This window comes from Neomonachus schauinslandi, chromosome 16 (genome assembly GCF_002201575.2).
Source record: "Neomonachus schauinslandi chromosome 16, ASM220157v2, whole genome shotgun sequence".
Lineage (NCBI taxonomy): Eukaryota > Metazoa > Chordata > Mammalia > Carnivora > Phocidae > Neomonachus > Neomonachus schauinslandi.
The window spans coordinates 52,504,349-52,646,854 of NC_058418.1; the positions used below are offsets into that span (position 1 = coordinate 52,504,349).

General features: G+C 45.8%; 2 protein-coding genes, 1 long non-coding RNA gene and 1 pseudogene across 7 annotated transcripts; 2 read left to right on the forward strand and 2 right to left on the reverse strand.

The window, feature by feature from the left end:
- Window positions 1–12,055: 12,055 nt before the first annotated feature.
- Window positions 12,056–48,954, forward strand: BCO1 (beta-carotene oxygenase 1). The gene is given in 11 exon segments (XM_021705698.2): window positions 12,056–12,198; window positions 16,196–16,324; window positions 25,382–25,511; window positions 27,112–27,259; window positions 28,860–29,007; window positions 31,377–31,597; window positions 34,015–34,272; window positions 41,940–42,045; window positions 45,143–45,237; window positions 46,412–46,523; window positions 48,455–48,954. Coding segments are annotated over 11 exon segments (1,641 nt in total). The 5' UTR covers window positions 12,056–12,134; the 3' UTR covers window positions 48,685–48,954.
- LOC110594208 lies at window positions 18,660–71,083 on the reverse strand. 3 transcript variants are annotated; one of them, XR_002481196.2, is made up of 4 exons: window positions 70,392–71,083; window positions 64,534–64,596; window positions 60,505–60,592; window positions 18,660–18,684 (listed from the first exon to the last, which is right to left on the reverse strand). It is a non-coding gene; the product is annotated as an uncharacterized LOC110594208 (long non-coding RNA). The 3 variants fall into 3 exon arrangements; XR_002481194.2 differs by lacking the exon at window positions 18,660–18,684 and adding an exon at window positions 27,539–27,693; XR_002481195.2 differs by lacking the exon at window positions 18,660–18,684 and adding an exon at window positions 57,466–57,523.
- GAN (gigaxonin) lies at window positions 70,705–121,668 on the forward strand. 3 transcript variants are annotated; one of them, XM_044911306.1, is made up of 11 exons: window positions 70,705–71,024; window positions 98,237–98,369; window positions 100,969–101,319; window positions 103,184–103,401; window positions 103,623–103,744; window positions 107,134–107,246; window positions 108,184–108,333; window positions 109,191–109,327; window positions 109,563–109,691; window positions 118,874–118,983; window positions 119,071–121,668. In XM_044911306.1, exons 1-11 carry the CDS (start codon window positions 70,858–70,860, stop codon window positions 119,250–119,252), a joined length of 1,812 nt encoding a protein of 603 aa, XP_044767241.1. In that variant the 5' UTR covers window positions 70,705–70,857; the 3' UTR covers window positions 119,253–121,668. The 3 variants fall into 3 exon arrangements, with proteins under 3 accessions (XP_044767241.1, XP_021561372.1, XP_044767242.1); XM_021705697.2 differs by having other exon boundaries at window positions 98,255–98,369; XM_044911307.1 differs by lacking the exon at window positions 70,705–71,024 and adding an exon at window positions 93,212–93,285 and having other exon boundaries at window positions 98,255–98,369.
- Window positions 75,189–80,736, reverse strand: LOC110593655 (annotated as a pseudogene).
- Window positions 121,669–142,506: the final 20,838 nt, after the last annotated feature.

A 142,506-nucleotide genomic window follows, 5' to 3' on the forward strand; every position in this document is an offset into this window, starting at 1 on the left:
CTTGGCCAGTGAGCATGGAGGTTTACTTGTCTTGCAGCACCTAGGACAAGCCTTTTATGTTAAGTTCCCCTGCTCATTAAACCTGTCACCTACCAGTCTGGAGTGATCTGCTTCTTTCTTTGGTCTCTCCCTGCCCCACATGTACAGAGGCCAATTTTCAAACCAACACCGGGACTGACCCTTGGCCCCCATCCCTTTCCCAGAAGCCCTTCCAAACCCTCTGGAGTAGCCCTGCCAGTAGCCCAGGGCAGGACTCGATGTTGTTGCTGAGTCACAGGCTGGAACACAGAGAACACTGGTCTCTTATCTCTGAGGGCCAAGCTTCTAATGACTTCTTTTAGAAAAATATGTGGAAGGCCTCATACAACGATAATGTATCTCCTGGGTAAAGGCTTAATTTTTGTCCCTCACAGAACATGCTTGGAGACATTTGATAACAAATACAAATCTGCAGGCTAAATCCCACTTTTGCATTCTTTACATTCTGATAAATTGCAGACTCCTGGGCACGGAATTCGTCTTGGTGATGTCAGCTCCCAATGTGCCTTAGCATCTGTGTACATGAAGAAAGGAAGGAGGGCATTGCTGGACCCATGTAAGCCTATTTCCAGTGATCTGATCCAGCTGCCTGGGCCTCCAAACCTTGACTTTTGGATCCAGCAAATGAAAACAGAAAGAGAATGAATTTGGTTTAAATGGGGTCTTAAGTACATGAAAATAACCATAAAGATGTTCACGCCCTATGACCCAGCCATCCTGGTCCTGGGAATGAACCCATTTTAGTTTGGGTTCCCCCAGAAGTTAACTGAGATGAGAATTTAAGAGCAAGCAATTTATTTGGGAGGGCATGCAGGAAACAGTGGCGGGGGAGGGGGGATTACATTGCTTTATATGAATTGGTGTTTTTATTGGTTATAAACTGAGTTGAATCTTTGCCCTCCATTCAGCGGAAAGACAACATAACAAAAGAATCTTCATGGTCCCCTCACCCCCATACAGTTTCATTTCTCTGTGGTTCCTTCAAATGCTTCTTGCCTTGGAGATGGGTGCTTGGCCAGGCACAACTAAAGTGTGCACATAATTCATCCCCAGGACCCTTCCCACTTAGCTTTAGATGGTAGGCCTTTTCCATGTTGCTGAAGGGCTTTGGAATTGGCATGGTGGGGGCTGTGCTTCCTTTCCCTGAACAGACATTTACTACACCATTCCCACAGTGCTGGCTGGATACTCTGTGTGGTTTTCCTCATCTGTTTGTTACGTGTTCAGTTTTGCAATACTAGTCAACACTGCAATGAACATCTTGCACTTGCGGTTTAGCCTGAGCTGAGTTCTCTCCTGAGGGTTGTAGCAGGCATTATCAAGGACCCATCTTAACCCCTCACACTTACCACGTAAGGCTTCTAAATGCAAGCCCCTGTAGATCTTGGCCTCCCTTTGCACACAGGGAGAGGTTGGAGGTGCCCGGAAGTTTGTGCCTCTTGGGGAGAAACTCTCACCCTTGATTGTCCAGGGTTGGTGGATCAGTCCCCTAGATCCCTCAAGATAACTCTAAAGCATGCTCACACCCGATCTCACAGCCCAACAGCCAGACTGAGCTTCAGTTGCCCACGATGGTAACAGCCTTGATGATGCACCGCTAACATCTTCCCTCCCTCTTTCACTTCCCCACACCCTTGCTGGCATTTCCTGGCTTCAGCTCCCAAATAAGCCACTTGCACTTGAATCCTTGCCTAGCCCACAGGACACAAACATCTTCATGATTCTTGCTATGGACTCAGTGCTTATTTAAACCAGATCAATTATCTTTGGGTTTTTCATGTTGCTGATCCCACTTGAAGGCTCAGACTGCCAGATCAAATCTCAGGAAACATGCTCACACAGCTGAGCTGTGTCTTGCACACTTTCCTGATGGTTTCAGTTCTATACTTGGGGACCATCTCTGAGCAACTAGTAATGACCTCAGGCATTGGGATGGTGGGTGGTATTCTCTTGGTTTTTTAGATGTGTATGTAGGTGAGTCCTCCGTGTTTGTTCACCTACGCTAGGTTGTTTGCTTCTATAAGGTGGCTAGTAACCTGGATCTTGAAGGACTAGCCAGGAAAAAAGAGGTGGGGTTGGAGGTAGGGGTGGGGGAAGAGCTAGTAGAAAGGGTGTCTCAGGGAGAGGCCCTGTAATACCAAATCCTTATTTCTTGGCAGTATCCCAGAACAAGCATAAACTAAAGCCCCCTGCATTATCCCCCACAGGGTGTTCTGCCACCACAGTTTTGCGTATGCAGTTTCTTCCCAAGAGTGCCTCTTCTTGGGGCACCTGGCTAGCTCAGTCAGTTGAACCTCTGACTCTTGGTTTTGGCACATGTTGTGATCTTGGGTCCTGAGATCGAGCCCCGCGTTGGGCTCTGTGCTCGGCGGGGAGACTGCTTGAGGATTTCTCTCCTTCTCCCTCTGCCTCTGTTCCTGCACACTCGCACTCTCTCTCTAAAATAAATAAATCTTTAAGAAAAAAAAGAACACCTCTTCTTATACACTTGTCTGTACACCTGCATCCTTTTCTCAAGAATAGCTCAACTATAAACCTCTTCTCTGAAGCCTTCTCATGGTCTACAGGAGTTAACTGCCATGTCTTCCATGTTCTCATAGCATTTTAATCTACTTCTGTGTTAGCACTGTTGAAAAGTATTTGGCCCTAAAAAAACATAGCAAGAGACAATGAGAGAGAAAATATGAGAACTTGGATGTAAAAATAAGCCCATGGATATAGCCTTTTAAATTTTACTTCTAAGTTGGTTTGCTTAATGACTATTGTGGGTTCAATTGTGTCTTCCAAAAAGACACGTTGGGAGTCCTAACCATTGGTACCTGCGAATGTGCCTTCTTTAGAAGTAGGGACTTTGAGATGTAATCAAGATGAGGTCATGCTGGGGTAAGGTGGGTCCAAACCCAGTGACAGGGGTCCTTATAAGAAAGAGGGGAATCTGAACACAGAGACAAACAGACACAGAGGGAGAAGGCCATGTGACAACAGAGGCAGAGACTGGAGCCAGGGACCATCAAGGATTGCTGGCAACCACACCAGAAGTTAGAAGGAGCAAGGAGGGATTTTTCCCTAGCAACTTCAGAAGGATCATGGCTCCGCTGACACTTCGATTTTGGATTTCTGACCTCCAGAACCATAACAGAATACATTTCTGTTTAAGCCACCATGTTTGTGGTATTTTTATAATGGCAGCCCTAGCAAACCAGTGTGTTGATGATATAGCACAATGCGGCCATGTGTCATTCATTCATGCAATAAATATTTGTTGAACAACTACAATGTGCCAGGCACTGTGCTAAACTCTGGATTTTAAATGGGAGAGTGACATGATCAGGTTCACATTTCAGCCAGGTCACCTGGTGGCAGCAGGGAGGGTAGATTGGAGTGGGTGGGACTGGAGGCAGGGAGGCCAGGAAGAAGCTGCTCCCAAGAGGTGAGCAATAGGGCGCCTGGGTGGCTCAGTTGGTTAAGCGACTGCCTTCGGCTCGGGTCATGACCCTGGAGTCCTGGGATCGAGTCCCGCATCGGGCTCCCGGCTCGGCGGGGAGCCTGCTTCTCCCTCTGACCCTATCCCCTCTCATGCTGTTTCTCTCTCTCTCTCTCTCTCTCTCTCTCAAATAAATAAATAAATAAAATCTTTAAAAAAAAAAAAATAGGTGAGCAATAGTGAAGACGGTGGCTAGGGAGCTGGAGGAAAAAGGAATAATCGGAAAGATTAGTTAGGAGGCAGAAACATCAGGACTACAGTTGTTATTTAAGTTGAATTTTTGTGAAGCTTCACTGACTGGGCCGTGAGCACAACACGGTGGAAATTAAAGTGTTTTGGCTCAGGCATTAGAAGGCATTTCCTTTTTTACCAGTAATGCCCTCTGTGTTTCAATCTTGTCCCTTCTACCTCCCAGGCATGGCATGTTATTATAATAATTACCATTTGCTTTCCTTTCATCCCTGTTAGGCTGTGAGTTCATTGAGTCTGGGAGTTACGCATTTCCAATCTTTCTATCTCTAAAACCCAAGATGACACTAGTCTCTGCATCTAGTAGGACTGTATGGAACTGATGAACCCTCCTAAGTGTTAATGGGGTACGTTGTAGTCTTTCGTTTTAGTGGTGAAGCGTGCACTCCAGGAGTCCTAGGGTGGCCCTCCCACCACCCCCTACGTCCTGCTTCCTGTACAGGCCTGTGGAGAGTGTGTCGTTCTGGAGCTCACCACTGACACTTCTCCCTTGGGGAGGCAGCTGCCACCTCTCCTGGGACTTTGCCTGTCACCTTGAACCCTGCTATCCAAGATTTCCACAATATCTGCTCAGTTTATCATCCTGGCTAATTAAGGGCACCATTTAGAAGCTAACTTAATTGGAAAACTGCAAAGTAACTTAGATATGATAACCTTATCTCCACAAAGGGAAATATTAACTCATTTTTGGCAATGACTTTGTAATAGGAAATACAGAATTGCAAAATAAGGCTTTTTTTTTTTTAATAGCACAAGAACTTTTCTTTTCGAATTCAGTTTTTACTTCTACAGCTTGTGACTGCTTTCTGGATGCAACACATCCCGTGGAAAAAGTGGCCTTTGGAAAGGCAGCCTCCTCTTCCTTGCTCCTTCCCCAAATTATAAGGTAAGAGGATCCCACGTTCAAATCTCCCACCTCTGCCGCGTGTTGTTTGATCTGTGGCCCAAGGGCACAACCTCAGGGAACCTCAGTTGCTTCCTTGATAAAAAAAATTTAAGGGGGTGGATAATAACAGTACCTGCCAGGTCTGTGCCAGAATTAGAAGATACGGTGTGTGCAAAATACAAAGGAGGGGGCACATATCCATGAACGTCTCTCCTCCCCACCAAAGCGAGGAGTCAAAGGCTTCCTGCTTGCCCAGTGAGCGTCTCGGACCCTTCGAAGGGCAGACCGTGTGTGATTTTGTACAAAGTCCTGCACCCTCTGGGAGTGAATCCCCTTCTACAGTCTCTGCATAGATCCTGGAGGCAGCATGGCCAACTTGTGCAAACGTGTGTGTGACTTGGGAGGAAGCCTGGGAGATACCTGACCCAACTTGGGGAAGAGCCCTGCCAGGTGGCACCTCCATGGAACTCCCGCCCTCCGCTGGCACTCTGCTTCTTCCTGTTTCCCTCTCGGCAACCCCAGCCTCCAGGCCCCAAGTCTGTGAACATTCCTTTCTTCCCTCTCTCTGTCACCTGCGTGCCATCTTCCTTTGGCCCCTGCTCACCTCTCCCGCCTCTTTCCTGCCCCAGCCCCACCCCTCTAACAATCCAGAGCTATGTGGGGTGGCCATGTGGTGTGATGCCTCCGGGTCTGCACCTTTTCCAGGATCACTCTTCCTGGCTTCTCTGCTTGGCCAACTCCCAGCTGTCCTTAAGCTTCGACGCTCAGTACTGCCATTTTCAGAAAGCATGGACATCCCCTCTCTTCACCATGCCCCTTGGCCCTGGAGGATTTCCCCCACTTGCTCTCTGGTGCCACAGCAGGCTGTCACCTCTGATGTGCAACTGCTCCCATTGGATGGGTGGCACTCCATATTTGAGGGACAGATGAATGAATGAGTGAGTGAATGAACGCATGGGCTAATTCACATTTTTCCCATTGGCAACCATGGACTTCTCTGACACTTGTACCGTCTAAACTGGCCTGTCATGCAGCCATAGCTGCCTCTGTCCACCTTGGTCGTATATAAATGCCATCTTAGCACCTCTCCTGCTAGCTCAGCACTGTCAATAGAACTTTCCCTGACGATGGAGATGTTCTGTCTGCACATACCAGTATGGCAGCCATTAGCCACACATGTCTGTGGAGCCTTTGAAATGTGGTTAGTATGAATGAGGAATTTAACTTCATTGTGATTAATTTGTCTTTAAATATATATAGCCAGCCACGTGCTACTAGTGGGCTACTGTACTGGACAGCACAGCTAATCTCCCACATTAATGCCTTCATTGGACATGATCTCTTGACTTAGGACACCATTGTCTATAGTATGAAGCCCAAATTCTCACATCCCTGCACTATCCAATCCCTAAACCACTTTCCACCCCCATATCAGTGGTCGTGGAGACGAACAGTGATTGCAAGTATGGCCTCTGGAGTCAAGCTGCTTGGGTTCGAAGCCCAGCTCCAGGGTGCTGGCAAGTTACTTAACTCCCCTCTGTGTCACTTTCATTATCTGTAAAATGGGGTTGAATACCTACTTAGGGTTTTTGTGAGGAGGACATGCATTCCTATGTGTGGAAGGCTTAGAAGGATGCCTGGCCCATAGGAAGCTCTCAATAAATGGCACCTATAAATATCATTATTTCTCTCTGTCCCTGGCAGAGCCAGCCTGTCCTCACTCTCCCCACTTGAACTGTCCAGCTCCATGCCATCATTCACACTGGTCCTCCTCTTTGCCTATCCAAACACTTCCCACTCTCAAGGGCTCAGCTGTGCACCTCCTCCTCCAGGAAGCCTTCTGTCCCAACCTTCCCTAACCTAAGCAAACTTTCCTCCCTTGGAACTCCCATAATACTTCCTATCTGTGCCTCTTCTAGAGCAACTGTAATAGGCAACTAGTTATTACTTACCGTGTACATGTCCTCACAGCCAGACCAGAGCAAACTTAAAATCCTAGACTAGGTCATGGGTGTCTGTTTTCCTTTCAAGGACAGGCCAGAGATGTATGCATTGTAACTGGTCAAAAAATTAATATTTCTGGGGCGCCTGGGTGGCTCAGTTGGTTAAGCCACTGCCTTCGGCTCAGGTCATGATCCTGGAGTCCCGGGATCGAGTCCCGCGTCGGGCTCCCTGCTCGGCGGGGAGTCTGCTTCTCCCTCTGATCCTCCCCCTCTCATGCTCTCTCTCTCTCTCTCTCTCATTCTCTCTCTCAAATAAATAAATAAAATCTTTAAAAAAAATTAATATTTCTGATTATCATGTTGGCTGACCTTTCCAATTTTTCTCTCTTGCCCAAGAAAAGAAAGGAAAGGAACACGCTCTAAGCTCCCGCTTTATTCTAAGCCCCACGATGGACATGATCAGAGTTTTTACAGTTTAATTTAAGCTTTACAGCCACCTGGTGGGACAGGTATTATAATTCCTCTTTTCAAGATCAGGCAGCGGAGGGTCTGAGATTTAAGCAAGCAGCATAGGCATTCAGCTAGTAAGCAGAAGAGCTGTGGCTCCAATGCACATGGGCCCATTGGTGTTGCCAGGGCCAAAGATGGCCCAACAAGAGGCCACACCACCCAGACACCATGTTCACACCTTTGCTTAGTCCTTCCCCACTGCATGTGGACTGGTTCTGGGATTTGTGCTAACCAGTAGAAGGCAGTGAAGTGAAACTATGCGAGTCCTGGGTTCATCCTTACAGGAGGCTGGCAGCTTCTGCTTCCTTTCTCTTGAAATACTTTTGGGAGGCTTTTGCTGCCCTCAAAGGAGTCCAGCTATCCTGCTGGAGAGATCCCATGGAGAGGGTCAAGGACAGGCCCTGAGACCACATGGAGAGAGAGAGAAGCCCAGACCCAGCCCTCCTAGCATGCCAGTCAACTGCCAGCTGACTTGCAACCACATAAGGAACCCCACGTGATGAAAGCAGAAACACTCCCAGCAGAGCCCAATCAGCCCACAGAACTGAGCCCAGAGAGATAAGAACAATGACGGTTGCTTTAAGCCGCTAAGTTTCGGAGTGGTTTGTTTCACGGCAGTGAATGACCAAACCTCTTGTTTAAGATGAGCTACTTCCCTCCATGTTCCTGTTGCTTTGCTCTCTTATGCACTGGCCAGTTTTCAGTCCACTTGAAGGCAGCAGATGCATTTTAAAAATTGTCTTTGGAACACCCACCTTTGCTTTCCTATCTATCTCTGTTCCTCAACCAGAGACGCGTTACTGTGTAGTGGGGAGGAATATGCACTGACGAGCTGTTGACCTCAATCAAGTTCCTTCCCATCTCTGAGGCTGTAAAATAAGGTTGCTCATGACTCCCTTGCAGAGCTGTGTAGGAATTAAATAACATGGTGCTCATCAGACACCTAGCATGGTACTTGGCACATGTCAAGCATCCAGTGAATGGCGTTCGTGAGAGGCTGGAGAACAGGCCAGGAGACAGTTCCTACTGGCGACAAGGCTCTTGACCCACTCTTCCCTTATTAACAAAGACCTAGAAAGCAGGGGTCAGGCTTTCATGGGGCCAGAGCAATGCCAGAGCTTCTTGAGAAAGAGCAGCTGCTGCTTGTTATCTCTGTTTACGAAGAGGGAAGATGAACATTCAACATGAAGGCTGTCCCGTGAACTACTGCAGGACCCCTAAGCCCTTTGGGAAATGTGTGTCCTTTGGGATATGAAGACACTGCCTCCCAACAAAAAGAACATCATGGGAGTGAAGAAGGCAGAACTGAGTCTCATTAACCACCTCTATAACTCCAAAGCTTGGCAACTAGTCAGTGTATGTTCAAAGAAGGCACAGAATTATTTTCCTGCTTCATTCACTGCTATATTTCCAGCACATAGTAGGTGTTTAGTAAATATATGTTGAATGAATAAATGAATGTGGGGGGTGAATGAATGTTGCACTGCCTGTAGCCAACACTGCAGGTTGCCTGTCCCAAGCCATTCCCTCCTTGTTCCTTGCTAATGGATTCCTGGTGTGAGTCTGGTGGCAACATGCTGCCCAGGAAGACTCCTGATGGGTTTAAAAAAATCAGGGCACAGCTACTCCTCCTTGCCAGGAATTGGTCTAGGGGGGGTCATGGGACACCATTTAGCCAATGAGACTAAGAGAAAAATCTGCTCAGGGGATTCTGGGAAAGGTTTTCCTTGGCATAAAGAGAGGGAGCTATAAGAAGGAAATGCCTCCTTTTCCCCCCATTATGTGTTTCTGCTTTAGCACGTTATTATGGAAGGACATGATTCCTGGGTTGAAAGCAATCACTCATAAGCAAAACTGAGCAAGCCCAAGGATGAGAAGCCATCCCCCTGAGGATGGCACTGTGGTGCCTGGTGAGATGGTCCGGATGAGCTTCTGGGCCGCCCAGGATCCCCAGATGCCTTGCTGTCTGAGACAAAGTCACATCCTCAGGGTTTCTGCAGATATTCTGTTACTTCCAGCCAAAGCATCTTCCCTTAACTCTTTGAACCTTCATGATATCATTATGAGCTGAATTGTGTCTTCCTCTTCCCCACCCCAAGATTCACATTTTGGAGCACCTCGGAATGTAACTGCGTTTGGAGACAGAGCCTTTAAAGAGGTGATTAAATTAAAATGAGTCCATTAGGGTGGGCCCTAATCCACCATGACTGGTGTCCTCATAAGAAGAGGAAATTTGGACACACAGCCAGGGATACATATGCCCAGAGGATGACCATGTAAGGACACGGTGAGAAAGATGGCCATCTACACCAGGGAGAGAGGCCTCAGAAGAAGCCAGCCCTGCTAACACTTTGATTTTGGGCTTCCAGCCTCCAGAAGTGTAAGAAAGCAAACTTGTGCTATTTAAGCCACCCAGTGGTACTTTGTTATGGTAGCCCTAGAAAACTAATACAGATAGCCTTTGTTATGATCAATTTATTATCCCCATTATCAAAAAATCCTGACCTCAACATATAATTGTCCCCAGGGTACAGTTGGGGCCTGAATAAAGAAAGCTGGCCTTGGTTTCTCAGTATTATATAACAGGGCAATGATGTCAACCCAAGACTGGCCCTCGTGCATCCTCCACCCATCGACACATCTACCCATTACTTCATTCCACAAAAATCTAGCAAACATCCATCATGCATAGGCACTGAGTAGAATTGTCACAGAGTGTATACTTTGGAGTCAGGCTGCCCAGCTTGGCTTCCTAATTGTCTCCTAGACGCTGTGTGACCTAAGGCAAGTTGGTTTTCTTTCCTGACTTTTTACATCTCTAGAATGATGCTAAGAATACCCGTCTCATAGGATTATATAAAGTCAGAGCAAGCTAGTGCACGTAGAATACTTTGCAAAGCACTGGACTCAGAGAAGGTGCTTGATATGGATGGGGGCCATTGCTTTGCTGGATGCACAAAACGCACAAGAAAGACACGGTCATGTTTTCCCTTCTGTAATTTCAGTATTGTCCTCCCCACAAACCCTGTGGCCCAGGTATTGCCACCCTGTTTCACAGAGTAAAGTGAGGTTCAGAGGGGTTGTCACAACAGTCACACTTTTTTTTTTTTTAAAGATTTTATTTATTTATTTGAGAGAGAGAGAGCATGAGAGCGGGGAGGGTCAGAGGGAGAAGCAGACTCCCCACCGAGCAGGGAGCCCGATGCGGGACTCGATCCCTGGACTCCAGGATCATGACCTGAGCTGAAGGCAGTCGCCTAACCAACTGAGCCACCCAGGTGCCCCACAGTCACACTTTTTAAATCACAGCCCTGAAATCCCAGTAGATCTTCTGACTTTAGCTCTTTTCTCTTTTTTTTCCTGCACCAGAGCTGCTGCCTCTCATGGTGCAAATTTTTTCCTGAGCCCATGGTTTATGCCAGACATTCTCATTTAACCCCCACGAAGACACAGCTTTCAGAACCTAGGAATAATAACCCTGACATGGATCCACATGTTTAGACCAGGCAGAAGAATAAACTGGCAAGTTACGGGACTGAATGGAAAATGTGGGTTAAAGGGAATGCCTTCTGAGCAAATGGGGAAGAAAGGGTAATAATAATTGGTAGTGTTTGGGCCCAGGTGCTTTTGCTAGACCCTTGATTTACAATACTTTGGGATTTTGATATCATTACACCCCCATTTTACAGTTAAGGAAATGGAAGCTCAGAGAGGATAAGGCAGACACATAGAAAAGGGAAGAATCTGAATCTAGTATCAACCCAAACACGCAGCATCTTCGCCTGGACCAGGGCTCCTCAACAGCTGCCGAGAATCAGAATCATCCAAGACATGTTTAAGACCACCCAGGGCTGGACTCCCCCTTGAGAGATCCTGCATCAGTGGGTGTGTAGTGAGGCTCAGCGCTGGACCCTGAGCGCATGCAGCCAGGTGATTGGAGTGTGCAGCCGGGGGTGGGCGCGCAGCCAGACCAGGCAGCTGTCCGGACCGGGCTCCCAGATCCAGGAACGCGGTCTCAGCCCAGACCTGACAAGAACTGTACTCAGCAGCCACGTAAAGACCAGCACCACACCCTGTCTTCCTCTACCCAGAAAGGAAACAGCTGCTGCTTTCTTTAAGCAAGAGGAGTACAGAAGAGTCCATTAACTCATCAACATTCAAAGCCACTTGAATATGGATTTTAGGCAATGGCATCACACCAAGAGGCACAAATACAGGGGACTCTGAAATCACAGATGGGCATCCTTTCTAGCTCCTGTTACACCAGGAAGTCGAACTGACATTTGTTTTTTTGTTTTGTTTTGTTTTATTACAATTCCTCACTGTCCTCAAGTAGAGTTTTTGGTTCCCTATATTTATGGTTTAAATGGGTAAACATTTTGTGTTTACTTCTCCAAAAAAGAAATATCATAAATTAAGTTGCTCTTTGAATACGAATTTTTAAGGAGGGGGAGGCTCAGGGACCTTTATTCAAAACAAAACAAAAGCGCTCTCTCTGCTGAAGAAGTTCCCACCATGTGCAGAAGGAATTCTAGCGATTGATGCACTCTCGGCTCCCCTAATCCCAGGTCCTGATAGTTTCTGTTCTTGTTCTGATCATAAATCGTCTCCACCTCCTGGGCTGGATTATTTCAGGCTGCATACCTACACAGAATGCACCCACTGAATTATCCCGCCAATTTAAACCCAGCAGAAGACTAGCTTTTCTTGCTTAAGCCAGAGTGGAACTGGAAAGGGAGTTGGGGATACAATAAGAGGGTTAAAGTTTAGACAGGACTCAGGGTGGGGAATTGACTTTTGACCACAGATAAAGAACGCCAACGCAGCTTCCCCCCCCCCCCCCCCCCGGTGTGCGAAGAGATACCAGGCTCTCAGGGCATCGGGAGGGAAGGAGATGTAAGAGAAGGAAGCTGCAGCAGAGCAGAAAGGAAAGAAAAGGAGGAGCCGAAAAGCAAGCAGTTGCCTTGAACACAGCAGAGTGTCTGCTCACTGTCAATATCACTCCCGCTCAGCGTGCCATGCCATGGATATAATATTTGGCAGAAATAAGAAGGAGCAGCTGGAACCTGTGAGGGCCAAAGTGACAGGTGAGCGTTTCGTAAAGATGGCGGGCTCTTCTTATGTGTTTAGACATACACTTTTTTTCTGTTTATGAAAGTAATATTTATTGTAAATTATTTTTGGAAAATCTGGAAAACAGTATATAGTGGGGAATGATCCACAATCCAGACATATTCTCTGTAAAAATCTAGGTGTGCTTTTTATGCACTGAAACTGTTTCCAGGGAGAGGGAGAGTCGTTCTCACTACTTCAGGGGAAGAGCCTGGGGAGGCTATGACTGGCATGGATACAATGGAATTATTCGGCAAAGTGTGGCCCATTCCAAGTGGGCGGTACCTTTGTGCAAATATGTGCAACCTAAGTTAATTTCAAAATGGCATGAGACGTGCACGTGGTGGGCTCCCACTTTCGCGTGTGCAAGCCGGAGGGCGTGCAGAGCATGTCTTGATTTCCTCGCAGGAGCCCACAGCGTGATCTGGGCCCTCGAGTACCTGCAGAGCCGTAAGTCCAACAGACCCAGAGTGGGACCCTCCATGGGAGAATTCCTTTATCAGGCTTTGTGTCTCATTTCCTTCATCTGTTATTTCTCTGGCTCTCTCCTTCTATGCTGTCCCTGAGAAGGGCGAGTGAGCTGGCTTAGGCACATAGGCGGTTTCATCTTCAGATACTCGGATCTGGAGGTTTTTCCTGAGTGAGCATTTCTCTGTGAGGAAATTCGGATTGGAGCTTTTCAACCAAGAAATTGCCTTGGAAGGCTTTTCAAAGAATAGCTTTTATGTTTGTTTTTCTCTGATTACGAAGGTAACGTAGGATCTATATGTGTGTGTTTTATGTATAGGTACATATATAAAAACTTGGAAGTGCTAATGGGAACACAGGGAAATAAAATCAGCTGTATTTTCATCTCAAGCACTCCTAATATTGGAGTATTTTAAGTTTTTAAAAGATAGAGATTGTATAGACTACAAATATTTTTTTCAAAAACAAATGTATATTTACTATTAATTTTTTATTTTAAAAAAGAGAGCCTCCAATAGCTATCCTTTTATGTTCGGGGGTGCCATGAACATGTTGCCCATAAGCGTTATGTTTAATGACTGCATGGAAATCCTTGGAAATTTTAGAAAGCCGGAATCCTAGAACCTGCAGATCTGAGTGGACCCCTGGATCCAGATCAGCTCTTCTCCCCACCTCCACCCTACACCTGCAGCTTCCCCAACACCTGGGCGCTTGTTAGAATCACGAATTCCTGGGCCCACTCCAGACCCATGGAATCAGATATGCTGGGGGCGGAACCCAGCAATCTGTGTTTCTGCAAGCCCTCTGGCTGCTTCCAAGTGTGAGAACCACTGCTGTAAATCACGCCTCCGTCCTTGAGGGAAGCTGAGGGCTGGAGAGGGGCTGCAACTTGCCCAAGGCCAGGGCAGCCAGTGAAGGACAGGCTCCCAACCCTCAGTCCAGGCCTCTAGTCCTGGGTCAAGTCTAATCATTGGCCAACTGCTAACTAAAGATTGTGCCTGTGTGGCCATGTCTGCCCACAGAGGCCATGTCCAGGCTTCATGTTGGGCTGTGCATTGTTAGCTCTGAGACCTCCTTGGCCAGTTACTTAAGCATTTCCTGCCTCAGTTCCCTCTTATGTCAAACAGTCCGCGTGTACCTACCACATAGGGTTGCTGCCATGATTATATGATTTAATGCCACCTGCCCCCCAGTGCCTGGCACATGGTGCTCAATATGTGTTCTATCTAGGGCTTTGACTGTGCTTAGATTCATCTCTCTCTGCTCTGCCTCATCTGCTCCTTCTCCTGCAACTGGGTCTCTGTGAATAGCCCCACTATTCACTTAGTTGCCCAAGGCAGGAGACTTGGGGGCACTTGGGGTGCTCCCTCCCCTCTCCCCCCTATTCACTCAGACTCCCAGTCCTGTCCATTCCACATCCTCCAACTCTCTGTTCTGTTGTTTCTCTCCACCCTCTCTCTGGTCTTCCCACCTCTTCTTGGCTCCTCCTCCCACCACACTCTACACCACAGAGACAACTTTTGAAACCCCAAATCTGAGCATATTACATTCATGTGAGCTGTCCAGAAGAGGTAGATCCTTAGAAAGTAGATGAGTGGTTTTCAGGAGGACAGGACTTTGTTTTGGGGTGATAGAATGTTCTGGAACTAGATGGTGATGATTGCATAACATTGTGAATATATTAAAAACCCTTGAATTGTATACCTTAAAATGGTGGATTTTTTTGTTGTTGTTATGTGAATTTTATCTCAAGAAAAAAATTGCACACGCACAAAAATCAGATCCTCTCATTCCCTGTTTTAACTGGCCAAGTTGTACCATTCTTCTGAGTGTCTAATCAAAGCCCTTGGTGTGGTCTCATTGACCTTTGTCACATGGTCTCTGCTTAGCTCTCCAACCTCAATGCTTAGGCTTCCTCACTCGAAAATTGCAGACCAGTCTTGCTAAACAACTGGCACATCTCCTGGTCTTTGACCTGGTCTTTGATCTCTTGGTTCAGGTTCCCCCAGAGATAAGAATTCAGATGTAAGTAGTTTAATTTGGGATGTGATCCCAAGAAACACTGGGAGGGAAACCAATAAAAGGGCATTGTCAAGCCACTGACCACTGTGAGCCGTCAGAGCTGAGCCCTCTGGGCATAGTGTAAAACATGCCTCATATTGTCCCAGCTGAGGGCGAAGAAGTGGTGACAAGTGATGCCCAACTCCCCATCCATCTTTAGGTGACAGCCACTTCCAGGGGCATTAACTCCAGGGTGTTCCAGCTTGCCCAGTGTGTGGGCAGATCATCTCCTGCAGTGAAAACAAAGCCTTCAGGCAGAGAGCTGCAGGTAGTGGCAGAAAGCAACCTTCAGGGAGAGGCCAGTGCCAAGAGGACAAGGGTGGGGCACCAACAGCGTCTGTTCCAGGACCCTACCTCTAGAGCTGTGCTGTTCAACAGAGATATAATGCATGCCACATGCATAGTTTTAAATTTCCTAATAGCCACACTCAAAAAGGTTAAAAAAAAAAAGTGAATTTTAACTGTATATTTTTTAAGGCAACATATCCAAAATATTATAAGTTCAACATGTAATCAATATTTTTTAAATTGCTATTGAGATATTTTACATTTTTTTTCATACTTAGCCTTTGAAATTCAGTGTGTATTTTACACTTTACAGCACATCTCTGTTCAGACTGGCCAGGTTTCAAGTCCTCCGTGGCCACATGAGACCGGTGGCTACCATATTGGGCAGCACAGTTCTAGGATGTTCTTTCCCCACCTTTGGAAAGCCACTACCTACTCCCCTTCAAGACTCAGCCAGTGGCTCCTCCAGGAAGCAGGCCCAACCCTCCTGCTCTCACCCCACCTGGAGGTGAGGTTCTCTTCCACACAGCCCCCTTGCTGAGCCTGTCACATTGCCTTCCTTTATTGTGGTGTGGTTTGGGTGTCTGTTCATCCGTCTGCTCGGTGGGTAGCGAGCAACTTGAGGACAGGGATGACGTCAGTTCATCTCGGTATCCTCACTGCTGGCACAATCCAGGCATATCCTACCCTTTCTGGAAGCGACTGCTGAAGGAATGAGTGGGTGCAGTGAGTCGTGTTGGGTCTGTGACCTCAATTCCTTTCCACGGCCACATCTCGTAGCTTTTTGGTTGGGATGTGCAAATTGGAAACAAAACATTCTTTTTTTTATCTTTTTTTTTATTCTTATGTTAATCCCCATACATTACATCATTAGTTTTAGATGAAGTGTTCCATGATTCATTGTTTGTGCATAACACCCAGTGCTCCATGCAGAATGTGCCCTCCTCAATACCCACCACCAGGCTAACCCATCCTCCCACCCCCCTCCCCTCTAGAACCCTGTTTGTTTTTCAGAGTCCATCGTCTCTCATGGTTCGTCTACCCCTCCGATTTCCCCCGCTTCATTCTTCCCCTCCCGCTACCTTCTTCTTCTTTTTTTTTTCCTTAACATATATTGCATTATTTGTGGAAACAAAACATTCTTTCTCTTAACAGGCAGGATTCCCACATGGCTGCAGGGCACCCTGCTGCGCAACGGGCCTGGAATGCACACAGTGGGGGAGACTAGATACAACCATTGGTTTGATGGCCTGGCCTTGCTCCACAGCTTCACAATTAGAGACAGTAAGAGTACTGTGTTGGTTTGCCGTTGCTGCTGTAAAGACAACCACAAATTTAGTAGCTTAAAACAGCACTAATTTATTCTTACAGTTATGAAAGTCAAGTCAAAACTGGGCTAAAATCAAGGTGTTGGAGGCTCCAGGGAGATAGCCCATTTCCCTGCCTTTTCCGGCTTCTAGAGGCTGCCTGCATTCCTTGGCTTGTGGCCCCAGCTGCACCTGCAAAAGCAGCAGAGCATCTTGCACACCTGCTCTCTCTCCCTCACTCTCCCCACTTCCCTCACTTCCATAATCAGTTCCTTCTCTGATCTTCCTGTCTGCCTCTTATAAGGACCTTTGTGATGGTATTGGGCCCACCCAGATAATCCAGGATCATCTCCCTTCTCAAAACCTTTAATATAATCATGTCAGCATTGCCCTATAAGGTAACAACTTCATAGGTTTCAGGGATTAGAACATGGACATCTTGGAGAGGCCATCATTCCGCCAACCACAAGCACAAACCTCCCTGGAAAGGTGGCCAAGGTTCTCTTTCAGAGAGCCTAACCTGCAAAATGATATGCATTCTCATTAGGATGGGTGAGAGCAGGAGGAGATTACTGGCTTTGGACTCAGACATGCCTCAAATCAGAATAGGAAGAGAACAGAGCTGAAAGGAACAGAGCTGAGTAGATTGCTCACCAGGCAAGGGAGACCAGTCATTCAAGCCACAAGTTCAGTGGCTCTCCCAGAGGGGAGACTGAAATGGCTGAATAAGGCAGAATTCTGGGTTCAGGTGACTGGCTCATGAGGTGGATGGTAAACTCTTTGTTGTTGGCCATGAAGCTGCTGTATGTCACAACAGCACGCTCTGAGTTCCTAAAGAGGTCTGGGATGGGTCACCTGAGGCTTTAGCAGGCTCAGAGTCACATGCTGGGGAAGTTCGTGTCCTAATGCTTCAGCTTGGTGACATTTTTCTTTAAACCCTGCATTCCAGCATGACAAACAGATCACTTCACCTCCCTTGGCCTCCGTGTCCACTGCAGTAAAAAGAGCTTGATGATCGCCTCTGGAGAGCTGTCATGATCATTAGAAGGGCCAGGTATCTAGCAAGGGCCTGACACCTGGTAGGCACAGAATAGATTGAAAACCACCATCACTGTCACTGGGTTTGAATCCTGTCTTCATCCTAGCTAACATGTAGCCATGCTGTGTGACCTTGGCCAAGTTACTGACCCTTTCTCTGTCTCCTCATCTGTAAAATGGAGATATCAGGAATGTGGAATTTAAGGAATTTAAAGGCATTAATATGTGTAAGGAGCTTTGTATAATACCTGGCACAGAACATGTGCTCAATAAGCATTAGTGTTATTTTTGCTTAATTACTATTTCGTCTAAGCCAGTCAGCAATTATTTTTTGGGGGCAGACTCTATGCCAGTGGCTTGCTCTAAGATTTCATGAATAGAGACCCCATGTGTGAAAACCATGAGCTCTGAGTTTGCAAAAACTTAACAGATTTTACTGAGACTCAGCTACAGAGTGAGTTCCATATTTGCTGACAGCTCTAAGCCTTAACAGTCCCCTCCTCTCCTGACAGAAGTTACCAATGATTCCTAGGGACATCAACGCTGTTCTGGATGACGTGCATGAAAGGTAAAAGTACACTGGCTTCCTTTCCAGAAGGCCCTGCTTTGCCATGCTGTCAGGTCCCTTGTGGTCCATTTCAGGTGCTCACATTAGCACTGCGTGGGAGGTGTGCTTTGTCCTCTCTTTGCAGACGCGGAAATGGGAACTTTAGAGAGGTTGAGTGACTTAACTGAGCAAGGTCACTGACGTAGGGCTAGGATCTGACTTGTTTTGTCTAGGGTTCAAGTTTGCAACCATCCCTGCTCTCCTCCTCCCACCCCCACACATCCCCCTGAGAAACGGCAGGTAGCTTAAGTGAGCCCTCACAGCTTACTGAATGGTGGTTTCCACATCCTTCCATAGAGACTCTGGGGACAAGAGAACCAGTAGGGGATGACCAATCCATGGCTGTCTTTCAGAAGCATGGCTGCCATCCACCAAAATCCTTGAGTGGGCTAAACAGGCACATGACCAAAGTTAACCCATGCTGCTTAGACTTTCTAAAGGTTTCTAGTAGATTTTCAAACTAAAAATCCATTGTCAAAGGTAAGTACCTATTTTATTTCTTTTATGGGATGGTCAGTTAGGTGTGACCACAAAAGGATACAGAGAGAGGCTTGGGAACAAAGCCTATTATACTCACAGGTCCTAGGAGGCACGGCATGTCACAGCGGTCCACAGTGGATAGCAACAGGGTGGTCCAGAGGCAGAAGACAGGAGCAGGGGAAGCACATAGGCAATGGCCTGTACTGGGGTTTCTGAGGGAAAGACAAGATGGAACAGAGTAAACAGCTTAGGATCAGCTGGTGTGAATAGTGCTGGCAGGCTTTGGACTTTGGGGGTGGTCTCTGGTGCTTGGCACCTGGCCCTGGGGTGATGAAGGCAGAGGAATATTGCTTCCTGGAGTGCATGGGCCAGAGAGAGGAGATCTGGCTCTGGAATGGTTAGTTTTCATCTCACAGATATGCTGGGCCTTTTGCTACCTCTAAGAATTGGCTAGTCCAGGGAAGGACAGTCTCCTCCAACCAGAAAGGTTTATTAAGATACCAAAACATAATATACAGAAAAATTTTTAAAAAATATGCAATAGCATGAAAGACTCGATTCTATGCATAATCTGGAACTGGCTGGAAAATGGGAAGTACAGAGAGTCCACTCAATTACTCGTCCTTCCCCATCCTGCTCTTGAACCTGGCCTGTGTTGAAGGTACATGCCCTACTCTGCTTTGCAATGATCAGCTTGCCATTCTCCAGCCTAGGGTGGGAGGCCCCAGAACACAGGGTTTCTGTTCAAATTGTTGTGTCTTCATTACCTGGCACTGGGCCTGGCCCAGAGGGGTGCTAGGAAACTCTTTATGGAGCCCAAATGGCATGAACGAGGTAAAGGTTGTTTTGGGAGAAGGAAGCAATATGTTCCCAGTCGATCTCTTCAACACTCACTACAGGGAGTGCTTGCTGGCCACTGGCCCAAGTGCTTTGTGCCCACCCACAACTCAGCCCTCACTACAGCTTCTGAGGAAGGTACCTCTTGATTTTACAGATGAGCCTGACACCCAGAGAGGCTAAGTAACTCGCCCAAAGGCACACAGCTAGGAAGTGGTGGATGTCAGATATAAACCCAATGCTCTCTAAATCTAGAATCTCATGACCGAAGATTTATGCTGTTCTGCTCTGCTTCCCCCTCTTGCTGGCTACCCTCCCTCCTCATCTCTCCAGCCCAATCCTCTCAAGGCTGTCAGATTGCCAACATTAGTGCGGCACAGCCTGGCCTCATCTCTCCTCTCCTCTACAACTTTCAATGGCTCCCCACTCAACTCCCCAAGAGTAGAAACACAAACCAAAAATGTTAAGTACTACTATACATGATTCAAGAGGACATGCACAGGGTGAGCAGGGTTCTCTGATTTACAGATAACACAAAGCCAATATTTCTCAAAAGGTGGTTTGTGTACCTCTTACATCGGAATCCCTTAGGATTAAAACTCCAAATTCTGAGACCCCACCCAGGGCTGAGTGAATCATAATCCTGAAGGGCACAGTCAGAGTATCGGTGTTTCTTTTTTTTTTTTTTTTTAAAGATTTTATTTATTTATTTGAGAGAGAGAATGAGACAGAGAGAGAGAGAGAGCATGAGGGGGGGAGGGTCAGAGGGAGAAGCAGACTCCCTGCCGAGCAGGGAGTCCGATGCGGGACTCGATCCCGGGACTCTCAGGATCATGACCTGAGCCGAAGGCAGTCACTTAACCAACTGAGCCACCCAGGCACCCCAGAGTATCGGTGTTTCTAACACATCTCCTGGATGGCCCTGAGCACACTGAGGTTTCAGAAAACCTCTGCAGTGAGCTGGTGCAGCCACTCTGGAAAGTAGTATGGAGGTTCCTCAAAAAGTTGAAAATAGAGCTACCCTACAACCCAGCAATTGCACTACTGGGTATTTACCCCAAAGATACAAATGTAGTGATCTGAAGGGGCATGTGCACCCCAATGTTTATAGCAGTAATGTCCACAATAGCCAAACTATGGAAAGAGCCTAGATGTCCATCGACAGATGAATGGATAAAGGAGATGTGGTGTACACACACACACACACACACACACACACACACACACACACACAATGGAATATTATGCAGCCATCAAAAAATGAAATCTTGCCATTTGCAACGACATTGATTGAACTAGAGGGTATTATGCTAAGCAAAATAAGTCAGTCAGAGAAAGACAATTATCATATGATCTCACTGATATGAGGAATTTGAGAAACAAGACAGGATCATAGGGGAAGGGAGGGAAAAATGAAACAAGATGAAGCCAGAGAGGGAGACAAACCATAAGAGACTCTTAATCTCAGGAAACAAACTGAGGGTTGCTGGAGGGGAGAGGGGTGGGTGGGATGGGGTGGCTGGGTGATGGACATTGGGGAGGGTATGTGCTATGGTGAGTGCTGTGAATTGTGTGAGACTGATGAATCACAGACCTGTACCCCTGAAACAAATAATACATTATGTGTTAATAAAAAAAAAAAAAGAAAACCTCTGCAGTGAACCTCCAGTCTCGCTGCCCTATCCCACCCAAGACCAAGTTCATCAGCGCATCGTGGAGGTGGGGCTGAGGCTTCTGCCACTGTTTCAAAGCACCAGGTGATGAGTGTACAGCCAGCATGGAAAACCCAAATCAGTAAGAAAAGACTGGAATAAGAAAGCAGAAAGATAGAAAAATGGTTTGTGGCCTTCAGCAGAAACCAGTGAAAGTTAATGTTTTAAAAACCTAAGATTTAACTAAAGGACCAGAGTGGAGGAGAAGCCAGACAGACAAAGGGTATATAGGAGTGCTCTTTTTTGTAAGTCTAAAATAATTTCAGTTTTTGTTTTTGTTTTTTTTTTTTAAAGTAGGCTTCACGCCCAGCACAGGGCTTGAACTCATCACCCTGAGATCAAGACCTGAGCTGAGATCGAGTTTCGGACACTCAACCAAATGAGCCACCCAGGCACCCTTAAAATTATTTCAAAATTAAAAATTTTTATAAAGCAGGCATAGAGATGAATGAACTCAAGTCTCCCTCAGCAGTACATTTCGATAATTTTTTATTTAGAGGCAAGGTTGTTGTCCCACGAGGATTTGAACACGTGAATTCCAAGAGCCAGCATCACCAAGGTTTAGAGACAAAAAGCTCTCCAGAATTTAGGCTTTTCCGAAGCTTTTTCAATTATTATAGCTCTAAACTAGCCTTTTGGAAGTTTTCTTAAATTGGAGGTAGATATATATATATATATATAAAATCTCCCACTCCCTCCAGAATATCAAACTTGACCCAATTCTAGAAGATTCCAGGCAGGAGCACATCTGTTTACTTGTGTCCCTTTAGAAGGAATGTGGCTAATTGGGGCTCACCAGGGAGCAAGGTTCTGAGGAATGTGTGGTGGCCTTCTTTAATCTCAGCCTCAGAGTTGAGTGTCAGCTTTGACTAATTCCAGAGTCATGTTTTCCTGTGGCCCCTGAGCCCTCCACGTGTGCTCTGAGGCTGGTTGTTTATAGGAAATGGGCCACCTGCTGACAGCCAGCCTGGGATGGGTGTTTACATTTCAAGTGAACTTAATTCAGCATTTTAGGGAAAGCACCTTAGCCAGTGCTTGTAGGTGGTGACCCTCAGAGAGTGACCAGCGAAGGACAGGCTGATTCAGGGGGAGACCAGGGTGCCGTGAAGTAGGGTCTATGTAGCATGTGGCCAAAGACCAGTGTGTGTGGCCTCACCAACCCCCAGCTGAGTCTTCCTGCCTCCAGGATTTTGTTGGACAATTCCAAATTTCCACAGCCATTACTTAGCAAGTGCATGCTGTGTACCAATGGGCCTAACTCCTTGTATCATCCCATCTCATTTAAAACTGCCAATCCTATCTGGGGAGGGCTGCATGATCCCTAAATTCCAGTTGAGAAAACTGAGGTTCAGTGAGATAAAGAGACTCACCCAAGGTCACATGGCTGGGATTAGGACTAACCCTGGAACCAAAGCCTGCCCACTCTACCCACTGCATCTCAGTAGCATATGTAGCTTTTATTGAGCACCTACTATGTGCTGAATGCTTTACAGGCCTTAAGCATCACAGCAACTCCATAAGAAACATATCATGATCCTCACATCAGAGCAGAGAGGACCAAGTGTTGACTCTGACACGAGGTCAAGTGCATGGTCAGTAGATGACAGAGTAGGATTCATAGCCACTTGGAGACCTGAATCCCCTCAGGGGTAGAGATGTGACTACGCTGCTCGCCCCCACTTCCTGGCCCACCAAGGTGATTAATAGATACTGGTTGAACACACAAACCCAGGGCTGGGTTAACTCAAAGTCATTCCTCCCTATTTCTTCCTGCAGGCCCAGAACAGAGCCCCCACTCCTGAAATATCTCAGTGATACTTATTTTCACAGCAGCCACCTGTGAAAAGACGTTTGAGAATAGGATAGCTGGTGATCTTCCCCTGAGCACACACAGTTTACCTCCCAAAGCCTGGAGAAAGAACTAGAAGGTCTTTCATGGTCTCTTCCAATTTTATGAAGACTAGCATCACCATTATTGCTATTATTTCCATCTAGGTGCACAGGCTGGAGTCCTTACCACTGAAACGAACACTCACGTCCTTTGGAGATGGACATGAAAACGCAATCCCGAGAGCAAAACTAATAGAGACTATTAGGGGTCAAAATAGTGGCTCACGGGGCGGGGAGGGGAGAAGCTTGTGACTGGACAAGTTATGAGGGGCCTCCAGGGGGTTCTCATGTTCTGTTAACTAGGATGTAGTTCATATGGGTCGGTTCAGTTTGTGAAGCTTCAGTAAGCCATGCAGTTATGGTAGCCCATTTCCAGAGGTGCGTTTTTAATAACAAGGATCAGACGGAATGGTCAAACTCATGGTGGTGGCTGTGTCAGCTTTGAATCCAGCTTACCCCTCCCTAGCTGTGTGGCTTAAAGCAAGGTACTTAACCTCTCTGTGCCTCAATTTTACTCACTGGAACTGGGCCTGCAGGGTCATGAGTGCCTAAACCCCTTGTACTTCATTTGGTAAGAAATTTGAAACCTTCAAGTGCTTAAATTTTCTTATTTTGTTGTTGATTAGCAAATGACATTAGGTTGATTTTTTCCCCCCCCCTAAAGAACACATTTCTGGTTGATGTATTCTATACACTTCCAATGTTTTAGAATCAAACCAGAAAAAATACACATAAAGTGTCCACACAGTACTTAGCACACATGTGCACAATAAATGTTAGCTCTTAGCCCTGTTTCCTTTCTTAGATATAAAAAGTCACCAGACAAGAATTTCTTGGGAAGGTGTTCCCTCCTAAGCCCATCATCATGACAGTGGATACATGATGGATATTTCTCTAATCAACTTTTATGGGAATGAAATGTCAGTATGACCTGGGCTTTTTGCATATTATATTTGAACCAACATTGGAAGCATATATTATATTATAGCAAAGAATGTATTCTATAGCAGGGAAAAATCAACACGTCACTTGCTAATTAACAGCAAAATTAAATAAAAATTTAAAAACCTAGAGGTTTCAAATTATCCACCAAATGGTTTGAAACCCTCATATATGCCAGTAGAGCCCCCACCCCTTAAACTCATCCCATTCCTGCTGCTTCCAAGTCCCTGCCTCATGCTGAAAACCATGTTACTCAGTCCTGCAGGAGGTGGGCTGCCTTTCCCACCTCCAGGCCTTTGCTTTCAGACTTTCAAGGAAGAGTGAATGGAAATGCGCTACTCTCTCTCCTACTTGCCACCTCCCCAGTCTATGGAGGGCAAATAATTTTATTCATCTTCCAAGGGCCATTTCAAGTCCCACCTCCTCCAGGAAGCCTTTCCTGATCCATCCACTCCCAGCTGAGCCTCCTCAGCTCTCTCCTCTCTTCTCCCCCACCCCTGCTCCCCTTTCTCTTCCAGAAGGAACCTGTGACTATATTATATGACTCTGCAAAGTAAAAGGGTCTTTGCAGATGTGATTAAGTTAAGGACCTTGAGGTGGAGAGATTATCCAGGTGGGCTCAGTGTAATTACAAGCGTCATCACAAGGGAAAGAGGGAGGTCAGAGTCAGAAAAGATGTGACCATAGAATCAGAGGTCAGAGACATGTGACCATATGCCAAGCACTGCAGGCAACTTCTAGAAGCTAGAAAAGCCAGAAATAGATTTCCCTGCTGACACCTTGCTTTTTAGGCCTGTAAGACCCATTCAGGCTACATCTTCCAAAATGGTAAGATAACAAATTTGTGTCATTTTAAGCCACTAAGTTTGTGGTAATTTGTTACAACAGCCATAGGAACCTAATACGGGTCTAGAAACATACATACATTTTCAGGTTGGTCTTGATGAACTGGTCAAGAGTCCCTGCTTGTATGCAGTGAGTTAGATTTTCTCCAGTGTCTATGTGAATGAGACCTCCACACAGGTACTAGCACTTTACCGTATATGGAATCAGGTGCTAGGTCATCCTCTGGCTGTAGTAGGTATCAAATATCACTCCAGGGGCTGAAATGGTCAATGGAAGGTTTCTAGGGCTAAACCAGGTCCTGGGGAAACCCAGCCCAAGTATGAGGCCTTCTGGACCAGTCCTCCAAATCTGGACCTTCTCTAGAGGGATACTAGCATGGTGGAAGAGATGGTCAATGGGCCAGATCAGCACCTCTTGGCAAGGTGACTGAACATGTCTGAGCCTCAGTCCCCTGCTATGTAAATGGAGCTCATATGGATACTTACCTTGCCATATTGTTGTCTCAAGTGAGGAAATGTGTGTGAGAGCTCACTGCAAATGCTCCTTGTAGCCAGCACACACTAAAGGGCACCATCCTACTGAACTCACCTTTCCTTCTGTAATACCCCTACATTGACTGAAATTGACCTTAAAACTGACTGTAAAAGTGTCAGCCTGGATGATTCTGCATCTTCTCTTTTAGGTGAAGTCTATTACAGGAGCAAATACCTGAGAAGTGATACCTACAACGTCAGCATCGAGGCCAACAGGATTGTGGTGTCAGAGTTTGGAACGATGGCCTATCCGGACCCCTGCAAAAACATATTTTCCAAGTAACTGTCTGTTTTGAATCTGGTCATGCTTTTTGATATCCTCGGTGGTCAAAACAACCAGCATCCGCTCCTCTGACAATCCTCTGTAGAGTACATGAAAACCTTTACCTGGCCAGGCTTTGCCCGTCTATGGCACACAGTTCTGGATCACTGATAGCAAGAGGCAAAGGGCATCTGACAGATTATTAGGTATTTTTCCATATGGCTGGTAGGAGAGCAATTTGGAATTATATCTCAAAAATTATAAATGCACGTTCTCTTCAGTCTAGAGATAGGCTTGCTCACGTCTGGAATGGCAAACGTACAATGTTATCCATGGCTGCATCATTTGTTATAATGAGGAACTGAACATAACCCAAGTGCTCATCAACAGAAGGGCAGTTAAATAAATAAGAGTGAAGCTGTACAAGAAAATACCAGGCAGGAGCAAAAAAAAGATGGGGGGTGATGAGGATGCTCCCTATGTGCTGAATGGAAAGATTTCCCAGATACCTTGTTGAGTGGTGGGCACAGGGCGGAATAAGGTGTAGAAAGAGCATATGACATGCTATGTTTTGTGTAAAAAAGCAAGAAGAAATCTGGATTTATTTTTGCTTGTATGTGTGTAGAGAAAGTGGGAGGATCTGTGAGGTGGGAAACTGGCAAATGAGAGAAAGAGATAGGGAAAGGTTTTTAGTTGAATACGTTTCAAATCATCTGGGCTATGATGACTATGAATGTAGTGCAGGCTTGATGATTAAACTGTTGGCCAGGGAATCAGACCCACTGGCAGTGTCTCCTTCCTGATACTCTTCGGATATAGACGAGTTAGGAAATGTGCTAGCAGTAGACTGGTCCAGAGATGGAAGATTGCTGCTGCTTTTCTGGAACTGACGTCATCTTTCCAGTTCCAGGATCCAGTGCTGGGGCTGGCACACAGCAAGCACTGAACTGGCATTTGCAGGCGGGGGAGGAGCCAGGCAGGGGGTGGGGAGGGGATGGAGGGGGGAGGGAAGGAACGCAAAACCACCGCTTGTCCGGTGGCTTTGCTGCTTCACCATTCACCAGCAGGGGGAGCACTAACCAATACGTGGATCCAGGATCTTCTGATCAAACTAATGATGAGTTTTTCTCTCATAATGTTTACTTTCCTTTAAAGAAAAAAAAAAAACTAATTTCCTGGACAAATTCAGAGTGTCCATTGTGGACTCTCATTCCTTCCAAAAGCAAGGATTAGCTGTTTTGCTAGCCTTAGGGGGCCATTATGGATGGATACATAAGATTTCTGTAGAAATTCTTAAAATACTTCAGAACAACCTACCAGCTCTTGGTGTCTCTGGTGTGGGAGACCTTTGGATTTTTGAGAGCCCAGGAGGGTTCAGTTGGTGGCCATCTTGTCCCAGATGACTCACTTCTTAGCTAATTCAACACAGTGGTATCTTTGGGCAACTTGATCTCCAAGTCCTCCAGATTCCTCAAGTGATCCTTTGGGACTTGGAACTTTTTCCCCTTGAATTGTAGAGCATTTTAAGTGGTAGGAAAACTAAAGCCATCTTGAACAGAACTTTCCAGCTGGGTAGACACAGCCATTGATTTGCTCTTGATCTGCTTTCCTCCACAGAGCATTCACCTACTTGTCCCATACCATCCCTGATTTCACAGACAACTGCCTGATTAACATCATGAAGTGTGGAAAAGACTTCTATGCAACCACAGAGACCAATTACATCAGGAAAATCAACCCACAGAATCTGGAAACCCTGGAGAAGGTACCAGTGAATCTACTACAACCAGCATCAGTTCCTGCTCATGAGAGAGAGACCCCCTGTGTTGGGCCATGTGGCCTGCAGGAACTCATGGGGGCAGCCCCTCCTCTAATGGCATTGGATCCTGAGCTTCCCCAGCACAGCACTTAGCACTAGATTCTAAGCTCTCTTGGGGTGAGGTCTGTGTCGTTTCATCTCTGTGTCTATGTTTATTCTTAGGGCTACCGAAGCAAAGTACCACAAACTAGGTGGGTTAGAACAACAGAGATTTATTCTCTCACATTCTGGAGGCTGGAAATCTGAAATCGGGGTGTCCTCGGAGCCATGCTCTCTCTGAAGCCTCCAGGGGAAGATGCTGGCTTCCCTCTTCCAGCCTTTGGTGGCTGCCAGGAATCCTCGGTGTTCCTTGGCTTATAGATGCATCACTCCAATCTCTTCTAGAGATACAAATCATTGCATTAGGGCGCACCTCCATCCAGAATTACCTCATTTTAACTTGATTACATCTATAAAGGCCCTGTTTCCAAATATACATACCAAGGTTTGGGGCTTCAACATATCATTTTGGAAGACACAATTCAACCCATAACACTGTCCACCATCTTGGCACCGAGTGGGAGCTTAATGGGAGTTTGAATGAATGACTACTGGATTACCTGGACTGGAGCAGCCCTACCTGGTATTGACCTGAAGAGGGAGACCTCAGGCAGAGAGCAAGAGGACAAAAATAAATACCCAAGCAGATACCTTTCCTGGGCAGAATCAAATCAACATTTTCATGAAAATCAATAGACCCACTCATTTTTTCTCCAGCTGGCTATTCAAAGCCTCAATGTCTTCTCAGTACATTTTAACGATCTGTTAAAGGGAATACTTTTCTTAGCTGCGAAATTATGTCCAGCAGCTTTTAAGCTGGGTGGCATACATCCAACTGATGTATGCTTTCCGCAAAGCCTCAGAGAGGAAATACTAAGAGAGAATGAAGGCTTGCCTGACTTTTGGCCGGAGGTCATGCTCTTCTGGGGGAAGAGAGGAGGACAGTTGTTTCCTCAGCCATGCATTATTCTGTGGCTGTGCCCTGCTGGGGATGGGGGGTCATTACTGAGCTTGTTAGTCAAGTTTCGCTTTGACCAAGTGTTTTTGTAACTCTCTGTTCCCAGAATAATCCTATGAGAGAGGCCTGGAGATTTATGCCTCTGTGGCAGGCAAAAGGGGAGAATTTAAATGATGTAAGCAGAAAGACAAAGCAGCGGTTAAGATTAGCGCTAAGGCTGCCTCTCTGTGCAGGTCATTGCTCTGTGTCGAGGAATCCTGCTGCCATGCTGAGGACACCCTCAGGGCCAGGGGGCAGGGTTGCAACAACCGTCACGGAAAAGACACACAGCTCACCGACTCCCCTGCAGCCTCTGTGCTGTAGGAGGCCACCCATGAGGTGCTATCAGGTCACACGGGTAAACATCCTCTTTAAAGGTGAAGTCTGCCTTATTTTCACATCAGGAGATAGGCAAAAGTAGCCCTCATCTCTCTCAACCTAGAAGTAGGTGCTTTTCATCAAGTTTCACCCTCCCCCCATTTGCAAAAGCAGGTGGCTATCATTTTGCAGGTTGATTATCGCAAATAAGTGGCTGTAAATCTGGCAACAGCACATCCTCATTATGATGCAGCCGGAAATGTTCTTAATATGGGCACATCCATCATGGACAAGGGGAAGACGAAATATGTGATCTTTAAGATCCTTGCCACTGTACCAGGTGGGTCATTCTGGGGATATCGTGAAGGACAGATGCCAAGGGTGGCTACCTCCAAAGAGTTCTGATTTTTACTGATGACATAAGACTCAATCTGACACTTTCCCTCATGGGTGATTCAGATGACCATGAACACGCTTTTCTCCTTCAGGGGAAAAGAGATGTTGCCAGACTTCCTTTTGAAAGAATAAATTCCTTTACTATTCCAACCTGCTTTTCTTTAGGCTCCAGTTCATTGATTCATTAATTTATCCATTATTCATCCACCATTTACCTATCCATCCATCTGTCTGTCCATCCATCATCCATCCCAAGTATCCATCATCCATCCGTCTACCTATCCATCCATCATCCATCCAACCACCTGTCTGTCCATCCATCCATCCGCCCATCAAACATCGTCCCTTCCATCCATTTTTTTTTTCAGTTTTCTAACATAACTTTGTATGCCAAAGCTGTACTGCCCACTTTCAACCCAGCTCCTGAAGCCAGGTTCCTAGTATTGTTATGGGAGCTCAGCCCTGCCTCAGACCTTCAGCCTTTCAGACTCTCCCCCGCTTCTTTGGGCCTTCTGAACCTTCTCCATTTAAGGCCAGGAACCTGGAGCAAAGCCCAGGCCAATTGTGATTTCATGTTCCTGAGGGGAGGAGGCTCCTGACCCTTATTTGTCCAGGACCCTCCTGGGAACCACACCCAGGAGACCAGGCCTCTGAGGGTGGTTGCACAGGGCTCAGGAGACAGGGCAGAATGACGAGGGTGCGGGCTTGACCTGCTGGTTTAGGAAAACTGGCTTCCATCTGTGATCCCAGCTGGTCCCCTCCCTCATAGTCTTGTAGAAGCTCCTGAGCTACTTACTAGGCTCTATCGGCAGATGTGAGCCCCTAAGGTCAGAAGGCACAATGAGTATTCTTGTTAAACGGAACTCCCATGAATCAAGCCAATAAAGGGTTAGAGCGTCCAGCCAGACTCCTAGAATGTCAGACCTGCGGATGTTATAGGCATCTGAGTTTGCCGTGTCATATTATAAAATAGGGTGATGAGGCCCAGGGGGATCAGGTGGCAGCAGGAGCCTCCAACATCATGCTTGCAGCTCCCCACTGAGCCCCTGTTGCATGCTGCTGGCTTCCCTGGGATTCACGCCAGGTCCTGCCTCCTAGGCCAGGGTGCTTTCCATTTCGGTTTGCTTTGTGCTCCATTTGTTTTGTGAAGAAAAGAACCACCCCACAACCCCACAGCATCCCTCCCACCAGCCAGCTGTTTATGGTGTGCCCAGGTGGCCACAAGCAAGGCGGGGACGCTTGCAGATAACTCATTGTAAGCCAGCCCCAGGCCTGGGTGGGGAGGCCTTTTGGCCAGCGGTGACTCATCCTGACAGAGGAATAAGAACACGAACATGTACTGCGCACCTCTGCTGTCTTGGACTACTTCATGATTTCATTCTGTTCTCTCTCCACTCTGTGAGTGTTATTATCCCTAATAACAGAGGAGATGGCCCGGCTAAGAGGGCTGTGTCTTCTTGGCCTAAACCTTGTGTCTTTGGCCATAATGATAGACCATATTCCATCACGCCTCAGTTTCCCATCCGTAAAATGGGGATCATACGGTCTTCTTCCACTGTCACAAGATGTGTAACAGTCCCTTATCACAGTGGGTGCTTAGTCTCACCCCCAGCTGTTTCTGAATGGTCAGCGCAAAGAGAAATTCATGGAAACCCTGTGAGGTACATCTCAAATGATGGGCCTCAGCAAAATATCAAAGTTGAAGCCTAGGAAGCTGGCCCATCCCCCGGGCGCTGGATAGAAATGCAGAACCTCAGGCCCCAGCCCCACATACTGAGTCAGACTTCACACTTTGATCATGATCCCTGATGATCCGTGTGCGTGAAGAGGTGTTGTTCCAGAGCAGGGGCCGACAAGCTTTTCCTGGAGTGAATATCTGAGGCTTTGCAGACCTGTGGTCCCTGTTGCAACTCCTCAGCAAAGCCACTGAGGCTCAAGAGCAGGGGTAGCCACGGACCCCGCATAAAGGAGGGAGCGCGGCTGTGTTTTGAAGAAGCCTTGATACAAACACAGGTGGAGGCTGGTTTGAGCCCCCAGGCTGTCGTGCAGACCCCTGGCCCCGAGGCCTGGCTCTGGGGCTCCATGTTTTCAGATTGTAGCACCAGGTCTCGCAGGGCAGGAGGGCCTAAGTGGGAACACTCGGAGCCCCTGCGTCAGCCAGGCAACAGCCCCTTCATCAGTTTACTTGTCGGCTCTCATCCAAAGGTTCTTCTTAGCGACCAGGTCAGTTTGAAAGGCTCAGCTGCAGGTGATGGGGGCGTTGTCTGGGGGTGGCCAGGTCCTGTGCTGCTCCTGAGGCTTGCCTTTCTCTAGAGGACAAGAAGGGGAAGAACCCCTTGAAGCACATGGAGGTGTTCTGCTCCATCACCTCCCGCTCCCTCCTCTCCCCGAGCTATTACCACAGCTTCGGAGTCACCAAGAACCACATTGTTTTCCTCGAGCAGCCTTTCAAGCTAGGTATCCTCAAAATGTCAACTGCATACATCCGGGGAGTGAACTGGGACTCCTGCCTGGCTTTCCACAAGGAGGACAAGGTAAGGCCTGGCTGGGACCCCCAGCCACACAGGGACGGCCCGAGTGAGGAAGCAGACTGACATGGAGGTTGGCATGCAGGAGGTTTCCTAGGGAGGGAGGGTGTGAGCCACCGTGCAGTCTCCCCGGAAGCATCAGCCAAGCTTCCAGAGAGTTCTGAAGCTGGATGGTTCTGCAGAGTGGTCCCAGGTGGGGTTGAGGGGGCTGGGGCCCCAAGTCAATGAGTCAGTAGAGCAGACGGTACCTGTCAGAAAAGCATGTGACCTCGGGCAAGCCGGCTCTCATCAGCCAGGCAGTCGGCACCAGCCCGGTGGCCAAGGGCTATTCCTCAGTCCTGACCCATGTCTGGGCTCCTTGCAGCTTCCACCGTCCACAGACAAGGCCCTTCCAGTGTCCCGGCAGCCACTGGGTAATGTCAGGGAAGGGTGGGTGCCATAGATGATTTAGACATCATAATGATAGAGCGTTCCACGAGATGGTACAACCAAACATCTTCGGGCACACCTGAGTGCTCCAAGTGTGGATGTGTGTATATGTGCATGTGCCTGCCTATATATTCGGGTGTGTGTGTGTGTGTGTGTGCATGCACGTATGTATGTGTATGAATATATCTGTGCATGGATATGTGTGTATATATTTACTTCCTGTTGAAATGAGTAAATTTTTACTTGTGATAAATATCAAGGAATTTTTAGTATTCTCTATTCAAACAGTACACAAGGAGAGAAAGTAACATGTCAAGTCCCCTGTCCTCCCCCTCGCCACTGGCAGTCCCCTCTCCAGAGGGAACCACCACTATATGTCTTTAAGACCTGTCCTTTCTTCTCAGGGAGGAGAGTGAGGTCCCTCCTCTGCTCAGAACATTCTTGTGATTTCCCATCTTCCTCAGAATAAGATCCAAAGGCTTCACTGACCAGCCTGCAAATCCTCACAGGCCCACATCCCAACCACTGGCTCCCTACCTATTCAGCCTCCTTTTGGACCTCCTGTATCTCAAACTAGCCTAACACGTTCTTTGCATTTTCTGTCCTTTCCACCTGGAATGTTCTTCCCCAGATGGTTTCCTCCCTCAGTTAATCCAGGTCTCAGCTAAATGTCCAGATCCCTGAAGCCTTTTGTGATAAACCAATCTCTAACAGACCCCCGCCCCAGGCTTCTCCATCCCCTACCTGGCTTCCTTTTTCTCAGTAGTGCTCATTGTCCTTGGCACATTATTTGATCATTGACTGCTGGCCTCTCCCCCACCGGACTATAAGCTCCATGAAAGCAAGGGCTTGGTTTTGTTCTGTCTTTCCTGGAAAAATGTTCCTGAAAAAGTGTCTGATGTGTCCTAGACCCTCTGTCTATATTTGTGGAATGAACGCTGGGGCCAGGGGCCAGCAGGGAAGCCAGCTGTAATTGGGTTTGCTCTTCAGCCCCTGGGCATCCCTTGGCCCTCAGAGAATCCCACAGAGAGAAGACCGAGCTGCCAGGTGCAGGCAGAAAGCCCGGGCAAGGGCTTTGGAATGCATTGAGAGCTCTCTGAAAAGTCTCTGTGCCCGACCCAGGGATTGGGTTCACGGAGAAGAAAAGAGCTAAAATAATTCTATATTCACTTGCCCACCACCCCCACCCCTCCACGCTGTCAAAGCCTTCCTCCTCTGCACTCCCACTTAATGTTCAACCTGGATTCTGGAGAAGGAGAGCAAGAGGCACATGAGCTGGGAGGAGGTGGCCAAAGACCAGCCTGGAGTAGTCCCTCCCTGCCTTTCAGAAGGAGGGTGGTTAGGCCAGAGTTGCCAAAAGAAAGAACCCCACACATACTTTGGATTAGGCAACTAGGGTTGCAAATATGGCTAATTACCACCCAGAGTGATATCGCCTCATGATACCCAGAGGTGTGTGCAGATACCCATGTGGGTCCCTTAACTAGAACAGGTCGCTCCACACCACAGCCCCCAGGATAAGGGAGGTTGCCATGACAACTGCATCCTGGCCAACCAGGCAGCAGGTGGACGTCGGGAGAACGAACCCAAAAGGGCTGGTGTGGTTTTAGGGTTTTAGGGGCTCCAGCTGTGGATAGAGCCCAAGGAGGGCTAGAAGACTGGCCAGTTCTCCCCAACGTGGCCATTGCCAGGGAGTTAGCTCATCACAGCCCACCTGGAGTCAGTCAGTTGAAGGGGGGGAGAGATGGTGTAGTCTCAGGGGCTTCCCCCAGACTCTGTCCTCCTGGTGCTGCAGAGGCCCCAGCAGCAAAGATTCCCTCTGCTCCATCTGAAGGAGGTGATCAGGGACCGGCAACAGCCAGGAGCTCTGGGGGAAGGGGATGCTCCAGGGTCACGAGCTAGTGGAGGGGAGGGCTGGGTCTTGTCCTGCACCCACTGCCATCGTGCCGGGCTGGCAGGGGGAAGCTGACCTCTGGGTGTGCCTCTGCTTTCAGACTTACATTCACATCATCGACCAGAGGACCAGGAAGCCTGTGCCCACCAAGTTTTACACGGACCCCATGGTGGTCTTTCATCATGTCAACGCCTACGAGGAGGATGGCTGCCTTCTGTTTGACGTCATCACCTACGAGGACAGCAGCCTTTACCAGCTCTTCTACTTGGCCAACCTGAAGCAGGACTTTGAGGAGAACTGCAGGCTCACCTCCATCCCCACCCTCAGGAGGTTCGCTGTACCCCTCAATGTGGACAAGGTAACAGCTTGGAAGGGGACCCGTTTCATTCCTGGGGAGTCGTGAGTCCCAGTGGGGAGTGATTTTGGCACTCATTGGATTGACACTGAAATCCAAAGCGAGCTGTTCTTAAAGACAAAACATTTTTTCATTGTTTTTCCCAAAGTGGTGCATATTCATCGTAGAAACCTAAGAGAGTATCGATTGGGTAAAAAGGAAAAAAAAAACCCCATGAATCTATTATGAATATATTTGTATTGCCTCCCACATCTCTTTCTGTCTCTCTCAGTAGATAGACCAACAGACATATTAATACATATGTTGATGTATCTGTGTATATGTATATATAATACACATGCCTATTGATACATATCTCAATAAAGCTGTTAAAAATTCTATGTAGTAGGACTTCTCTAAAACTTAGAAATATATACATGTAAATTTTATATATTTCTTAATTTTAGAGAAGGAAATCACAGAGAATTTTTAACAGCTTTATTGAGAGATAATTTCACATACCATACATTTAAAGTGCACCATTCAGCTGCTTTTAGTAACTTCACAGAGTTTTGCCACCAACTGGATTTTAAAACCTTTTTATTAGCCTGGGAAGAAACCTTGCGCCCCCCCCCCCCACCTACCCCTCTTCACCCCTCTATCCCCCAGCCCCAGGTGAGCATTAATCCACTTCCTGTCTCTGAGGATCTGCCTGTTCTAGACACATCACACACACACCAGGCGGTCTCCCGCGGTGGCCACCCTCCCTCCGCGCTGTGTTTCCGAGGCCCGTCTCTGCCACAGCGCGCACCAGCCCTTCCTTGCTCTTCATGGTGGAATATGCACGTACTGTTTTGTGCACTGCTTTTTTCCACTTATGTGTATATCTAAACATCTCTCCATGACATTCAATATTCTTCTACAACACCTTTTTAAATATTTGTGTGACAGTTCCAGGCCGGGATTCATCACTATTCGCTTACCCAATGCCCTGCTGTTGATTAGTCCCCTTCTTGCATTAAAAATGACCACTAGGCCAGACATTATCCTCAATTAGGGTGATGCTACCAAGGCTCCGGGCTTGGTTTCGGAGGCTACAGAGATTCCTGGCTCCAGAACTCACTGACTTCATGACTTAATTAATTTAAATGAAAGCAAATTCAATTCAACTCCGTTTTGATGGCTCCTATTTACTAAATGCACTCTATGTGCCAGGTACTTTGCTAAGCATTTTATTTTCCTTGCCTTACTTAGTGATCAAAACAACCTATGAGAGGTCCTCATATTAGCCTCATTTTACAGATGAAGAAACTGAGGCTCAGAGAAGTTAAGGAATATTGCCAAGGTCACACAGCCCTCAGGGGCAGAGCCATGATTAGCACCTGCAGCAGCCTGTCTCTCAACCCGTGCTTGCAGTTGGTAAATGTACAACTCTACCATTCTCCCCAGCAGGCCTAAGTCCTGAAAAGAGCCCAGACAGGTCACCCTGACCCCTCTCGGGGCTCTGCAGGCCTGGAAAATGGAGGACACTACTGCAGAAGGCCCTGAACCTTCTTGCACCCTCACTGCCCGGGCTCCTCAATGCAGGAGCTCAAGCATGCTCCCTCCCAGTCAGCAGGGCACCCCGCTTTGTCTGGCTCCAGAGTTGGGGTTCTTTCCTATCTTTCCAGCATTTCCCCATCTGTAATCATTGGTGTATCTCTGTCATGATTTTCACCGTATCTCCTATCACCTCGATTTAACATTCACAAAGTCGTGCTTTGTTTAAATCTACTCACTCTTTTTTTTTTTTTGAAATGATAAGGCATTTTTAAAAATTTTACTGTTATGTTAATCACCATACATTACATCATTAGTTTTTGATGTAGTGTTCCGTGATTCATTATTTGCGTATAACACCCAGTGCTCCATGCAGAATGTGCCCTCTTTAATACCCATCACCAGGCTAGCCCATCCCACCACCCCCTCCCCTCTAGAACCCTCAGTTTGTTTCTCAGAAAACATAGTCTCTCATGGTTCGTCTCCCCCTCCCATCCCCCCCCTTCACTTTTCCCTTCCTGCTATCTTCTTCTTCTTTTTTTTTTTAACATATAGTGTATTATTTGTTTCAGAGGTACAGATCTGTTAAATCTACTCACTCTTGAAAGGAAACCTATCACTGGCCAATGGAAAGCTAGCATTGCCTCCTGCAAATAGAAGACAAGCATGGACATAAAACAGTGGGAGAAAAGCAGGGGTCTGAAGTTCTAACCAGATGTTGTTGCTTGCCAAGACTTAATCTCTTTATTAAAAAGAAAGTTATAAAAGTATGAGGTGTTAAAGACATAGTGGCACCTCACTGAGACTCCCTGCTTGACCCAGTCAGAAAGACTAGAAGAGAAAAAGGAGTGAACTTTCTCCCCACGTGGTTCAGGGCTATTGAATGAACTTCCACAAAGTCATCACATGGGCCATCCCGCAGTGCCGTGCTTGGTCTCCTGGTTCCAGGAAGCAGTGGGGGGTGTCATCGAGCACACAGGTGGCAAATCCCAAGGCTTGGCCCTGCCTCACATCGACTTAGGCCCAGGGATGAAACAGAGAAAGGAAACGCTACCTCCCACTGCCCACACACCGAGGGATTTTATAACCTTTTATCGTGCTTGAAAAATGATTTGCTTCCTTGGAACTAGGCTAAGAAGTTCAGCACGTGTATTTTGAAAAGCTGCCATGTGAGCCATCTACTGCTTTGAAACGAACAAAGAAGTGTGAGCCCTGGGAAGGGTAGCTCTGGCCACGCTTTTTAATTGCTATTTATTGTCCCTTCAAACATCTTCTTGCTTCGCTTTCAAGTTGCCCTGCCTGCATATTGAAATCGAAAAGTTGAGCAGATGGACATGGCAGACATGACTAGAGCTGGCAGCTCTAATTCCGTCCTATCCAAAGGTTTTTTGGGACAGACCTTGGGAGACGCCAGCTTTCTCTGTCACCCATCAGTCTGGGGCCATGGCATTGTTGCTGTCGCTCTGCCTGCAACCCTGTCCTCTTCCCATCAGGCCTCCACTCCAGTCTTGGCTTCAGGTTGGACTCACAGGGTGGGGGTTAGGCACCTGGGCTGGGTCCTGGGGGCGGGGAAGGGCAGGGCATGGTCTCAGCCCACAGGGGCTTCTAGTTTACAGCCAGTCTAGCAAATTCCTGCTCAGCTCTCAGGTGTCAGATCATCACTCCCTTTAGAGGAGTTTGTATGCTCTGATGGCACCTGGACATTTGTCCCAGGTAAATGAGCTTGTTCAGTCACCTGCCCTGGGAAAGCTTTGAGAGGGCCGGAGCCCTTGGTCTTGTCAGCTGTTTATCCCCTGCACCTGTCACAGGGCCTGGCACCCAAAAGTGTTCTCATTAAGCTCCTGACTACTCTAAATCAATGAACGAATGACAAGTGGGTGAGAAATGTGAAGGGGGGGGGTCTCTAAAAGGACACAGGTCTCTCTTTAGCATTTGGAACATTTCCTAAGTGGAAAGTGCTTTCCGTATACAATGGTCAATAGTGAAGTATATTTAGAAGTCTGGAACCTCCCAGCTGCCCCAGATTCTCTTGTGTTTGGGCCAGCTGGGGTCAAAGGTAGGTGGGGCCCCTTGGCACCCTTGGCCTGTTTATGCAGGGTGGCACAGGGTTGTCTAAGGCAGGGCTGGGCTGGGAGGGGCATGGACATGTACAAACAGTTCGGGCGGCAGCCCTGCCCTCATCCTGTGGGGCTCGGTGCGCTGCCTCCAGGTGGGTTCATCAGCACTTGCCTTCCCTTCCAACAGCTATCCATACATAAGGGGCCATCATGGGAGTAGGCATTGTGGACTTACAATGGGTGGTTTTGACTCCTGGCTCAGTAGATTTGGGTTTTGTCTTGACCCCAAGTGCAAAAACAAAGATCCAATAATAAAAGAAGCTGCTGAGAGCTCATTATGTGCCAGGCCCTGTGTTAGATGCCCTTTTTCCTCTTAGACCCCAGCAGGAGGGGCCCCTGCTCTGGCCTTGGCATTTGGGGGGTGCGGGATCCTGATCCAGCCTTTCTCTGGCAGTTTCCCTTCCTCACAGAGTGAGGCTGTGCCCATCTGGAGACGTGCTCTCCCTTGTCCCAGCCATGAACCAGCTACCCGGGATATCTGAATTCTCTGCCCAATAGCCCCAAGACTGCTTCCGGTGCCTGCTTGTCTCTTCCTAAAAGCAGGCTGCACCACTGGTGTACTGGCCTCAGACCCACGAGGTAGCCAGAGTTGGCTATTGGCTTGGTCGTGCTGGCTGGGGCACTTGTGCAGTGGGAAGAAAAGGGGGCAGGAAACAAAGAACCTGAGCCCAGAGGCTGGCCCTCAGTCTGCCGCCCTAACTTGGCTCAAAACTCCAAGGAGTCCTAGAATTTCAAATTCACACATCCTTACAGACCAGCACTGTGCAAAAGTATCCACTGCAATGATGAAGCATTCTCTGTCTAATGCAGTAGCCACTAGCCACGTGGGCCACTGAACCGTGACCAGGGCAGCCGAGGAACTGGATGTTTAATTGTACTTAATTTTAAGTTAAATGTAAATAACCACATGTGGTCAGTGGTTACCATATTGGACAGTGCAGTTCTACATTATGAAGGTCTCTGTATCAAGGTGGGGGAGAGAATGGTATCTCACTTAACAATTCGCTCAATGTATTTAGACTTAGGGTGGTGGGTCTCCACTCTTGTCCTGGGTCCTGCAAATTTTAGGAACTGTTAAATGTTTTGCATGCTTCTCACCTAATCAGTAGGACACCGCTCTATGTTGTTTATTATCCCCGTGACTACAGATGAGAGAAGAAGTAACTTGCCCAACATTGCAGGAACACCTGTGGGGTTTGAGTTGGGATTTGAATGCATGTCTGTCTGGCTCCGAGTTACTAACTATGATGTGCCTGGCCCTGGACCAGGTGTTTTTATAACCATTATTTAATTGTAACCATAGTCTTCCGACACCAGTCAAAGCAACCCCCCTTATGGTCACCACCCGTCAAAAAGTAATGAATTGCCCCCATATTTTACAAACCAGGAAACGGGCTCGGGGAGGCATGAGGGCTGAGGGTGGGGAGAGGCTGCTCAAGCTCACATAGAAACCCTTAGAGTCTGATTTCATACAGCGGGCTTCTGAACCCCAAAGCCAGGGTTTCGGGGAATTACCGAGATAGCCACTTCTCCCGGGAGTTCCCTCCAGCTGAGGGGTTTCAAAGCAAACCTGTAGGATTTTGGTGACGTTGGGCTGGAAAGCCCTTTCTTCTCAAAGCTGAGCATGCTGGCCACCAAAAGCAGCCCAGTCATGTTCATTACTGCTGTGTGGAAAAATTCAGTTTATCCCTCAACCAGTCTGACCAGTTTCAGGCTGGAATTAAAAGACGTCTCTGCAGAGGGAATCTCTGCAGACGGACTCCCTGCGATGCAGGCCCAGGGCATGCAGAACAGGCCTGTTGCTGTCAGGTGACTTAGCAAGGCCCCAGGCAGAGTCTCCGCTGCTTTGTGGTGTGGTGCAGGTGGATGTGCTGAGTGCCGGGTGACTTTTCCACGCATTTCATCTCATTTAATTCCTACAACTACCCTGCACAGCACATGTTTTGCACCTTGACAATGGAAGGAAAGCTTATTGAGTCATGCATTCACTCATTCATTGAGCAGTTACTTCCTGGGAACCATGTGCCATGCACTGAACAAAATCTGGTCCCATCTTCAAGGGGAAGACAACATAAAAGAAGGAAGCAGCTCCATACAGGAGATAATTACAGCTCGGGACAAATGCCTTGGCGACATTGCAGATGGAAGTGTTAAGGAAGGGGATATTTGAGCAGAGACACACAGGATGGGAATAGGCCAGCCTCAGGGCCTTTGCACCTGCTTTGCCCTCTGCCTACAGTGCCCTTGCTTCTGAGCAGAATTACGTTGCATTGCCAAGGGCCCAGACTGTCCTTTCCTCTGTGTGGCCTTGGGCAGGTCACTTTCCTTCTCTGAGCCTTGTTTTCCTCTTCTGTCAACTAGGGATTGAACTAAACAAATCTCGGAGGGCCCCTGCAGTTCAACTGCTAGGATGCAGCAAATTTACCCCCCTTCCCAGCAAAAAGCTGCTATCATTCAAATAAGTTTCTGTTAATTATAAAATCGCATTTTGGAAAATTTGGAAAGTAGAGAAAAGTTTAAATGAGAAAATCGCGTTTTGGAAAATTTGGAAAGTAGAGAAAAGTTTAAATGAGAAGAAGTCAGCCATAACAATAATTCTCAACCTGTAAACCCCATGAAGGCAGGGGCTTGGTCTTATTTCTCCTCCTCCATTGCCTAAACTGCACTCACTCCCAGTGGTAATAATTATTATTATCATTATTTAAAAAGCAACAATGTAGGGGAGCCTGGTTGGCTCATTCGGTTAAGCATCTGACTTTTGGTTTTGGCTCGGGTCCTGATCTCAGGGTCATGAGATTGAGCCCTTCATTGGGCTCCTCGCTCAGCACAGCGTGTGCTTGAGATTCTCTCTCTGTCTCCCTGTGCCCCTCCCACTCGCATGTGCATGATCTCTCTCTCCCTAAAATAAATAAATAAATCTTAAACAAACAAACAAACAAACCAGGTGCCTGGGTGGCTCAGTGGGTTAAATGTCTGCCTTTGGCTCAGGTCATGATCCCCAGGTCCTGGGATCAAGCCCCACGTCGCTTCTCCTTCTCCCTGTGCTGCTCCCCCTGCTTGAGCTTGCTCTCTCTTAAATAAATAAATAATCTTTAAAACAACAACAACGTTATCAACTGCAACTAACATTTATTTAGCAGACTATTAACCAGACCCTCTTGTAAACCATTTGCATGGATTATTTAATCTGCACAATAACTTGGAGAAGTGTATACTCTTTGCATGATGCATCTACCGTACCTTATTATACAGATAAGGACATAGAACTCCAGAGGTAGTAATAGAAGCTCAATAAATATTTAATCAATTGTTTTAAATCCCTCTCCTGGGTTACCATGATGATGGTAAGGCACTGAATAAAGTCTGATTATAAATTGAGACCAAGGGAATGCCCTCCATAGATCCTTCACTCCCAAGCAATTCTTATTGCCTGTTTGTTTTCATTTCAGCAGTGGTACATTTTCATAGGAGAAAATCCTGAAAATACAGATAAGTGTAGAAAAAGAAAGTCCCCATAATCCCACCGCCTGCTGTCTTGTTAATAATTGGTATATTTCCCCCAGGCTCTTTTCAGTGTAAGTTCTTTTTAAGCTGATTGAGTTCAGGTTGCGTATGCAATTTACTCTACTGCTTTTCTCGGTATTCTATCATGAGCATTTCCCATGTTATTATGAACTCTTTATAAACATCCTTTTAGTGACTGATGCAGCTTTACACAGGTGAATCAGCCAGTATTTAAAAAGTGAGAACCTACCAATACATTAATTTCACCTGTGAAAGATAAGGTAGCCCAGAGTAGGAAAAAAGAGCCAGGAGTTTTGGGACCCCCTTCCTACTACCTACCAGCTACGAGGTCTCAGAGAATAAGAATAAAAATACCAACAATATGATAGCTGCTTCCTGTGGTTCACGTAAGGCCAGAACAAGACGACATCCACTAAAGCACTTTTTTTTTTTTTTAAATGTACATAGTAAAGCAAGTGTTTGCTCTGGATAACCAGTTTTCAATTTTTTTTTTTTTGAAAACTGATTCAGGATGCAGACGTGGGCTCAAATTTAATCAAACTGGCATCTACAACAGCAAGAGCCCTGAAGGAAAAAGATGACCAAGTCTATTGCCAGCCGGAGTTGCTTTATGAAGGTAAAATGCATCCTCTTTGCAGATGCTTAGGGAAGGGGCAGGCTTTCGTGAATTCCCGTGCGCCTTCTCTGTACCTCCTTCTGATGCAGAGGAGCTGTGCACCGACAAGGGACAAACAGGAAGACTCTTGGGGTGCCCCAGTGGAAAACATTTGGGGACAGTTCTCTTTCATATATCTTCAAACAGCTCCCAGGAAGGTACTGGGGCGGGGGTGGTCGTTCGACCAGATAACTTTCACGGCTGGCCTCTATAAACGCGCCGATTTATTGAACGCTGACTTACTGAACGGGAACAGTGTGTTTGCATTTCCACTTCTACACCTTCAAAATATCCTGCAGAACAGGGGCCATCAGCCCCATCTGACAGAGGAGGAGATGGCTCAGAAAGGCTGTGCTCCACACACAGTGTAAACCCCTCCAATAAGAGTCGCACCCGTGAGAGCCGGGATTCTCAATCTGGGCACCCCTGATATTTGGGGCCGGGTCGTGCTTTGTGCAGGGGGCCGCCGTGTAGGATATTGAGCAAAACCTCTGGCCTTGACCCACCAGATGCCTGTAGCACCCGCACCCTGAATTGGAATAACCAAAAATATGTCCAGACATTGCCAATGTCCGGTGGGGGCACCATCACCCTGATGGAGAACCACTGCCCTAGAATATAAGCCTGTGACGCGGGGACTATGTTTCTGTGCTCGGTGTATCCCCAGCATGTGATAGAAGTGTGGCTTAGAGGGGTCTGTCCTCAACACAGGCGTGGAATGGATGGTCTTATCCGGGACACTCAGCTAGAGGGTGGCCAGGCATGGGTCTGCTTTGCTCGCCTGTTGGCTCCCGCCAGGTTCACACATCTGGAAGGACACTGTCCTGGGGACTTTGTTAGGACAACCCCAGATCTGCCCATAAGAACCACTGCTGTAAAATAGCATCCTAGGATCCTGTAACAGGTTCTGTGTGGCACCCCAGGCGCTGGGGGTCCTTGGAAGTAAATATATAGATCTTGGTAATAGTTCTTTTTTTTTTTTTTTAAAGATTTTATTTATTTATTTGGCAGAGAGAGTGAGAGCGCACACCAGCAGGTGGAATGGCAGGCAGAGGCAGAGGGAGAGGGAGAAGCAGGCTCCCTGCCAAGCAGAGAGCCCCACATAGCGCTTGATCCCAGGACTCTGGGATTACGACTGGAGCTGAAGGCAGACACTTAACTGACTGAGCACCCAGGCGCCCCTTGGTCCCAGTTCTCAAGGCATTGACTTGCATCTCCACTCACTTGCCACATCGGGCAGATGGAGGGTTAAAACGTTATGCTCTTTTTTGTATCGGGGAAGAGAATTCTCGCTTACTGTGGCAATCTTGGGCAATCCTGAAAAGTATAGCAATAGATAGATCCCTCATAATCCCTTCACCCATGGCAACCCTTTGGAAATACCCATTGTCTCTGTCATGTACGGGGTGCTTGGCATATGCCAGGCCCTCTTCTAGAGCTTCCCAGACCTCACCCCAACAGTCTCATCCCGTTATCCTTGACATTAGATGAGTTCACACACATAGAGTGCTTCACCAAGGGCCTGGCCCATAGTGAGAGTACAGCACAAGGTAGAAGTTATTAGAACAACTCTGGGAGGCAGTGTTGGCACATGTCATTCTTGTTTTAGAACTGAGGACAGCAAACTGAGGATAATTCCATAACTTGCCCAAAGATAGGCAGCAGAGCCAAGATCTGAACCCAGGTCTCTCAGACTCAAAAACCCTTAACCTCTGCATTTATAGTTTTACACAATGCATACCATACCATCTAGAATATTCTGAAATGGCTTCTTCCACTGAATGAATATAGCCTGAAAATTTCTGCACATCCTGAAGATTCTTCAAGAGCATGGTTTCAATAGCCTCACAGAATTTACAGGGATAAATCCTATTTTACTTGACCAAGTTCCTGAGGCTAGTCATTGACAGGGTGGAGGTTGGGGGGAGTTGGTCCCCAGACCAGGTTTCAGGTACAGGAGCACCATGGGAAGTCTCAGACCTACTCTGGGGGCAACTGTGGGCACCTTTTTCTGATTTCTGTATGTGGGTGGTCCCTCTAGTTCACAGTCACTGTGGCCTGTCTCTTGAAAATTTCATGATTACTTGTCTGTGGGCCTGGACATCTTCCCACCTCAACAGGCCATTCCCCTGCACTCCTCCCAAGCCCAGTAACCACTCATGCCCTGGGTCTTTTTCAGAAGGGCTCTGTGTGGCAGATTTTCCATGCCTGCTTCCTCTTTTCTTGGACATTAAATTTTCACCAGCAGTTGGCTCTGACTGCTTGGAATATTCCATAAGAGGGGGAATTTTCATTTCAGCCCTCAGACTTAGAAATTTAATTTGACACAACAGGCATATATGTATGCATGTACATGGACAAAATATTTAGTTTTTTTTAGTTACAAAAGTAAAAGGCATAACAAAAATTTCATGTAATGAGAAACCTACAGTGTACAATATAAAATATAAACTATAAGGAAGTTATTACCCCAGCAATGCTTCCAAACCTTTTCTCTACATCTGTAACATAGTGAGGATAATATTATAACCAGCCTTTTACACTTTGTCTTATGATATGGACACTTTCCCATGTTATTAAAATTCTTTGTAAACATTAGTTTTACTTAGGTTATTATGTGAATTCACCAGATTTATTTAACTATTCCCCATGGACACCCCTTTCCACAGCTTCAGAAGTTTTTTTCCACACTCCCATACACGTGCATGCACACAAGTACTTTTTTTTTTAAAGAGCTCTAAAAAAATTGCAGTAGCCTCTGATTTTAATCATGCAATTCTTTTTGATTTCTATCTTGGATAATTAAAGATGCTTATACATTTAAAAAACTAGGTCTCTCTTTCCTTGCTCCTGAACCTTCTAATAGAGCCAGGGTAATTATCAGAGTTTCCCTCCCCCTGCCCTGTTACCAACCTTGATCTAATCCAGGGCCTGAAGCAAGTTCAGGGATCCTGGACTGGGAGCTGTTTTTGTGGACAGGATGCCCAGCCTGGCATGAAGGGTGGATGCTCCCAGCCCTCAGTGATGGGGGCTTCATTGGCCATGTCCTTCTCTTCAGGCTTAGAGCTGCCTCGGATCAATTACGCTCACAACGGAAAGCCATACCGCTATGTCTTTGCTGCTGAAGTTCAGTGGAGTCCCATCCCAACCAAGGTACTGATCCCTATGTGACTTGGGCTGGCGCCCCCTACAATGATTGTGTCTGCCTGCAAAGCTCAACTCTAGGTTCTTGGGCTGGGTGACCTTGATCAGAAAAGGGAGGTCCCTTTGGGGCAGAGGGCAGATCAGAGAGTGAAGTCCACTTGGGACAGAATACAATGGAAGCAATGATGGGCAATCCAAGAGAGGCAGCCCTATCTGATGGACTGAAGCACAGCAAAGAGGTCACAGCTGTAGGTCATCCACTGATTTCTTTATTCAGTACATGTTTATGGAGCACCAACAATGTGCTACAGCATGGTGGCAGTGAGGATAAGAAAGTGATAGGACGATCCCAGTCCCTGCCCTCAAGGAACTCACCCTTTCAAGCAGAGGGCCGAAACTTGGAGCATTTAGTTATTGTTATTTGTTACTATTTGTTGAACACTTACTGTATCCCAGGGACTATGCTAAGTGTACAGACATCACTTGTCTTTAATATCTTCATTTTTAATAATAAATGGAATATCTTTTCTGAAAAATGGAAGCAGTGCAGAAATGTACAAAGCAAAAAATTAAGGTTCATACACACACACACACTCCCCACTAATCCCACACACTAAGGGGAAACAGGTCTATTAGCGATTAAGAGAAATCTAGGGACTTGCACTTTTAAAAGAACAAAAGGATCATATCACACTTTAAATGTTTGCATTGAATACATTCATTGAACACATACAAAAATTGCAATGTAACGCCAAATGCCAGATACATTCAAGATTTTTTTTGAACAACCATTTTTATTCCATAAGATTCAAAACATTTTATGAAAGAATACATGAAAACTCTTTTTAATGAGTGTTTCTTATGATATTTAAAGTCAAGAAGTCATCCTTGAAAGTCTGAATCATCCTAGGGTGCCTGGGTGGCTCAGTCAGGATTTTTATTTGTAAAAATTCAGTATGCAGTGTCAGCTGTTGGATGGCAGGAGGACCTTTGCTTAAAGATGGAGGAGGAAGCTAGCTGCTTTCATTTCTGCTGTTATACTGACCCCAGGTAGATGTCATTTGGAGTCTACGCTGGAGGGGCTTGAACCCCTCTGTCTGCAGGCATTGATGTCATCGGTTCCCAGGGAATGAGCATGCTCTCCAACAAGTCACTCATATGTCTTTCCTCTTTGGATGTACAGATACTGAAATAGGATGTTCTCACAAAGTCATCCTTAAAATGGGGACAGGAGCACTGCTGGCCAGCAGAACCCCCGTTTGTACCCACACCGGGTGCCAAGGACAAGGATGACGGTAAGACTCCAGGTAGGGGAGCCTGCTTGCTGCACTATGTTTGTGATCACCCCTCAGAGACATTGTTTGGGAGCAGCGACCCTCCCTCTACAACTCCCACATGACAGAGCTGGTAGAACCAGGCTTTGAAACCCAGGTCTGTCTGAGTCCAAAGCGGTGAGGTTAAGGAGTCCCTCAAAACACCCTCACTTCTGACACCAACGGCAAGTTGAGAGGTCGCCAAGACCACCCTCTGTTTCGGATAGAAGGACTCACAGAATACACTGAAATCTGTTCTATTCATGGTTATGGTTTGTCATAGTGAAAGGTTGCAGATTGAAAGAAAACACACTCATGGGACAGAATCCAGGAGAATTCCATTCCCGGAGTATCTGGTTGTCCCTGGAGGTCACGGCCCACCCCAACTCCTCCAACAATACCCATGGAATGTCACCAACCAGGGAAGCTCACCCAAGCCTTCATGTCAGAGCTTTTTAGGGGCTTGGGCATGTAGACATGGTTGGTTGACTGTGTGGTTGACCTTTAGCCTTCAGTCCCTCTGGAGGTCAAGCTGACATCTAATTCACTTTGCTAGGATAGGTCATCAGGCTGGCCCCAGATAAATAAAGACATTCCTATGAGGCAGGACATTACGAGGGCTTAGAGTCACCTCCCAGGAGCAAAGATCAGACCTCCTTTTGGGAGACATTAAATTGTTTACTACACAAAAGCCCACTTCCTTTCCACTTTAAAATTCATTGCAATGGCTGACAGAATTCTTAACCCTCTAAGCAGGTATCTTCTGTACGGAGCACCTGTAAGTGCAGATTTGTGGCCCACCTCTCTTTTCTAGATTTCCATATGACCAAATGGTCTTTTCCCTCCTTGACTCTGCCTTTGTCCCAGAAATCCCTGCCCATACTCCTGGGGATGCTAAGTAGGGCAACCAGAACCATGAGTGGGGCTGCCCCCCTGAGCTGCCAACTCTTTCCCTTAGGTGAGAAGGAGTGGTTTTCTGCCTGGGCCGTGTCTTCCTACTGATCCTGCATGGCATGGCACACCAGGACCCCACGTTACTGTCACCTCTGAGGTGGGGTATTGTTGGTAGCACCTCCCGCTGAAGCTGGCCTCCTACTGGGCAGGCCCAGGGCTTCCCCTACATTCTCTTGCGGGCAGGGAGTAGCAATGTCTTCATTTCACCAAAGGAGAGGCTGAGAGAATGATGCAACTTACCTAAGGCCACACACCCAGTGCCTACAGAGTTAGGATTTTAATCTAAGCCAATCTGACTTCAGCTACGCTCAACCACCCTGAGACCCAGGAGACCTTGGGAGGAATCACGAGTAGTTGCCGGAAGTTTAGGGGCATTATTTCGTTTAATCCTATATCCCTTGAGAGTGAGTACTTAGAATATGTCCATTTTATAGAGGGAAAGGCCGGGGCTACCAATGTGCTGCCTGTGCATAAAGTGGATTGGACTCATTTGAATGTTGTTGAGTGCAGCTAGTCTGAGTTTAGCTAAGTACCGTATATTAGTCTAAATGCAGCATCAAAACTGATTCTCTGTAATCAGACTTTCTAAATAGTAGGCAAATAGCCTTTCTCCAATGCATGCAATACTTTACAAAATGCTTTCATTATTCACCATGCAAGAGATTCTCTGAGCAACCCTGGGAGGGCAGGGAGGATTCTCCTTACTCTGCAGATGAATGGACTAAGGTTCGGAGAGGTAAAAGGACTGGCCCCGGCAGGGCTGGAACCAGGTCTTCTGATTCCTACTTCCCTGACCTTTCCCTTCTGCTCTCACAGAATCTCAAAGTCATGTTCCTTTTGTTTGGATTCCATACTTACTTCAAAGAGGACAGGGAGATATAGCTGAGAAACTTATCCCTCCAGATGCAGGAAATTCAAGTCCGCGCTTTTACAAAGTGTCTCTTTTTGTTTCCTCAAAGGGATTATCCTATCAGCCATCGTCTCTTCCGATCCCCAAAGGCAGCCTTTTCTGCTTATTCTGGATGCCAAAAGTTTTACAGAATTGGCTCGCGCATCCATTGATGTAGAGATGCACCTGGATCTCCATGGGTTATTCATCCCGGACACAGACTGGGACAAGAGGAAGCAGGCCCCTTCCCAGGAAGAGCGGGACGGGGCACCAGATTGCCTCGTGGCCCCTCAGAGCTGACTGGGTTGGGGCCTGGGCCCTGGGCCCTGGGCAGAACTGCTCCACTGGCAGGCTCCCACAGGACTCCAGGCTTGCTCCCTCTCTGAGTGAAGGGGAGGTCCTTCATTTCGCTTTGCACTTATTCTTTGTGTGACTGCTTTGAGACAAAGGTATGGAAATAGTGCTTGTCAGTATCTTTTCTTTCAACTGATTTTGGCTATAAAAACCTTATTTGAAAGTGGATCAAATGTTTATTGATTAGCTCAAGCACTTCTAAGAAAGCCCTTTTCCTTTATTATAATGATGGTGACCAGAAATTGTATTAAGTCACATAATCATCCTTCTTAGAATGGGCAACCACTGGCATCTCAGAGAAGAGACGAGTAAATATTTATCACTGCTCCTTCCTGCTGCCCCTTCTCTCCCTCTTTCCAGTAGACTAGCTTGTGCGTCTAGGAGTTCTAACTTTCTCCACCATGCCCTGTTAGTAAATTGTGTGGCCAGGAAGGCATATTGCTTTGTGGTCATTCCATGCAAGGCATGGCATAATTTAAAATAATAAAAACTTCAAAGTCTGTTCCAACCTTTTATTTAATTTTTGCATGGCTTCTTTCCTCTCAAGTTCTTCTATGGCAATAAAATAGAAGAGCTGGCCAGTTTGTAGCCTGTTAGATGCCCCATTGTACACCCAGTGGGACAGCAGATTGGTGTGGGCATCCCCCTTTGCAGGAGGGGGTGGCGGGCTGGCCGCTGACCCAACTAACCATGGTCAGGGGGCTAGAATCCAGGCTTGAGGCCCAGGCCTGGGCTGGTATGAGGAGTTCTTGCTGAGAACTGGGGCAGTGAGCCATGCCAGTGTCTGTGGTTCCCCAAGTAGGTTCCCCAAGCTGAATGTGCTGCCAGGATGGGCCAGGTGTTTGCACAGAGATGAAAGGAGGTTGGTGGTGGCGATGGTGGAAGCTGGGAACAAGCCAAGAAGGGTCCCACGTGAGCACCGGGAACCCCCATAGATAGTTGAGTCTCACCTTTGTAGTCTAGTGGGTGCCTGGTTTAGGACCCAAAGGCAGGCTGAATAATTCCAATGTACCCATGTCATAGGGTCAGGGGAGCTGGGAGTCCACCCTTATTCTGCACCTGCCTCCTGCCCTAAGTCTGGATTTCATTTGGTTACTGGTAGGGATTCAATGGCATGTCTCGAAGACAGGAAGGAATCTCCGGTGACACTGCATGGAGTACCCCAGAGGGCAGACCTCTCAAGGATGGTCTTGGCTTTTGCCCTCTGCCCACCATGAAGCCATACTTAGCTCCCACTCAAGTGGAGGCTCCATCAGGTCTGGGGGTTGGGTTTTGTTTGGGGGGTGTTTTTTTGGACATTTTTATTGGAATAATTGTAGATTCATGTATAATTCTAAGAAATAATACAAAAGAGATCCTGCATGGACTTTACCTGGTTTTCCCAATAGTAGCATTATAGTACAGTATTGCAACCAGGAGGATCCTGACATTGATTCAATCCACAGATCTTTTTCAGATCTCCCAGTTTTACTTGTACACATTACTATGTGTGTTTAGCTCTATGCAATTTTATCATATGTGTAAATTCCTATATCCACCACCACAGTCAAGATATTGAATGGCATTCGTGTGGTGATTTTTTTTACCACTATACCAACTTTCTCCCACCATGACCCTCCCACCCCATCCCTAGCCCCTGGCAAGCACCATTTCTTTTTTTTTTTTTTTTTGAAGATTTTTTATTATTTATTTATTTGAGAGAGAGAGAATGAGAGAGAGCACATGAGAGGGGGTAGGGTCAGAGGGAGAAGCAGACTCCCTGCCCAGCAGGGAGCCCAATGCGGGACTCGATCCAGGGACTCCAGGATCATGACCTGAGCCGAAGGCAGTCGCTTAACCAACTGAGCCACCCAGGCGCCCCGCAAGCACCATTTCTAAAATTCTGTCATTTCAAAACTGTCACATAAATGGAATCACCAGTATTAACTTTTGAGGATTGACGTTTCCTAGCAGAATTGCTTGAAGATTCATCCATGTTGTTCTGTGTTGGGTGCGTTTTTGTTCACTACTCTATCCTCAGCACCTAGAACACTGCTTGGTGCATGACAGGCTCTCAATAAATATTTGTTGAGTGAATGCATGAGTGAATTCCTTCAACAAACAGGTTGTTGGTGGATAGTGTACCAACAAGAAATGGATATTTTCCTAATGATCTCTTGGGACGACGAAGAAGACAATTCACAGGGAACCCAATGACAGCACCCAAGACTCCCCACGCAGGTTCCTCTCCCTGCCATCCCTGATCCCTCCTGTCTCTCTTTCCCTGTCAGTTCCTCAAAACCCCTCTCCCGTCCCAGCACTTCCATTTCACTCTTGGCTTCTAGATCACATTAAACAAAACCTGACCCCCGGAAATGGCAGAATGAAGACCATCTCTGCTTCCTTTGGGGATCCCAGCACCTCCAGCCTTCATGAGATCAACTGGGAGGAAATGCCAGCTATGGTGGCTTAAGAAAAACGTGACTGAGGTCTGCATTCAGAGAGCAGGAGTGGAAAAGAGGCAACAAATGTGACACTCACCTACTCATTATTCTGCTTCAGACGTTTGAGAAGAGGGTGGAATTAAGAAATGCTTCTCCCACCCCTATTCTACTCAACTCCAATTGCCAAACAGTATCCAGACCCACTCACGAGAAAGGGTGCAGTTCTGCAGGGAAGAAAAATATGCCTGTGGTTTGTTTACCTTGTTTAAGATGACCGGTGAGATACCAGACTGATGAGGAAGACTGGCACACCAAATCTTTTTTTCTCAGTTTCAAAAACACCAAAGGTCAATGACAGGATACCCGATTTATCTTGATCCTTAACGCCATTGTGTTTCATTACACACAGGCCAGGGTAATTAGCTCAAAAGGCCACGGGAGCTAAGACACATGTGCCTTTCTTGAAGGCACCACAAGACGGTGCGTCTTCCCCTCCGAGCCTTCCTTGTTATGCTTCAAGTGGGTGTAACACATGACCAGGAAGTTCTGCAGGAACAATCACTCAGATTTGTTTATTGCTTTGATAAAGCCACAGAATTTCACAAGTGCTCTGAGATGTGTCAGCTACTCGGTAAGCCCTCAAATGTTTGCTGACCCACTAACTTTTTCCTTCAAAGGTCTTTCTAATTTGATTCCAGTTCAGGAATAAGCTGGATGTATTCTTGGAAAAATCAACTCACAAAACATCTAAGTGCTTTCGAGCTACATCCCCATTACTGGTTCACACTCACTTCCTCCCAAAATTATGGAGCGTCGGGCTGACTCCATTAAGAAAATGGCTGGTCCAGGTTAAGTACAAACACCTTTGATCACTTCTTAAGTTGTTTAAAGACTGGGTGGTGTTTAAATGGCCAAGGGAAGTCTTTCCCATGGCAAATCAGGACACGCAGACAGAAGAGTCATTCCTAGCTTCCTCATCAACAGGGATGAGACCTGTGGCCTCTACAGCTCAACTTCCTTCTAGGTGTTTGGCCCGGCCACCAGGTGCAGACAGACACACACACACACACACACACACAATCAGCTGCACCAGCTGCTGGGCCACATCAGGAAACAGTCCCTTGAGGTCAAGCACCAGCAAAGAAGCTGGGGATATTCTTGGACAAGGCGAGCACCGTGTTGGGCAGAGTGGGGATGAGCCAGCCTTCTTTCCTCTTGGTGATCAGGAAAGGCTTCCCAGTAGCGTGTGCCTTCAGGAGCTGCCTGAGTGTTTGGAGGGAGCACCTGGCAAAGTGCTGGTCCTTACAGGCTGATAGTGTAGCTCAGGAAAAGGATTTGGGGACAGGTGTGGGTTGACTGAACAAAGCAGGTGGAGAGTGACTTCCCCAAGAAAGAGCAGTTGAAAGAGTTACAGAATTAGGCAAATTTTTTTGTGTGTCATTATAAAAATCATGTACGTTCATCATAGAGCACCTGGTTACATTAAAAAAGAAATGAGAAAGACATCCATAGTCCCACTATCAAGAGAAAACCCCTGAAATCATTCTGGTGTGGGTTTTTTTTTCAGTATTTAAAATATTTTTGTGCATAACATATATAGTAGCAATTGGTTTGTAACCTACCCACTAGTTTATAACCTGCTTCTTTCATCAAACATATAATACAGGTATTTTCTTAAAGTACTAAATTCTTCTAATGGGAGCACGTTACTTCATCTTTGGGACATGGCATGATGTACACTATCCTACTTCTGGACATTTAGGCTGTTTCCAATTTTTGACTATTATAAATAATGCCAGATGAGTAATTTTGCACACACGTTTCTAGAGCTGACCCCTCCCCCAGCTCTGTATTTAAGTGGTTATTATTGCGATTTTCTTTGGCTAGATTCCCAACTTGGTATTTCAGAGCCAAAGAGTAGAAAAACAAGGTTTGGTGTGTTCTTTGAAAGGTCTAGGGTTTTGGCTTGACTCAGAGGAAACTGAGAAGTCATTACAGAATCCAAGAGGCTCACATGGTCAAAGTGGCTGGAGGTCACAGAAAAAGAAGGGGGTACATGGTAATATAACTTTCATCCAAATCCTCCCTTCCTCTTCTTCCCTATTCCACCTCCTCCACATCTTTCCACTCCGTGCAGACACATGCTCTTTTCCAGGTATATATTCACTTCAGGCACTCATTCATCCATTCAGTGATAACCAAGACTGTGTTGGCATTTAATGGTGAGCACAGCTAGCACATCAGCTGTCCTCAGGGAACGTGCGGCGCCCTGAAGGACACAGCACCAGGGAGACAGACGGACACCATTCAGTGGAGTGGTGATAAGAAACAGGAACACCCCAGGGGACACCCAATGCTGTCTTGAAAACCAGGGATGGCTGATATGGGAAGGATGGCAGCAGGGAACTAGGGGAAATGGGCGATTCCAGTGCTGAGGCCTAGAATCAGGGGAGAAGTTGGGAAATTTAGAAAACTTCAACTGTGAGGTAGAAGCTGGGCAGGAAAGGCAAGTTTCAGCCAGATCCCCAATTTATCTGTACTCGGGTAAGAAACGGAATTGGCACTAACTAAAGAGAAATCTCCAGTGGCCTCTACAAGGACAATCAAGGACTGATAGTCATTCTTCTTTCTATTCTATTTTTTTAAAGATTTTATTTATTTATTTAGAAAGAGGTGGGTAGGGGCAGAGGGAGAGAGAATCTCCAGCAGACTCTGCCCTCAGCACAGAGCCTGATGCGGGGCTCAATTTCACGACCCTGAGATCATGACTGAACCGAAATCAAGAGTCGGGTGCTTAACTGACTAAGCCACCCAGGTGCCCCAATAATACTTTTTTGAGATCTAATTCACATACCATAAAATTCACTCATATAAAGTATACAATTCAATGGTTTTTAGTATATTCAGTGCGGTGTAACAATCACCACTAACTTTAGAACATTTTCATCACCCCCAAAAGAAACCCTATCCCCATTAGCAGTCTCTCCTTCTGCACCCCCACCCCCAATTCTAGACAAACACAAGTCCATTTTCTATCTCTGTGGATTTGCCTCTTCTGGATATTTCATATAAATTGAATCACACAAGGTTTGGGGTTTTTGTGACTGACTTCTTTCACATAGCATAATGTTTTCAAGGTTTGTTTATGCTTTTGCATGAATCAACACTTCATTCGTTTTGTGGCCAAATAATAGTCCCTTGTATGAATACTCCACGTTTTGTCTATCCGTTCATCAGGTGATAGACATCTTGGTTGTTTCCTCTCTTTGGCTATTGTGAATAATGCTGCTACGAACATCATGTAGACATATGTTTTCATTCCTCTTAAGTATATTTCTAGGAGTGAAATTCTTTTGTCATATGATCACTCTGTGTTTAACATTTTGAGGAACTGCCAAGCTGCTTTTCAAAGTGGCTGCACCATTTTACATTCCACCAGAAATATATGAGAGTTTCCATCTGTCCACATCCTTCCTAACCTGTTATTGTCTGCTGTTTTTATATTAGCCATTCTAGATATAATGAAGTGGTATCTTGTGGTTTTCATTTGCATTTCCCTAATAACTAATGATGTTGAGCATCCTTCCATGTGCTTACTGGCCATGTGTATGTCTTCTTTGGAGAAATACCTACTCCAATCTTTTGCCACTTTTTTTTTTTTTTTAAAATAGACTCCATGTCCAGCATGGAGACCAACGGGGGCTTGAACTCACAACCTTGAGATCAAGACCTGAGCTGAGATCAAGAGTCGGATGCTTAACCAACTGAGCCACCAGACACCCCTCTTTTGCCATTTTTAAACTGGGGTATTTGTCTTTTTATCGTTGAGTTGTAAGGGTTTTTTATATATTATAGATGTAAATCCCTTATCAAATATATGATTTGTAATATTTTCTCCCATTTTGTAGGTAGTCTTTATTTTGCTGATGGTGCCCTTTGAACTACAAAGGTTTTAAAATTTTGATGAAGTCCAACTTATGTAATTTTTTTAATTTCTTCTGCTTTTGGTGTCATATCCAAGAAACCATTACTAATCTACGGTCCCAAAGATCTACTCCTACGTTTGCTTCTATGAATATTATGGTTTTAGCACTTACATTTAGGTCTATGATCCATTTTGGGTTAATTTTTGCTTACAGTGTGAGGAAGGGGTCCTCCTTCACTCTTGCATATGGATATCCAGTGGTCCCAGCATAAAAGTCACTTTTTAGGGTTGATAAATCTTCCAGGCAGGGAAAAAAAAAAAGTATCACCTTTTCCTCCATCATTCCCTAGAAGATGTTTCCTTCAATCAGCAAGAAGAAACTGTAGGCAGCTCTTGGCTGATCCCAGCAAGGCCTTGGTTCACCAACAAGGAAACCAAGATGGAAGGCTCAGTCAGTAGTGCATGGCTTCTCTGCAGTGGAAATTTAATATCTTCCTGCATCTTCATTACTGGGCCCTGGCAAAGTTCCAGGTAAGTCCAGCATATGTATGCTTAATTTGGAGTCACAAGCTCTGGTGGGATTTTCTAGCATTTTCTTTCTTTGAGTACATCCACTATGTTTCAGGAGGGCTGTAGATGGCTGGTCTTTCTAGAGATCCTAGCCCATCCCAGGAGGAAGGAGAGCTGGTGGATGGCTTTGGGGCTAGTGAAAAGCATGAGTTCCCTGATTTTGTCTTCAGTCTGCCATTTGGGTTGAACAAGCTAGAGACCTTAGCCTAGTTCAGGGTTTTTATTTTTTTTATTTTTATTTTTTAAAAATTTTATTATGTTATGTTAGTCACCATACAATACATCATCAGTTTTTGATGTGGTGATCCACGATCCATTGTTTTCATATAACACCCAGTGCTCCATGCAATACGTGCCCTTCTTAATGCCCATCACCAGGCTAACCAATCCCTCCCCCCCAAACCCTGTTTGTTTCTCAGAGTCCATAGTCTCTCATGGTTCACCTCTCCCTCCGAATCCCCCCCGTTCATTTTTCCCTTCCTTCTCCTAATGTCCTCCATGCTATTCCTTCTGTTCCACAAATAAGTGAAACCATATGATAATTGACTTTCTCCGCTTGACTTATTTCACTTAGCATAATCTCCTCCAGTCCCACCCATGTTCATCCTTTCTGATGGCTGAGTAATATTCCATTGTATATATGGACCACATCTTCTTCATCCATTCATCTGTTGAAGGGCATCTCGGCTCTTTCCACAGTTTGGCTATTGCAGACATTGCTGCTATGAACATTGGGGTGCATATGGCCCTTCTTTTCACTACATCTGTGTCTTTGGGATAAATACCCAGGAATGCAATTGCTGGGTCATAGGGTAGCTCTATTTTTAATTTTCTGAGGAACCTCCACACTGTTTTCCAAAGTGGCTGTACCAACTTGCATTCCCACCAACAGTGTAAGAGGGTTCCCCTTTCTCCACAACCTGTCCAAAATTTGTTGTTTCTTTCCCTGTCCATTTTTGCCATTCTAACTGGTGTAAGGTGGTATCTCAATGTGGTTTTGATTTGAATTTCCCTGATGGCTAATGATGATAAATATTTTTTCATGTGTCTGTTAGCCATTTGTATGTCTTCTTCAGAGAAGTGTCTTTTCATATCTTCTGCCCATTTTTTGACTTGATTATTTGTTTTGTGGGTGTTGAGTTTGAGAAGTTCTTTATAGATCTTGGATACCAGCCCTTTATCTGTAGTGTCATTTGCAAATATCTTCTCCCATTCTGTGGGTTGCCTCTTTGTTCAGGGTTTTTAAAATTACCATGGGAATGAACATGGGAGGAACAGTGATGTCTGCATCATTTGTGGATCTTCTCTGTTAAGGGCAGGAACTGAGCCTTCTTATTCTGACAGCAGTATAACAAGAGCAGATATGTAATGACAACTCAACCTCTGCCAAGCACTGTACTTAAGCACTTCATGTGCTGGTTCTCACATAATCCTCAGAATGCCCTGAGGTAGATCCCGGGACCATTCCCATTTTATCAATGAGAAAACTGAGTCTCAGAACAGTTAACTGACTTGACCAATCTCACATAGATGGTTCCTGAGACTCCAAAGTCCAATTTCTTAACCACTACTTTTATTGCCTGAATCTTACTCACTTCTCCACCTTTGGTGCTTAGTACAGTGCCTGGGGCAAAGCGGATCAGTTATTTAACTTCTCTGTGCCTCTGTTTCCTCATCTGTAGAATGAGGATAGTAACAGAATGTACCTCACAGGGCTACAGTGAGGATTAAATGAATCAGTGTTCTTAAAGTCTCAGTCCTAATCTGAGTTAGCTGAGGTTATGTGGGCAATTCAGGCAGAGGATGCTACTTGTAAACCCTTGAGTGAAGGCTGGTCTTCCTCTCTCTGAGCAAGGCCTTCTTCCTGCTGTGGTGAAAGAAGAAAGGTCAGCCTCCCAGGCACCCAGAGTGGTCCAGTCCATCCCAATGGCCAAGTGGCATCAGAAATGACAAGCAGATTGTTGGCACACCCCAAATAGCCACCGCACAACAAATAATCTAATTGGGCATGGGCAGAACACGGTTGCAAGGGTTAGAGAGCAGGGCCTCTGGGTTACTGGGTTTCAGTTCAAATAGCAGCCATCTCCTGGGGTTGATATGGCAACTAAAGAGGATACTATGTTACCAAAGGCACAGGCCAACGCCCAGCACAGGATGAGTGGTCAAGAATGGGAAGTCCACGCGGCAGGGATTTTCATCAGTTTGGTTCATCACCATATCCTTGTCTGAAATAGCACTGTTTTCTATGGCTGCTGGAACAAATCACCACAGACATGGTGGTGTAAGCAACCCAGATTTATTCTTACAGTTCTGGAGGTCCGAAGTCCAAAATGAGTCTTGCAGGAATAAAATCAAGGTGCAGAAGGGCAGCTTCCCTCTGGAGGCTGCAGGGGAGAGTCTGTTTCCTTGCCTCTTCCAGCTTCCTCATCCCTTGGCTCCGGGTCTCACACCACCTCCCCCCTTGTCTCCCTGCTCAGCATCCCAACGCTTTCCTCCTTCTGCAGTCAAAATCTCCTACCTCTCTCTTAATAGGACCCTTGTGATTATATTTAGGGCATACCAGATAACCCAGATGACCCTTCCTATCTAAAATCCTTAACTTCATGCCATCTGCAAAGTCCCTTTGCCATCTAGGTGACATTCAGAGGTTCCAGGGATTAGGACTTGGGTATCTTTGGGGACCATTATCCAGCCTACCCCAAGCACCTAGATCTTAATGCGCTCAGTAAATACCTGCTGCGTGAATGCGCAAATGCCAGACATTGAGCAGTGCCACCGGCACCACCTTGGCTCGGCCCTTACAAGAGTGACCATAGCAGCACACATGGCCTCTTTGCCTTCAGGTCCTGCTCAAATCTCACCCTGACCCCAATTTAACACTGCAGCTTAACTCTGCCATCACACACACTCCTGATCCCCTTTATCCCTTTTAACTTCATTTTCCCTGAAGCAATTTGGCCTTCTAGCACACTGTAAAATTTACATGTTTATTATGGCTATTGGTATTTATCCATCTTCCTCACTGGAAACTCAAGGATTACTTTCAGGGCAAGGACTTTTCTGTTTTAGTCTCACATGTCTCCTAGGGGTCTAGAGCAGTGTTGGGCACATAGCCAGGGTTCCATACATGAGTGTCAAATGAACATAGGACCTGCATGGCCTCACCAAGTTTCTCTCAGCTGTGAGTCTGGTTCTTTATCTTTTGTGCTTGATCGTGGCTTTCATAACCCTGAAGGCATTGCCTGTGATGAGGCCAATTGATTCTAGGCAACCTATATATTATCCTGTTCATGGTCTCCACCCCGTTCCATTAACACACTGGCAATTTTGATGTCTAAAATACACATAACCTCAATTCTTATCTCCACCAAGACTTGCGAAAGTCTGGGAGGGCAATGGATGATTTGGCTTTGGATATTTACTGAAGGATAAACTTTTGAGAATTGAGATGATGCAGAGATGGGAGGGTAAGTGATCCCTGGCTGAAGTTGCTGGGGTTTGTTATATTGAGTTATAATGTTTCTAACTAGTCTGCCTGGAGGTAATGAGTTTGTGGTTTCTATAGTTGGTCAGGCATGGGGTCATGGTGGAGGAGCTTCAGGGTGCCCATGAGCTTCCTGAAACTGCATATGAACTTGTGTATATATGTATGTATGTATATGTATATATATAAGGAGAGTACAGTCCATTGCTTGAATCAGCTTCTCAACAGGAGAAGTGGAGAACTTCTGCACTGCCCCAGCTGTGAGGATTCTATGAGTCTGTGACTCATGACATATAGCTCAAATGAACAGGCTGCACACAGCTCAGGGAGGAAAGGCATGCCCCCTTCTCACCACTCTTACCCCCTAACAAGTCCCCAAGCTACTGAGTTAAAGATGCTGAACCAGGCACTGGTTCAAATCTCAAGTTGGCCAATCTCAGTTTTCACAAGACTCTGGGCATTTCTTGAGGTCCCAGTTGTTCTCATAGGTAGAACTGGGATTGCTCTACTTTATTTGATTTTTGTGAGAACATGAAAGTTTTTCAAGGGTACAAAATGCTGCAGAATCGCAAAGTATTAATGATAAAGAAAATTGCCTTTTTTTTTTTTTTTGCTATGTGGCAACAGACTGCCATCCATCCATCCACCCATCCATCCCATAAATATTTGCTTCCTCACAACATGCATAAAAGCTACTGTGTAGGGGCGCCTGGGTGGCTCAGATGGTTAAGCGTCTGCCTTCGGCTCAGGTCATGATCCCAGGGTCCTGGGATCGGGTCCCACATCGGGCTCCCTGCTCCTTGGGAGCCTGATTCTCCCTCTGCCTCTCTCTCTCTCTCTCTGTCTCTCATGAATAAATAAATAAAATCTTTAAAAAAAAAAAAAAAGCTACTGTGTATGTGACAAAAGCTTTATATAAAACACTAACCCTCATTTTAAAAAATCACGAATAAACTGAGGTTCAGAGAACTCAGGTTACTCACTCAAAACCTAGAAAGTGATAGAGCAGAGCCTGATTGAAAACCTAATTCTGACTGCTGCAATGGCAATGTTCACCGTCATCACCCACCAAAACACTCCTGAAGGCAGAAGGGAGGGGAGCTACCTCCCAAAAGGAAGGCGGGAGGACAGGTCTACCAAAGACAGTACCTTGAAATCTGTGTTTCACCTTACAAAGCATGCTCATGTTACAGTGCACTCTGTATTATGCCCATGCTCATTTGAATATCAAAGAATTTCCCAGCAATCTTTAAGTCCAAGTAATGCTCTGGGAAGGGGGTCTCCCCCCGTGTAGCTCTGCTACAATCCACACCCCAAACACCATTTTCCATGTCAGATGTTGGTTGTTCATTTTTGAGACTTACCTCCTGCATTGGACTAGAAGTTCCTGGAGGGCAAGAGCTGAATCTGATTCCTCCTTTCTCCCTCCTGAGACTGAGTCTAGTGTCCAGCCTGAAACAAGCACACAGATCATGAATTTGGCAAATACTTATTGCATGCCTGCCTAACCAAGTTCAGGTGCTGCAGGAGAGTCAGATGGGTTGCTGCTCTCAAAACATTTACAACTGAGCTGGAAAGGCCAGGCTTCCAGAACCTGCCTGAAAAGGATCTTCCTGAGACTCTTGGCACCACGTTTTAAAAGCTTGGGACTGTAATGCAGCAATAGAAGAAATGGTAGGTAATTAGACACCAAACAAAATGTGTCATTAAATAGGACAAATTTTGTGAAAAGTGACAACCTGTTCCTCTGGAAAGGCAGCATTGTGTCAGTTAGAGAGCACACCTTGAAGTCACAAAGTACAAATTATTGATGATGAAACGAGTCTTTCCCAAGAGGGAAAAGTTGAAAGCACAGTCACCTGCTCTTGATGCTATCTGTTTTGCCAGAAGGGTCTCAGTCTCTGATTGCTTGGCCTTTGAGGGCCACATTCCAAACTTCAGCGGCACAGATAAACCCGTGTCCCTTTCTGACAAACATGGGTAGGTTCTGGGCTTATTAGACTGAATTCAATTCATGAGATATTTACTGAGCTCACTGTGTCTGTGCAGGCCATGCAGCGAGAGGCAGGGATACATGATGAAGGGCTTGGCAATGAAACAAACTTGGCAGTGAAACAGGGAGTCAAAATCCTGGCTTCTCCGTGAATCAGCTGAGGGATGTGGAACAGGGTTTTTAGCTCTCTGAGCCTTGGTGTTTTAAACCACAGCATGGAGATCCTAATTCTTATCTTGTAGGTTGTTATAAAGGTTCATTGGGGTGATAGACAAAAAGCTCTCCTCACAGGGAATTGCCCACAGATGACACAAGAAGGGGCAATTGTGGAAAAATTAAGGAAGTGATCTTTAATTTTAAGAAACCTCGGGTCTAGTGAAAAGACCAGTATGTTAACAGGTAAATGTCATTAGTATGATGGGTGCGACTATTTTTTAAAGTGAACATTTATTGAGCGCTTACTGTGGGCCAGATACTGTGCTAAACAATTGTAGCTGGATAAGCTCATTTATTCTGCACCAAACGATGTATAGCAGGAACCACAACTGTTTCCAGTGGGGCACATGAGGCATAGAGGCAGTTTAAGTAACATGCCCAGGGGCACAGAGCTGGAAAGCGATGTGAAGCAGGGTTTGAACCCAGCAGTCAGACTCCAGAGGAAGATTTCATGGCACAACAAAAGAGAAAGAAGTCAGGAGAGACTTCACAGAGCTGATACTAGAACGGTGAGCAGTTTTTCAGGCACCAGCCATGAGAGAAGGAGCCCAGGCAGGAGGAAAAAGCAGCTGCAAACAGCTGGTGGGATGAATAGCTTGTTCTGTTTGGGAATTCAGGTGGGTGTGTGCAGAGGGTTTGGGATGAGGGTGGTGAGGATCTAGAAGATGAAGGGGGGGACACCTCAGATGCCAGGCATAGGGACTTGGGACTTTAACTTGGAAGAAATGAAGGACCAATGATGGATGAGAAAGACGGGGTCACTGGCATGTAGGGAATGCACCTGTCTGCTAGGTTCAAAGAGGAAATGACTCTGGGTACTCTATTGGGATAATCAGGCTTATATCATATCATATCATGTTTTCCAACTAAATTACGACTTTCTAGATATTGTGTATGTGCAAGTCTCCCCTTTCCCCTACTGGCCAATAAGTTCCTTAAATGGGTGCTTGAAGAATCAGGTGAATGAGTGATGACAAGCATGAATGAGTAAATGAGAACTGAAGTTGTGAACTGAGTTGTGAGCTGGATTTAAGAAAATGCATGTAGCTGGGGTGGGTCGTGAACCTAAATGTGAAAGGGAAACAGAAAAACTTCTAGAAGAGAGCATAGGAAACTAGAATTATGGCTGCAAAGATTTTCAAACAGAATATGAAAAGCACTAGCCATAAAAGGAAAGAGTAATAAACTCAACTTCAATAAAATTAAGAATGTCTGTTCATCAAAGACGCTATTTAGAGAGTGAAAGGCAAGCCCCAGATAGAAGAAATGAGTGTTCCCATATATATGATAAAGAACTCCTAGGGCACCTGGGTGGCTCAGTCGTTAAGCGTCTGCCTTTGGCTCAGGTCATGATCCCAGGGTCCTGGGATCGAGCCCCACATCAGGCTCCCTGCTCGGCGGGAAGCCTGGTTCTCCCTCTCCCACTCCCCCTGTTTGTGTTCCCTCTCTCGCTGTGTCTCTCTCTCTGTCAAATAAATACATAAAATCTTAAAAAAAAAAAAAAAAGAACTATCACTTTGAAGAACCAATTTTTAAAAATGAGGGACAACTCAAACAAGCACTTAAATACATGTATTTAATATATATACACACACACACATATACATATTAAAATACATACATACATATGTACATATACCACCACACACCCACCAGAATGGGTGTAATTAAAAGAGCAACACCACCAATAACAGAAGGATGCAGAGCAAATGGAACTCTCATGCATGACTGGTGGGAGTATAATTTGGTACAACCACTTTGGAAAACTGTCTGGCAGTGTTTGCTGAAGCTGAACATATGCCCGCCCTATGACCAAGCAATTCAACTCTTGGGCACATCGATGCAAGAAAAAAGTGCCAACAGCCCACCCAAAGACTTGTTCATAACAGCTCTGTTATAATAGCCCCGAACTGGAAACAATCCAAACATCTATCAGCAGGAAAATGGATAAACATAGAGTGGCACAGTCACACAATGGTATAGTCACATTTACAAAAAACCGACTATGGCTATAAGCAACCAAATGGAAGAATTTCAAAGACATTGTAGAGTGAAAAACGGTGGACGCAAAGGTTCAAGAACAGGAGAAACCAATCAATAGTGACAGAAGTCAGACGGTGGGTTCCTCTGGGAGGTACTGCCCAGACATGTGTCTGTGGGAGCCTCTGGGTTCCTGGAAATGTTCTTTATCTTCATCCGGCTGGTGATTCCATGGGCATGCTCATACGGAACAATTCACTGAGCCATACACTTAAGAATAGTGCACTCTACTGTACATTATACCTCAATAAAGATGTTTTGATAGATAATATTTTACAGTTTTGAAACTTGCTGAAGAAGAGGTCTGACATATTTTAGAAAACATTAAGAATGAATTTAAATGTTAAAACAATAAAATTAAAGGCACGGAGCATGAAATAAAAGGGCTAGAATGGGGTGTTTCAAGAGCTGGAGCAGGAAAAGGGAGTGTTAGGGGAGTCAGAACACAGACTACAGCCACCTAGAGCCAGGCACCAGGGAGAAAGCCTCAGAGAGGTCATCAACCCAGACCTGCAGGGGACCTGGCCGGAGGGGAAGGGACTAGATTTTGCCATGGAAGTCAACTAGAAGCTAATCATTCCTGGGGCTCCTTGGTGGCTCAGTCAGTTGAGCATCTGACTCTTGATTTCGGCTCAGGTCATGATCTCGGGGTCGTGAGATTGAGCCCTGCGTTGGACTCAGTGCTGAATGTGGAGCCTGCTTGGGATTCTCTCTCTCCTTCTGCCTTCCTCCCACTCATGCTCTCTCTAAGTAATTAAATCAAATCTTAAAAGAAGAAAAAGAAGAAAGAGGAGAAGCAGCAGCAGCAGCTAATCATTCCTGAGCTGGGCAAGGATGCCACTGAAAACCAGGATGAGGACTGGTGGTAACAGCGACAACCAACATAACACTTAGCATTTACTGAGCACCTACTACGTGCCAGGCCCTGTTGTCGGCACTTCACTGGAGTCATCTCCTTTAATCCTCCTGACCACTCTGTGAAGTTACTCTGGTTACCCCAAGTTTACAGAGTGCAGTAACTTCCCTGGGGTCTCCAAAGGTCAGAGAAAGACCCAGGGCAGGCAGGTAGGAAATCCAGTGAATTAAAGGATTTCAAATGACAACAGACATTTGAACAGGTCTTAGGAGCAGACGGATTACTTACATGGTACCAATTCTGCAGGATAGACCTCCTCATTGTACACCCAGCAGTGTATTGACCAGAATCCTAGGAAAAGAGCAGAAATGGGGTATTTTTTTAATGCTTTCAGGTATATAAACATATAATACCCAAACTAAATTTAAAGGGTACAGTGTGCAAAAGGGTGTGGCTTGAAAGGGGTAAAGTAAATGTTCTTGCACTGAACTTGGTTTGAAAGTAGATATTGGGGGGGGCACCTGGGTGGCTTAGTCATTAAACGTCTGCATTCAGCTTGGGTCATGATCCGGGGTCCTGGGATCGAGCCCTGCATCGGGCTCCCTGCTTCACGGGAAGCCTACTTCACCCTCTCCCACTCCCCCTGCTTGTGTTCCCTCTCTCGCTGTGTCTCTGTATGTCAAATAAATAAATAAAATCTTTAAAATAAAATAAAAAGTAGATATTGGGGCAACCTATGCCAAGAGCTGTTATATTGTGACCTCCTATGATCTGGGAGTTTCATTCTGTGTCCTTCAAATCACTCTTGATAATTCGTCTTCCTCCACATTGGCAATGTCAGGTTAGGCAGCAAGAGATGAAAAAATCCAGGAAGCTTCCTCCCCTCCCCCTACCTTCCTTCCTTCTGTTTCTTTCTTTTGATAAGTATATATTTATTACACACATATTATATTCCATGCATTGTTTTAGAGGCTGAGGATACAGTGATGAATAAAATAGGAAGTTCCTGCCAGGCCTCATGAAACCTGTATTAAAGTTAGAGAAGACACACAATTCACAAATAAACATATATAATTTCAGGTAGTGATTGAATGCACTGAGGAAAAATGAAGTTAGTTAAGTGGGGGCCTTTCTGAGGAGTTATGTTTAAGCTCTGACCCAAGTAGAATGAAAGAGCAAGCTATGAGAACATGAGGAAAGAGACTTCCAGGACCCAAAATCAGCCAGTGCAAAGGCCCTGAGGTGGGCATACATGAGGCCTGGTCGGAGAAGAGCAAAAAGGCCAGTTTGGTTAGTGCACACTGAGGGAGAGGACAGTGGTAGGAAATGAGGTCACAGAGAACGTAAAAGCTCACACAGGGCTTTGTAAGCCACAGGGAAGCCATTGGAAGGTTTTGCATTGGGAAGCAATTTGATCTGATTAGCTTATGGGGAGAAAGAACTCACAAGGGGGCAAGAGAAAAAGCAAGGAGGGCAAAGAGGAGGCCACTGCTGGAGTCTAGGGGAAGTTGATTAGTGGCTCTATCAGATGGTACTGGCAGAGGTTGTAGGACGAAGCTGGATTCAGGAGACTGTCTACAGGAAGAGCTGCAAGGTTTGCTGGTGAGGACCGTATGAGAGACAGAGGTCAAGGATGTCCCTAAGTTTCTGTCCTTCAGTCCTTAAACGAATGATGCTGCCACAGATTTGAGGAATGATTAGGTTTAAGGGGTAAACCAAGAGTTTAATTTCTGACATGTTGAGTTGCAGATGCCCATTAGATACTCACTTGGAGTTATTAGCAAACTGTTGCTTGGTGTTCGGTGGGGGAGTCATAGAAATCATCTGAAGTAATCCCTTACGGACAGAAAAATCTCAGTTCTCCCTAGTTATTAACATTTACTCATTCAAGTAAATATTTCTTGAGTACCTACTGTGTGTCCCGCCGCTGGGGAGTACAGCACGGATTTGGTCAGAAACAGTCACTATCTTTGTTACAACTTAATTAGTTCACTGGCTTCTGAGACACTTCTCTGAATATTTTGTAAATACATGGAATCAACTCTCAAGAGTTATAAATACTGAGATGCTCTCTGACTCAGCAATTTGGAAGAGCTTAGATTTTCCGAAAGAAAGGAGCTATAAATAGATTTGGACAAATGACAGATTTACTCATAAAATATGTGAAGACCGCCTTAAAATGAATCAGAAGAGACCGCTTAAAATGAATCAGAAGAGACTGTCTCAACCAAATTAATGTTTACGAAGAGTCAACTTGGTGTAATGGAAAAGCTTACAGGGCTAGAAGGCAGAACTCTGGGCCTGTGTGCTCCGCTTCGACTAGGTCACATGTATGACCTTGACTGAGTCCTTGACTCATCTTGCGTCAGTTTTCTCTTCAACAAATTGAATCTGAGAGTCAGTGTTTTCTAAAGAGGCTCCAAACTATTAAGTTCTTTCTTTGCATTATTTCTTTTACTGGATTCTCATTCCTCTTTCCAACATTTATTAAAAAAACAAAACCCCAAACTCCAAGGTGATTCTTTTCTTCTATGAGGGCTCATTTTTCAAAGCAAAATAAAGCTTTTTTTTTTTTTTCCTTTTTGCAACTGGAAAATTTTTTTCTGATTGTAAAAATGATTCATGATCAGAAAAGCACAGAGTAAAAAGTCTCTACAATGATACCAGTGAAGTAACTATGTCTGTTTTCACCATGGTTGTATCTGCTATGTATCATATGGCAGGTGCTGAATAAATATTTGTTGAATGAATGACCACTGCTGATATCTTGTGAATTTTAGTCAAAAAAAGAAAAAAAGGAGAAAAAGAAAATCCTTTCTCTGGGGGTTGTTTAGCCACTAAAGCAGAAGGGGTCAGTTACAGTCACCAGGGACTGAAATGGCTGGGAGCCTACCGGATCTCAAATTACTGGTTTCACAACAGCTGAGGTCTGAAATCTATGGAATGTGGGGAAACAATAACACCAAATATACCATTCTGATGGCTGTAAACAGTATCAAGGGTGGCTCAGTTGGAGCAATAACAAGAAAGGCTACAAAACAGTCCAAGGGCTGACCAGGAGTGGCTCTTGCAGCTGATGGGAGGCAGGCTCTGCCCCACAGATCCTTCCTCCCACGCTTGGGCCCGCTTCCTTCCCTACAGCACCAGGATGTTTTCTTGGGGCACCTGAGCTGACCTCAACACTTTATTGAAAACCTAGCATCTTTTTCATTGCTAACTCCCCTCTTAGTAAACCAAGGTGATTTTCTGATTACCTCTGGAAGTGAATTAAAGCCAGAACCTGTCTGCAGACACATACTGCATCTTTTTCTCCCAAATGAAAGGAGGAGCTAATGTTGAAAAACTGGGACATCTGACATGTACATCTGAATTTTCAGATCTCTTGAAAAACCACTGGTTTTGGCCCCACTGGGCCCTAATCCCATGGAGCAATCATCTAGAGCTGAGGGGCAGCCTCCTGCTCTGGACGGGGTGTTGCTCAGCTCCCTGTCATCCCCCTGACCCCACTGTGTTAGTGACATCCTGCCTCCTGTGCTCATTTTCCCAACTCGCTACCTCTAATTATGCAAAAGCACTCGAGCGGCATCTATTAAGTACCAGGCACTATGCAAGTCCCTTGGAACATGACTGAATATAACACAGCTCCTATCTTGAAGGAGCTCACAAACCAACTTAGAAACTGGTTAATTACAGTGCGGTTAAGTCCAGCACAGAAAGCAGGAACATGGCATAGCACAGGGACTCTGACCTGAGAGGCTGCTTGGAGACCTTCCTTGAAGGTCATGTTTGAGCTTGGTTTTGAAAGATGAATGAGTTACTCAGGCAGGTGGGTTGTTGGGAAATACTGCCAACAGCGGGGCTGTTTCTGAAAGCACATATAAGGTCTTCTGTTGATCAGCCGCCTGTTGCGCAGGTGATCCTTTCAAGCCAGCAACTACCTTTTCCCTGGTTGATGCAGGTCCGTCTACAGTCTGTCTATAGCCCTCTGCCCAGATGTCCCCTGGTAATCAGAAAATCACCTTGGGTTTACTAAGATGGAAGTTAACAATCAAAAGGATGCTAGGTTTTCAATAAAGTGTTGAGGTCAGCTCAGGTGCCCCAAGAAAACTTATCCTGGTGCTGCAGGAAGGAAGAGGGCCCAAGGGTGGGAGGAAGGCTTTGTGGGGCAGAGCCTACCCCTTCCTTCTCTTTTGTCAAAATGCCAGAGAAGGTTCACCTCTACCAGGAAGAGCCTACCTGACTAATCCCCGGTCACCTCCAGTTATTTCAACTAAGGCAACACTCCCATTCTGGGGAAACTGGTCACCTGAGGGTAATTCTGTTATTTGAAAGTTGTTTTGTTTTGGAACCTCCTGATAGTTGAAGAGTAGACTGGCATTCCATGCAATTAATAAGTATTTATCAAATATCTATATTGTACAGAGAACTGTCATATACATCATTTTTGACCCCAACAACCCAGTTGAGAATGAAGACAAAGACAAATCAACTAAAAACAGAAGATAAAATTCAGAAAACATTTATTAAGTGCTTGGTATTCACAATTTTGTTAATCCCTCCATCCATCCAACATTCAGTGAGCATTACCAGGGCCCAGCACTGTGCTTAGTACCTGGAAATCGAGCCGCTTAAATACACAAGCTTGCTGGTGACATGGATAAATAAACCCATTTATAATAAGTTACCTGCCAGAGCAATGTTCAAAGTACAGCAACAATTTGGAGAAAGAAGTTTTGACTGCTTCCAGGGATACTGGGCAGGTATCACGGAGAAGATAAGTTTGAGCTGCTTATCTTGTTTTTTTTTTTTTTTACTTTTATTGTGACATTTTACAACATACACAAAATACAGAGACTAATACAATGAAACTCCGTGTACCCACAACCCGCTTTAACAATTAGTAACTCATAGACACTTTTGATTCATCTATATCCTCACCCGTTTCCCTCCATCCCTTCATTTTGTTTTGAAGCCAATCTGAGACATCCTTATCATTTCATCCATAAATGCTGAGCTGAGTTTGAAGAAGGAACTAGAAATGTCTAGACCTTCCACTATTAACTTCCTTTTCCCCATCTATTCTGCCAGTGACTCTGCCAGAGTTATATACTCTGATTCCTGCGGTGACTCCAAAGCCTGAGCTGGTTCAGGGTAAAGACTCAAGGCTGTACTGGACCCTTTCAGCTGGTTGAAGAAAAAGATTGAACTGATCCAGTGAAAACCCCCTCCTGCCTTATCTGATGCTGACCATTCTTCAGGTCCTTGGCCCTAATCGCTAATTCTCCAGAAAAATTGCTAATTCTTTAGAAGCTTATTGAGGGTTGTACAAATGAACTAATGTTTGCACAATCAGGTTGTACAAACAACCTAGTGTTTGAACAAAATGGTGGCTACATTCCACGCTCCCATGTGCCCTTTAACCTCCAGGGAAACCTCAGACCAAAGGGGCTTGCCCTGACTGAGCTCACCCAAAGTTGCTTCCTGTCACAACTCTGATCTTCACCGGGTTGGGACTCTAGTCACATCTTAACATCTGGTTCTCTACACACACACCCGACTCCTTTGGCATTTTCTATCTGTCTGAAAAGTCCCAACATCCACGCAGTTACTCAACCAGAACACTGTCCTGACCCCCTCTCCCTCGCAATTCTGTCTATTCCTTTAAAGCCGCCCATTATTATCCTCGTCCATCGCCATCCTTCGGTTTAGGTCCCCGGGCCCTTCCTTCAAGTACTGCAATATTTAAGCATCTTTCTGCCTTTAGCACCACCCTCCTCATTCTCCACGCAGCTGGGTGATCTTTATAAAACACCCTGTTCAAAACCCTCTCATAGTTCCTAACCCCTGCAGGATCAAGACCAACCTCTTTACCACAGACAAGGAGGCTCTGCAAAATATAAGGCCTGTCAGTACTTCTCTAGCTTCATCTGCTACATCTCCTCCGTAGCCGGCAACCAGATGCTCTGAGGGCCTGCTTTCTCGGGTCTCTGTCCTCTTACCCGGGAAGCGCCTTTTCTCTCATCAATAAGAAAAGCTACACCCACTGCGCCCTTGCTTACACGCGTGAGCTCACAAGAGTCCACAACAACACGAAGAAGTCATCACCTTCATTTTGCATATGGAGAAATTGAGGGTGGGCACCTTACCCATGGCCACACAGCTACTGAGTGGAAGAGCCAAGGCTCGGATTCAGGCTCGCGGCGCCAGAGGCCCCGGGCAGAACCACAGGGTCCCAGGTGCCTGCACATCTTCCACCACTGCAGCAACGGTTCCTGGCGGCGGACAGACGCACCACGACCAGCTGATCCAGCAGAGGAACGAGGCTTCTGATTGGCCGCCTCCAGCGATCACTGGCGAGGGGGAGGGCCCGAGGGCGCGGGGGCGTCGCGGAGAAATGACGCAACGCCGCGGCTCCTTAAAGGCGCAAGCCCCTTGCGCCGCCGATGGCGCAGGCGCGTTCCGGGGGCTCCCGCTTCTCCGAGCGCAGAGTCGGGCTGGACGGGCGCGCGCGCGCGCTGTGCAGACAGGGCGCGCGCCGGACGCGGGCAGCTCGAGGGGTCTGGCGGGGCGGCTGGGGCAGCTGGACCAGAGGGCTGACGAGCCGGCGCCGAGATGGCCGAAGGCAGCGCTGTGTCTGACCCACAGCATGCCGCGCGTCTGCTGCGAGCGCTTAGCTCTTTCCGCGAGGAGTCCCGCTTTTGCGACGCGCACCTGGTCCTCGACGGGGAGGAGATCCCGGTGCAGAAGAACATCCTGGCGGCGGCCAGCCCATACATCAGGTGAGGAGGGGGCCGCGGCGGGCCGGGCGGGGCCGCGCTGACGGGAGCCCGGGGGCGGGCCGGGCCGGGCGTGTCCCGGGAGCCCCTGGTCCCCCTCCCCCAGCCGCCCCACTCCTCCCTGGTCACCGCTCGGCGCGGGGTCCCTCCGGACGCCCTGCCGGGCCCCCGGGACAGCCCCTTAGCTTCGGTTACCCTCGGGCCAGACCCGTGCCCCCTGGGGGGAACCCCGGCCCTCTGGAGTCGACCCCGGAGCCCGGGCCGCAGCCCTCCCGTCCTCCCAGCTCCGGTGCCCACCGCCCGGCGTTCGCCCGGGACTCCGAGCCGCCGAGGCCCCCCGGACGCCGTCCTGAGGCGGCCCGGTACCCGCACCCGCGAGCAGGGCGGGGCCTCGCCCGGGCCCGGCCCGCGGAGCCCGGCTGAAGTTTGCCGGCCGCTCGCCTCCAAATCGCGCAGTGGGCCGGGCCCGCGCGGCGAACTGAGCCGGGCGCGCCCCTCCCGCGGAGACGCCAAACAAACACTTCCTCGCCAGCTGTGGGCAGAAGGAAACGCTCGTGGGATCTTCTCCCTGGGATCGGCGATCCGACCCCAAGGCCGAAGTTCCTGTCAGACGTGTCTTTTTTCACTCCCGGTGGGAGCTCCATTTAAAAGCAAGGCTGTGCGTTATAGACACGTTAAAGTAAGCTGTAGCTAATTTTAGAGCACTTACTGTAATTCTCAGGATGCGGTTACAAGCGAGGATCATGAGATTTTAGAGACTCAGAGGGCATTTTAAAACAACTAAAACAAAGCTTAACCTGATATCCTAAGTCAACTAACCAGGTTAATTAAGGTTGATTAGATGGTGCTTAACCAAGTGTATCAGATCTTGCAAGGGGCTATATTTTCTTATAGCAACTTTCTGCAAACTGGGTTGCTCTTTTAATAAAAGAAAACAAATACTAAAAGCTGGAGAAACTGTCCAGTAAGCGGGTTAAATATAGACTAATAGAGAATGTCATTAGAATTGACAGGTCAGAAAAAGCAAAATGATGTGCATCGTATTCTTAGTGCTTTGTCCTAGCACAACCCAAACTCCATTTTAACCTTTGCATTAGGAGATATCTATGCCAACTCAGAAGCAGTTCAGGTGCTCTTGTAACTTGTCCTGGCTGCGCTCTGTAAATCTACTTGGACTCTTTGTGGATTTAAAGGTGGGGTGCAGGGGCGCCTGGGTGGCTCAGACGTTAAGCGTCTGCCTTCGGCTCAGGTCATGGTCCTAGGGTCCTGGGATCGAGCCCCGGGTCGGGCTCCCTGCTCAGCGGGAAGCCTGCTTCTCCCTTTCCCACTCCCCATGCTTGTGTTCCTTCTCTCGCCGTGTCTCTCTCTGTCAAATAAATAAATAAAATCTTTAAAAAAATAAATAAATAAAGGTGGGGTGCAGAGAGTCTTTGTTAATATGGAATTTGGATTGCCGGTATGACAGACAGATCCTAGCTGGCAGTTCCAAGATTTGAGCAATCAATATCAAATTGGAATCGGCGGATCAGAGTCTTCCCTGTATCCGAAGTATTCCCTGTTTGGGGAAACACTTAGGACAACTACTTTAGATGCATTATTGTTGCAGTTCTGTAAGTGGCATCCAGCAGGCTTAAAAGAAAATTACAAATCGCCAAACACATGCTCTCTATCCCCTTTCTATGCTTCAATTTTCTCCATACCACTTACCACTATCATATACCCTCTGTTTCACTCATTTACTTTGCCCATCTTCCCCAACCACAGTGTAAGCTCTGTGAGGTCAGGGATTTTTCCTTTGTCCATTACTGTATCCCTGGCAGCCAGAAAGGACAGTGCCTAGTGGTTCAGCATATATGTTGAATGAGTGACTGCCTGCCTTTCTTCCCCAGCAGGTTGGACATTAGATGATTGGCTCTGTTATATTTCATTTCAGATGCTCAGTTATCCCTGATTGAGAAGAGCGCTGGGCCTGCTTTCTCCTTCCAGCTTTTACTGTTATAGCTGTGAGCTGTTGGCAGGTGACTTACTCTTGACTTCAGCTCACTAGTCTGATAAACGAGAGAGAAAATGTGTCTTTGTCTCATTTAATCTTTGACCTGTGCAGGAATGTGAATAGTGCTTTGAACTTTTCCAGGTCGGCACACAAGTCTACAAAGGTAGTGGTATTTACTGCTATATCTGCTGCATTAGGAGAGGTGTGGTATCCACTTGTGACATGGTGGCAAATAATGATAATATTTCGTAGTGTCAAATGTTACTTATTTATAATAGCAGTAATTTAGGTGTTATTAATTTAGGTGTTATTAATCAAGGTGGCCAAGCTGAAAGGGACTTCAGATCTTTTCTGCTCTAACTCTTGTTACTCTTCAAATAAGGAAATGGGACTCAGTGGGCCTTAGTGATTTTATTATGATGAAGTTACTAGTACTTAGTGGTTGAACTAAGATTAGACTCCAAGTTAATGACACTTCATCTCCTACTCTAACTATACCAAGTTACAACATTAACTCATAACTATTCTTTGTGTAAGCTCTACTGCTTATTGATTCACAATATGTTATAATTTAAATGCTCATCAAGTACTTTTACATACTGTCTCATTTTGATTTTCACTTCCATCTTGTTTAGTAGGTAGGACAGATGTTTTTGACATTTTATAGATAAATATGAATCAGACCATGTGTTTTTGTCAGTGACATTATTTTAAGTTTATTTGACTGTTGAAGTGCTAGAATGTTCTTGGTTGTCTTTTAAAATGGTCAATCTCAAGACTATTTCAAAGCAATTTGACCAATCTGTATTACTACTTTGAAATAAACTGTTTAGTTAACTTTTGACACCTATGATTTTGGGCTTTTATAATGTGTCTGTTTTGTTTGAAAGGAACTTTAAAGAATTATGTTGAAACAAAATGAATTTGCATGTTCTAGCACTTGATGTTTCTTACTTTCCCTTTTGAAGCTTAAGCATTTGGATCTGTGATGTCATTAATACATGGATTGAGTGTTCAAAAGTCTGGTAGTCTCTGACATTTTATAAAAATTTTAGTTTTGTTTATTATCTTTGGTTAGCCTAGTTTAAGTAACTATCCTAAGCAATGTAAAGTTGTGTGGTTTAGAAACAATGTTATATATTGCTTTTGAATTGGTTCCCAACAGAGGGAACCAATTCAGCTTTGTCAGAGTAGGAATTAAAGCAACTCATTTGGCATACTTTCTACTATTTTAATATAGAAAAGTCTTTTAACCTAACTTATTGATTTAATCATTTCCTGTGCTTTATCTCTGGTTTAGCATTTATTTTTCCTCCCGCTACTCTTAGCTATCATACACTAGGAAGACTTTCAGTATAAAAGGAAAAAAACAAAACTCGGCTTTAGCAGTAGAACCCTAATGATAACCTGAGAAGAGGTTGTATAGAGTATGTGTCAAGCAGCGTTAGGATACAGATGCTACTGGAAGGCAGGTAGGACCTTCCACAGTCCATCATTAAGCCCAGTAAGTGGGATTCTGCTTTCCCAGTATGCCCTCTTCGCAGCTCCCTGAAGGACGTTTTTTCCTTCAGTTTGTTGGGAAAACTAAATCTAAATGTGGCTGACGGGGACACCTGGGTGGCTCAGTTGGTTAAGTGGCTGCCTTCGGCCGGGTCATGATCCCGGGGTCCTGGGATCGAGTCCCACACCGAGCTCCTTGCTCAGCAGGGAGCCTGCTTCTCCCTCTCTCTCCCTCTGCTTATGCTCTCTCTGTCAAATAAATAAAATCTTTAAAAAAAAATGTGGCTGACGACCTTTAAGGCAAAATTGAATTCGTTGGTATAACGACCCACAGAATCTTTCCTTTCTCAGCAACCCTGAGACCTTCTGGGAAAGGTTCCCTGAGGCTTATAGGAAATTTCCCTTTCTCTTGAATATTGCAGAGTTTGCTCTGCTTCATGTCCGAGGCTCTTCTGATTCTGGCACAATCGCATTGATCTGATAGAGAGTTCAGACTCTTTTCTCTTATGAGCTATGTTTCTTTGGGAGTAATGTAGTTGAAAAGGATTTGAAAACGAACCACTGTATGATTCTTCAGGGACAGGTGTAGGTTCCTGTCTTCTATTCACTTTTTTTTGGTGGTGGGGGGTGCTATTTATTTATGACAGATATTCTACATCAGTGCTCCTCTCCAGTCAGAATTTCTTTAAAATGTTGCCATTGGCCTTGGCCAGTCAGAGGATAGAGTCCTCTGACTCACCCACCCTGCAAATGGCCCCACAGATAGCATAGGTTTTAAACTGGCTGTTGAGCCTGCCATTCACCTTGTCAGCCTCAGCCAAGTTCACGTGGTCCTTGGCGCCGATGATGCAGAGGAGTATCTCCACAGCACGTGCAGGTGCACAAACTTGCCTGTGTCCTTCTGCACGTCGAGGGCATGTCTGCTGCCACCGCCATGATCATGGGCCCAGAAGAGCCTCTGTTCACTCTTGAGAATTTCGTTTTTTGGAGGGTAGCTGTTGGAACGTTAATTTGTTTAGCTTTTTGTCCTGGAGAGTAAAGGGAAGAAAGATCCTCAAGATTTTTAGATCCCTTGAGTCAGCCAACGGTAAGAATGGCAGTTTCTCCCCCTTGTTTTTCAGGGAAAGCAGGTCCTGTGAGGGTGGAGTGGAGACATTGGGCCCAGAAGCCAGTCTAGAGCATCTTGTACTGCTTTTCTGGGACTTGGTTTCCTCATTTGCGAAGTGAGGTTGGCCTGGCCACATGAACGGCAAATCCCCTTTAAGTGTGAATTGTGTAGCTCCGTGCTATTTTGTTTTACTTTGTGTATATGTTGTGGAGACGGGGTCTGTTTCTGTTCTTACAGCTTTATTGTATCCTTTAAAGTTTTGTTGCTCATTGACATTAAAGCGTTTCCTTTGCCCTCTCATACAGGATTTGGTTGGGTATTCTGCTATATAAACCCAACCCCGTAGAGCTGTTTTGTAACAAGCATTTATTTTACGCTCTTACTCTGGATGTATTCCAAGGCCTAATTATCGATGAGCCTGTTTTGCCATTTAAATCTAAACTTTGACTCATAGATGATGCTGATGAACTACTTAAGGAGGCTAATATGATCTCTGTAGGAAGTCCAAGTTTCAGAGCAGCATGGAAATTGTCATCATCCTTTCTTTGGGCACCTGAAACCTGTCCTGTTAGTACTTGATAGGCACTAATGTACATTAGTTTTGTCTCCTGTGTGCAGAGCATGCTGTTGGTACTCAAGTCCCTTTTCTTTCACTTGTGCTTTGTGGTCCCCTGCATATGTCTGCTCCTGTCACGGGATTTTGAATGATGACTGTAGCCTGGTAAGTTCCTTAGTGCCCAAGGGTTCAGCTAGAAGCTCCCGGTTCTGAGACTCTTGCTGAGTCTTGAACATTCTTAAAATTCAAATGATGAGACCTGCCCCTTGCTGTTCCTTCATGGTGCTGGGAAATAAGTTGGGCCTGAATATCTTTCAGTGGATCTGGGCCTTGTTTTCATCCAGCCACTGTAAGGCATCCCGAACAACTGCTTCACGAGATGAAATCTGTCCTGAAGGGCTTACAGTCATATAATGCAAAATGATTTTTTTTTCTTCTTCTCCTCTCCCTCTTCCTCCCCCTTTTCCTCCTTCTCTTTCACCTTCCCCTCCTTTTTAGTGTTTGCAATTGTGTTTGATTAAACCCTTTTCTTATGTGAGTTTTTCAGAACTGATATTAAAGTATGTTCCATTTCAGAAGACCAAAGCAGTATTTTCTCTGGCTTCTAAGGAAACTAAGCACTTGCAAATTGGAGCTCTAAGTTTAACATAGATTACTCAGTTCAGCTTAAAGGTATTTGTTTATTTATCCGAGATAGTGGTTGCCTGCTAGTAGCAGTGAATGCTCGAATTCTGGAGAGGTTTTTGGAAGGTTTCAAATGATGAAACAAATCAATAAAATTCTTGTTAGACTAGTGAATCTGACATAAAGTGAAATGTTAAGTGTTTAGATTTACTGTAGAAAACTTTCCTGAGGATTGGCATTTTGAGTAATAGTATATGTGATAGAAGTAAAACATCTCTCTGGGTGCCTGGGTGGCTCAGTCGTTAAGCGTCTGCCTTTGGCTCAGGTCATGATCCCAGGGTCCTGGGATCGAGTCCCACATCGGGCTCCCTCCTCGAGGGGAAGCCTGCTTCTCCCTCTCCCACTCCCGCTGCTTGTGTTCCTGTTCTCGCTATCTCTGTCTCTGTCAAATAAATAAATAAAATCTTTAAAAAAAAAAAAAAAGTAAAACATCTCTCATGAGCACTGATGGATAAGTTGTCATTTTTTAATCTATGCCCTTTGACTTCTGCCTCTTCTTACAGTTTGTACTTTCTCCTGTAAGTCCTCTTCAATGTTTTTAAAGTAATTTCTCTTATGTAATTTAGAGAATCAAGCAAAGTGCTTTTCCATAAACTCTGGTTCTTACAATGTAGATTTGGATAATATAGCCTAAGCGTCCAGATTACAAAGCCACTCTATCCATTGTTTAAACTGTTAATCAGTTTGTCTCATGATATCAAAGTGAGGCTTAAAATCTATTTATAATCCATAAAGAAAACATAATTAGGACAAATAAGGAGTCATTTGGCTTATGTGAGGTTAGTCCTTCAGGGAGCCGCATGATCCTTCAGCAGGAGACAAGTCTATCATTTTGTGTACTGAAGCTATAATATGAATGAATAATTTGTAAGTTAGAATTCTAGGTTAAGGGTGGAGACGCGGAGGTGTGGGGTGTGACAAGTGGCAGACTGGTTGCAACCTTGAATTCAAGTGCTTCCCGTGGGTTCTCCATCCCCTAAGACACGCTGAGTCCAAAGAAGGAAGGAAATCAAAGGCTGAGGTAAAGGTAGCATCTGTAGTTCTTCAGAGGGTAAAGGTCATGTCTAAATGCCCTCCAATGCTCAGCCGGAGTTCTTGACCCCTGTGCTCAGAAGAGCAGAGAGTGAAGTCTTCTTTCTTGGTGTTTAGTGCCAAAAAGTGACTTAGCTATAAAATGATGGTATAATGTTTGCTGATTCCATTCCTCTGTGGGAATAAATTATAGTATTTTCCCCTCTATTCAGAGATCTTAGGAAAATAGAATACTTAAGGAAAATAAGATCTTGGTAAAATTTTGTTAGATGAAATAACCTTTAAGCAATAAAGTTTTGAGAGGCAGCATGTATAAAAAATGGAAGATGGAAGGACTGGTTTTAAAAAAGAGACTGTTGAGTTATGGGATGTAGACAAATGTCATTCGTTTTCCTTTGTAGAGTTAATGTGCTGATGGATATAGAACCTTAAATGTGTATTTTTTCCCACAGGTTGTGATTCTTTTCAACTACTGAATGTTTCCTTATCTTTTTAGGAATAAAAGACATTTGATGCTTGTGATTTTCATATTAGCATGGTAAGATGAGTAGAAATATTGTGGTTTTGTAGTCACATGAGCATCATTGGTAGCCTGTTGCCTGTGCCTCTGAATAATTGTAAATTGTTTAGTATTCTTTTTTTTTTTTTTTAAGATTTTATTTATCTGAGAGAGGGAGAATGAAAGAGAGATAGCACGAGAGGGGGGAGGGTTGGAGGAGAAGCAGACTCCCCGCTGAGCAGGGAGCCTGATGCGGGACTCGATCCTGGGACTCCAGGATCATGACCTGAGCCGAAGGCAGTCGCTTAACCAGCTGAGCCACCCAGGTGCCCCAATTGTTTAGTATTCTTGAGCTCAAAATATTTGTAGACTTTTTTTTTTTTATTAAAGGTTTTATTTATTTATTTGACAGAGAGAGACACAGCGAGAGAGGGAACACAAGCAGGGGGAGTGGGAGAGGGAGAAGCAGGCTTCCCGCAGAGCAGGGAGCCCGATGTGGGGCTCCATCCCAGGACCCTGGGATCATGACCTGAGCTGAAGGCAGTCGCTTAACCAACTGAGCCACCCAGGCGCCCATTTGTAGACTTTTGTCACTTAAATTGCTATCTCTCAGTCCTTGAATTGGAGGAAACCTCCCATTTAGGAATGTGGGGTTGGTACGAGGCTCTTCTGATGCGTGGAGCACGTTCACTGGAAGTAGCCGGAAGTTTGAGCAGAGTGGCACTTTGAGAGCTGAGTGGATCCTTGGTTTCCCTTTTCTCCTTGCCCACTTCTTCTTCAGGACGGAATTGGAGGCCAGTAGGCCCCAGGTCTTCTTGTATAGTCTTCCATTTGGTTAGCAAAAGGAAGCGTTTCCCACCAATGCCCAGTTTTCCTACACCAAAGCTGGAGTGCAAAGTTTAGACCTACTCTAGCAGATATGGGACATTTTGGGTGTGTTTGGTTGGTTAATTGGTTGGTTGGTTTGTTTGCTTGTTTTCCTGCCTGGCTCCTTTCAAGTACTAGTACTGCCTTGTGTGACCAGAACTACTAAGTCTATCCCCTGCCTGAAAATGATAATCCCTGTGGTTGGCAGGAAGGGAATAAAATTTTAGTTTTTTTACCTCCTGCAGTTGGGGGGGCAGAGGGGTAGGAACAAAGTAGTTGTTTTACTTCCTTTCCCCAACGTCTCCTTTGCTACTGGTAGGAAAGTGAATTATGAACATATGCACCACTGTCACAGCTGTTGGTACATTCTTTGGAAATGACATCACTGCCTTAACCCGTATGCATGTGGGATTGCGCTTACCAATAATACACTACAGTTCAAGAATTAACTTTGTCCTTTTTTCCAAAGAAGACACAGATGGCCAACAGACACATCAAAAGATGCTCAGCATCACTCATCATCAGGGAAATGCAAATCAAAGCCACAATGAGATATCACTGTATACCTGTTAGAAGGGCTAAAATCAAAAAGACAAGAAATCACAGGTGTTGGCAAGGATGTAGAGAAGGAACCTTCATCCACCATTGCTGGGAATGTAAACTGGTACAGTCACTGCAGAAAACAGTATAGAGGTTCCTCAAAAAATGAAAACTAGAAATACCGTATGATCCAATAATTCCACTATTGAGTGTTTATCTAAAGAAAATGAAAACACTCTTCAAAAGATACAGGTACCCCTACCTACATTTATTGCAGTATTATTTATAGTAGCCAAGATATGTAAGCAACCTAAGTGTCCATCAGTAGATGAATGGATAAGGAAGATGTGGTATATTTACACAGTGGACTATTACACAGCCATAAAAAAGGATGAGACCATGCCATTCAAGACAGCGTGGATGGACCGAGAGGGTTTTATGCTAAGTGAAATAAAGAAAGACAAATACCGTATGATTTCACGGATAAGTAAAATCTAAAAAAATAAAAGCAACAAATGAACAAACAACAAAAAGCAAAAAATCAGACCTAGAATTACAGAGAACAAACTTATGGTTGCCAGAGGGGAGGGGGAAGGGGTTGGGCATAATGGAGGAGAAGGAGATACAGGCTTCCAGTTATGGAATGAGTAAGTCATGGGAATGCAAGGCGCAGCATAAGGAATATGGTCGATAATATTGTGATCCTGTGTATGGGGACAGATGGCGGCCACACTTGTGGTGAGCATAACATAACGTATAAACTGGTTGAGTTACTGTGTTGTCCACCTGAAACTAAGGTAACGTTGGGTGTCAGCTATGCTCAAATAAAAAAGAAAAGAAAATCCATTGTAAAAAAGTTAGCACTGTCTTAAAGGAGGACGTGTACTGTGTTAACCCATCACAGCTAGAGGTGGCAGTAAAGAGATCTTACGTCATTAGTGTTAACTGTCTAGGGGCTTGATTATAGGTTTAGCCGTTTGTCCATCAGATACACAAGAAGCCACTCGGTAGCAGCTGGGTGCCGCGGAGACCGCGGTGACAGGTAACAGGCGAGGAGCTCACACCGCACTAGTCGCGGAGTCTTGTACGTTGCGAGGCTTGGTGGTGTTTGTGCGCCAACTGCTGTCCGATTGCATCTCCCACAGACAGTGTTGGGCCTGAGCCCGCGTACATGGGGACCTAAATCACTTAGTTATCTTTTCTACCTCGTTGGGGCTAGTAAAGGAAATAAACATAGGACCAAAGACTTTTCAACGTACTTTCGACGTTCACTTAATTTTTCAATACTGTATATCCTGATGTTGTGTGGTGCTGTCCATTTCAAGAATGGGGAAGGAATAGGTTGAATTTATTTTTGGAGTAGATCATTCTGAAAGTCTGCTCTAAAAGTCTAGTTCAATGACTCATCTGATCATGGACTATTACATTAGTGACTCCAGTTAATCACCTTTACAGAAACAACTGTCTTTGAGAACATGGATGGTTGGTCAAGGTTCCCTAATATGCTCGTTCATTCACTAAACTTTTCTTGACCACTTTTGTGCGGCACAGGCGTGCCCTGGGCACCCAGGGCTCCGACATCCATAGAGTCCATCTGAGGAGGCAGACAGTGAAGACGTCTGCCGCAGAGAGATGTAAGGGATGGACATGGTTGCTGCTGCGGTCCAGGTGGAAGGAGCACCACTCTGAGGGTCTGAAGGTGCAGGAGGATTGACGAGAGCAGGTGTGGGGGGCCTGGAAGGGGGGGGGGGCAGGGGGGCACAGGAAACCGAAGTGCACTGGTCCAGAGACCAGAACAGACAGGCACACCAGATGGGGCGGGGGGTGGGGGGCAGAAGAACACCAGCATAAGATGGTGAGCAGTGGGTAGGATGGCATGAAACAAAATTAGAGGGGTGGGCAGGACCCTGTTGTCCTGGGTTGGCACTCACACTGCTCTCCAGTAAGATTAAACTTTTCACTGTAGCATTTCCCTGAGCTGCTGGATGTGTATTGGGAACTGACTGGGGAGGTGGTGGGGTGTGGGAAAGGGACCCAATATAATCTTCCAACATAGTTTAGTCCGTGCACGAGTTTAGGTTTTATTTTAAGGGTTATGGATAGACATTGAGGGCTATAAGAAGGAGAAGATGTAGTCTTATTTGGGAGGGTGCTGCAGTTGTTGGGACAGGAAATAAAGAGGCCCTGGACTAGGGTTTGTCAATGAGTTGGAATAAACTTTCTGAATTAGAGGTAGTAGCAATAGGACTTGTCAGTGAGAAGACCAGAGAGAGTCTAGGTTCACGTCCTCATGATCACTAGTAAACAGTGCTTATCACTTTGAGTATTCAGTTAGGGACAGCTTTAAAAGATTCTGTAAAGCACAGAATCTGTTTTCAAAGTTTACAGCTTAGTTGTGCAAAGACACAGTGTAGGACAGTATTTTAATTGTATAGCTGCTTGTGGTTCTAGGAGTTGTGCAGAGGAAGAAGTACTTGGGTGGTCACATAAGGTTTCGTGCAGGAAGCAGAATTTGGGCAAGGCCTTGAAGACGAGGACTAGCGGGTGAATTGAGGGGGGAACGTAAAGAGAGGCAAGGATCATTCAGGCAGGAGAGAGGTATAAGCACAGGATCAGAAGGTGTGCACTCAGGTAGTCAATAGACCGATGGGACTGGACTGGAGGCTCGAATGGGAATGGGGGCAAGTGTGGATGGACAGGTAGGTAAGAACGGATTCTAGAGTGCCAGCGAATTAGTTTAGATTTTTGTTCACTCATTAAACACTAGTACTATGAATGGAGGTCCACTTTAGGAAGGTGACTTGGTTCTTGTATGTCCACAGGCCTGGGAGGGCCCTGGAGTTGCTGGCTGATGTGGACAGCCCACCATGGCAGTGTCCTGCGCACCGGCTAGAGGCCAGTATCCAGGATTAGGGAAGAAAGCAGCCCGCTGTTCACTGAATGTGGGGACTAAGGATGAGGAAGGAGGAGGGGGTAGCAGGTTTTGAGCCTGGCTGCCTAAGGAAAGTGGGAAACATAACGTTCTGGTTTTGTGTTGAATTTGGGGTGACATTGCTGAATAAACATCTTCATTATACTCTTCTGGTTCTTAAAAATTCTGCGAGTGCTTCACAGGTGAAGTATCTGTGAATACGTATGTTTATTTTTGCACGTGTTTCTTGTCTCTGCCTTTCTTGACCTCTTTTCTGACAGATACATGTGTACTCCTCCTTCAGGCCCTGATTCTGATAGCCCTTCCTAACATTTTCCCAGTTCCACCAAATAATCACTCCCTCCTACAGGCTACTTTAGCATATCGTGTGTGCCTTCATCACTGCCTGTCTGTCTTTCATTCTGTGGGGAGAACTAGAACAGACAGATGCACTGGGTGCTTTCAGAGCCCTTGTCTTTATCTCTAGGGCCAGAGGCACTAAGCCCATTACTGGAAACCCCATCCATGAGAGAATTGAGTTGACTGCTGTCTGTGTGTACGGACAGAGACGTGGAAGATCAGAGTCCAGGATGCTGGACACGCTGCTCCCAGACAAGGTGACACTTTTTCCTGTAACTTTTGCTGAGTAGCTGGCCATGTGCTGGGGATGGGGGAGAGAGACAGAATAGACCGTCCTACGACAGAAGTTACTACAAGGGAGTCTTTAATTTGCCCTGTTTTAGATGCAGTCAACCCAACAGGCTGTTTCTGGTGCCAAGAAACCTGGAGAGGAAGGGACCAAATTCTTTATTCAGAAGGAGCAGCTCCAGTGAGAGAGCTTTTGTGATGACATGACTAAAGAATTAATTGAGAAGCATGCATTCCCTTGACAACATTTTGGAAGGCGCTTTGAGCTTCAGGTTGTTTGGAGAAGTTTATAACAGTAGATTGCAAATTGCAGAGGCAGCTTGAAGCTGCTGGAGAGGCGCTCAGCCCACCCTTTCTGAAAGGGGATGCACGGGGCCGTGCTCGAGGCTGTGTTTCTGCTTCTGTTTTTCTCTGCCCCACTTACTATCTCCTTTCTCAAAAAGTGAAAAAAAAAAAAAAAAAGGTTTCATAACCTTCACTTCATGCTTTGGTTTGAACTGCTTTGAAAGGATGCATACAAACACAATAATAAAGTCATAGAAATTCTTATTCTTTCTGTGAGCTGATTCAGGAGCACAAATCCTCCTCCTCACTCTTTACGTTGGCAAAGAGGGAAAGGGAGGTGAGTCGGAATGCAGAAGAAGTTCTGTAGCACTTCATATCCTGCCGTGAAAAAGAATGAGAGGAGCCAGTTTTCCACTAGAGAACCCTTGTGAGAAGTGCCCCCAAATCAAAGGGCCAGCGCTTGAGAGGACCATGTGCATGGGGTCTTCAAAGGGTACAGAAGGAGCCTTTTAAATAGCATCTGAAAATGCATCCTGAGTAGAAAATCTGGAACTGTCTTGGCAGGTTGTGGCATGAATGTCTTTCTTTTATGTGCTTTTCCGGAAGGTCAGGGTGTGACCGGAGCGAGGGCTCAGGCTTGTTTCATTCTAGAGGAATTTTTTGCTTCACAAGTTTGCTGCATCATGATTCTGCCTTTGAACTCATCTTAAAATTTTAACGTGCATTTTCAAACCTTGTCTTCTAAGACGTAAATTTTATGGACTGCTTTACTTGCAAAGTTACAAGAACCTGATTTACATTTTAAGAATTTTTTTTTTTTTTACACAAAAAAATCACGGAAGATCACACAAGAGTTATTCATGTCACCCTTTATTCTGGTTCTGAGCAGTGTACTTAATAGTTGTCATCACCCAGATAGACCTGTCACTTACGGCTCATCTTTCCCTCTCCTTACAGCTTAATATCACATCCTAATCATCCTTTTTAATAGCCAGTTCTTACTACATCATGTTGCTGTATGATGCAACTTGCTCCATCGTTCCCCTTTGACGTTTAAATTTCCAGTTCTTTTTTCTTCTGAATAGTGACTCTATAAGCAAATTAGGAAAAAAAAAACAAAACAAAACAGGAGGTTCTTTTTTCTTTGTATTTTTTGTGGGTACAGGTAAACCCACTTGGGGGGCTATGTGCCTGGTATATCTATTTCTGAAGATAGAAACAGATTCATTCTTGGAGAATAAAACCAGATTACTGTCCAGGAAGACTGGATTATCATGGAGAAACCCTGGCAGTGTATCTTATGTTTTTCCCACAGGCCTGTCACCATGGCCTTGTCGCTTTTGCAGGTGTTTTCTCAAAGGTATTGCTGTTTTGCCTGTCTTTTAGACCAGATTTTTAAATGTTGTATGCTTGCTACGAGGAGGGTTTGGCAAAGTTTTTCTGTAAAGAGTCCGATGTTTTAGGCTTTTGAGGCCACAGGTGGCCTCTTTCACCTAGCTGTCTTTGTTGTTGTTTTAACAACCTTTTAAAAATATAAAAACCATTTTTAGCTCAGACGCCCTACAGAAACAGGCTGTAGGTGGTAGTTTGTTGACCGTTGACCCTAGATTATTAAATTTCTTAAAAATTTGGACATAGAAACTGTAACTCTGTAAGATCATCTTTAAAGCTGTTTAAATCATGTAATGATGACTTGCAGGCCAGCCTTGGGTAGAGCACAGATCCACAGTCAAGGCTGATTCCCTCTGGCCCACCCTCACATCTTCTCTTTCTTCTAGGTGGTGGTTCTGTTGCATATCTTCTTCCTTCTATATTTTTTATTTTTTTCCCCTCCCTTCTAGCTCCTTCCCCCGGCACAGAAGCATGCTTGGGCTGATTTCACGGCCTGACATGTGGGAGACATACAAATGTCCAGCAGATGCATCTCTGCGACCTCTGCTAAGGAGTGCATGATTTTTTAAAATTTATTTGTTTATTTATTTTAAGTAGGCTTCATGCCCAGCATGGAGCCCAACATGGGGCTTGAACTCAAAACCCTGAGATCCAAACCTGAGCTGAGATCAAGAGTCAGACACTTAACCAACTGAGCTGCCCAGGCGCCCCACAAGCACATAATTCTTCAAACAAGAGTCTCTAAATTTTGTCTTGTCCCTGGTCTCACCACCTCTTTTTTCTTCCCTCTGTTCCTATCTTATCACTCCATTAAACCTGCTTTTAAAAATTGCTAAATATAATTGCCAAATCTAGTGAAAACATGGAAGTGTTTATCCGATTTGACCCGTCTGCTCTATTTATCACTCTTGGTCGTTTTCTTGACACTTGGTCTCTCCAGGCTTCTGTGACCCTTCTTGTCCCATTTCCCCTACTGCTGGCTTTTCTGGCTCTCCTCCCTGTCTGTCCCTATACGTGATGTGGCCCAAGTTCCTGTCCTCCCCCCCCCCCCCCCCTCTCTCAACGACTTCATCTACTCCCGTGATGCCGCTGCCTTGGCCTCTCTGTTGAGCACCAGGCCTGATATACCCAACAGCCTGCTGCAGGGCTGCCCTGCCCCCCCAGGCCAGCTCCCCTCCCCTGGCTGGGTGGCCCACCCTTCACCATGCTGGTCATTGTGCTGCCAGACTCCCTGGGAGAAATTCGGAGACCTTGGGGATGTGCCCCCCTCTCCCTCTGCACCTACGTGACGCCACGGCCCATCATTTTGGCCTCTCCGATCTCTGCCACCTGTCTCCTCTTCAGCATCACTGCTGCTCACATTCCAGTTCCTAGTTCTGAAAGGTGACAGAACTGGTCTGTCTGCCCCCGGGCTCTGTCCCCATCAGTCCACACCGCTGCTACCCCAGTGCTCCTTCTGGAATGTCATTAGATAATGCCTAGAACTGATGGCTTCCGAGACAAGGTTGGTGCCGGTACTGGAGCAGGAAAAATACACCACGAGCCCAGAGTATTTGTGCCAGAAAGTCCGGAGGTGCTCAAAAGACGAGAGAGCCAATGTGAAAGAACTCTCATGTGGCAGTTTGAGCAAGGAAATGAATATCAGTAACACTGGACCATAAACCATAGAATGGATACATAGCCACATGTGTAGGCGTGAGTAAATGAAGGAGTGGATGAATAAATAAATGGGAGAAGAGATAGCTTTTATTTTTCAGTTTTATAACAAAAAAACCCAACTGTTTTTGAGAGAGAACATGCATGCACAAGCTGGGGCAGGAAGGGGCAGAGGAGAGGGAGAGAGAGAATCGTAAGCAAACTCCATGCCCAGCACAGAGCCCGACGCGGAACTCGATCTCAAGACCCCGTGTTCATGACCTGAGCTGAAACCGAGAGTCAGATGCTTAACCGACGGAGCCACTGAGGCGCCCGAGATAGCTCCTCCTTACAGAAGAATTTCCATTAATAAATGTAGATGGAATAAAAGAATCGAAAACCATCATTTGAGCACCATAATAATAATAATTGTTACAGGCAAGATATACCAGTGGATACTGAAATTAGTGGGCAAGAGTTTGAGGAGAAAAAGGATATTTGGGGGTGCCTGGGTGGCTCAGTTGGTTGAGCGTCTGCCTTTGGCTGGGGTCGTTATCTCAGGGTCCTGGGATCGAGTCCCGCATTGGGCTCCCTGCTCAGTGGGGAGCCTGCTTCTCCCTCTTCCTCTTCCTCTGTGATCGCTCTTGTTCTCGAATAAATAAAATCTTTCTTAAAAAAGGGTATTTGTATATTCTAAATTATCTTCTCCAATAGACTTCATAATAACAAAGGGATAAATAGTGACTTTTAACTTCTTAGTGGAGAAACCCAGCAGATGCCATCATAGCCAAATGGCCAGGGTTAACCTCCTACACATCAGCATCCTGATACGCTGCACTGAAGGACATGACATCACTTCTGTAGGGTTCCTGCCAAAAGTACATAACCTCAGTCTAATTATAAGAAACAAAACCCAACTTGAGGGACATTGTACAAAATAATTGACCACTACTCACCGAAGAGTCAACGCCTTGAAAGGTGAAGATTTGAAGGACTGTCACAAGTTCGAGACACAATCATGAACTGAAGTTTGGAACCCTAGATTGGACCCCAGAACAGAGAGAAGACATTAGGGGAGAAACTGGTGAAATCTGAATAAAGTCCATAATTTACTTAATAGTATTATACCAATCTTTAGTTCTTAGTGTTGATAGTTGTACTAAGATTATTTAAGATATTAACATTAGTGGAAGCCATGTGAGGGGGGTATAGGAACTCTCCGATTAAAAACTTTTCTGTAAGTCTAAAATTATTTCAAATTAAAAAGATTTTTAGGGGCGCCTGGGTGGCTCAGTCATTAAGCGTCTGCCTTCAGGTCAGGTCATGCCTGGGATCGAGCCCCGCATCGGGCTCCCTGCTCGGCGGGAAGCCTGCTTCTCCCTCTCCCGCTCCCCCTGCTTATGTTCCCTCTCTCGCTGTCTCTCTCTCTGTCAAATAAATAAGATCTGTAAAAAAAAATATATATATATATTTTAAAAAAATTCCTCATGTACAACTCCATTTCTCTTGAGGTGAAGTCCAAATGTGCTCACCCCTGTCGTTGCTTGGACGTACAATACTTACTTCACTGCCTTTGCTGTCCCTCCTCAGTGTAAAACCCTCAGCTGAGGCCCGATTCAGGTGCCACCTCTGTGAAGCCTTTTCTGACCTCTCTCCCTAGAGAGCTGACTTTTTGACTCCCTTGTGCTTAGCACAGCACCTGCTCCACGGTATTTACAGTGATTCACTTGTCTTGTCCCCTCGGTCTCCTCCTCTGTCACTCCTGTGACAGTTCCAAAGTCTTCCCTTATCTTTCTTGGCCTTGGCCCGTATGGGTGGGTACTGATCAGTTATTTGGTAGACTGTTGAGGAACTTGGGTTTGATTTCTTACAATTAGATTGAGGTTCTACATTTGTGGCAAGAATAGCTCGGGAGTGACGTCGCATCCTCCATCGTGTACCTGTCAGGGCCCCATGATAGTTTGTCCCAACGTTAGATAACGTTCGTTGATCACGTGGATAAAGATGGCGTCCACTGGTATAATCCACTGTATTTCTCTTTGTGATTAATAATTATGGGGCGATACTTTGAGACTATGAAAGTATTCCATGCCTCATCAACTTTCACTCACTAGTTTTAGTGTTCACTTGGCTTTGTAACTCAGTCATTCCTTCTGTTTTTAGACTCCTGTCAGGCTTATGCAGCTGGGTAGAGAACAGCACCTCGTCCTAAGATGGGGACAACCTGGGGAGGAACAGGCTTCCAGAAGGCTGGGATAGAGATTTATTGTGGGGACATAATGCTAGAGGCATCAGACTCCTAGAAATAACTCGTAGCATTTCATTTTACTGACCTGAAGCCCAGGGTTAGAGGTGATGGTTTGTCAGTTCCTCAAGATTGGGGCCCACCACCTAGTTGAGATCTGATTTCTGAATCCATACCTAGTGCTTGGTGCTGTGCCTGAACAGCAGGGGGACTCACAGCAAGGTTAGCAGCCTGGCCCTACAGGCTTTATGGGTTTGATCCCGTCTCTCCCTTCAGGGGTCGCTGTGCTTGGGCAGGTGTAAGTGAGTTCACTTGTAGCTGTTGCATATCCACAGTCCCTGCCGGTGTGCTGTGGGTACCGCCTCCCCTCCCCACCCCCGTCCCCCCAGCGCATACCCTGAGGAAGTTTTCTCAAGCTCTCCTCCTGCTGAAGGTAATTCACACTTGGCATGTTCTCTTACCTGAAAACATTATCTCCCTCCAGATAAATTTTTCCTTTGTTCAGATTACATGACTCAAAGGCATACACTTTGTGTTCTCGTATTTCTTCCAGATATTGATGTAATTGGACATGGTTGCTCAGAGCAGGTCTAAATAGGAACACTGTATTTCATCTTCAGAGTGGATGGTGTGCTGTCAGAGGAAAATGGAAGACGTTTCTGTGACTCCGTGTGTGCTGCCAGGTCGGCGGTCGGTGGTGGGCAGTGGGGAGGTTGTCAGGGATGGATGGCACTGTGGCCGCAGCCTCTTGGGACTGGAGGTGGTTCTGCTTCAGCTTCATTACTGTGGGGCTGCTTGGTGGGATGACACCTGAACAGTAAACTCTTGGTTTTCTAGAAACCTTTCCTAATCTTTACATTTTTCCAAGCAGTGCGCTAGTGACGGTGAGTGGAGGGCAAGGAAGCAAAGATGGAACACCGGCCAGTTAGGCAGCTTCGTTCACAGACCGCAGACCTCCCCTAAGCCAGCCTTACACTCCAATTTACGTTTGCCCTCAGCACAAACTCAGGTGGTGGCATCCTGGACATTCGGGTAGCTTTGCAGCAGAGGGACAGTCAGTTCTTGAATTGCGGAACAGCACACACGGATTGGATGCTGGGGGAAGCACCCCCTCCCCTCAGTGTGGGCGAACGAGTGGGATGCAGCACAGGAAAGCTCACAACCGTCGGGCTGGTCAGTGGTGCGGTTTCTGCACAGGCGTGCTCGTTTTGTTTCAGTAACGGGCATTGCAGTGGTGAAATGCATTGGTCCCCCAGCCTGGCTGTACGCTGCTGTTAATTCAAGTCCATACACATTTGCCAAGTGCCGTTTGGTACCAGGCACTTCGTGAGGGAAGGGGATAGAGTGGTAAACAAGACAAAGTCCCTATCGTCATGGATATAGACATTAAACAGATGCGGTTTATGAGATGATGATAAATTCTGTGAAGAAAAATGAAGCAGAGGGGCGCCTGGGTGGCTCAGTCGTTAAGCGTCTGCCTTCGGCTCAGGTCATGATCCCAGAGTCCTGGGATCGAGCCCCACATCGGGCTCCCTGCACTGCGGGGAAGCCTGCTTCTCCCTCTCCCACTCCCCCTGCTTGTGTTCCCTCTCTCACTATGTCTCTCTCTGTCAAATAAATAAATAAAATCTTAAAAAAAAAAAAAGAAAGAAAAATGAAGCAGGGAAGGGAGTAGAGGTGTTATTTTAGATAGCGTGGTACCCGGGCTGCTCTTTGGAGCAGAGACCTGAAGTGAGTGCAGTATTAAACCATGTGATTAGGGGGAGTAGAGGGTGAAGGGAACATTCCAGGGGTGAGGGAATGTGTCACAATAAGCTGGGGAACTTTTTAAATGTACACAGTTTTGGAACCTGACTCAGTTGGTCTGGGATGGGACCCAGGGATCTGCTTTTCTAGAAGAGCTTGCCAGAAGATTCTGGGAAGCCAGGTTCAGGAGCTACTCTTTTTTTTTTTTTTTTTTAAAGGTTTTATTTATTTATTTGACAGAGAGAGACACAGCAAGAGAGGGAACACAAGCAGGGGGAGTGGGAGAGGGAGAAGCAGGCTTCCCGCAGAGCAGGGAGCCCGATGTGGGGCTCGATCCCAGGACCTTGGGATCATGACCTGAGCCCAAGGCAGACGCTTAACGACTGAGCCACCCAGGTGTCCCCAGGAGCTACTCTTAAAACCCACTCAAATTATGAGTCATCGCAGGATCTTTGTGAGGAGGGAGGTTTTGATGGTAAGGAAGTGAAAATCCGTCGAGGTAAGAAGAGCCGAAGGCTGGAGGTGAAGAGAAAGGGATAGAGAGAGATTAAAGGAAGTAACGAAGGAGAAGCTCCATTAGCATGGTATGCCGGTAGTGAGGCTCTGTTCCTAGAATCCTAATAGGAGTAATGTGGCCACGTCACAGCTCTGCTGGTTCTTTCCCACCTCCCACTTCAAAATCCCTGCTCTCCGTGTGCAGTGTTAGGCTGGTGGCCGTTCCGGGCCAGGTCGGTGGCATTATGCCCGAGCTTTCCTGTGGTTTCCTCTCCTCACTGCTCCCTGACTTTGGTCCTGTAGGAAGAGTGCCTTTTGAGCCTTTGTGGGTCCCGGTGCTGGGGCAGGGGAGCTCACCTAGAGGTCTGTGGCACCTGGTTCATAGCCCACCGGGCCTGGAGGCTTCTCCCTCTGGGACCCCTGCTTCCATCTCAAATACCCATGTAAATCGCGTAGATGATGTTCTTGGGTGAGAGGAACCATTAGAAAGGGAAGTTCCTCTTTTCCCATCCATAAAAAGGAGGCCATAAAAGGCATCATGGAAGGATGCCTTCTGTTGATGGAAATATTACCTACAAATTTATATTTATTAAGTTGAATGGGGACTAAAACAATATTTTTAAAACAGACATCATTTTTTAGAACAGTTAAAGTTCGTGGCAGAATTGACATTTCACTTCAGGTACAGAGATGTCCCATCTACCCCGTGCCCCTACACATGCATAACCTCCCCCATTATCAGTGGCCCCACCAGAGTGGACATTTGTTACAGTTGATGGACCCACACTGACACATCACTGTCACCCAGAGCCCGTGGCTTACATTAGTGTTCAGTCTTGGTGCTGTACATTCTGGGGGTTTAGGCAAATATATGATGACAGGTATCCATCATACTTTCACTGCTCTGGACATCCATTTCTGATGTGGTTTTTAGGAGCTCATGAAGATGAGAAAGGTGGGGAGGAGCATCTGTAAAACAGATTCCCTTCCCCGCCCAGGAACATGAATTAGGAGTTTGGCTTAAGCGGGCAAATGCAGTGGTGAGCCTAAGCCCCTCTGCACAGATCTCAGAGAGCCCGCTGTCAGTAGCTACACAGTTTGAGGTGACATGAATCACTTAAAACCATATGAGTAATGCCCATGAATCATCCCAGAATTTCTATAAATCTTGACTTAAACATTACATTCTCTTGCATTCTATTTGAGTATGTTTCCTTACTTTTATTGGAGACAAGCTTTTGCATCAGAGAGGAAGAAAAGTCACTTAGATTTATTCTGTCACCGTTATATCAAATCCCATTCAGTGATGTCTAAAGTGGTTCTTGGAAGAGTAGAATCAGACCTGGTTTCCTGGGCATTTAGACACATTGAACTTGCTCAGTAATTGGAAGCCGGTGAGGAAAGAACGATTTATAACCAACAGTTTACTTTGGCTCTGTTATACTCACTTAAAGGTTGTAGGCCTCTTTCATGGATGCAAAATTTTGAATAATACCAGCTTCTTTATTAACTAGTAGCCAACAATGCTTTTTTTTTTTCTTTACAAAATCTCTTTTCAGTGTTGCCAAGAAAAAGAAAAATTGATTTTGTTTCACGTCTGTTCAACTTTAATAGGACAGAAAATAAATGCTTGCCTGCCCAGAGGATAGGTGATTGGAGGAAAAATAAACTTGTACAGCATATTCCACAGCAGGCGTGTTATAAATCCTCGATCCCTGATCGAGTTGGCGTGACTTCACCCTCTAGGACTCCACAGGACGCTTCCAGAGCCAAGTCTCTGCACGAACTCAATGGCCTGTTTCAGCTGTTTTGTCCAGAAATGTTTGGGGGTGGGAGAGCTCTCAAATCACTTTATCTAACTGCTTCTTTTTACAAATGAGAAAACAGAGGCAGAGAGGGGAAATGTCTTGCCCTAGAAACAAAACTGGGGAATAATGTGACAGGCGTGGATATTTATATCTGAACACCCGAGGCCCCATTTTATGATACTCTCAATTATTTCTAGTGTTTTCTGCGTGTGATAAAATTCTCAAAGTGACATTTTAAGACTGCTGCATTCTCCAGGAGTTTGTGAATTGACATCATATCATAATAAAAACGAAGATGTTGCTACTTCCAGTAAATTTAGGTATGACCCTAAAGCTTCCTAGGGGAGAGATGAAGAACACAGAAAAGAACAGTTGACTTACCTCCTGTTTTTTTTACGGGCTAACTTTCAAAACAGAACTGTTAGTTATTAACGCTTTGGGTGAGCTTTCTTTCTTTCTTTTTTTAATTTGTTAACTCAGCGCAGTTCACCAAATTCTGTGTAGCAGAGGAGAGAGAGACGATGTGCAAGATGAGAAAATTCTAGATAAAAAGGGGAAGTTATGGAGAAAATGTATTGGGCTGGAGGGTGAGGACAGTTAATTGGTGGATCTTGGGCAAATTAAGGTCTTTCCTGAAGGAAAGAAATGTTAAGTCAGAGTGACAAAAACTAAAGAGATCAAGAGACTTAGCTGGGGAATCAGGAAAAAGGGAAGACAAAAGGAGGGAGAAAAAGACACACTTGAGGTTACTGAGTTGGAAAGGCATGGCAGCTCTCCAAGAACTGAGAGAAGGAGGTGACAGAGTGACGGTAGGCTCTGAAGCAAGACTATTTCAAAATAGATTTGAATGACTCTTACCAGCTAGGGTTAGAAGAGACTCGAGACCAGCTTTCACCATATTTTTGAGAAATGGGTGGTCATCCAGCCTACGAGGACATCACCTGCACACTGATGATGTTTGGATAACAAGCCGCCATAATACAAGTACATGCATGGAGGTTAAGAGTTTTTTTTTTTTTTTTAAGATTTTATTTATTTGGTGGGGAGAGAGAGAGAGAGAGAGCACAAGCTGGGGAGAGGGGCAGAGAGAGAGGGAGAAGCAGACTCCCTGCTGAGCAGGGAGCCCGACGCTGGGCCCAATCCCAGGATCCTGGGATCATGACCTGAGCCGAAGGCAGATGCTTAACCGATTGAGCCACCCAGGTGCCCCACTGAGGTTAAGAGGTTAGACACTTGTAGCAATTTGCCAGAGTAATTTTACGTCTGTTGAATCTGATGATAAAATAATTGGGGCCTGCATTTTATGTGTCTTTTTATTTCAGTTTTCTAATAATTCCTTCATTTTTTAATTGCAGTATAATTGACATAACATTGTATTAGCTTCAGGTATACAACACAATGATTCAATATTTGTATACATTGCAAAATGATCGCCACGGTAAGTCTAGTGAACCTGTAACCTTACATAGTTACAAAACTTTTTTCTTGTGATGAGAACTTACAAGATCTACTCTCTTGGCAGCTTTCAAATATGCAGTACAATATTATTAACTGTAGTTGCCATGTGGTACATTATATTCCCATTATACTTTTATTATATTTTACAAAATACTCATCTGGGATGAATTACAAGTACCAAATAAGCCGTGGGTAATTTGGGAAGCATCGATTAACCCCTTGCTACTCAGAGGGGTCTGGAGACCAGAAGCATCTGTGCTGCCTGAGACCTTGTTACAAATGCAGAAACTCAAACCGCACCAAGACCTTCTGGATCAAGACCCCTGGATGACCCAGTTGAACATTAAAGTTTGAGAAACGCTGTGCTTCTGTCCTTTCACCATTGGACAGATGCGATTATTAAAATCTCTTACTCCTATTGCTTCTGGTTCCACGTCACTGTACCTGACGTCATGCAGGAAGGAAACCTCATGTGACAGTACTTTGAATATTCAAAGACCACTATCACTTCCAACACTTACTTGACAAATAACTGTTGAACATCTATTCTTTGTGAACCACTGGGCTCCATTGCCAGGTTACAGTGATAAATAGGACTCTGGCTTTAAGGAACTTGAAGTTAAATAAAGGACATATGAAATGGGATATGTACTTAAATACCACAATAGCAACAGAACTTGATGGACTCCTAAAGTGCTTGGGAAATCTGTAGCAGGAGAAATTATTTGTACCTGCATGGAGGTGAGGGTGCAGGTGTAGCCTGTGGAAGGTGGAGTGATGAGGAATAACTTTTTGTGGAACTGACATTTAAGGCAGTCTTTACAAGAGGGGTAGGAATGGAGTGTGCAGGGATAGTACAGGAGAGATCAGACATTTCAGATGTTTAGAGACTTGATAGTACAGTGATTCATTTTTCATGGGCTTTGAAAAGGATCTGCTTTTAGAGAAGTCTGAAATGGTCAGTGCTCATACCTACAGGAATCTTATTTTCTGTCTTCTTAGCCATCTCTCACTGAGACAGAAAACTGTATTCTTCATTGTGAAAACATATGATGGTATAGTCAACTTCAGGACACAGCCGCCATGCAGTCACGTGGTTGAACACTGAAAGGAAAGGTCTGCTTGTAGCCCCTTCCCCCCAGTCCAGTCCCCCTCCTCCTTCCACCGTCCACACCAGGCACGGGCAGGCACAGCCAGCTCTTGTGTGAACATGGATTACTTTAAAATAAGAACAGCTCCAGTTCTAGGTTGAGGTTCCCCCACCCGAACATGTTCCAGAGCTACAGCCTTTAAATAGCGACCTTCTCAGTCTGGGTCTGGTCAGGAGACAAAGTCCACACAGTAACTTCAACAAAGAAAGCTTAATATAAAGAATTAGAAACTACAGCAGGAGATTGGAGTCATGAGGGATTAGCTCGTAAGAAGTAAGGAAAACTCTAAAAGATACAGGAATAGCCCATAGAAGGAGCAGCCTCCACCCGAGGCTGAGCTCCAGACATTTTGGACAGCGCACAGGCACAACTCTCTGCGTGGCATGGAAGCCATGCAGCTGGAACTGGCCAGAAGTCTGTCCTCGCAGGTGCCTGGGAAAGCTGTTCACGAGAGGTGTCAAAACTGCCCTCAGGAGCCGCAGGGAAGACTGGTGCCCCCGGGAGCTCCGTGCTGGGGAGGCTGGCTGCGTTGTAGGAGCCTTCCAGGCTGCTAGACCAGAACCAGGAAGCACGGTCTTTCCAGCGCTCTCTGCCGAAAAGCTTAACGTCACGCCAATTGATGAAAATTATTTAAGAGGCTCAGATCCATTTTCACAGGGCATGCAAAAAGGGAGAATTTGGAGCGGAGAGGCAATGCATCGATAACCAGCACAGTGATTGAGAAATACAAAAAGTCACGATATCCTCAGTGAAAAATTCCGTGTGTGCTGCCAAAAAGACTCTATGGTGCATTTCAGATTTAGGTCTTAGTCTTACCACTAATATGATTTTTCTCTCTTGGTTGGGAATTGACAAGATTTTTTCCCTCACTTATTAAAAGTGTCAGGCATACAGATAAACCCGGGCTGCAGTGAGCACCTGGAGAGGCTGGAATAGCAGACATGAAATACAGGAAGGAAACAAGGTTGTCTGATGCTCTTCATACCTCCAGATACATTATCCCATCAATTTCATCTTCTTCAGGGTCTCCAAGACCTCAGGATGGACTGGCTTCCTTCTACTTGTACATAGCTGCTGGCCCAGGACCATTCTGCACCATTGCCTACATTGACTTCCCTTCTTTCCTGTGTTGTCTTTTAGTTACTGAAATCCTCCTGTTTCTTGATTCACTCCCTTGTTTGTTGGGGCACATTTTCTAGCAGCACGCTGAGAAAGGTCGCAAGGGAGGTAATTTGTTTTGAGACCATGTGTAGCTGAAAATATCCATTCTATCCTGACATTTGATTGGTAGTTTGGCTGGTAATCAAAATCTATGTTGGAAATAATTTTCCTTCAGAAGTTTGAGGTCATGTGCTCTTCGGGCAGACCTGTGTCCATAGCTTTAGGTCTTTCCTTTCAGGGCTGGTCAGATCCTCCAAAGAGTCTTCCAGTTTCTTGCCTGGAGAATGTAGGTCTGGCTTTCAATATTTAAGAGCAGAATTGGGGAAAAAAGATTGGTGGTCTCAGCATTCAGTATGTAAACACTCTATTTGCTCTGTTTTTGGTGCAGTACACTTACCTCAAATGTGCCTGATATCCCCCCTGTCCAGAGACCCACCCTCTGTTTTATACTCTTGACAATGTAAATCACTTAGCTTGCACTGGAGCAGGGTGGGGAGGGCCTTACGGGGAGTTGTGTATATATGTGGAGGCAGGACCTGGGAATTCAGCTCCTTACTGCCACTGTCAACCTGTGTCTATTTTTGGCTCATCTCTCACCCTCCTTCCACAGCTGCCTTATTTGACCAATTCCCAGCTTCAGGGGGTGGGAGGTTCTTAAGTGCAATTTAGATTGTGTCTTACCTTTTCTCACTGCTAAATTATGAACATCATTTAGACCTTGGGTAAGGGACCAGTTCTTAAACAAGACACAAAAAACATTCACCATGAAAAATTATTCTTCAAGTTGTTCATTGCCTTAAACAAAGGTGTCAAGTGTGTCAAAGGTTTAACATCAAGAATCTAATAAAGAACTCCTACACCTCCACATGAAGACAATTAACTCAAAAAATGAACAGGAGATTTGAACTTAACATGTGTTTCACAGAAGAGAAAACACATGTGGCCACAGACACAAAGAGATGTTCCACACCTGTGTGACAGGGCGGTGCAGATCACAACCACAAGGAGAGTGGTTTCGTGGGTACAGTAATAACAAAGAAGCAAGGGAAAAATCAGACATGGGATTTAGGACGATAGTTACTTCAGATGGGGAAAGCAGAGGGATGGATGGTGAGAAGGAACGTTTGGGTAGAAGCAGGTTCTTGTTAAGGTCCTAGCTTGTGTTTTGGGTGGGATGGTTGTGGGGTCCTTGTTACATAATTGAAAATAATTAGATAATTAAATACATGAAAAAAATAAAAGGCTAACAGGGCTGGGGTAGAGATCCTTACTCAGGTGGCTCTCAGTTCTTCGGTTGTCTGTTTTTTAAGAAGTAGCATTCTGAATCCTGGAACAAGTGTTTTGTAGTCAGAAGTTATAAAAAATGTATATATATATATTAATCTAAAGTTAACAAATTACATTTCCTAGGTGGGGTTCATATGCTGATAATTATCTACTTTATAGAGTTTTAGTGCATAAATATTTATAGCTATTTCTGTTCTTTCATAGAAATTTTACATTTTTTTCCCTTTCTTAGGACAAAGTTAAACTATAATCCTCCAAAAGATGATGGATCAACCTATAAGATTGAACTTGAAGGGATATCGGTAATGGTTATGAGAGAGATCCTGGATTACATCTTCAGTGGGCAGGTATGATGAGACACACAGAGAGGAAGACTAAGTAGAGGCCTCTCAAGCTCAGGGTGAGGGTCTCCTTCATCCATTCTATGACCCAGCAACATTGTCCTCTTCATCAGTCATTGTCTGCGTGACATGTATCTCCTGCTGGGAATGGCGCCCAGCTGTTCTTCCGGGGCTCTGCTCTTAAAAGAAAAGCAGACTGAGTAAAATCTTAACCCAGTCCCAGATTTTGTATTTATCATTCTGAGCTCCACCTTCCATCGTGAGATGGGAAGGACCTGGGATGCTCCTTTCATGGCTGTCTTTATGTTTTTAAACGTTAATTCCCATCTTACTCTGTACCCCATAACCTGGAAATGGGAGCTTCCTCAGGCAGTGGGAATTATTTTATAGAAATAAAGAGTCTGAGATTCATACAAATGACAAGCACCTGCGTTGTGTTCATGATGCCTGGGTTCTGTTGCTTCAGTAGGACCAACATCCCTGTTGCACCCCATTCTTGCTGATGTCCCTTTACTTTCTGCCCACTTATATTTCTGAGGATTTAATGAAACCCAGGGGAAAAGGTGATAAGTGATTAGACTTTTTCTTTTTCTTTGCCATCCTCAAGCCCCCAACCCCTGATTTTGTGATTTAAAATGTAGCACGAGGGCTCTTATGAACAATCTTAGGTTGAACCAGGGCTAGTTTATTAACAGGAAGAAATTAGTGTATCTTACATTTGGGTATGTGAGAATGCATTTTATCTTGACTCTTTTTGAGAGCTTCTTTCCTTCTCTCTCCTGTATTCCTTCCTCATCTTATTTTACCTTTCCTGTTTGTAAGAGCCGCCTCCTACGTGTTTTCTAACACACTGCTTGCCTTCTCTGCATATATTCATTCAGTCAACCTCGGTGATTGTCATTCTTTTTGAAGTTTTTGGGTTAATTTCATGATGTTACCCCTTCTCTTTTCTCTGAACACTAGGTGGGGGGGGGGGGTATGTGCATGTAAGATGATGTGTGTGATTGTTAAAAATAAATGAATTTAGATTGATTTGGGACAGTCCTTAAAATACTGAAGATACTCGGAAGCATCACAAAACCAGGCTGAGGACCAACCTCTCATCTAACTTTTAATATCATTTCAGCAGCAACTAAAACAAGTTACAAGCCAGGAGGAACATGTTCCTCTTCGGGCTTGGATTTGAATCTTGAAACCTTATTTACAGATAGACTTCTGTGTTTTGTTCCCAGTTAAAATTAATTATGGTTTAAGAAAAGAAAAATAGAGAAAAAAAATAATTATGGTTTATAACCATAGTTGCAACATAAGTTATAACCAACTCCTGATCTGGCACTTCGGTTTTACCAGGATGGAATGTGGTGGTTTTCTTGCATGCCTGTATCTGACTGGTGTACAGCCATCCACTGCTGTGTGGCTGAATTTATTTATTTTTTTAAAAGATTTTATTTATTTATTTGACAGAGAGAGACAGCGAGAGAGGGAACACAAGCAGGGGTAGTGGGAGAGGGAGAAGCAGGCTTCCCGCGGAGCAGGGAACCCGATGCGGGGCTTGATCCCAGGACCCTGGGATCATGACCTGAGCCGAAGGCAGACGCTTAATGACTGAGCCACCCAGGCGCCCCTGTGTGGCTGAATTTAATACATCAAGTAAACAGGAAATTTTTCTTACTTGTGACTTGCTCGACACACTTCTTTCCACAGTTCTGTTGCTCAGTTTATATAAGGTGATTGGCAGTCATACATTCTTTTTCTGCATCTGTGGTACACAATGTGTGAAATGTGACACAACGTTTCTTGCTGTACTGTACTCTGGAGCCTCTCATTCTCATTTCCGAGTGTAGGACAAGTGCCCATTCTTTGGGAGAGGAGAACCTGGACCGTTGTGATTGTGGCAATGTTTTAGAGGCTTGTTTCTTCACATCGCCTTAGTGTTGCATGCAAGAACTGTGAGATGGGAGGAGGAAGCAGCATCAGAAGATTAAGGAAAAGTGAAGTTCTTAATGATAAACAAGAAATCTTACCTTAGGGATTTCTTCCAGAAAATAGGTTTGAGACCAGAGTGTACATGTGGCACTGAATGCGATGTTTGGCATTCAGAATGAGGTCCTTGGGCCGCGTGGCCCGCCCCTCTCCAAGGGACCGGTGTGGTGTGTCTGGCATGCCATCTGGCAAAAGACGGAACGTGGTGTATCTGGAGGCAGGATTTGCCGCAGTTCCAGTGCTGGTGTTTAAAGGAAACCCCTTCAGTTTACCACAGAAGGCAGCACTGTCCACCTCGCAAGCATTTTGGCCACTTAGTTCTAGAAGTGAGCAACGCGGACAGTGCGCCCGGGAAGGGTTCGTGATAGTTAATGTTGGTAAAGCCAGGGAAGTGCTGGGAAAAGTCAGCCAACCATGTTCTGTTCACATTGTTTGAAGGTTCACTGGTGCCCTCAAATTCCTCTTGAAAAAGAAGCACTGGGCTGGACTGTGTGAAATTGCCAATATTTGATCATCTCTGACCTACAGAAGTGGAGCTTTCATACGGTTCAGCCTAATAGGTTAGTGGTTTGGGCTTTAAATACATACATGGAAGCGTAAAATATTTATGATACTCTTGTAGATCCGGCTGAACGAAGATACAATCCAAGATGTTGTACAGGCAGCGGACCTGCTCCTGCTGACAGATCTTAAAACTCTGTGCTGTGAGTTTTTGGAAGGCTGCATCGCAGCTGAGAACTGCATTGGCATCCGCGACTTTGCCCTCCATTACTGCCTGCACCATGTCCATTACCTAGCCACGGAGTACCTGGAGACTCATTTCCGAGACGTCAGCAGCACAGAAGAATTCTTAGAACTCAGTCCTCAGAAGCTTAAAGAAGTGATTTCTCTTGAGAAGTTAAATGTCGGCAATGAAAGATACGTGTTTGAAGCAGTAATTCGCTGGATAGCACATGATACAGAACTAAGAAAGGTACCTGTGGTTTATAACGTGGTCTGACCCTGCCTTTTTACTTCCTTATTCCATTCGTTCACTCATTATTGGGTGTTTTCTCCTTTCCCATAAACTGGAAAGGCTTACGAAGTAGTGATCTAAAAGATGTCTGGGGGCGCCTGGGTGGCTCAGTCACTTGGGCCTCCAACTCTTGATTTCGGCCCAGGTCGTGATCTCTCGGGGTCATGAGATCGAGCCCCACATCGGGCTCCATGCTCAGAGAAGAGTCTGCTTGGGATTCTCTCTCCTTCTCCCTCTGCTCCCCCCATGCTCTCTCTCTTTCTGTCTCTCTCTCAAATAAATAAAATCTTTAAAGAAAATAAAATAAAAGATGTCTGTGGTACACCTTTGCATAGGATCACTGAAGTGGTTGTTTTTTTCAGACCAGACTGCAAAAGCGCATGTAACTCCTAATATGGCAATGAAAATATTAATACTTGTAAGGAACATAATATCCTTTCTGCATTGCTTTTAGCGGGAAAATGCATTTCATGCTTAAGCTGGGGATTTTAGAGATTCAGTGTCTCTAACTCTCTTGTTCAGCATCCATCTCTGCACCATTACTGGGCGGACCCAGGCGGGGACTCTGATAAGGGCAGCAGAGTGAGAGGGGTGAGGGGAGGGGGCGTCTGGAACCTCTGTGGTGTGGGCTGTCCCTGGAGTGATCGACACCACTCAGCAGAGAGCAGGAGAGCGCTCGGCAGTGCGGCAGTGCGGTTACAGAGGGGAAGGCTCTGGGAGCAACGGCTGGGAAGGAAGGGTCTCAGAGAATATCAGCCTTTAGATCCAAACTGGCACCACAGCGGGGGAGGGAGCAAAATCACGGAGCTTTAAGTCCAGTGTTTATAGACTCCAGCTACAACTGCTATATTTGAAATAAGAACTACGTTAGGTTTTAGGAAGTTTTCAAAATGTATAATCGCATTGTTAATGGTTCTCAGCAACTGTTGACTTGGGTTTTAGTGAATATCTTGTACTTTTTAAAATTCTATAGGCTTATTTAGAAACTGTGGACTACTGTAACACGGATGGAAACTGTTGCGCAGTGATGATAAAGAAACGCACACTCCCGTATGGTCGTAGTCTCAGCATAGTCGGTACAGCTAGCATTCGGTTTTCCACGTTTGTTGGGTAGATGAGGAAAGGAGATAGGAGAGTTCCCAGTTCGCTGCCGCGCACAGAGACCACAGTCGCTAGCTGTCCCTTCCTTTCTTCTTCAAGGGGCGAGGTTGACTATTCCAAAACCAAGAGAAACTAGTCACTAAGGAGTTTCACCTCGTGTGTGTAGAATGCTGTAGTCCGTTAGTTCAAATTTAATGAGTCATCATGAAAAGTACATAATTCATATTATATGTTAGATTTTTTTAACAATGAAGAAATACATAGTACTCAGAATTTTTCTGAACTATACTTTTTCTATGTTTTTCTTGTAATGTTAATGTTGATCTATTTTAATTATCTATTTAACTGTACAGAATCAAGCTACTCCTGTGTATAATGTTCCCATGAATGTGATTTAACTCCCAGCACATCCAGCTGTGTGAAATAAGGCCACTGCAGCCGAGTGACCCTTTGGGGTATAAAGAAAGCTGCTTGCAACTTTTCCGTGATACCTCAAATATAAACCTGAACTGATGATTCTTTAAGTTAAACTTGTCTTTATCAAGGCTATGGGGAAGTAGAAAGGAAAGGGGCCAGTAAAGCATATTCCAGCACTTGTGACTTGCCCGCTGATAATCCTTTAACAATTTCAGCTTTTCCGTGAGTCAGATAACATATGTTCTACAAACTGTGCTGCGTCCTACATTTTTTTTCTCCCCATCCTTCCTACCCTCTGGTGCAGGTCCACATGAAGGACGTGATGTCAGCTCTGTGGGTTTCAGGGTTAGACTCCAGCTACTTACGGGAACAGATGCTCAATGAACCATTAGTACGAGAAATTGTCAGAGAGTGCAACAACATACCGCTGAGCCAGCCGCAGCAAGGGGAGGCCATGCTCGCAAACTTCAAGCCCCGGGGCTACTCGGAGTGCATTGTGACTGTTGGCGGAGAAGAAAGAGTGTAAGTATGGATGTGCATCGTTTCAAGAGTCGTAAAGGAAGAGCTATTTCCGTGTAAACAGGAATTCATGGTATTTTTTTTTTTCTGGTATCTAAGCATAATAGCAGTAAATTTTTTTTTAATGTTTTAAACATTTTTTAGAGCAGTAAAACTAGTCATAGTTATTATAAGCAGAACTATATAAAACACATTAACTGCTAATCAATTATTTATTTCCTTAGTTCACGGAAACCAACAGCAGCGATGCGATGTATGTGCCCTCTTTATGACCCTAATAGGCAGCTTTGGATTGAACTGGCCCCTTTAAGCATGCCAAGAATTAACCACGGAGTTCTCTCAGCAGGTACCATTCTGTGGTCAATTTTACTTAAACACAAGATCGAGTAATATGTAATTTTAGGGTTGTACAGAATGACTCGAAACCTTTTAGAGATTTAATTTTAAGAGATAATTTTATTATCTCCATGATGAAGTCTTCTGTGTAGCTCTCGCTTTCAAGACTTTGTAAGGAGAAGAGTATCTTCTGTCAGTCTTTATTGTTCCTGAATCTTTAATACGTAAGCTATTTTTAAGACTTTAGTAGAGGAGCATTTTACTTGATGTCTTACTGATAGAAGAGCCACATTCAGTGACTCTTCCCACCCTTTAGCTCTGTGGCTGCACCCAGAACACGGAATTCCCTTGAGCCATAATAGTCCCGTTTTTTTGAATTCATGCAATTTAGAATTACAGTAACTACATGAAAAGTAAAGGTGTTACGTCAAAGCAACCATTTTGTGTGAGACTTTAGAAAACATTTTTTATATTAGCATGGCTTCAAGTTATTTTACTACAGAACGCATGTTTCACTTGACCTTCCCAAGTTTGAAAACGGCTCCATGTTAGTCAAAGCTCTCACTCACGAAGGTGATAGGAAAGGCTGTACTTGCTGCCTTCTGACTGTTCTCTGCCTTTCTCTTCACCTTGCTCTGCTCGTTTGGGTTCACCCACAAGTGCCATTTCACTAAATTCCAATTAAAATCAACAGTCTTCCTGGAATCCTTCATATTTTATAGTCTCTGCTTGCCCACTAACATTACTTTAAGGATTTGAAAGCTATACCATACCATTCCATATTATAGAAATGGCCAAAGCTGTACTATAGTACAGAAATGGAATCATTTTTTGGGTTCCAAAATGATTGAAGTTATTGTCAGTAATAAGCAGCAGGATGCAGTGGGGTAGCTAACAGGATGTGAGTCTGATTTCCTTGTTCTCTCTTCTCAGAATTAGCTGCCTTACATTTCCTTCCCACAACGTGTACACCTATTCATAATTTTCACACACACATACCTGCCACAGTGTTTCCTATGTCACAGATTTTCCAAGATTTCCTCGAGGGGTTGGTATTTCAGAAACATTGAGCAGTGAGGATGGGGTCGTGTCCAGTTGTAGTGAGCAAAGCTGTGACATTACCAAGTGGTTCCTCTTTGTCCAGCCAGTACTGTGTTACTTCTTTTCCTGCCTTTTTTTTTTTTTTTAATTGATGGACTTTTTTTGTCATTCACTTTGTTTCTGCTCTTCCAGGTTAAAGTTATATTCTTTGTCTATATTGCTTTGAAAGTCATCATAGATACCATAGCCTGTATTCTTAAGTTATAAAAGCCCAAATGCATTTCTCCTGTTCTTCATGTTTCACAGTCTTGCATTATTAAAATATATGACTATTTATGAATAAGTATCTACATATAAATGTTTGATTCATCTGTTTTGAATATATGCAGAGAGAGAGAGAGAGAGAGAATGTTTAGATTTACCCACATATTCACCACTTTCTTTGTTTTTCCTTCTTAATTCTCAGACCTTCCATCTAGGATTATTTGCCTTCTCTCTGAGGTCTATCCTTTTGAATTTCCTTATTGTGGTCTACTGGTAGCAAACGCTTCAATTTCTTTGTCTAACAATGTCACTGTTTTGCCTTCATGCTTAAAGGATACTTGTGCTGGGTATAGAATTTTAGGGCATCTTGACTCTGTGGCTTGGCCTTTCCTCAAATCTGGAAAATTCTTATTTTTACATATTCATGTATTGCCTCTGCCCCATTGTCCTCTTTCCTCCTGCTTTGGAAGTCCAATTAAACATGGCTAGACTTTTTGCTCTGTCCTTAGCCTCCTGCCTCTGTTTTGTTTTGTTTTTCATGTTTTTGCCTCTCCATGTGCTGCCCTCTTTATGGTTTCTTTTGATTTACCCTCCACTTAATGAGTTCTGTCTTTAACTGTGACAGATCTGCCATTAAACCCACCTATTAATTTTTTTAAATTTTATCTGGTGTTTTTCTTTTTTTATTCCTAGAGATTCTCTTTAAATCTTTTTCAGATCTGCTGTGTCACTTCTACAGCCCTCTTTTTCCAAGAGTTCTCTTAAAATTTGTCTTTCAGGGCATTTGCATCAGGCTCCCTGCTCAGTGGGAAGTCTGCTTCTCCCTCTCCCTCTGCCCCTCCCCCACGCTCATGCTCTCTCTTGCTATCTCTCTGTCTCTCTCTCTCTCAGATAACTTAATAAAAGCTTTTTTAGAAATTTGTCATTCAGTTTTTAAACATAGTAAGCATTCTCATTTTATCATCTTTCTGGGTAGTCCAGTATTTGAAATTTGAAGTCTCTGCAAGACTACTTCCTGTTGTCTGTTGTTGCTGGTTCTTCTTAGAGTCTAGTTTGTGTGTCCGAGTATCTTTGGTTGGGTGCTGATCATTTTATTAAAAATTATTTATAGGAATAATTTGATGCTTTAAAATCTTAGAATATTAGAATCTAAAGATTAGGTAAGGATACTTCCTTCCACACAAGTTTTACATTTGTTTCTTCCAGTTGCCTATAAGCACTGCAAATTTGGAATTGAATTACTGTAAATCAAATTCAAACCTTGAGATCTCCTAGACAAGGGAGGAGATTTAAATCTGGGTTCTAATTCCTGTTGAACTTTGGAGAGGCTCTCGTGCCAAAAGTCATACTTCCTGTGGGCCTGGGATTTTGATTTTTGTCCCTTTCAAGCCCTCAAAGCCATTATAAGAAAGGTTGGAAATTTCCCAGTTTGGTAAATGCCCTCAAAGCAAAATGGTTTCCATGGGTGGTGACCTCTCCAGCTCCCACTTTTCCTTTCAGCTTTGCCATATTGTCCTGTTGGCTTCTTCTCTTTTAAGATTATTTCAAAAATGCTTGTCAAACAAAACAAAACAAAACAAAAATGTTTTGTCCAGCAATTTAGCTGTTTTGCACAGGAGTTGTTATGAATAACTTAATCCACCCTTACCTGAAATAGGAACTTCAACAGTGATTCTTAGATGCTGTTTTGAATATGAAGTGCACAGGTGCCCCGGATCTGAGCGCTCCTGGGTCTTGAACGAGCAGATGTGGGCTGTGGATCAGAAGTTGTTTGAGAATCACAGAGGGGGGTAGGATAGATGGAGCTGCTTGGTGTCCGTGTGGGTGGTGTCAGTCTGGGTTGTACGCTGTAGGGTAGTGGGAATCCACTCAGCTGCCGAGTGAGGTGAATTGGCCAAAGTGACCCACAGATGTGAATTAGCCTCTCTCAGTGAGGATCGAATGAATTGTGATGAAGACCTCAAATCCACTGTTGTCATTAGAGAAGTTGCCTCCACATACTGTCTCTACAGCTGTGCCATTTGTATTCAGCAGGAGATGGAAGTTGAAGAGTGAAGTTTCAACTTTCTCGTGTGTCTCGTTTGATTTTTACAGAGGGATTCTTGTTTGTGTTTGGGGGCCAAGATGAAAATAAGCAGACCCTGAGCTCAGGAGAAAAATACGACCCAGATGCAAACACATGGACGGCATTGCCACCAATGAATGAGGTAAAACGTTCTTTTTCATTTGTTTGGAAGTGTGTCTGTCTTCCCTTCAGCACTTCCCTTTGTTTTACATCTGTGTACATGTAAGGAGAGAAATGGCGACCCGCCACACCTCCTGCTGGCTACGCTAGTGGCCACCGTCCCAGCTCTCCTCTCGTCCATCAGACCTCCTCGTGGCTCCGCAGACCTGCACACTCGTGCTTTGGGACCTCTGCCAGCTGCCCATGGGGCTCGCTCCTTGCTTCCGCCAGTGTTTGTCCACGTGGGGCTTCCCAGGAAGCCTTCCCTCCCGCCCCTCAGCTATCCCGTCTCTGCCTGTTTTCTTCCTCTTCATATCATGTGGCACTTTCTCACATATTGGGTATTTTTTAATTGTTCACACAAACGATGGCTGAGGATTTTGTCTGCCTGCTCAGAGCCCCGTCTTTAGTGCTAGAACAGCACTGGGCACAGCGGGGATGGCGGGGACACCAAGTATTTGTCAAATGACCCCTCAGGCTTCTGTCATTCCAGTTGGCTGTAGCAGGAGCCTGGCCTCCCCATGCCTCTTCCAGCCTCGGGCAGTGCTCTTGCTGTGGTTCTTCCTTGTCTTTCACACACCAACTTGGAAACACTTAGCTACAGCCCATTGCTAAACACAGATAGTTTTAGTGAACCAGAAGGTAATAGTTCTTGTTGTTGTGAGCTGTGGTGAGTAAAAAATGGTGATTCCGCCAGTGAATTTATCATTGTCCCGAATAACTCCTGGTTTGGGTTCTGTCTCTTGTGACAGAAGGGTGAGCTGCTTAGGGAAATTACAGATGTCTGAGAGAGATGGTTTTGAGCATGCACCTCTTTGCTGAAACTCTGGAATGTGATGATATCTGTAATTTTTATTAAATGTGTGGATATCTGCTTTCAGTCTGGTAGTTGTGTACAGAGATCTTTGATGTCTTTTCAGCCACGACATAATTTTGGAATTGTGGAGATAGATGGAATGCTGTACATTTTAGGAGGAGAGGATGGTGAAAAAGAGCTAATTTCCATGGAATGTTATGACATTTATTCTAAAACCTGGACAAAGCAACCTGATTTGACCATGGTTAGAAAGGTGAGAACCGTATCTTGTGATTACAAATTGGGTTTTAAAGTTAGCATTTCTTCTTTTCCCACATACGCCTTTTTTAGTGCAATCGATAGTGTTAAAAGAGTGAACGTTGTAGGCTTCTGTCGCTATCGGTGGCCCGCCTTCATGGTCATCCGCCGTGCGCCAGGATAGGAGACGGAGTGTGTGCGAGAGCTCGCCCTGACGGTGGGCTCTGCGCTGGGCTGCTGTGTCCATGCCTGCGCTTGACAAGCGCCTCGGGAGCACACTCACCTAGGAGGTGGCCAGGTCTTCCAGCCCTATTTTCTTAATCATCATACGGGCCTGACGAGAAACAGCCTGCAGGTAAGCATGGCCATTGTGTCCTGAGTAGAGTGAAAACGTGGCTCCCATTAGCTGTTTTGAGCACAGTCTGTCATATTCCCGTTCCCGTGTGGGAGGGAGGGGCTCTTCTTCACACCAAAACTTCGTCCGGTCCTGTGGATATTTACACCTCATGTGCTGTGCTCCCAGTCTCAGTGCTTCACTCAGTTGGAGCAGGAATTGAGTGAGATGTTGCTCGACAGAATCTAAATCTTGGAATCTTCAAATAGTGGTAGAAGAATGGAGAGACTGGAAAGCTTCTTTAAAAATTAGGGTCATTTATGTATCTCCCTGAGCACAGTCGTGTCAGCTGGAGGTAACAAACAGTATGTGTACTACCTCCTCTTCTCACTTTTCAAGCCCTGTCTTTGTAGTATTGGAAGATACCATAGTTTTACTATTAGAAATCGAAACCTTTCCCTATGGTGCTCTCTAAGGTTAGCATTTGCCGAACGTGGAGTGTAAGTGTTGCCTCCCCAACTCTCGCTTTCTCCTTCCAGATCGGCTGCTATGCAGCCATGAAAAAGAAAATCTATGCCATGGGGGGAGGATCGTACGGGAAACTCTTTGAATCTGTGGAGTGTTACGACCCAAGGACTCAGCAGTGGACCGCTATCTGTCCGCTGAAGGAGAGAAGGTATGAGAATGCAGTTGTGGACTCTGTAGGCACCCCCTTTCTTTCAAATGAACCTTTCACTTGACTTAGCATTTGGTTTCTATAAAAATAAAAGAATAATCCATTTCATAAAAAGAAAGACTCACATATTCATGAAACCCAGAACATTGCAGAGTTAAAACAAGCAGAAAAGGAGTTCGGGAATCAGCCATGAGTTGTAAATCCAGTAGCTGATATGCTCTGTGTGACCTTTCAGATTTGGAGCCGTGGCCTGTGGCGTGGCCATGGAGCTGTACGTGTTTGGGGGAGTCCGAAGTCGTGAGGACATCCAGGGGAGTGAGATGGTCACTTGCAAGTCTGAATTCTACCATGACGAGTTTAAAAGGTAAGTTTGAACAGTTTCACATAACTTGTACAACTTTTCCTTTCTGCTTTCAAAGTCATGTCTTAGATTTGTTTAGTTTTGTTTTCAAGTTACTTGACTGAGTTACCTTGTCTATTTAGGACATATGCCTAATGCCAACTAGAGATTTCGTCAGAGACTTCAGAAGTATTCGTAGCTTAAAACCGTAGAAAAATGTTTCTGAAATCTATATCAGACCTTGACGCTTGGTTGTTTAAAATCATTCATTGGCTTCCTATGGCTTTCAGGAGAAAGTTTAAACTCCTTAGCCTAGCATATATGGCCTTCTGTGATATGGCCTTTCTCTATTCTTTCTGCTACTATTCAACACATATGCTTTACTGGAGTTACACTGAGCAACATTTCCCGCCCCCCAAAACATGTTATGATTATCTTGGCTCTGTGCTTTTGTACTACTCCTTTTGCCTAAAATTTCCCTTCCAACATGTATCCAGTTAATATAGCCTCTTCCAAAACTGTGCCTAATTATCACTGCCTGGAGAAAACCTTCTCACACCTCTCAGTCTCGTTTAGGCTCCTCCATCTGTAATCCCAAACATTCAGTTCATGTCTTTTGCATTGTAATTGTTAACCATAAGATTTTCTTTCTTTTTTTTTTTTTAAGATTTTATTTATTTATTTGAGAGACAGGCTGAGAGAGAGAGATCACAAGCAGGGGGGAGGGGTAGAGGGAGAAGCAGACTCCCCACTGAGCAGGGAGCCCAGTGTGGGACGGGATCATGACCTGAGCCAGAGGCAGACACTTAACCAGCTGAGCCACCTACGCACCCTAACCATAAGATTCTTGAGGGCAAGGTTCGGCTCAGCTGTCCATGGATCAGTGGATGGTTGATTCAGTGGATGAAGTCTGGTGTCCCAGAGTCTTAAAACATCTGACAGGTTGCCGTACTGGTCTTGTAGAGTAGACACCCTCCTACCGACCTCCTTTCCTTGTCTCCTTCCACACGTTTTATTGTGGTAACCACTAAACTGGACTATTCAAATCCTTAGAGGGAAATGGTCATGTGAAAATTCATCTTGTTACAGTATTTCAATCCGGTTACCAGGAGGGGGTGCCTTAAGGCAACGTTTAATTTCATACTATTTTAGATGAGGGCAAACAATGAGCAGCGACCAAGACTTTAGAGAAAAATGTGCATGTTACCTAACTTTTAATGTATTTTAAATTGAGGATATTTGCATAGCCTTTCTTCCCCCCATCAATTACATGGGTAGGCCCTCTTTGGAAAATTTATTAGACAACGTATGAGAGCAGTTTAGAAAATGTCTGCTATGGTGGGGGTGGGGCAGAATTTCAGACTTTTCTACATTTCTCTGGATCCATTACTGTGAGGGCTACTGTCCGAGGTATAAAATAGCATGTTAATTCCTGCCCAAATGAATCTCAAGACTGTCTGCTCAACTTCATTTATAAGCAGTGGTCAGGGTGTTTGGTCTCCGGTAGAATATTGACTTGTGCCATCCTCAGAGGGACCGAGTTCCTGTTTGGGCAGTGTGAGCTAGAGGCTGCCACTGGTTTGCTGGAGGAACCAGGGCCACTTGCGCCTCACCCTCCCCTGTCCCTGTTTGTTTCTAGGACTTAAATCTGGTGCAGAGTTTCTCGTCTGCCCTTAATATGCTATCAATTGCTAGAACTTTTATATTTCTGTCAGGTTGTTTCATATTAATAGTTGATAAGCTTTAAATGTAAGGGTATTACTTGCTTTCAGTTCGTAAGTATGAGGCATAAGAATATGGCTCCTTCCTTGCTATTAAAAAGCATTTCCAGATAAATTCATGGATCATTAGTCTCTTTGTTTCTGAGCTGTCCAAAGTTAGTTTTTAAAGTAAGCTCTGGGCCCAACGTGGGGCTCGAACTCACAAACCTGAGATCAAGAGTCTCATGTTCTACCAACTGAGCCAGCCAGGGGCCCACCAGTGTTAGTTTTTAAATAATAGAATGAGGAAAGGTTCATTTCTTTTGTCAGTATAATGTATAGGATTCTTGCTTGGGTGACACTAGACACATACATAACACTGTTAACTCATTTGTAACTCAGTCTTCAAAACAACCCTCTGAGTCCATGTGCTCTTTTTATTCCTCTCTTAAACCAAAACACAGAGAGGTGAAGTAATGTGCTCAGAGACACACAGGTAGCAAGTGGCAGAGCTGGAATTTGAACTCAGGCACTCTGGCCCCAGAGGCCACCTTTTCAGCCACCACACTACATTGCGTTAAAAATACAGGCTTTCCTGTAAATATCTATAGGAGGAAAATAACATATAGCCGAAGTTTATTTCTCGGGAGAGCAGATGTTTCCAAGTATGTTATATTTGCGTATTGTGGAAACTGTTGCCAGATGAGCAATCTGTATTAGATTGGAGACCATTTATTGTCTTTAAGTAATCTCTTGTCTTTCCTGTCTTTGTTCCCTATTTTTAGGTTAAAACTTTCCTGGAAAAATGCCATATCTTATTTTCTGTGTTTCTAATGAAAAACAAAACTGTTTGAAGGAAAGCAAAGAAACTGCCATAAGTTCTATCACGTCATAGTGACAACTTGATAATACATACAGAATGACAGGCAGCTCTGTTTCTGTTCTGGTGTCCCTGCTCTTCTAATACCACCATCCTCCCAGTTATCCGTACTCAAAAAAGCTCACCTTTGATTCTCTCTCATGCTTCACGTCTCATCAGTTGCCAAGTCTCGTCTTCTTTTTTAGACTCTGGAATATTTCCCAAGTCACCCACCTTCGTTTCTCTGCTCCTGCCCTCCCGTGTTCACTTTCTCGTGTGTGCAATGGCATTAGCCTTCTGACCAGTTTTCCTGGGCATTTGGCCTGTTTGTGGTTTTGAAAGATTAACCCGACTTTGGTCATTCCATTCTCCTCCTGGAAATTCTTGGTATTTCCCTTTTGCTTACCAAACAAAGATAATAGTATGTAGCCTCCTGCTGGGGTTCTCCATTGTCTGAGGTTAAGAGAAATGTTCAGTCTTTTCTAGTCTCTTCCTTCCCATGTCCTGCACTTTAGCTCCCTTCTTAACCCATCCTGTGTCTGACTGCCTCCATGCACGTGCTCAGCCCGGATGCCCCCCTTTTGTTTCTTTAGAATAGTCATCGTGACTGTTGAAGTCAAGATCTGTCAATTTCATCTTTTGATCTATAATTGAGCAGACACACTTGACAACAGGCAGAATCCCCATGTTTGTTCTCTGATCCACGGGGTGGGGGCCATTATGGTAGGAAAGGCTGCATGGAAGTCTCTGTAACTTTCCTACCAAGACAGAAAACCAGAAGCAGTTCTACATCCTTGAGGAATTGGAAATTAGTGCCACCATCAAAAACTTGAAAATGCAAGAGTGGAGCTGCCTTTCATATCCCCACTTAATTCACTTAGAAAAAGTAGAAAAGTCAGATGGATTTTGGAAAATAACTGTATGCTTTCATAAACGTAATTCGGTGGTTACCCTGATGATCACAGATTTAGTCCCAGATGTGGTGCCTTTCTGCAAATGTATCTTTATGCAACACGGACTCTGGCCTTGGTGTGCGGCTGTTAACCCAGCTAATGCTTTTTCTTCGTACCAATTTGCAGGGACCACCAGAAGCAGTTTGCCTTTGCCCGGCAGGGCCAACAGGACCCTGCACTGTCTGGCCTCAGCACTGTGTCAGTTCTGCTGTCTCCATATGTCACTCCAGGGAGATCTTGATCACCTTGGTGTTCCATGAAAACATCCCACTGGTCCACCCCATTGACATTATGTGTGTTTGGATCATTGGTTAGGAGGTAACAGGTACTACAGATGCCTTTGTAAGACATGGGGCGCTGAACCGTACTCCTGACCAAATCTGTTTCAGTCACGGTCCAGTCAAGAGAAACCACACCAGTAATCTGAACAGGGAAAATGTAATTCACGTAGTTATTTGACTGGTGAAAGAGAGCTCTGATGAGTGCAGAAATAGCTACTGTGGGAAGCGTGGTTACTACTACCTTTAGGGCTGAGGGAAGTATCCTAAGGAGGAAAAAACTGGGGAGAGAACTCCCCACCCTGCAAGGTATGGTGTGGCCACTGCATGCAGGATGCGGCCTGTTGGGTGGCAGACCTTGCTGAGGGCAGGCACCTCTGGGTCTCCGGCACACTGCAGGCCGCAGCCCGTGGGAGGAGGGAGAAAGGCATACCAACCCCAGGAAGGAAGCCCTTTGCACTATCCAGCCTTGCGGTCCCTCCAGCGCCCTCTACTGGCCAAGCCTACCACTGCATTTATTTTTTTCAAGGCTTGTTCATTTTCTCCACTGTTTTGCGTTTCATTGGTTTCTGCTCTTGTCTATATTATTTCCTTCTTTTTACCTTCTTTGGGTTTATTCTGCTCTTCTTTTCCCAGCTTCTTCAGGTAGAATTTTAGATTTTTTCATTTCTTTACTGAAATCTCCATCTTTTCATCATAAGCATGTTCTCTTTTGAACATAGTTCCAGTAGCCACATTCAGGTCCCCGCCTGATAGATAATCCCAGCATTCGGTCGTTTTGGAGTTGGCATCTCTGCATGGTTTGTTCCCCTGAGAATGGGTTCTTATTTTTCCGGCTTATTCTTTTGTTGAGTAATTCTGGGTTGCATCCCAAACATCGTGACTGTCACGTTGTCGGGGCCCTGAAGTCTCTTCCCGTGCTTCAGAGTGTTGCACTGAGAGTTCTGGCAGGCCGTGTACCTGGTTCGACTCCTGGCAGTCTGTCAACACCTGCAGTGCACGGCAGCTCAAACCTCCCTATGGTTCTGTAAGCCAGCCTCAGTTACGAGCACTCATGGTTCCAGGGTCAGTCGAAGACTTGAGACGAGTGCATGCACATAAAATTAGGCCTCCTTCTCTACCTCTCGTCTTTCTGAGACTTCCATACACCCTGGAGATTCTGGTTGGCTCAAGACACTTTGCCCTGATTGCAGTGGCCGCGAAGACGGCAGGTCTTCTCTAGGGGTCTCAGCCACCTGGAGCTGGGGTGTCACGCTGCCTTTGGCCAAAGCTATCAAAGATCCAGAAACTCCCTCCATGTAGGTTGCTTGTTCAACTTTCCCTTTCTTTCTCAAATCTGCCTGCTTTTGCTCAGTCTCCAGAGCCCTCGGGCAATTGTCTTTTGTATCTCGTCCAAAGTTTGTAGCTGTTTATCACAGGAGGATTGGCTTGTTAAGGGCCTCTTTCTCCCCCCTGGAAGCAGAAACCTCACTAAAGCTCCCTCTGTCTTTCCTTCTCCTCTCCAGTTGATTGCTGCCCCCCCCCCCCCCCATCTCTCCTTGCCTGTCTTTCCCTCCTACTCTGCTCTTGCTGAAGCTCACTGCTACAAGCCAGGCTATATTCTAAAGTCTCTTTTGCAAGGGACATTGCTAATTCTAAGTTACCAGAAGATACATCCCTGTACCCTCAAGTCCTGATAAGCCCGTGTTTGAAAACACTGTAACTAAAGGCATACTATTGCTTCTTCTGTTACAAACAGGATTGCTACTTAGTGATGCCCGCCAGGTACAGGGCGCTATGTGAAGTATTTTATGGTGGCCACTTCATTTCATCCCTGCAAGTCATTGGATGTTAGTGGTTGTGTTTGGTCTCCCCACTTTACAGATGACGGTTAGCTAAATTGTCCAAGGTCAACAAGGTGATAGATGGCAGAGAAAGAAGGCAAAACAATATGCCTTTTATACCTGTTTTAAAAGCAGCAGCTAAATACATGCTGCAATTCAGTTTTTATGTTTCATTTCATTTGAAGCCTCAGCATTATATGAAATAGATCACCTAGGATTATTTCTGAAACCCAGGAACTCTGAGTCATTGATCTGCTTTGGACCAAATTTGGTAGATCATCTACATAGCCCGATTTCTTGAGCTTTGTTTAATTATTCCAGGGAGGAATAATATGAGATTCTCAACTCTACAAAATTATGCCAAAATATTGTTGTATTCTGATAGGCTTTTCAGTAAACAGTCTAGTCATAGATGCTCATTTAGAAGTGGCAGTTACCCTCGTGAGCATACACATGGCCCCGTTATGGATTTGCCCAGAAGAGTTGTGTGCCTCTCCACTGGGGCTGGGCCTGGGTGTAGGGTTCAGCAGCAAATGAGACCTGGGGACGCTCATCGGCTTCGTTTGATTCAGAACCTGGGAAGAATTTAAATGTCAAGGTTTACATATTTAGGTTTAGCCCTGAAGACATAAAATGTGAATAAGCCAGTTATTGTAGTTGGACGTTTTCAAAGATTTTCTTTCAAGGCCCATTCAGGTCCCTATTTTTACTTTTCAGTGAGAGCTCTTGAATGTTTTCTTCCCCTATTTCTTAGAGACATTTTGACACCAAGAGCCAAACTATTCCCAGTTGCAGCAAACTGCTGGATACCGGTCAGCATTCAGGTGGAAGAGGAATCAAATGTTGAGTGCAGGTATTCGACTGTGGCAGCCGTCCATTAGCCATGCCTCTGAGTCGTTATGTGATCTTGGACAGATCATTTTGCTTAGAATTCAAAATATGGAAGCTGCTGCTTTACAACAATCTGGGAAGAGTTCTTTGAAATAAAAGTGCTGTTCTTAGTCATAGAGTTCCACATTTGTATTTAACATCCGGATGCACTAGATCTAAGCCGCTGGCTTCTTGGGCGCTTCATGACAGAGTTAGAGACAAAGGAATAACGTCCACACGCTGTCTGTTCCACTAAGGAGTGTAGGCCTGGACGTTGGTAGTTCTGAAGGGTTTAGATCCATTCCCAAAGTCTGATTGAGGGCTGCTATACCCCAGCTGCGTCGTTAGCTACTGACAGGAAATTGTTTGGTCCAATTACCTTAAGTAAACGTTCTTATATAGCAGAATCTACAGTTGTTGTGGTGGTTGTTTTTTAAACAAAAACCACTTCAATTTTGAAATAATTTTACACTTAAAGTTGTAAAAATAAAGTCCCCATTAAGCCATTTACCCAGCTTTTCTTCGTGTTAACATCTTACATAACCATTATACAGCTATCAAAACCAAGGTATTTTTGTTGGTACAGTATTATTAAGTAAACTACAGTCTTTATTCGAATTTTACCAGCTCGTCCAATAATCTCTCCTTTCCCTTTGCTCTGGGATGCCATGCGGGATCCAACCACACACTGAGTTGTGTTTCTTTAGTCTTTTTTAACCTGTGATGTTTCCTTGGTCTTTCGCTGCCTTTCATGACTGTGATATTCCTGAAGATGACTGGTCCGTGTTTTTATAGGGTATCTCTTCATTTGGCTTTGTCTGATGATTTCTCATGATTAGGCTGAGGTTAAGCATTTTTGGCAGGAACACCATGGAGGTGATGCCCCCCCCTTCCAGGAGGATGTGCTGTCTCCATGTCTTATTATTGGTGATGCTAACCTTGATTACCTGGTTAAGGTGGGGTCTGTTGGGTTTTTCCACTGTAAAGTTGCTGTTCTTTCCTTTTAATTAACAAATATCTTGGAGGAGATGATTGAGAATATGCAAATACACCATTTCTTCTCAAACTTTAACCACTGATTATGCTTCCATCAGTGGACCCGCCTGCAGTCACTAGAACTGTGGTGGTCTCCTAATGCTGATCTTTCTCTTTCCCTCGTTCTGTCTACATTTGTTAACTGGAACTCTGTAAAGAGAAGACCTGTCCCTTCTCCCCCTCCTTTTTTTTTTTTTTAACATATTCCGTTACTTATTTGTGTCAGTATGGACTCACGGATATTTATTTTATTCTCTGAGTTAGAAATCCAGTACTATCATTATTTATTTTGCTGCTCACTTGTTCCAGCTTCGGCCATTGGGAACACCTTCCTATTAGAACCATGTCCTGTGGACACACCCCACCCTTCTTTAAGCACTTCCTATGTGGCAGCACAAATGCTCCAGACTTGTCTTATATTTTCTCTCTCAGCTGGGGAATTGGCCACCTCTTTGTGGAGCCCTGGATCCTTTTTGTGGTTATTAAATTGATTTTCAACAGAAGTGCCAAGGCAATTTAGTGAGGAAAGAAACATCTTTTCAGCAAATGATGCTGGAGCAACTAGATATCTGTATGGAAGAAAAATGAACTTCTACCTCATACTATACCCAAAATTCAACTTGAAAATATATTGTAAGACCTGAATGTAAAAGCCGAAACTATGAAATCTCCAGAAAAGAGCATAGGGAGGAAAACCTTTGCAACCTTGGAATAGGCAGGGATTTCCTAGAAGGACACAGAAAGCATGAACTATTTAAAAAACAAAACAAAACAAAACAAAACTGGAATTCGTCAAAATTAAGAACTGTTCTTCAGAAGGCTCCATTAAGAAAATGAAAAGATAATCGACAAGCTGGGGAAAATATTCATGATATATGTATCTAACAAAGGACTTGTATCCCCAGAATACAAAGAATCTTACAATTCAGTAGGAAGACAAAAAACCCAATTTAAAAAATGAGCAACTCTTTGAGCAGATGTTTCACAAAAGAAGATGGGTAAAATGGTCAGTGAGCGCACACGGAGATAGCCAGCATGCTTCTTCTCAGGGAAGCGCCCACCACTAACACGGCTACACTCAGAAAGACCGACAGTAGTGAGGGCAGGTGGTAATGCCTAGCCGTTGGAATTCCCTGATGTTGCTAATTGGAATGCAGAATGGCACAACACTTTGGAAAACAGTGTGGCATTTTCTTACTGAGTGGAATGTATCTTAAACCACATAGCCAGTCAATTCTGTGACATAATATCCACAAAGAAGATTTGCACTCCAATGTCCACAACGGCTTTATTCACCATAGCCACACACTGGCAATTACCCGGATGAACGTGAGCAGGTGAATGGATAAACCAATTCTGGTGTCTCCATACAATGGAATACCACTTAAAAAGAAACGAATTATTGATGCAAGCAACAGTGTAGATGAATCTCAGGAACACTGTACTGAGCAAAAGAAGCAGATTGAAAAGTGCATGCTCTTTACGTTTCAATGTAGGTGACATTCTAGAGCAGGCAAAACTAGTATCCGTAGTGACAGGAAGGAACTCAGCAGTTACCCGGCAATGGGGATGCGGGGTGAGCTGAACTGGCGCAGTGCCTGGGACTGGTGGCTCACCGAGTCGTGCTGTCTCCCTAGACCTTGGCGACCTCTTGACTTCCTTGGTTTTGCCCATGTGTTCACTTTCAGGTGGATCTATCTTAACGACCAGAACTTATGCATCCCCGCCAGTTCCTCTTTTGTTTATGGAGCTGTACCCATAGGAGCCAGTATTTATGTTATCGGAGATCTTGATACAGGTAAGAACGTTGTGGTGATTCTGCTGGATCTGTTTCCTGGTGACTCCAAGGCACGTTGTATCATCTGTGCTGCTTCTCGCGGTCTAGGTACCAATTACGACTACGTGCGTGAGTTTAAAAGAAGCACAGGAACCTGGCACCACACGAAACCACTTCTTCCGTCTGACCTTCGCCGCACCGGGTGTGCAGCCTTACGCATTGCAAACTGCAAGCTCTTCCGCCTGCAGCTCCAGCAGGGCTTATTCCGTATCCGTGTTCATTCACCTTGAGGAGGAGGCAGAGCAGAAGCAGAGCTCCTGACCAAGCGCACCATAACACGGCTTTCTGCGAGGGGAACAGAGGTGGCAGCCGAAACTTGCTGTGTGCCCGGCTTTGTATGGTAACTCTGGTGGTCTTACTGTAATGCTTAGAAGCCTGAGCTTCCGCTCTCGTTTGGGAGAACCCGTAACTGTTGAAAGGGAGGAACCCGTTCCTCCAGGGAGATGTGTCTGCAGACAGACGGAGGCTAGTCCATGTCAAAGGGGGAAGGGAAGTGGGAATCGGTATCATGTAAAATATTGAAGTTAAAATCCTAAGGTTCATCTTCCTTGAAGGGAACGCATGTTTGAGTGACTGCTGTGTTCAAGTACCTGACTTTGGTCAACAAACAAAAATCCGTATATGCAAATCCACATATCCAGACATACCAAGATTGCTTTTCTGCTGCACTTGGAAGGAAATACCATGCCCAACCCTGTCCGACAAATAAGGTTTGTGCCTAAAATGTTAGATTGGACTGTATGCCAGTTAGTGTCCATTTGCTACTAGTACTGTGTCCGAAGAATCTTTTTTAAACTATATTATCATGAATTGAAACTAAGATAAAATTTCTCTTTTATGACATTCTATCTTAGTCATCTAAAGGTTCAATAAATCCATGAGTCAGGTTGTAGCCCTCGTGTGAATTGAAGGGAAGTTGCTAACTTCTGTGTTAATTCATATACATCATGCCATGATTTCTGGGGTTGTGAAGGCTCTCATACAGTGCCATTCCTCCTTGCAAATAATCAGAACCATTTTATAAACATGAGGTTATGAAGCGGAGTAAATTTTCTAGAAGAAAGACCTACGTCAGACAAATCATAAAGGTCTGCCATGGCTACAAAAACTGTCCAGACAAAATATTATATAGGGATCAAAAATATCCTTCTGTCCGAAAGCACACAAAGTCTTGTTTACTACTGTTAAGGATTGAAAACTTGTCTTAGAATGTGCACCTGCATTAAGTATCTAGTCTTTGTAGCAGAATTTTCTCAATGCCGTTCTCTAGCAAGAGTTTTAGACAAATTAAGTTATAAGTAAAGTTTGGCTGGTAGAATAAACTACCTCAACTTAATTTCATTCTGTTCATAGTAGAGCAAATTCATCTCTTCTCCACCCTCCACCCCTCTCCCACACTCCCATGTCACCCCATGCTACCCCACTTCCTGTTGGGGGTGAAAGTCTGTCATTAGTAGCACTTATCGTGTAAGATACTTTGTTTTCCATTCAAATTATGCCACCTTAGTGTGCAATCAGGGACTTCACAGTGCTTGATGATGTCGTAATTTGAATTTTATGCAATATCAGATTTCTAATCAATTTAATACAGAGCTCTTCATTTCTAATTGTTTTCTACAGCTTTTTTTTTTCCCCCCTCTTGGTAAATGGCTGTAAGAAGCAGTATTTTGTCTTAATGATTAATAAATGTATAAATGTATCCTTTGGTTATAAATTTGAGAATAGGAGTTTCTTGTGGAAACTTCCTAGATGGAATGCTTTATGCTATTAACAACATGCATATGAAATATCACTTACGTTTCCCCACCCATGAACAGAAGAAAGGATAACCCCCAACTGCAGTTTTTATTCCTACACCTATTAGGAGTCAATGCAATGCTATAAAAGCTGCTGGAAGAAGCCTTGCCTGTGGGGGTTCTAAAGAACATTGTGTGTGGCAGAAGTTCCTGGTAAAAGAAGGCAGGCGGTGTTTATCTTCTGTATCAGAGGCACTGGGCCAGATTTGCCAGACATTCATATATAAAGCAAAGCTGACCTTTTTTCCTGTGTATTGTGTACCAGTCAGCTGTAGTCTGCAGACCTTCCCAGTGATTCCTGGGATATCTTTTTATCAAAGCAAGCCACGTGGCCACCGCAAAGAAAGCAAACTTCTTTTTCCAATTAGATATTCATTTTTTAGGGGAAACAAATTGCTGAAAAAGTGAATTTTCTTTGGTATCATACCCTGTACCAAACAGAACCTTGGCCTTCAGAAGTTGCAGCTGAGGTGCATTAAAGCAGTGACTGATGTCCGATGAAAGCCATGACAGTCAGCAACTCTCTCTCTTTCATTTCTGAAGTTTAAAATTCTTCTCAGTCTACGCCAGGCCTCTCCAAGGAGACAATTCATTGGTTAGGAGTGAATGGGTCCCTATTGCAATATTTTCAGTGCCTGCATGACTTGGTAAATTCATTTTATAAAAACAGTTATTCTTTTTTAGTTTTTTATTCAGTTAATTGACACGGTAGCTGCAGAAATTAGGTAATATTTTTTAAAATAAATTTGCCACATAATATGGGATGCTATAACCAACAGGATTAAGCTAAGTGCCAAGCTGTTATTTTCATATATATACTATATATATTAAAATATTATGTCGAAGTGTAGAAATATATTTAATTTTATTATGTTCCAAAATTAATTTTTTTTGTAAATGACACTTCAGTATTGTGAAATAAATTTTAACTCATTTCATGCAGGTTTGTTTTAACATTCCGCTTATGCTTGAAACATCTTTTCTTGATAAATTTTTAATACTTCTTTTTCATAAGGCACTTTTACCAGGCGTAGGTTGGAATTGGCAGTTGAGGGTAGATCTTAAAATTTTAAATAAAATACCTTTGGGGGACGTGCAATGTATTTTCATTATCCCACCAACAGAAGGAAAGTTGTCTCAGGTTAGTCAGTGAATATTTAAAGGATCTCTCCTAGGCTACAGTCTAAAGTAGGCTTGTTTGTTTGTTTGTTTAATACATCCAAATATAGAGTTTTCGAAGAGGTAAGTGTTTAATTTAAAATGAAGTGTTTTTTGTGAGTGTGTGAGGGTGCTTGTATCCTGCCGGAGGGAAAAGTGTGAGAGAGGGAGAGAATGTGTGTGTGTTATGTGACTTGGTAAGTGTGTTTATATATGTTTACTTTTTCAATTGTAGTTCGAGACTACATATATTATTACTGTTTCCTGGTGCTTCAGATAAATTCTTGAGCCTGTGGCCCTTCAGTTTATACTATTGTGTTAAACTCATGTTGGGTGTAAATATTCACAGGGTTGTAGTTGGTAGTAAGTTTTACTTGGTGTTTGCATTTCTTTAGTGGGATTAAGAACAGTGTCTGCCAACTAGTGTAGCCGGTAGACTATAAAGATTTGGCCTAAGAAATTTTTAAATTCATTGTTTATTTCATCAGTTCTTTATTTTCATTGCTGTGAGGAATTGATAGCTAACAGTAGGCCTTCCTCAAACTGCGGCAACCAAAAACAAGTCTTTGGACGATGATGGATGGTATACTCTCTGTACTGAAGTGTCTGGTTATGTTGCCACTTCAACGATGCTTTGACGGTGCCATTTACAGGAAGCACATCCTTACATTGACCTGGTAGCGATAGGGCTGTGTTTGCCCTGACGCCTCATTCCTCATGGTAGTAAGTTAGGTTTTCAGAGAAATTCTTTAGCTGCCTTGGTCCGTTGGGGTTCCATCTGGTGCATTCCTACTTCATTGTACCAAACCAAAAAGATTTCCAAGGAGTGCTAAAAATACTGCAGTATTACCTTCTTGCTGGCCTGCTTGATTCCAGAGGGGCCTCTTGTGGTCAGATGAGGACAATCGATTATCTGGGGAAAGAATGAGGTGGCACTTGGCATGGATTTAAAAGGCACTGGAACCCCCTTAAAAAGCACCTGGTTTGGGGCAGGGGGAAGGTAAGACTGCCTTGTTCTGTGGCTGCCCCTCATGTCCGTGAGCCTTTGTGGAGCCAGGGAGAGAGGAGACTCTGATTAGTGCAGAAAAGCTGCTCTGGGCTTAATCAGCAAATGTTTCTAGAGCACCCACCAAGAATTCTGTTCGGATTTCTGAGGAGCTTTCATGCTGCCCTCCCTCTAGATCATAAACTTCTTGTGGGCAGGCAGCGACCCTGTCTTTGCCCATCTGCTAATCCCAGTGCTTGGCACATAGCAGGTAGTCAGTAAGTGGTTGGCCACTGCATACAGTACCCTTGTAATCAAAGTGATGTTCGTCACAGGATGGAGAAGTCCTCTCCATGAGCAACTTATTTTGCTGGATTTTAAATGAGAAACTTTATGCACAGATGGGCTGGCCTCGTAGAGTGAGAAACTAGTACAAAATAAAAAATGCAAAGTGCCTGACATATGGACACAGACCTCTGTGGTGTCCGTATGTTCTATAGGATTTGGGGCACCCTATCCTCAGCACACCTAATGCCGTTTATCACATTTATTGTTGGGCTTTATTTATTGTTTTTTATGTGTGGCTCCTAGCCTTTTCCAGAACATACTGCTTTGATCCTCACGTCTCCGTGATGGGTGCAGTGCCTGCCCCCCTCCCGGCCCTTGGACAGAAAGCAGTCTCTGAGGCGCAGTAGATGGGGCCTCGTTCCCCACCCCACATGTGAGTAGAAACCAGAAGCAGAATCCGGGTCTTTGTATTATCATTTCACTGTTCAGCCTTTGAGACTCCCACTTAATTTTCTAGGCACACAAGTATTTTTAGTCATAAAATAATCATTTGTGGTACAACTTAAGCCCCCACACATGTCCTTCACAAGTTACACAGATGTAAGCTGAAAGATCTTTGGTTTCCTTTGTCAGTTAGCTAGAGGAAATTTAAGGATTTATTAAGGTCGTAAGAACAGAAGTACTGTTTGTGTTTGACAGAAAAGCACTTTTTCCTTTTAAAGACCTGAAGCGTCATTTTTACTATTTTTCTTACCCCGTCTAATCAGTAAGGGAGAAGAAATTGTGTCTTAGAATGATGGAGAAAGTCTTCTGCTAGCTTTCTAATAACCCCTGAAGTACTCTTTCTAGCCGGTTCAGAAATTATAGAAATGTGTCAAGGTGAGGGATGGCCCACTTGCCCATGCGGGAGAAGCACATGGGATCAGGTTGAGGTTTCGCTGCCTGCTGGGGGTAAAGTCCGTAGTATGGAAACAGAGACTTCTGCTATTTTTTTGGCAAGCTAACTGGTAAAACTTGTAAAATTTTTGTATTTTTCAGAAGGGATTCTATTTTTAATGTTAAATATATCTCAGCTTTGTCTCATGGCAGTCCTTGTGTTTACATGACATCTGAGGAGCTCACTTATGCCTCTGTGTTCTTTGGTCTAAGTGCTCACGGTTGGGGAAGGTTTGTTCGCTTTCTGTTCTGTCACTGACGTTCTCTAAGTGATTGGGTCTTTAAACTTCTCCCCTTCCTCATCACATATCTGACAAATATAAACAGCCTTCCATAATTACCTAGGGGGAAATACCTGTCGCCTTCTCTTTTCTTTTTTTTCTTTTCTTTTTCTTTTTTTTTGAGATAAAAACTAATACTTTAAAATTGCTGCTCAGCCAGAATGTAGGCTGATTATAGTTTTTGGTGTTGATGTCCTCGTGGCCCAACAAAGCTGCTGTCAATTCTTCAGTCACTGTGATGCGCGTTAGAGAAGTTACAAGCCGGAGGAGGAAGGCAGCCCACACAGCCTGGGTACTTTCAGATCAGGCCATTCATGTGACCCGTATTAATACATGGCCACTTCCGATAATTCGGACCCCAAGCAGATGCAGGTTCAACTTTCTTTCTGGTCGGCAAATTATATTTATTAGACCTTTATTTTTAGCATTTCCATAAAAATCATAGGTTTTAAAATACCTTATTTTTATGGATCCTACTCATCAATTACAAATAAGGCATACGTTAGAACCTTGGGTTACATTTTTCCCAGTTAAACCTGTGAACTTGGAATAAATATGACTATACGTAGCTCTCTTTATCATGTTTCCTGTTTAATTGGATGAGAATTACATGCACTTATTCCCTTGTTCTTTGTGTTTATAGGAAAAACTCTGTTCTCGGCTACCTCATTATGTAGTGTTGTGCTTGATCCCCTGCCAATTTAGGAGAATTCAACACATTCTGTCCTTTAACAAAAGCCTGGAAGCAAGCAGCAGGCAGCCTTGAGGAATACAATTCTCTTAAGGCATATTTTCCATTTTACTACTTTTTTTCTCTTGAATAGGCACTTTTAATCAGGAGGAACAATCATTCTCCTAGAGCTGCTGCAAAGTGATTACTTGAAACTCAACTTGAACTTTAAAGAGTCTTTAAAAGACTGTGTTTTCATAACGTAGAAAAGTAGTATATTTAAACAGCACTGCTGTGTAAAACAGAGGGCTTACTCCCCATCCTGTTAGGATCAGACAGGAGAGGATGTCTATGTGGACTCTCACCCGGCGTGTGGAGTTTAGATGCTTGGGGCTACTGTGTTTCGTTGTCTACAAGGTGCTACTGTGAGCGGTTTAGGGAGCTAATAAGTGTGTTTTCGTGAATTTGTTTCCCAAGAATCATTAGTAGATTCTTCTTCTCTTTTGGTTCTGACAATCTACGGTTTTAAAATGAAATCTGAAAGTATTTCCTAAGTACAGGGTTCAGGTTGACCAAACAACATAGATGTGCATCATACTTAAAATCATGAGTGATTGGATTTGTTCTGAGCATCAGCGGAACGTGCCTTCTCCACGTGGCTCCGTCCTCCCCAGCATCTGTCAGCTTCCCTGGTCGCTAAGGTAGGGGGAGCCGTGAGGCCCACCGATTCCTGCCGTCAGAGTGGTTTCTCACGGGAATTACCCAGAATCCCCAGTGCCCAAAAGAGTTATGCCCATTCCTAAAAACCTAGCGTACTGGGAATAATCTACGGACCAGGTAAAACCTAACAACGGAACTGTCACTGTGCTCTGACGTGATCTAGTTTTCCAACCTGTACTTTTTAGAGTGAGAGGCAGAGTTTCTCCCCACATGACAGTACCACGTGGGGCTGGCAGCAGGCATGAGACATTTCCCTTAGTGGTTTCCAAGAGAACCGAGACGTACTGCCTTAGAGCCCCAACCTTGTTGTTTATTTTGAGGAAAGCATGTGTAAACACTTTGTGTACTTTTCCAAGCAAACCTGGTCACTACGAGCATGCGTAGGCCGTGGTGCCGGGTGCAGGTGGCTTCAGAGACTGGCACCGCAGACTGTGACCTTCAGGAGCCCTGAAGCCCTGAAGCCCAGTTCCTTACCTGCAGACGTAGGATAAACAGGGGTGTTTACCTCTTTGGGCTGCTGTGAAGATCAGGGATGTAATGAAGGTGAGAACCCAGCACCCCCATGCTTGAGCCGTCACCACGGCCACGGTGTTCGCTCACCTCAGCTTCGGGTCACTGATTGTGAGCCCCGGGGGTGGGGGGACGGCAGTGTCCTCACTGCGTGTCCTGGCCTTCGTGCTTCCCCATTGGAATGTCTGCTGCCAGGGTCTGTAAATAAATGGATGTTTGTGTTGATAAAATGATTTACTTTCTGGACCCATGCCACTGCTTTTCTGCTGCCCTAATATTTGAATTCAGGATGATTCTGTAGAGCTGAACCATCCCCTAATACCTGCTTGGAGTATTTAGAGTTGTTTTAAATAACCCTGAATTCAGAATTTGCATAACGAAGCCCTCTAATGATACTTAAAACTCTTTACCAAAGTTGAATCTTTCTTTTTCCCCTAAGATGTCACAAGTAGCAACCTATACTGGTCTAATAAACTGGAAGATATTTTAGATCTCTGAGATCGGTATACCTGTTCTCTCTTAACTTGGATGCTTTGTGAAACTTAAGCAAACAAACAAACAAAATTTGTGTTACAAGTATGTGTGTATGTGTACAACTTTTGCACCTTCAAATAAACTAGGAAAATGTTACCTAAAGTGAGCTCCTGAACCCTTCCATACTGTCACTTCCTCTCCAGTTCCCGCCCTGGGACCAGCAGATGGGGCGGCATGAAAGGCATTCTGTAAAGTCATGCTCACTATCTCTGTGAATAAGAAAAGAAAGGAGAAACGAGGTTGACAGGGCTGAGAAGTGGACGAACAGCTGTGCCAGACAGCACTGCCCAGGACGGCTGCAGGTGCCGTGGTGTGGCCATTTGTAAGGCTTTTCTTAGTGGCGTGTATAAAAATCTAGAAGGCCGAGAAAAGTGCTGGGAGGGATTAAGTGATGGTTGTGAGGGTCCACAGCGCTGTGACAATCTGATAAACGGCTAAATAGAGAGTCTTATATCCAGGTTCAGAAAAGATAGTTCCTAAATGAAAAAGAAAGAAAGAAAGGGGTGGGGCGGGGAATCACTGATAATTTGAACATAAGCCAACTGTTTAAAAACAAGAATACGGGCACCTGGCTGGCTCAGTCGGCAGAGCATGTGGCTCTTGACGTCAGGGTCGTGAGTTCAAGCCCCATGTTGGGCGTAGAACATACTTCTAAAAATAAAAGAAAAAAAAAAAGAATAATGTTTGGGTGTGGGACTGGTAGCCAGAAAAGGAAGTCTCTTCTGCCACTTCGTCCTCTGACTGCGCTGATGGGCCCCAGACCCACAGCATTTAGCTGCCAGTTCCAGGTGCCACCATTGGAGAGTCCTGAGGCTCTGGCCTGTGGGGATGTCTTTAGAACCAGCAGGTGTGTGTGGCTCAGGCCAACAGCAGACATTGAGACAGAGTGGCCTCAAAGTAAGATGGGGACTCTCTGTGGCCCTGAGCGCTTCTCTGAACCTGTTCCGTAGGAGAGTACTTGCAGCATGACCGCATCAGTGAGAGTTCTTGCTTTGTGGCAGGATACTGGTCACCATCTCCAAAGCTCCTTACAGATGAACAGTTTAGTTAAAAAAGGGGGGGGGGGGAGTTTGTACTTCTACACTGATTTTGAGGAGAACAGTCTTTGTTCCTTTCAACCTGTGCTCCCTCCTCCTTTCCTCCCTGTCCACCTCCTGTCCATGGCCTCCTGACTGTGGCCTCCGGCTAACAGCCACGGCCTTCAGCAGAACTTTCAGAAATAGGCACAGTTCTAGAGATTTCCCTAAAACTATATTGTCAACTAGAACAGCGATTCTTGCTTTTTATCTACTTTTTGCTTGAAATCTGTTGGTACCTCTGCAGATGTAAGAAAGCTGATAAGTAAAAATTGCATTCTTTCAAGCAGGACCTAGATGACTGAGGCCAGGGATGCTCTCGAGGGGGCTTGTGTGCTGGGCGGATTGGGCTAGCCGATTTCCTCGGGCCCCTTCTAGCTCGATGGAGTCTTGCCCTTTGAGAAGAGTTTCCAAGGGATCTGATTCCTCTTATGGTTTTGCTTTCCCTCTTCTATGGAGGCACAAGGCAGTCTTAGTCCTGGAGGGGAGGGAGGCCACCCCTGACTTCTCGTGTCTCTTCTGGCCCCACTGGCCTTGGCAAAGATCTGCCCCAAAACAGAGGAACCAAGCATCAGCCGGGGCATGCACCCAAGTCCTCGGGAAGGAGTGGTCTGTGCTCTCCCATTTCTTGGGTGCATTTTTCTCCCGATTTCTCGAGTCGTCTTGGCTTACAATAAGCTCTGTTTGAACCAGTGTTGGCTTTCCTCCCCATGTCCCGCCGCGGCTGCCCAAAGACCCCGCCGGTGGAGTCTCCAGGAAACGGGCTCCCCCTCAGTTGGCACGTCCCTCTGCACCAGTTGAGGGACTTCAGTCAGGGTGGAAGAGGTTATTTCGGTCTCGTATCCAAGGGTCCTCTTACTTACACCCTCTGCTTGGCCTTCCCGCCCTACCCTCTGCTCCTCATCCCGCACCTGTCCCAGCCCGGCTTTTAACGGCTTATAAAGTACGTATCCCAAAAAGGGGAAAAAAAGAAAAAAAACAAAAAACCTCTTCTTGTCCCCCAGACCATTAGCCTAAAATTATTTATTGAAAAGGCATTCTTCTGGGAGCCCCTGAGCCAGCCTTTGTGACTCGCACTTTGCACAGCCAGCTGGCCCTGGCTGAAGAGAGCCAGACCTGTGCCCCGGGGCTCCGGGGAGCCTCCAGAGTCCACGCCGCCCTGCTCCTCCTGAGGCATGGCCCGCTGCAGAGCGGAGCTCCTGAGGCCGCTGTAGACTAGAGCAGCGTCCCTGGGGCCCGGCACGGCCGCCTCCCCCACAGGCCCCCCTGAGCCACGCGTACTACCTCAGCACCCAGCCGCAGGGACTGCGCGGGCCCCGCATGGCCTGGCGAGGCCTGCTGGGGGGGCGGGGGGCTTGCCTGCACCCCGCCGCCCGCACACCCGCCGCACGGCTCGTCCCCAGGCTCATCAGAGTGCAGCAAGACCGCGGGCTCCTTTTCTCTTCATTAGCTCGGACTTAAAAACACGCCGCTCAAATTGTGAGTAGAATCGGAAATTAGACTTGCTCATTTACACAATCAGAGAGAGACCATCTTTTCATACTTTTTTTCAAAAGGGATTTTTTTGCTTCAGAAGAAACTCCAGAAAATACGTGTATTACTATTAATCTAGCATGTGCTTCCTGAGTTTGACTCTTAACGCTTTGTAAAAAATTATGCAGGATCTGGTACATGGGGCAAAAGGGTGTCATGAGCTTAAAAGCAAACCAATTTACGTGGGTTTACAGCATCTTTTTCCCCTCTGTGGGACCTCAGAATTCAGGTTCTCCATAAAAACAGCCAAATTCTGGGCGCCTGGGTGGCTCAGTTGGTTAAGCAACTGCCTTCGGCTCAGGTCATGATCCTGGAGTCCCGGGATGGAGTCCCACATCGGGCTCCCCGCTCAGCAGGGGTTCTGCTTCTCCCTCTGACCCTCTTCCCTCTCGTGCTGTCTCTCATTCTCTCTCTCAAATAAATAAATAAAATCTTTAAAAAAAAAAAAACAGCCAAATTCCACGTGGCAGATAATTTTATGGTGGGAGATGTATCAAGCGGCCTTTAGTGGAGAAAAGCACAGACTATTTAGGAACACTTGCTTAATTAAACCATCAGTGGCTTTTTCTGCTGATGGGATTCTTTTCCTTTTGACTCATTTGTCACATAGCTTTTGTTTGGTTCCTCACTCCTGCACCCCTCCCTGTTGCCAGGGACACAGCGATACCTGTTTTGCTTCGAATCTTACCATTTGTGAATTCTGACAACCGAACAGCAGGAATCATGCCTCGGCAGAAATGTCGAGAGCTCACGGCAGCCTACCGTGCGTGAGTGTGCCTCCGCAGAACTGGGGTGGTCTGCGCCTTTAACAGAAGCCGCTCCCCGGTCCAACCCTGTCCGCTCCCATCCTCCTTAGAAACCATACTAAAGAAGCACGTTAGGCAGGCTCGGGCAGACTTCATGTTATCAGTGTATGTCCCCGGTAACGGAAATGCTTGTATCTCTGTGAATGAGATCCATCCATAACTCGTGATGCACCTGTAGATTCATTTGGTTTGTATCACTAATGCAGATCTCCTGCTAGAAGAAAACGATCAAAGGAATTCATTAAAATTCCTTAAAACGGCCAGCGATGCCCCTGTTGGCCCGTGGCCTATGTGGTACCAGGTGTAAATGCGTGACATTGTCAAGAACTCGTTTTTAGCATGCTCTTGATTTGCCATTTTGATGATTTTCGTGCCATAAGGAAAATTGCACAAATACCAAGTTCAGAAGACACCATATCAGAATTCATCTGGTTAAACAGCAGTCTTTGTTTAATTAACATATTTATGTTTTCTGACATGGCACATACAAAATCGTTTTAGTTTAAACCCTGCAGCTTTTATTATCTGATAAGATTCCAAGTGGAGCAGTCTGCTCAGATGTGTGTACAGTTGAGGTTGTATTGTGTGTGATAGGTATCCCGATCTTTCAGGAAACACCTCCTGCTTTAAAAAAAAAAAAACAGAAAACCAGAGATTTGCAATGAAATACACAGAAGCTAAAGGAAGGACATTGTACGGACAGTTGGAAATACTTGTGGTACCAAGAAACTGCAGCTTGTAGAATTGTCCTCCTCAAACTCAATAGGACAGTAGAGAAATTGTGCTGACTTGATTTCGCTGAAATGTCATGTCTCAAACATCCTGTGGTCCAAATGTATTCGTTTGTTCTGTGGAGTAACTTTCTCTTCCTTTGCTGGTATGAAATTTAGCAAAGTGGAAGTAATTTTGAATCAGTAACGTTTCTTACAGAGTTGCTTGATGGTTTACAAGTAATACTGATGCAAAAAGAGTATGTTCACTTTGTCCAGTCCAGTAGCACGCGCTTTGTTCACCTGCTTCAGTGTGTTGTGGGGTAACTGTGGTCGATCCCTCGCCGCGAGCGCGGGCCTTGTGCTTGGGGAACACCTGCATTCGTGCTGTTCTCTTGTACCGAGGATCAGTGACAGTGTTTTATCTTTTTTATGTAGTTTGTATTGACTGGATTTTATAACTGTAAGAAAACAGAAACAGAGTGTTGTATTTTGATCTGAAATTTGTCTATGGTAAAGTAATTTTGTTTTATGTATTGGAAGTTCATTTAAAACTTGAAATATTTTCTAGAAGGGTACCGAACAAAATGAATTGTCTTTAAGCTGTTTAATTAACCTAGTAAAACAATTTGATGGGGAAGGCATTCTGATTGGTTCTAATTTTTACAGCGGCTCCTAGTAAATTTGCATCATCGATAAAGCTTGACTTGATTTCCGAACGGATTATTGTCTTTTTCACACCACAGCTCAAACGGTTTGGGTCTCAGCTGCCTGGATCGTGACTCTTGATGTAAGATCACCTCCTTGACGGCCACTCTCCACAGTCATTGCCTTGGTGGCTTCCAGCCCTACCAGAATAAGTCTCTATTCTGTCCTTCCCAAAAAAATCGGTCTCAAATTTCCTTTTCTTGAAAGAGAGAAAGAAATTACACTTCAGAGTAATAGAGGAGCTTGATATCAGCAATGTAGTTAAATGAGAATTCTTTCTGTGGCAGATAGAAGTCTAATTTCCTTTTGCTGCCTTGCCCAGAGACAGCAAGCCTGCAATGACCAGTGCTGCTGAAGACGTGCCAAAGGGAGATCTCTACCGGAGGTCAGGGGCAAAGAGCTTAGAGAATCTACTAGTAATGTTGAAGTTATGTAAGTCTGCCAGAATCACTCCTGAAATCACAGCAAGAGAAGAAGAAATGGAACATATATAATGGTCTGAGTATATATTTCATACACACACACACACACACACGAACCCAGTCCTGGAGGAATATACCCGAGATTGCCTGTTATAAATGGGGGAGGGGTACTTCGCTGGTTTTGACACAGGTGGAGATAAGCACCTCACATGTTAACTCACTTCGTCCTCCCAACAACCCATTTTATAGCAGAGAAACTGAGGCCCAGAGATGTTGTCACTCTGCCAAACCCATGGGCCCAGTGTTCCGGGAGAGGGCGGAGCTGGGATCCAAGCCCAGGCCGTCCAGCGTCCCGCCTTTCTGGGAAGGGGACAGACCTTTGTGAAAGCCACTCATTTGTTTCCTTAATGGCCAAGGGTAGAAAATCGAACAGTTTTGTGGCTGAAAGGGTCAGCTGGGGGGAGGCTCCCGGATGGGAGCCCGTTAGGAGGGTCCATGCTGCCGCCACCACCATTTTTAGCTGAAACAAGCCAATGAGAGTCAAGGTCTAGCTTTAAAAAAAGTAAGACCAAGTTTGAGTTTGTGTGCATTTTGTTTTATTTCAAAAGAAACCTGTACTGGTTCATTCTTGTGTTTTGATTCCAAAAAAAAAGAAAAAAGAGACTTGTAGCTTTCCGGACAACATGAGGGAGTTCATTCCTATGCCTGCCTATGGTTCAGAGTAGCTTCTGAAATTTGGGTGTGAGGGGGGCGTGCTCCGAGTTATCGGCACTGGATTTTTTCCGAGGGTGGGGTCAGCTGCTTCCGCAGGCCCCAGTCCCTTTGTACCCAAGGATCAATCTCTGCATTCCACACATTCCCTGTTAACAGAGTCGCCCCGGGGACTGCAGGGGCTGTGGGCCCTGAGGGCAGAGGGTTTGAGTTCTAGGATGACCTTGGGAATCCATTTCCTGGGCTGGATCAGTGAGGTGGGGCCGGGTGGTGTCTCTGCTCTGCTTTCAAAAGTGGAGGATCAACACTTCATACACACTAGGATGGTTATCATAAAACAGCAGAGGGTATCCAGGGCTGCTGAGGGTGTAGAGACATCGGAACCCTCACGCGCTGCTGGTGGGGACGTGAAATGGTGCAGCAGCTGTGGAAAACCGATCGGGACTCCGATACCCAGATGTTCCCAGCAGCGTTGTTCACAGTAGCCACAAGGTGGAGACAACCCAGATGTCCATCAGGGATGGATGGATACACAAGCTGGGCCCCGTGCGCACGGTGGAATATTATCCAGCCAGAAAAAGGAATGAAGCGCGGGAGAACCTTGAAAACATGATGCCACGTGAAAGAAGCCAGACACAAAAGGCCACGTAGGATTCCCTTTATATGGAATGTCCAGAGAAAGCAAATCCCTAGAGACAGAAAGTGGATCCAAAGTTGCTGTGGCCTGGGGGTGGGGCGTGAGTGCTCATGGGCATGGGATGATGAAAATGTTCTGGAACTAGGTAGAAATGCTTGCACGCCATGGGGACTGTACTAAATACCACCAGACTGTGCACTTTTCAGTGGTTTGTGTTATGTAAAGTTCAGCTCAATAAAAAACAATGAAGGATGGACTAGAGCAATGAAGGAAACAGATCAACTCGGAGGCTGCCACGCTGGGAAGACTGAGGAATTCGGGAGTCCGGTGTCAAACGCAAAGTGCTGTGTGCTGCAGACAGACGTCCCTGAGCGAGCAAGGTCAGGATAAAGAGGGCCAGCTTGGCGGTGTGGGGAGGCCACTCGGGGGTGGCACCCCTGTGGGTCTGCCAGTGTCTGGGTGACCTGCTGATGTCTTCCATGCCATCAGGGAATTGAACTACGTTTCTAAATTAGATTCAAGAGGAGCCAGTCAGTTAAACAAGAGACTGCTGGGTTCAAATCCAGTCTCCGCCACCAACTCATTCTTTGCCAAGAGCCTATCCCCTGTGCCTCAGGTCTCCTAGGGACAATGACAGGACGTGTGGCCACGGCGTCATGGGGGAGAACTCAGCTCGTATTCGGCCGTGGCTGAGGGCCGTGGCCCACACTCGGCAAGACCCTGTGCTGGTTATTACACTTTTGTCTCAGTCAGCACGGCTACTTATAAACAGGTTGGAAAAGGAGCCATGTTTTGCCCCCTGTCGCCACTGCCCAGCCCGGCCTGCCTCTTCCCCAGTGGCAATAAGCTACCCGTCTCGGTCCCAGAGCATGGCAGAGCGGCGAGATCGCGCGCCCCCTCACCACTGCGGGGGAACCCGAGCCACCGCGAGATTGTAGGAAAGGCAATGCCCACTCCCCCAGCCTGGAGGTGGGGATGCTCAGAGAATTCCCAGCCTGGGAATCTTACCGTAAGGGTAGATATATTTTTATCCAGCAGGATATACTTACCAGCTAAGGCCAGGAAAGGGGAAACTGACTAACAATTCCAGCTGGGCCAGATTCTCCAGATTCTAGAGCTGCCTCAAGGGCTGTGTTTCCCCGATGCAGCCGTGAGGCAGGGAGGGAGGAGATCAGGAGACATCACCTGCCTGGGGTGTCGGCTCCTTAGCTGTCTTCCCCGCACCCTTTAAACTGCCTGGAGACTTGGTGGCCAGCATCCACTGGACACCTGCCATCCCATGCCGGGTTCTTTGCAGCTGGTTATCTTCACAACATGCTCAAAGATCACGACCCTCACTTAACAGATGAGAAGGGCACAAGCTGTTTGAGTCCCTTGGTCCAAGTCATGTGGCTGGTCTCAGGCAGAGCTGGGGTTTGAACCCAGGTCTCTTGATACCTAGGCCTGTGTTCCTTCTGCAATGTCCTTTTGCCTTTTCGCCATCTCTTTTTGTCGTTAGACACAGTACAGTGGGACTGGCGCTAAAGAAGTGTCCCCTCCAGGGGTCCCCACAGCACCCCAAGATGAGGCCAGAAGAGCCAGCCGTCCTCGAGGACCGCCCTTTGGCTACACTCACTATGCAGAAAAGCCTTGGGACACCTTAGCCCCGTGGCAGGTGGGAAGATACCCGCTGCATCCCAAGTACGTCCGTGTCCTAATCCCCAAACCGGTGAACCTGTGAGCTGACGTGGCCAAAGGGACTTCGCAGATGTGATTCACTGAAGGGTTTTGAGATGAGGAGATGATTCTTCGTTATCCAGGTGGGCCGCTTGTCCTCACAAGGGTTCTTATTATAACAGGGAGACCAGAGGGGCAAACGGAAGATGTTACAACAGAAGCAGCAAGGTTGGAGTGACATGGCCACAGGCCAAGGACCACAAGCAGCCTCCAGAAGCTGGAAGAGGCCAAGGCATGGTTCTCCCTGGCAGCCTCCTGAAGGAAGACCGCCCTGCATCAGCTTGACTGCAGCCCAGTGAGACCCTTGTTGGACCGCCGGCCTGCAGAACTTCGAGAGGATAAAGGCCCTCAGCCTGCAGCCGTGTGTCACAGCAGCTGTGGGAAACTCACACTGCCCCACCCTCCAGAAGTTAGAATTTTTTTTTTAAGACTTTATTTATTTATTTGACAGAGAGAGAGAGAGCACAAGTAGGTAGAGCGGCAGGCAGAGGGAGAGGGAGAAGCAGGCTCCCTGCTCAGCAGGGCTCGATCCCAGGACCCCGGGATCATGACCTGAGCCGAAGGCAGACGCTTAACTGACTGAGCCACCCAGGCGCCCCTAGAAGTTAGAATTTGCTTAGTCCGGAGGCGCCCAGGGAGAGGACCCAGGGGACCCTAATGTGCAGCCAGAGCTGTGAACCATCCATCTTCAGACGTCTTGGAAGTGATACACCTGCTTCCTTCGCTGGCCCGATGTGGCCGAAACTTTCAGGGGCCAGAGCTCACTGGTCCTACTTCTCCCCAGATCTGCGCCCCGCAGACTTTCTACTCTGCAGAGGCTACGGTAGAAGTCCCTGGGCTCGCCTGAGTTGCTGGAGGCCCCTCCTTACCTAGGCTTCCTTCAGACAGTGTCGAGGACCAGGAATCTCGACAGACAGCCCCTCCTGTCTTCATCACTGATCTCTGCCAATCCCACCCAGCTCAACTGGAAAACCCATCCCCCAAATCCTAGCCCCCTCCCTTGGCAATCTGCATTCGCAGGCTTTGGAAGTCCCACCGTGTTACTCCCCTGCTTAAAAACCCTTTGCTGCTGTCCTACACCTTGGGAAGGACACCTAACCCTCACGCTGTAGGCTCTGGACCACTGCAAGGTGTCTCTTACCCACTGCTTCAGCCTCATTTTATGCCACTTGACACCTCCCCTTACCACAGGATCCCTCTGTGACCACAGGGCATTGGCACATGCTGTGTCTCTTCACCCATCACTCATCCTGGCTCCTCATCCTTCAGGATGTGGCATCGATGGCACCGCGTTATGGAGGGCTTCTCTGCCCCTCTCCCCCCAGCTCTGTATCAGAAGGCCTGAAAATGCCAAAAGGCCTAAGAGGTTCCAAAGTGAAGCCGAGGCATAGAGAATCAACTGCTGATTCTCTACAAATACAGATAATGTCCAAACACGGGCTTCTCAGTTCATCTCTCAGGTAGGGGCGATGTTTCTTGCTTTCCTCCTCAGCCCCACTGTCACAGCAACAAAGCTGAAGGGTCCTAGGTGGGAACAGACACTCAGTCCAGAGTTAGACATCACTGGGGAGGCAAGACCAGCGGCAAAAGGAGAGGGCCCCCCCAACCTGGTGGAGGCAGCTGCCTCTCAGCTAGCGCTCTGCAGCCTGCCGTGTGGAAATGGGGGCCCAGCGTGGCCAGACCTCCTGACCTTTCCAAAGAAGCTAGAAAACCTGGAGTTTTATGTGAAAGGCTCTGGTCTCTGCATTTAAAGTCAATTCAATTTTTCAAAAATGGTAACACTGTTCAGACCAAGCAACTATGTCTGTGGGCCTGATTTCTGACTTCTGCCCTATTTCATCACCTGATGTATGTCTTTCCAAGCTGGGGATAAATGGAAAAACGTGGCCATGCTCTTTTGCAGCTGCTGCCACCAAAAACTGGGAGTTCATGGTGCCATCTCCTGAATCTGGGCCGGTTTCATGACTCACTGGCCAACAGAGTGGCCGAAGTGACACTGATCTGGTTCCAGAGCCCGGCCTGGAATGGCCATGTAGCTTTGCCTTTGCTCTCTTGAAGCCCTCCAGCCACCTTGTCAGGAAGCCCTCCAGCTAGATTCTCAGATAATGAGGCCATGTGGAGAGAGGGGAGGCGTGGTGAGGCCCGCTGAAGCCCTCCCACCCCAGTCCAGGTGCCAGATGCCAGGGGAGGTGACAAAGGGCCTCAGGCAAGACCAGCAAAAGAACCTCCTCCTCCCACCGAGCCCAGCCCAAGCTGCAGCACTGTGACGAAATGAACGGTGGTTCTGTGGCGTCATGCGTTTGGGGGTGTTTGTTACGCAGCAACAGATAACTGATACATAGTCCTTATCACAGGCTTTCATTCCCTTTTCTTACTTTTCGTCTCTTTTCCCTGTGCATCCTACTCCCCACACACACTCCCTGGACGTGGGCTCTATTAACCCACCGACCTTGTCTGTCTTGCTCCCTGTTGGGTTCCCAGTACCTCATATAATACCCAGTGGGTGTTCAGTAAATATTTGTTGAAAGAATGAATAAGTCAATGTTTAGTTCAACAAACATTTGTCATGCCAGCTCCTTGTTGCAAGACACCACGCTGGAGATGAGAGGTGACCCAGTCCCTCCATAGGGAACTCAGAGCTTCCTAGACTTGTGGCTCATCTTCCATTGTATTCTTTTCTTTTCTTTTCTATTTCTATTTATTTTGTTTAAGTAACCTCTATGCCCAACGTGGGGCTTGAATTCACAACCCTGAGATGAAGAGACATGTGCTCTATCGACTGAGCCACGCAGGTGCCCCCCTAAATTATCTATTTAAAATAATACAAGGGGGGGCGCGTCTTGCTGGCTTAGTCAGTTAAAGGTCCGATTCTTGATTTTGGCTCAGGTTGTGATCTCAGGGTCGTGAGACCAAACCCCACATCGGGCTCTGTGCTAGGTATGGAGCCTACTTTAGAGTCTCTCCCTCCCTCTCCCTCTGCGCTTCCCCGCCACCCCCCTTCCTCACTCATGCTCTCTCTAAAAATAATAATAATAATAATAATAATTTAGAGAGGTCCCTTAGGCCCCTGGCTGATGTTTCACCCACATCCCATTCCAGTGTGCGAACAAAGTAGAAGAGGTAAGGCTTCACACTCGGGCAGATTTGGGCATGGATTCGGGAGCACTCACCCCTCCGTCATGTTGTCTTTAAATGGAAACAGAGGCTAATATCCCTTGAAAGGCTGCCAGGGGGCTTACCCGAAATGCACGCAGCACCCGTATACACATCTTGGCCTATGCCTGGCCCGCAGGGGGGCCGGGGGGGGGGGGGCACGGGAAATGCTGGTCCCTTCATGTTTTTGGAGGAAATGCTTGCATCTTAGCAGGGAATGGGTCTGGCTCTTGCACCAACTGCGTTTTCTCTCTGTCAGCCTCCAGCCCCTGCCCTCAGGGCCCCAGGCCTTGAGCCTCTGTCAGCTGCCCTTCCTGGGTGACCGGGCCACAGCCCACCTCCAGAAGGGTGCTTCTGGTCGTCTCCTGGACCACCCCCGTCCCCCCAACTGGCGTGACTGCTGAATCGTAGCCACCACTTATTGCAGACTCTCTTCTGTCGTTTATCCTCACAAAAACCTGTGAGGTATTTTCAGATGAGAAAACAAAGACCCAGAGAGCTGAAGTCATCTGTAAAAGGGAATAAGGAACCAGTATGTGTCATCCTTTGTGGGAGAGGGATTTGAGTGCCGTGGAAGGGAGGGGCCCAGACCAGAGCCACAGGCCGGAGCTCAGAGGCCTCCGCCTGCCCCCACATCCTTGAAGGACCTGAATTTCTCCTCCCTGGCACACCCCAGAGAAGCCAGGGGCCAGCAGCATGGGACTTAGAAGGAAGCAGGGTGCGTCCCTTCTTGGGAATTCTCAGGAACTTGGCTCAGTCCTGGGCGGATCTCCCACAGCCCTTGGCAGAGGCAGGGCTGGGATGACTTCATGTTTGCATTAGGCACTTTCAGGATGGCACAAAGCTTGTCTTCATATTTCAGGCCAATGACCTCGACGTGAGTGGGTGACCTCCCTCCTACCTGATGGGAGGTGAGATCCAAACTCATCGGGATCTTGATGCTGAATTAAGAGTGACATAGACCCAAAGGGCGTCTGAGCAGCCCTCCAGCATTTCCTGACACCTGCTGGGTGCCACCCACTGTCCCTGGTGCCCAGGACACCACCCCTGCTGTGGAAACTCTGGCCAGGTACATCTTGCTTTTGCCTGAGCACTGGAATCACCCGGGGAGCTCCGCCGCCTGAGACCAGTTAAATCAGAACCTCTGGCGTGGGACCCGCACGTTGGCATTTTTCTAAAGCTCCCGGGTTGATTTGCAACCCGGGCTGAGAGCTACGGCATGAATGAATAAAAGCCCACGTGTTGAGCATTTATCTTGTACCAGGCTCTAAGAATTTCATATTTATAAATATTAATTCCTTTACTCTTCACATGATCCCTTGGAGGGAGGTATTATTACCATTATCCCTATTTTACAGATGGGGAAACCGAGGCATAGAGTGGTGATGTCATTTACCCAGTGCTGGCGAGTGGCAGGCCCAGGATTAAATCCCAGACAAGCTGATCACTGAGCCTGTGCACTTAAACAGCACACACTGCTGCCAGATGGGATAGGAAGGCCCCTGTAAACATGGACAAGAAGAAGATCTGGAAGTCAAAGTGGGCCATAGGCCAAATACAAATGTCCCTTTAATGGGAAAAGCATGGATGTCTTTGGAACGGGGAAAGGTCTGAGTTCGAATCCTTCACCTGTCACTCCCCAGCTGTGTGACCCTGGGCAATTAGTATTATATATAGACCCATGGAAATTAGTATTTCCATGCCTCAGTCTCCCCATGGGTGAACGAGTGCCGACCTCATACAGAGCTGGTGAGATGGCAAATGGAAAACAGTCAACACAGAGCCTGGCAAGTGGGGTGGAAGGTGTTCAGTAAGGAATAATTGTGCATCTTCCCCCCCGCCCCAACCTCCCCATGTCCGCCTTGGTGCATCCCCAGAGAGAAAAGCCAGGGCTCCTCTGGACCTCCTTGATTTCATGAAGCGCTGCCTGCCTGGGACTCACCCCATAGAGCTTTGAAAGGATGTTGTTAGAAGAGGCTGTCCCTCCCCAGCCAAGGAAGGACTTTTCTTTACTCAACATTCCTGGTCACGGAGACAGATGGGCCCAATGCCTTTTTCACTTCCATGCAGTCATGTCATTCTCGGGAGGGACGGGTTCCAGGATGCTTGGGGAGCCCTGACCTTCCACTCGGCAGTGCTGAGAGCCCTGCAGGAACTCGGGGTGCACAGGTACCAGGCCCTATGTCTTTTGCACCAACCCTGCCTCAGTTGCTACCAGACAGAACTGCTCCAGGGGATGGCAGAAGGTAAGCAGCTTTCCCAGCACGGGAGCCCCCCACCTCCGGGGTGAATGAGGGGTCCTCCGCGTCCTAGGGGGGCCGGTACTATGGCCACAGCTGAGGGGGCCAGCCAGGCAAAGGAGAGAGTACTGACCCCGGGGTCCAGCCCGGGGTTTGATGAGGGTCTGCACCTGCGGAGCTGTGTGGCTTTGGGTGTGGCACTTGGTCGTTGGGAACTTCAGCTTTCTTACCTGGAAAATGGGCTTGATGACAGAAATGAGGCTTGAGCTAGGTAATGAAGCATGGGGCACATCACGGCTACTCAATCAGTGAGTGATAGCTATTAGCCCTAGTAGTTCTATTCATTCAAAAATTATCAAATATCCAATAACTAGGAGGAGTAGTTCTAGTCATTAAAATAACCTTTTTACAATGATTATCATGGCCTTCTATGAATCCAATAGCCAATAAATAATATCTGATATCTAACAAATAATATTGAATAAAATACCCATAATAAGTAGGAGTAGTAATTCTACCCATCCAAGTAATATCCAATAAATAAGTTGGAGTAATAGTTACATCCATTAAAATAATTTTAATACTATTATTATCATGGGCTACTGTGACTCCAATATGTAGTAAATAATATCCAATAAAATAGGTAGTAGTAGCAGTTATATCCATTAAAATAATTGCAATGCTGTAATCACCGCGGGCTACTGTGAATCCTAAGAGAGGCCATAAAAGCCAGCGTGTGGGAGGGACCGAGTGAGGGTCCCGGCAGGGCGGGCCCTTATTGACGGGGGCACAGGCACCGACATGGAAACCACAGGCTTATCTGCCCCGTGCCTTCTTTCTCTTCGCTGAGGGACCGGCCACCTTCTCCCTGGGACTGTCTCCCCCTCCCCACGCGAAGAGAAAGGAGACCCTCTTCCCTGCCCGCCCCCGCCCTCCCTGCCACAAACACCTAAAGATCCAATTCCGGAGGCGGGTCCCGGCGGTACCCGGCAAACAGTGAAAGCGCCCAGCAGAGGGCGCCCCAACCCACGCGGCCGGGGGCTGGTGCCGCGGGGCCGCGGAGGCTCGGCGTCCCGACTAGGGCTGGTGTCCGGGGGAAGAGCCAGGTCGCTGGTTCCATCCTCTCCCCTCCCAGCCAGGTCTCTACAGGGTGACCTCCGGACTCTGGACAGGGCTGCATGATTCCTGCGCCTGATGCTGGAGGCACGAAGGGAGGGGTGTCCTGCATGCTCAGGAGCCCTGATTAGGACGACCCCTGACCTTGGGAGGTTGCAGGTGGGTCTGGTCCACCCCTGCTTGGGGCAGCTGTGTCCACTCAGGAGGTTCATGGCTGTACCCAGGCCCTTCAGCTGCTTCCCTGAGAACAGTCTTATCGGGGAGGCAACTCTGCAGGGCTGCCTTCCTGCCTTTGCAGCTGGAGCACGTTTGAGTTCGGGGCTTCAGGCCCAACAGAAGAAACTCAGTTCTTTGTTCCTGTGCGTGGCCAGGCAGACCCTGGGCAGTCCATGCAGACAAGCGTTCTTCCTTGGCACAAATCCAATCATGGGACCCGTCCACAAGGCCTCTGAAAGAGCTCTAGAATCTCTGAGAGGCAGGTGCACTGTGACCACGGGGGTCACCCCTGTGCCCACAGCAAAGGCTTAAGTTCTCTGAGTCCCCATTTCCTTGTCTGTATACATGGTGACCCAGTGGACCCGCCTGTGCTGGAGGATCGTGTGGGCGGTGCCTGCACGGGGCATGGGCTGCAGAAGGCTTGCACATGACCACTCTCCTCGATGCCCATTTGTTAATCCAGGCCACTGTCCTCTGCCCACCCCTCCCCCCCAGGACAAGACAGGCCACCTCTGTCCCCCCCCCCCCCCCCCCCCCCCCCACCCCCCTTCCCCCCCCCCCA

Excerpts from the sequence above, each read along its gene's own strand:
- GAN (XM_044911306.1), top strand. The coding sequence starts at position 70,858 with ATGGCCGAAGGCAGCGCTGTGTCTGACCCACAGCATGCCGCGCGTCTG. Across the intron at positions 98,370-100,968 it reads ATTACATCTTCAGTGGGCAG|ATCCGGCTGAACGAAGATAC; the intron begins GTATGATGAGAC and ends ATACTCTTGTAG. Across the intron at positions 109,328-109,562 it reads TGTCCGCTGAAGGAGAGAAG|ATTTGGAGCCGTGGCCTGTG; the intron begins GTATGAGAATGC and ends GTGACCTTTCAG.